Raw genomic sequence first — 124,857 nt, forward strand, 5'->3', positions numbered from 1 at the left:
TCACCTTTGTCTACAGTGGGTAAAATGGAATTTGTGGTGCTTACACTGCGTGATGGACAGGGAGACATCACTGTAAGAGTCTCACAAGACATTTCCCAAAGACTACAAAATGGTGAGTAAACAACTAAATTGCATTCCAACAATCTGGATATGATTTTAAATGATGTAAATTATTTTTCAGATAACAGTTTAGCAGCTGCACGTATGCAGCAAGCAAGGGCTGCAACAAATGCACAAGGTAATCTATCATTTAAATCAAAAATGGTATTGTCTTTTAATGCAAATCAAACAAATGACATATTCATGTTTATTGTAAACAAATATTTAATTTTCTCTCAATCACAGTCCCTTTAGATCATGTCATTCTCCATACAATGCATGTGGGATTTCTATTGCATCCACTTCATCTGCAACGAAAAACGCCAACGCAATTTCCGCCATTACAAACCCAGCCAGTCAAGCCGACTCCGAGTCCGAGCTGTCCGACTTAAGACGAGCATTTTGACACCTCCCCCGGCTGCGATCGGCTACTCTCGTCTACTTTCGAGGCGAGCCGCAATGTGTCTCAAACAAGCCTAGGATCAATGAAGCACAACATCCCCAATGTGTAGTGTCAACCCAGTCTCACGGCATTTCGTGTTCACCAACACGATTTTTAATCTATTGATTCGTGTTCACCATCACGATTTGCCCCTTTTTTTCGTGTTGCACAGCACGATTTTAAAAGCAATGTATTTCTACTGGTAACGTGTTTCGTGCCTGCAGGCTGCAGCCTAAGGCTGCAGCACGTCTTTTTCTCCGGTCGGGTCGCGGAAGACCGGAAGCTGTGTGGTTCATAAAAACATGTTCTTATTCAATATCAAGCCACAGTTATTGCTTTTATTTTAAATCGTATAATTTCGGACTTTTGTTGTCGTCTGTGAGGAAAATAAATGGGGCTCAGAGCCTCAGGATACTGAAATCTGTATTTTTTAAATCTTTTTTCCTTCTAATTTGTTATTCTTTTCAAAATAACACACTGTTATTTACTCACCAATAACACACAATTATCCTTGCTTTTATTTATTGGCTTAGTTCCATAATCTCGGGGTTTTTTGGCGTCCGTCAGGAATTGAATTTCAAAATAAATATAACCGGAAACAGACGTAGCATTTCGAGCGATTACCCAAGATCCTCAGCTATGGTTTTAAGCTCGCTGATTGGATGTGTTAGCCGCAATGCATGCTGGGATTTGGTGTTTATATTATATGAAATCCGGAAAACATTTTAAAAGTATAAAATAATACTTAATTCCGAGTGCTCTTGCTTTTCTCTTTGAAAGTCATCACATAACGGCATTGTAATACACGGTTCGGCTGCATTACATATTACAGATCTGCCGTAGTTCTTTATTTAGAGAGCCCTGATGAGAAGACCTTTGGAAAAACTGGAAGAAATGGCGCCGAAACTGAATACTTGACGTGGATCATAAATATATCAACAATTAAACAACATCTTCAATTTCTCTTCACACAATACGTCTCCTTGCAGTATCAACACTAATTCGCCTGACTTTTACATTTGATCTAATTCATAGATAGGTTATATTTACACCATAACGGTGCACAGCTGATAGAAAAGGACTGTAGTTTTCAAAGATATTACTGATTTTCTTTGAATGTAAGAATGTAAATACTGAGTCTGAAATAGTATAGCAATATGCTGTAAAATGATGTGAAAGCATAAAACTATACATCTTCAGATGTTGTACATACACACTAATAATACAAAGTTATTATGGCTGTGTGCACCTCCTAGTGGTTAAAGCACGTTATTGAATTATTGTTTGTATGTGTTATATTTGATTACAAAAATATTAAGAGTACTACTTTCATAGGGGGAAAGTATAAATATAGAAATATAGAATATCAAAAATCAAGAAGATACTATAAGTGATCTCTACAATAAAACAGTTTAGTGCAGGATGTACACAGATATTAATAGGAGGAGGTGCAAAACAGAAAAACGGATTAACCTTTATTTAAACATTAAATATTAAGCCTGACAAAGCAATTAACGTCTAATATATTGCTTTCCTGCAATGTTAACTATGTTGAAGCACTTATTTTAACTGATATTATACACATTAATTATACTCTTATGTATGTAGATAGAATAAGAAATGTGCAGAATATGACAGTTTAATGGTGGAGGTACACACATATTGATAGATGTCTTGTAATGCACTGTTGAGGAACCTGTGACCCACGTTTTTCATTCATTGCATAACTACACCGTAGTTGTGTATGATATGTCAATAAACCTTTGAAAATCTTGAAAGGGATGTGCAAAATAGCCATAATATACAGTCTTTAATTAACTATTAGTAGAGAATAACGAGTAATGAATATACTTTATTACTTGTTTCCATTCATGTCAATTGCAGATACATGTTTAGTCTTCTCAAGCACCAACTATCAAATATCTCTCCTGATTGTTGGCACTTGACAATCACCTTACCTGAATTTTACTCAGATCACGTGTAACTAAAGTCTGATTTAAGGGTTGTTTATATTTCACATAATTAATCAGAATCTGCAAAGTAACTCAAATAAATGCAGTGGAGTAAAAATACCAGGTTAACATCTGAATTGTAGTGGAGTAGAATTACAAAGTAGCAATGAGCTGTCATGTGGGTATACGGCATTAATATAATGCTGCGCATTATGGACACAAGTGATTTTCACCCATTTATTAATTATATGTTTTACATTTGATAACACCAATGTGTTTAATAATGGCAACTTCTAATTGTGGGAAAAACGAAAACGTTCAGTAGAGATAGAACATTTTGCGAAACACAATAGCCAGCATGTGTAGTTCTGGAGGGGTGTTCGATTCCAGTTTTGGATAGTCTGGCATGGTTTCGTTCCATTTCACACAGCTGTTTGACGCTCTGCGTAACCTTACGGGAACTGTAGTCCTAAACGATAGCTGGGGATTATGGGTAGTGTAGTGTCTTCGGCCATCCTAAACTCAGAAATGTTGACAATCGCAATGATGCTCAAAATGTCCCTTATAGGCCTACGTCTGTTTCCGGTTATTTTTATTTTGAAATTCAGTTCCTGACGGACACCAAAAAAGCCCGAGATTATGGAATTAAACCAATAAATAAAAGCAAGGATAATTGTGTGTTATTGGTGAGTAAATAACAGTGTGTTATTTTGAAAAGAATAACAAATTAGAAGGAAAGAAATATTTAAAAATACAGATTTCAGTATCCTGAGGCTCTGAGCCCCATTTATTTTCCTCACAGACGGCAACAAAAGTCCGAAATTATACGATTTAAAATAAAAGCAATAATTGTGGCTTGATATTGAGTAAGAACATGTTTTTATGAACCACACAGCTTCCGGTCTTCCACGACCCGACCGGAGAAAAAGACGTGCTGCAGCCTGCAGGCACGAAACACGTTACCAGTAGAAATACATTGCTTTTAAAATCGTGCTGTGCAACACGAAAAAAAAGGGGCAAATCGTGATGGTGAACACGAATCAATAGATTAAAAATCGTGTTGGTGAACACGAAATGCCGTGAGACTGGGTTGGAAATCGGGAGTCTCCCGCGAAAATCGGGAGGGTTGACAAGTATGTCATTAGGTGAGATTAACGCTGAAACATAGCGTATTCCCCAAATGTAAATATGCATCGCAACAATGTTCATATGTTTACTACAGTTTATGTCTTTAAAGTTTACACCGCAACAATGTTCTCCTAATTTCCATGGAGATTACTTTGACTTACGAGTTCTGCTGTTATCTTATATTAAATTGCTATATGTAAAATCATATCATGGTTGTCAGGCTGTTCTGTTCTTGTGTGTTGTCGTTATGCGCGTGTTTGGATAGCCTATTAGTGCGTGCGTCCTGTGCACACGTTTTTCTTTTTCTTCCAGTCACCACGTGATAGTGGGGGGTCGCCAGTCTCTGGCACTGTTATTTTGGGGGTCGCGGGCTGAAAAGTTTGGGAACCCTTGCTCTAGAGCAGTGATGTTTTGGGGCTGTCGCTGGGCAACACGGACTTTCAACTCCCTCCAAAGATTTTCTATGGGGTTGAGATCTGGAGACTGGCTAGGCCACTCCAGGACCTTGAAATGCTTCTTACGAAGCCACTCCTTCGTTGCCCGGGCAGTGTGTTTGGGATCATTGTCATGCTGAAAGACCCAGCCACGTTTCATCTTCAATGCCCTTGCTGATGGAAGGAGGTTGTCACTCAAAATCTCACGATACATGGCCCCATTCATTCTTTCCTTTACACGGATCAGTCGTCCTGGTCCCTTTGCAGAAAAACAGCCCCAAAGCATGATGTTTCCACCCCCATGTTTCACAGTAGCTATGGTGTTCTTTGGATGCAACTCAGCATTCTTTCTCCTCCAAACACGTCTAGTTGAGTTTTTACCAAAAAGTTCTATTTTGGTTTCATCTGACCATATGACATTCTCCCAATCCTCTTCTGGATCATCTAAATGCTCTCTAGCAAACTTCAGACGGGCCTGGACATGTACTGGCTTAAGCAGGGGGACACGTCTGGCACTACAGGATTTGAGTCCCTGGCGGCGTAGTGTGTTACTGATGGTAGCCTTTGTTACTTTGGGCCCAGCTCTCTGCAGGTCATTGACTAGGTCCCCCCGTGTGGTTCTGGGATTTTTGCTCACCGTTCTTGTGATCATTTTGACCCCACGGGGTGAGATCTTGCGTGGAGCCCCAGATCGAGGGAGAGTATCAGTGGTCTTGTATGTCTTCCATTTTCTAATAATTGCTCCCACAGTTGATTTCTTCACACCAAGCTGCTTACCTATTGCAGATTCAGTCCTCCCTGCCTGGTGCAGGTCTACAATTTTGTTTCTGGTGTCCTTTGACAGCTCTTTGGTCTTGGCCATAGTGAAGTTTGGAGTGTGACTGTTTGAGGTTGTGGACAGGTGTCTTTTATACTGATAACGAGTTCAAACAGGTGCCATTAATACAGTTAACAAGTGGAGGACAGAGGAGGCTCTTAAAGAAGAAGTTACAGGTCTGTGAGAGCCAGACATCTTGTTTGTTTGTAGGTGACCAAATACTTATTTTACCGAGGAATTTACAAATTAATTCATTAAATATCCTACAATGTGATTTCCTGGATTCTTTCCCCCCATTCTGTCTCTCATAGTTGAAGTGTACCTAGGATGAAAATTACAGGCCTCACTCATCTTTTTAAGTGGGAGAACTTGCACAATTGGTGGCTGACTAAATACTTTTTTGCCCCTCTGTATGTGGTTGGCTTAAAGTTTGCTCGATGTGTAAAACAAGCCATGTTAGCCAACATTAAACAAACTGAAATCAGATTCACACGATAGTGAAGGTAAACACATTTGAAAAGACTTCTGTATTTGTGTGGCACTGCGCCACATATTTCAAATCCTTCTGGTTAGAAGCAACCACACTTTTATGTCAACAAAGCTATTTCCTGTTCTTGACACACAAGTGTCTTCTCTAAATATGCTAAACTTGTTTACCTGGATGGTGAAGTATGGCAATCAGCATTCAGGTTAAGCAATAGTGAGAAACAAAACATACTGGAAGAGTACGTTTCTAAGGCCCTAGCGGCCTAGCCACACCAAGATGAAAGGGGTTGTATCCGCTACAGTTCTCTATCTTATAGACAGTTCGGCCACACGAGACCGACAGGGAAACGCAGATAACGATAACGGGTCCCAAGGTGGGTAGATCTGCAGACGCAACGCTCTGGGGGGCCAAACGGCTCCGTATCTATGCCCTATACAATCATTTCCTGATAACGATGACGCAATAGCCCCACCTCTCCCCAACTCTACTGCTCTCCCCGCGTCATTGCTGGTGATGTGTTTCGCCAACAACAACAACAACAACAACAACAATGGCGGATCACAGGGTTGATTTTAGATATTTTGGTAAAATTACTTCTGCCTAGTGTTAGATTAGAAGGTCAATACTATTTTCATAGGTGAAAGGTAAATACAATACAACAATGCTTAGAGTAGAGATTGGAAAATAGAGGAAACACCTAATATTTCCTGAATATCGTTGGTGGTTTCCACACAATCTCATGTCGCATTTATATAATTTAGACAATTATAAAGTCATACATTCATTGGTTATCTAGAAATATTAACTAATGTTATCTCTAACATGTTTTTTTAAAATTATGGATGGAGTTACTCCATGTTCAGCTGAGCAATCAAGAAAAACAGGTATGAGGAGGGAGTGGCGTATAACATCATCTGTGGGATGGCAATGAGAGACTTAATCATCGGGACTCTCTGCGCTTACTGACAAATGTATCGACAGCACAGGATGGCAGCCTGGACGGTGTGGACGCTCCTGATGTGTGCAGTCCTCACTGGGCAAGGTGAGCTTTTACCAGAAAATTGTCCATTGTCCAAGTGTTAGAGGTTATTTTTAGTTTTTAATAACATCTTAGGATAAAGATTGAATATAAACTCTATAAAGACAGGGGCTTTGTCTCGTTGATTTTATAGAGAAATGAATTAATGTCTTTGAAATGGTAATAATTATCTTTAATTGATTGTAAATCATAGGTAGGTGTATTCAAGTTTTCAAACGGGTTTGAGAGAATGACTTGCAATAACTTGGTTATTGTCAGCCTCGTCACCTGTCAACACACCTGTTAACATAACACTGTCTGACACGTCTGCCGAGATATTTAGGCCTAACAATTAAACACACACACACACACACACACACACACACACACACACACACACTTCTGCACACATTATTAACTCATGTTTCTCTCTTCCTTGTGTCTCTACAGGCTCAAAGGCGCAGGGTGAGTTCAGTAACATTTAACAATGAACACATCTAAAACGGCACTCCATTTCCTCCAGCTTTTTCTGGGACATTCCTACACATTTTCCTCTTTCCCTAAAACACATTTTTACAATCCAGAAGTGAATTTAAAACCATCCGAAAATCTAAATGTTGTTCTGTAAATTATTTCCTTGTATATCGACAGTAAGGTGGGGTAGGTAAGTTTGAGAAACCGGCTCGAGATACACTTTTTGTTATATTCCATGGAATTCTCTTAACATCCTGATAGCAATGAATATCTTAAGTGCTTTGACAAAAAATCCATAAAAAAATGTCATCTGTGGAAGCCGTAATGCTGTAAAAAGCACGACCAATCATTTTAGCCGGCCCGGCTAAAGTAACTGGATGGCCTGCCTGCCTGTCAGCCTTCCATCTGTGCACAAACGTATCTCGTGCCCTCATGAGTCATTGGTCATGTGCGCGTTCCTGTGTGTTGGAGGAGGGGCTCTGTGAGGAAGTGGCAGATAGTTTCCGGCTGTGTATTTTCAAATTCTAGTGCACTCGAGCTGGTTTCTCCAAAATGACCTACCCCACCTTTAATGAAAGCAACAATGTCCCAACTAAGGTATTCATCAATAATAACCACCTATTCAGCCAAGATTGGGTTGAAGGCTTAAAGGGACAAATTACGCTATAGAGCCAAATAATACTGAGGATAACAAGACATTGACAAAAATAGTGCCAAACACTGCAGTTCATCAAGTGGCCACTAGAGGCCGGCTGCAGAAGGGAGTGAATCTCCATAGACCCCTATGTTAATTAAGTCAAATTTTGGTCCGTATTGCCTACTTAGATATTCATGGTAACTCACCAATTCAAAGTCGAATGAGTCTTGAGTGGAACTTTCGTGCCGGGGCCCTTAAAGGAATGGTCCACTCATTAGATAATTAATCAAAACTTCAGTATTTAGTGAAACGTTATGTTTAAACCATACCCTGAAGAAATCAGCGATATTCCCCGGTAAATAATGATTTTATAGCTCTTTTTTATCAAGACCTGTATATTCCGTCTGGCCGCCGCCATGTTTGCCATTTTCAGTAGTCACGTGATGGTCGTGACGTCATCCATGCGTTCACTTTGTCAACACACGGAAACATGGTGGAGTATTTCAGTTCGGACTCGTCAGCAGAGGAACAAGTTTTGACCAATGTGAAGAGATTGGATGGGGGAATTCATCCATACATATCAGTATGACAATACGACACCCTCTGTCCTAAGACCCTCACATCGTACAAGGAAAAACTTCCGAAGAAAACCCACAGTTTAAAGGGAACATGGGAGAAACCTCAGGGAGAGCAACAGAGGAGGGATCCCTCTCCCAGGAGGGACAGACGTGCAATAGATGCCGTGTATAAATTGAAAAGATAATACATTTGCAACATAGGTAGTCCAAATGTTTGGAAATGCATGTGTGTATAATGGGAAGATGATATAAGATACTATATGTATGCATGTAGTACCACCCTTGCTAGCGATTCCCTCTTTATAGTTTAGCATACTCAGCTTCGTTGTCCCTGGCCATAGAATCACGATTTTATGGGGCCGGAAAAACTGGGGGGAAATACACACTAGCCGGTACTACGCTATATGGAAAGGCCACCAAAAACTGTCCTGGCCTGGACGTTAAAACGGGGCTAGCCGCTGCAATGGAAATGTGCTATAACATACCTTATTCTTACTCCGAGCACTACTTCTGCTCCTCCGTCGCTTCACACTTGCAGAGGGCGATTTCTCTACTGGCCGAACTGGTGTCCTGGTCGGTGATGACACCAGAAAGACCGATGGTACTGCATCTCCATTGAGTAATGGTTGTTCTTTAAATCCCATGTTATGTTTGATCATACTCTCAGAGTAGTCGTCCGGAAATGTGAAATGTTCGCTGCATACATGAGCCTGTAAATCTCTCGGTTCGGGCCGGCCACATTTCGCTAGCCACTGCCTCCGAATGTACTTCTTATGCTTACCTTTTGGCAACAGATGGAACCGAGCATTCCGTGGATTGTTCCTATCCGAATTATGGCAATATTTCGCGATACAGTGAGGCATATTTGAAGAGAGAAACTACAGTAAATAACATGGAGATCAACGTGTCTTCGAAAACCAAACGCATGGATTACGTCACGTCCGGAAAATGGCGGCGCCCACAGTGTTGATGTTATTTCGGTATATAATCAGTTTAAAATCACTGATAATGTCATCGGATTAAAAAAAAAAAAGAGAGACTGGCAGAGACTGGTCTGTTTTATCGGATGATAATTTTTTAAAAATGAGTGTCATGAGCATACCATTCCTTTAATATCCGACACACCTGAAGCGGATGTATTAGCCTATTTTGAATGTATATTATTAATTACACACAGTTGTCTCTGTCAGATTGTGGAGTAGCACCCCTGAACACGAGGGTAGTTGGTGGTGGAAATGCCACAGCCGGGTCATGGCCCTGGCAGGTCAGCATGCACAATATAGGGCAACGTCACTTCTGTGGAGGGACCCTCATCAGTGACCAGTGGGTCCTCACAGCAGCCCACTGCATTATGAGGTAATATAATATCCTACTACCTGCATCTGTTGCCTTTTCCAACTCTATACTAAAACGTTATCACTTGTAGCTTCGAACAATTGGTGGCCATTACCTGATTCACATAAGCATTACAGTAGTAGAGTGTTTTATTTTGTGGCTGCAATGCACATTAAGCATACATACATACACATGTAATGAGTCAATGGTATTCACAAAGGCTGTCTTTGTTGTTAAACAGTAAGCAAAGAGTAAAGGTAAACAAAAACAAAAATTCTCTAAAAATGTCACGTCATGCAGAAACACAAAAAACCAAGCCACCATTATGTTGTTTTGTAACCCTTGGTGCAGACTTTTAACCACCTTAAACTCCAGACACCAAATGCCTTCTCACATAAAACAAGTGTAAAGGACCCTGCAACTCTTAAAATTACAAACCCTGACAATGTGCAACCATACATTTCTTTGTGTCAAAATGTGTTCAGGAGAGGTCTTTATTCATTTTCCCGTTCTTTTCCAGTGTCACACCTAGTTCATATACTCTTTACTTTGGAAGAGAGACTCAGTCCGGACCTAATGTTCATGAGGTTCAACGCACTTTGTCCCAGATCATCGTCCATCCGGACTACAATAACACATTGTTTAACAACGACATCGCACTGATGAAGCTCAGCAGCGCAGTCAGTTTCAATGACTACATCAGACCTGTATGCCTGGCGAGTAACTCCAGCCAGTTTCACAACTCCACCTCCTGCTGGGGCACAGGTTGGGGCTAGGAAAGGATGGTGAGTATTTGTATGCTAACATGCTAACCCTAGCATGAACCTTGAAGCACAGCACTTCTGTTTTAGTTTGGTTGGGTAGAACTATTGCAAACTAGTTGTCTTGCTAACAGACAACCTCTCCTGCTCTCTCTGAATTAAACTGAATCATTACATTACATGTTACTTGTTAGACACTTTTATCCAAAGCGACTTACATACTCTATACCAGGGATGGGCAAATGGCGGCCCGCGGCCATTTGCGGCCCTCGGATCAATTTAGAAAACAAGGTAATTAAAAAAAAAAAATTATATATTTTTTTAATTAAAAAAAAAAATTATATATTTTTTTTAACTTATATTACTGATATGTGATTTCGTTCGGCAGCCAAATACCGCGAAATAATCTGTGACGTGTTTGTGTGTATTGTGTTTGTTTCCCGGGGGAAACTCACAAGAAACACCGGCTGTTGTTATGCCTGCTGTGACGTTAAATTACTCCGTTCTCCGCTTGTAATTATGCCGTTACAAGCTTCAAAGTTGTATTTATCATGAATTTGAATTTGGCAAAACGAGTTTAATATTCTAAAAGTCAAGACTGTATTTATTTGAAATCAGATGAAAACAAACTGTAACGAACCCCGAAAAACTAGTTTTTTTACACAAATCCACTTTTATTTTGAAATCAGCCGTTGGTTGCTACTTCCGACTGATTTCGATAGAGCGGGTAACATATGAACACGGCCCTATGTGGATGTCAGCATGAGCAAGAGAAAGATATTTGAGGAAAATCGTGTTTTCCAAGAAAAGTGGGAGAACGAGTATCTTTTCACTGAATTCAGGGGTAAACCACAATGTTTAATATGTTTGCAGACCGTTGCTGTCATGAAAGTAAGCAACTTGAGCCGCCACTACAACACTGTGCACAAGGACAAATATGACAGGTACACCGGGGCTGCCAGAGCAGCGATCCTAGCGGACCTGAAAGGGAAAGTACAAAACAACAGTGCTTTTTCACCCAGGTCACAAGTGTCCAAGAATCAAGTCTGAAAGCATCATATGCTGTCTCACTCCAGCTTGCCAAAGCAAAGAAGCCACTTTCAGAAGGAGAGTTGGTGAAAACATGCGCGATTGAGATGGCTAACGCCTTTGGAAATGAGAAAATGGCTAAACATTTTGAAACTGTGTCCCTCTCCCGACGCACAGTGACTCGCAGGATTTTTAACATTCAAAGTCATGTGGAGGGAAAGCTGAAACAAATCATGTCTGACTGTTCATACTTTTCGTTAGCGTTAGATGAGAGTACAGACGTTACCGATGTTAGCCAGCTACTGGTGTACGCAAGATCAATAAATGCGTCATTTGATGTACACGAGGAACTATTAAAACTTGTACCACTGCATGGCACAACAAAGGGATCGGACATTTTCGAGGCAGTGAAGGGTGTTGTCAGCGAATATGGTGGATTTGACAAGCTATCTGCCGTTGTTACTGATGGGGCTCCATCAATGCAAGGAAGGCGCACTGGCTTCGCTGGACTTCTCCGTCAAAGTGGTGTGGATTGCCCGATACTGCACTGCATCATACACCAGGAGGCCCTCTGTGCAAAGAATCTGAACTTCACACATGTCATGGATGTGGTAACAAAAGTTACCAATCTGATTCGGGGGGGGGACAGGTCTCTAAATCATCGGAAATTCACAGCCTTTCTAGAGGAGGTGGATGCTGCCTACGGTGATTTACAGCTGCACACAGACATCAGGTGGATGAGCCGTGGTAAATGCCTGGAGAGGTTTTACGCACTGCGGCTCGAAATTCCCGTGTTTTTGGAGAACAGCCTTACTGCGGATACAAGTGCGTACTGTGACACATTGAGGGATCCACACTTTCTCTGTGACATGGCATTTCTCACTGATATAAGTGGACATCTCAATTGCTTGAATATCCGGTTGCAAGGCAAAGATCAGACCGTGTCCGACCTTTTTGGTCATGTGAATAGTTTTCAGATGAAACTCGGCCTGTTCAGAGATAACCTTGCGTCAGATCCCCCGAATTTGACACACTTCCCCGCATGTGGAGAGCTGCGCAATGACATCCCCGAATTGGCCGAATGTGAGATGACGATCCACCGCTACAGAGAAGCCCTTAAAATGTTGCAGGATCAATTCAACAATCGCTTTCAGGATTTCCACGACATGCGAGGCACAATCCAGCTTTTCACTGACCCCATCTCAGCGGGTGTGAATGACCAGCCACCTGAACTACAAATGGAACTGTGCGAACTACAAGGTGACTTATTTTTCCAAATGAAACGGAATGAGAGGGGAGTGTCGTTTTGGAGACTGTTGCCCGAGACCCGCTTCCCTCTCTTGAGAGATGTTGCGCTTAAACAGGCCAGCATGTTCGGGAGCACATACATATGTGAGAGCAACTTCTCCATGATGAAGCACATCAAATCAAAAGAGAGAAACAGACTGTCAGACGAAACGCTGTTTCATCTGATGCAGCTTGGATGCACTGGCATCGATGTTGACATTCCCCTTATTGTGCGTCAGCAGAGACAGGCTACAAGTCTCTTAAATTCCAGTTAGACAACTAATGTCTGGGTTAGTGTTCATGTTTATGTCATGTTAGAGCAGGGTTTATTCTCGCCCGCCGCTTCCAGAGGCCCCAGGTGTGCGGCTGGGCTGAGCAGCTGTGAGCGCAGCTTTCTGCTGTGGATGAGAGGGCAGATCTGAGAGGAGGGGGGGGGGGTCTGACTTCATGTTTATGTCATGTTACTGTTTAATCTTAATGCACACTTTCCAATAGTTTAAAAGTTGTATTCCACTGTTAAATAACCTGTTCAATACAAACATGCCACTTGTAAAAATTAAATAACATTTCTGTGAACTGATGTTTGTTTTGTGAGCTTATTAGAGGATGTTCCCTTAAAGATAGAAACATATCAATGAAAATGTCAAACTTAGTATATGTTAATAATTACATACAATACGTGGAATTTGTGTTTTTGTGTGTTCCAATTGAATCTGCGGCCCCCTGGTGGCCAGTACATACATTATTTGGCCCCCACCATCATCAAAGTTGCCCATCCCTGCTCTATACTGTGGGCAATCCCCACAGGAGATGTCTTGCCCAGTGTCTTGCCCAGGGACACAACGACATGCTGACTGCAGTGGGGTTTGAACCTGTGCTACCCTGATCCGAACACCACCACACTAATCCACTGCGCCACACGCCTCCCCTGAATCCATAATAAATGTTGATTGGAGAGATTATAGATCATGTTAAAACAAAGTAGTTGTTTCTGTTCAATATTTAGTTTATATATACAGTAAACATCAATTTAAACTAGACGATGAATAAGGAAAAAATGCTTTATCCAGTTTATATTCTATCCACACCCCTTTTTTTCACATCACATTTTGTGCTAGTCCCACCCCTGCCAATTATTAATGTTTGAGGTACAAAAACAATTGCATTATCAGAAGACTTGTTGAGTCTTGTTCAGCTTGTCCCAGAATACTAAAACAATCCATTAAAAGTGTGCAAAAGAAGGAAAATTAAAAGTGTGTCTGTCTTCTGATTTTTTACTCTCTCTCACAGAGGCCTTACCGAGCGCTTACTCGCTGCAAGAGGTTCAGGTTCCTGTCATTGGAGGAAAGCAGTGCGGTTGCATCTACCGCTCAGACATTAACATCACTAATGGAATGATTTGTGCGGGACAAGAGAACAAAGGCCTATGTCAGGTTGTAAAAACAATCCCTTGTATTAGCTGTGCTAATTTGCTTTGTTGCTATTAAAGCAACACAATGTAAGATGTGTTGTTTTTTTTGTTTGCCCCGACTGTGCATTTCTTTTTAAGGACATTACTTTTGAACAAAAACTTGTTAAAGTTAACAATTTTGCTTAAGAAGCCACATTCTCACAGAGAGTTGAGGCAAAGCAGCCAGAGGACACAGAGAGAAACTAATTAAAGAGAAATATGATCTTGTTGCACCCAAATCAAATGACAATCATCTAACAGTTTTTGTTTTGTCCCTTCTTTTCAGGGGGACTCCGGTGGTCCTTTGCAATGCAAACAAGCCTCAATGTGGATCCAGTCTGGCATCGCCAGTTTTGGAATACCGTGTGCTACAGCTGGTTTCCCTGAAGTCTACGCCCGAGTGTCTGAGTTCGAGACTTGGGTAATAGATCAAGTAGCGGGGGCGAAGGTAAACTTTGTGACTTTCACCTCCAACGGCACTGACCAAGACAACAGTTTCGAGTGTCGCAGTTCACCCACAAAAGCTCCAAATACGACTTCCACAGCAACAACTGTTTTTACTGAGCTTACATTGATTGTCATTGTTGGGACAGTGCTCCTAGAGCACACTGTAGCTCCATAGTGCTGCAATGCGCTAACAACTTCTCAATGTCCTTTTCTGTTGTGTTGGGTTATGTTTGTCTCTTAAATTGTTTGACTAACATTCTACTTATATGTACTACATCAGTTCCATCACTGTAGTTTTGGAGCATGGTTTTGTCTCTGTGGAAAGGTTTTTTGTACTTACAAACTTAATTCAAAAATACCAATGATTGTAATAACTAATGGTAGAGCCATTCTTGTTGTCAGTTGCACTACAACACCCTATATTAAAGCAAATAATAAAAGATGATCTGTTTTTCTCTTTCAAAAAAGATCACAAACCTCTCTATATTTTTTGATTCCAGATATGAACAATATAGCATAATATTTAAGTTGTATGTAACTTCACACCATGGAACTGAATAGTCATTTTGACTAAGGTGGAGCACGACTCGCTTCAAGACATGTAACCTACCACAATAATGACTTCCTTCCCTATAGTGAATGATAATTAAGAATACAGCTATGTTAACTGAGCTTTCTTATTACACTCATGGTTGTGCATAAAGTAGGCTACTGTGCCTTTGTATGCCGGATCAGAACCAAGCTTTTTTTTGGTAGTAGTATTGCTAGGAGCATGAACATGTTTGGTTTGGAAGCATGTTAGTACATTTTAGTGTTAGCATGTTAAAATGTGTACAGTTAACATGAACTTGCAATTATAGCTCTTATTTCAGAAAAGCCACTACAAAGATCTTTTAATTTTCTGTTGATGTTGGTGGCCCCTTTGGAAAAAGTGATAGTGGTTTACCGGAATGAATTTCCCATGACAAACATTGTCATGGGAAATTCATTAAAGATCTTGATCTTTGTGTTAGCTACCTAAGAGATTAATTAAACCACGTTGCATTCCCACTAGGAGAGTCGTTTCTGAAATGTTGTTGCAACATAAACTTTGCATATAGGGTATTCGTTGATGACATATCACATTAATTAGTGTAGCAACCTGCAGTTTTAAATGAAAGCGCTGTTGTCAGCCTGCAACCTGAAATGAAACGTCACATCTATTGCAATACATTTGCTGCCTCTCTTATCATTCGACAGACCGCTTAAAAATGTTCAGCATTTTCAGGCTAACATTACCTGCCCAAGTAGGCTCCAGCTTTGAACTGTTGTTTGCATGATATAATGTTTAGCAAGGACTCAAAAAGGAAGTAAAGCAACAGGTTAGGGCAAATTCTTTATTCCATGGTACCAGTATTAATCATATACTGCACTTGGTGAATTTAAAAGAAATCGTACAAGTTATGTAAAAACAATGTGGGAATCTTCACCTGAAAACAGGTTTAAACGTTTTAAAAATAAAAGGAAAGGGAATGGAAGCAGACATTTTTTTACGAATCTCCTGGCTGCAGCAGTACCCAAATGGAAGGTCTTCTCCTTCGCTTTCTACCAATATCCTGTACGAGTGCTGGTCTTTAAAAGCATTTTCACAATCGGTGACATGGCCTTTTTCATGGTGATGGTGGTACTAATAATGGGAAGAAGGCGAAGAGGGAAACGGTGAGTGTCCATGCTTAATAAGCGTGGTTGGCCACGAACAGGGAGTCTGCGCCGGCAGCACTGGCTCCAGAGGAAGCATATTTGCCCTGGCAGGCGAGGTTGTTAGCCTGTATGAGACAAAAAGCACAATATTACTTAATGCACAATACAGAAAGGGGTTGCTTGCAGTCCATACAGTTCTATGAACACTCTACTGCGGCTTCTGTGTAACACAACACTTTTTTATAGACGTACAAACTTTTAAATAATATTATTCATACATACCAGAGCTCTCTTGATGAACTCCTCCTGGCATGCCTTTCCATTCTCCGTCTTGCCGCACCAAGCTTTGAGGGCAGAGGCCTGCAGGGCACGGCCGTATGAGAAGGTCACGGCCCAGGGCCTGTGCAGAGGGCACTGGTTCATGGCGTTCAGATTGAAAGAGGCCTCCTCCTCACTCTGGCCACCAGACAGGAAGGTAATGCCTAAACAGGAAGAGCATGAGTGTTTAGCTGTGCTAGCAAAGTTGGCAAATGTGTGCAACTCAACAAGGCAGTATTGTGTGCATCCTGCTTACCAGTGACTGCAGGGGGCACAGTGCGACGCAGGGCAGTAACGGTGGCCATGGCGATCTCCTGGTTGGTGTATTTGTGTGAGCAGGAGTGTCCGGCAGTAACCATGTTGGGCTTGAGCAGTGTTCCCTCCAGGTAGACGTGGTGGTCGGACAGGGCCTTGTAGACGGCAGCCAGGACCTTCTCAGTGACGTACTGGCAGCGCTTCAGGTCATGGTCACCGCATGGTCACCGCAAACCTATATAAATCAATATAAATCAATGGAGATCACCTTTGTCTACAGTGGGTAAAATGGAATTTCCGCCATTGCAAACCCAGCCAGTCAAGCCGACTCCGAGTCCGAGCTGTCCGACTTAAGACGAGCTTTTTGACACCTCCCCCAGCTGCGATCGGCTACTCTCGTCTACTTTCGAGGCGAGCCGCGAGTTCTCTAAAGGCCCTGACACACCAAGCAGTCACCAGAGGACTAGCCGACGCTGAAGTCGGCTGTTGCCTGGCCGTGTTCTCCTGCGTTTTGGCCATGTGTCGCACGGGAACACACCGCACCGACTTCAGTGCATGAGTGGCAATAACTCTTCTTACCAGCAGGCGGCGGTAGTGTGTATTCGTCATTCAAAAGAGGCAACAACCGAAGACAGAGAAGAAGAAGAGTATCTTTTCTCCGTAATATCATACAGAGCTGGCCTCTCCTGGATCAAGGTGATGAGCAGGTCTTCGTTTGCATCATTCCAGATCGCCATGATGAGATGAAAATGAATAGCAGTCTGTGTGTGCCTTCTTAAATCGTTTGTTTACGTCCCTCACTTCCGCTTCGCTTCTCATGCACTGATTTGCTAGCTGAACAGCCAATCAGAGTGATTATTTGGTCCGACTGCCAGACCCGACGCATGGCCGATTCAACATGTTGAATCGGCCATGCATCGGGTCTGGCAGTCCAAATAAGGCGTGTCACGGTCGACGGTGCGGGACACACCAACCTGACTACGGCGCCGCGAATGCCCGACAGCCTCTGACGGCCTCTGACTCCCAAAATCGGGTTGGTGTGTCAGGGCCTTAACAAGCCTACTGCCCACTGCCGACTAGCCACGCCCCGACACATGGGGTCTAGCCGGCCAATCACAACGCTTTGATGCGTTCAAGTGCATTATTCTGGCACGGGAAGATTATGTAATAGGACATTAACGCTAAAACAGAATATTGTTGTTCTATTTCTCCTCCAACACACACGAACGCGCACATGACCAATGAGGGCACGAGAGAAGTTTGTGCCCCGATGGAAGGCTGACAGGCAGGAAGCCGTAATACTGTAAAAAGTACAACCAATTGGTTGTACTTTTTACAGTATAGGACTTCAGAGACATGTTTTGTATATATCTGAAACCTATAATATATTGATGAAAAACAGTATAATAGGAGACCTTTAAAGAGACCACTTACTTAAAGGAACAGCCTGTTCTGTGGGTCAAATGTAGCAGCACTATTGCAAAGTTACTATATTTATAAATCAAGAACAACCAACAATTCTGCGAACTTTAAGATGTCTAAACCAAACTTAATCTAATAATCTTAACTTTCTAACAGTAGAAAATATGTTTCCATCCTTAAAAGTGTTTTTTTGTGCAAACTTATTAATGAAGTAGAAAGTATTTTAATGATGCAACACATCAAAATATAATTAATAGTTAACATGATATCTTATCGTTATGGTCGACAAAGAGATTTGCACGGTTTGAAGACAACAAAAAATTTGATATACAGATGGAGAGAAATGTTCCTGGAAGTCACTTTTAGGTTGGTATTTTCAAATGCATTACACACCAGACGTATTTAAAGGTGGATATAAAATCTAATGTTGCATAACAGCTATAACACTCAATAATGCATAGAGTTTTAGAGTGTAATCAACCAGTCAGTCAGTGTGTGTTTTAACCTCTTAAACCCAAAAACTCATGCTATGCAGCCAAACATGTTCAAACCCACAGAACTTTATTTCAATTCGAGAGGAGATCCCAAAGTTTCCAAAGACACCAAGGACACCTTTTTGGGGAAATGTGATTTTTTTTTCAACCTGAAAATAACTTTACTGGAAATAATAAGGTGAATACTGCATGTAACAAATTATTTAAAGGATTTCAATGTGTGTGTATTGTATTGTGTGTAAGTAGCTTAAAACATTCATTTGGTCTTAACCACATGTCAAGATAGGACCCTTAAAAAGGTTTAAGGGCTGAGCAGTAAAGGGTAACGTTCAGGATAAAAAGGAAATATAGAAATGGACACTGCAGATTTTCAGGTTGTAAAAAGTTGGCAGTGTGAGCATGTCAAGAGATAAATGTTCATTATAACACAGAAAGAAAACATAGCACTGCTGAAACAATTAGATAATCTACAGGGTCACAGATAGCAAACATACACAGTCAGTAGAATGATCCTGGTTTACTGTTGCATTCCCGTTAACCTCCACTAGGGGGCACACATGAGCAACAATGACTTTCTTTATCAATAGTCAGTTTTAAGATACAAATAATAAGGATAAATAAGAATTATACGATGAATTAATGGGGTTTCAACAATCTCTAAACACAACTAACAAAGAGTTTTAATCAAATATCCTGAGAGAAATGTTTGAGTGTCATGTTATGTCACCGGACCACAGAAGAGGTTTTTTTTCGATGTTAAATATCAATACTTTTCAGTAAATGCATCCCAGCAAAATGTACTTACTGCTGCTTTTATAATACTTAATCCATTTCATCATGCCCAAAATAAAAATGTATAACTATTTTGCAACAGGTTTCTAAAATCTGCAAATAACTCTTTATGATTTTTTGAATAATATTATGAACGCTCACAACAAGTTATCTGGGTGTATTTGATGTCAATCTCATACGGTGTGACAGCAGCATGGTGAAAAATCTGCCACTTCCTTACAGAGCCCCTCCTCCAGCACACACGAACGCGCTCTTGAATAAAGATAGGGAATAACCGCCATACAATGGCCAGGGCACGAGATAAGTTTGTGCACAGATGGAAGGCTGACAGGCAGGTAGGCCATCCAGTTATTTTAGCCGGGCCGGCTCAGATCAGATCGGATCGTCGTGCTTTTTACAGCGCCACGGCTTCCACAGATGACATTTTGTTATGGATTTATTGTCAAAGCGTTTAATATGTTCATTGCTATCGGGATGTTAAGAGCATTCCATGGAATATAACAAAAAGTGTTTTTGAAGTGAATTGAACCCCACCTTTAAGAGTTGTTTCCACACAATTAAAGGGGATCTAAAATATGTATGTGCATCTGGTTAACAAACTGCTAACCCCTGCAGGTGGGTAACAACTCAAAAGCAGCTAATAAAGCCTTTTTTTCTCTAAATAAATGAGTAGGTAGATTTCCTGTTCTTACCGTTATGCTGACATTGGTTGAATGCAGAATTAGACATCTTTTTTTTTGTTATACCAGCGGCAGGTATTTTAATTGGCTAGTTTGGATGGAGTCATTTCGTTTCAACATGCAACATAAAGAGTCATTTGTGTATTGTGAAAATGGCACAAGAATGGACAAAAGAAGATGGCAATCTGTAACATACCGTTTTTATCAATCCATATTTAGACTTTTCTTTGTGTAAAAGTTACCATTGCCTCCCTCTACACAACATATCTATCAAAGTGCAAAAAAGGCAATGATAATAAGATAAACAATCACGTGAATGTGTGTGGGACGATGCCAGTCTATGAAAATGATTTTTTTACATAGTTATACAAGATATATCTCTATATGGGTTAATGAAAAACACACCTGCTTACACTACACTGATAAACATGAAGTGAGCGCACAATTCATTAACATCGCTAGCTACAAGAAATTTAAAAGCACATTTTTTTGGTTGAATGACAAGGCAATATGAGAAGTCTTTGTCTCCGACGTCAAACATAAAATAAGACAAAAAGGGATCGCTTTATGATGTCAGGATGTGGTGAACACCTGACGGAGGAAAACGTAAAGAAGATGTAGTCCAAAGCATTTAAAGTGCAGAGGTTAAAAACTGATTTACACCAGACTGGCACAGCGCGTTTAAAACACAGCAGAGATGAACAAAAATATACTTGAACAAAACATCTGTGGACAGTTCCTCCGTGTGTGTGTGTGTGTGTGTGTGTGTGTGTGTGTGTGTGTGTGTGTGTGTGTGTGTGTGTGTGTGTGTGTGTGTGTGTGTGTGTGTGTGTGTGTGTGTGTGTGTGTGTGTCCTTGCCCTCATGTCTTCTTTCAGACCGGCAGGTGGTGAGGCCAAGTGAGTTTTAACGTCTGAAATAAACAGCTACAAATTAAGAAGAGGGACTTGATCGTGGTTCTGTCCGAAAAGTTAAAAAGTGATAAAAATCCAGATGTTGGATGGAGGTCAGTCCGATGGGAGTCTTGTCTGTGACATGGGAACGTCTGGTGATAAAGCATTAAGAACAGACATGATGGTGTTGAGACAGGTAGTAGGCTGTGTGTGTGTGTGTGTGTGTGTGTGTGTGTGTGTGTGTGTGTGTGTGTGTGTGTGTGTGTGTGTGTGTGTGTGTGTGTGTGTGTGTGTGTGTGTTGCTCTGCGTTCTTTTTGTCTCCTCCCTTCGTCTAGAACAGCTGGATCATGGACTCCCGAGACTTGCCCACTCCGATCCACTTGACTGAGGAAACAGAGAAGCAGAGCAAGGTGTTGATTTGGGTTTTGTTGTTTTGCCACAGGTCACAAGTGTGTGTGTGCGTGTGCGTGTGCGTGTGTGTGTGTGTGTGTGTGTGTGTGTGTGTGTGTGTGTGTGTGTGGATTTACAGGATCAAGAAACCAGGTTACACAGGTTATCTGCGTATAAAAGGGGAGCCAGGATTCTTAATTCAAAAATCAACTAAAATAGCTTTTAGCTTTCAAAAGCAAGAGCAGGGTTGAAGATGCAACCAGTGTTTTCTCTGCCTACTCAGCTGCACCTTTCGAGACTTTGTGAACACACACAAGCCAGAGATAACATATCTGGAACATTCTACAGCTTCCTTTAAGTAAAAGCAACAATTTATATTCTTACTGCCTTCTGTAAATCGTTACCAGAAGAATTACAGGAGTCCGATTGTGGACACTTATTTCGACGTCTAGAGCCCACTTTGAGTTTATTCAAGTATTTGATGGACTTGTACTTATCACTTAAAACATCACTTTGTAATCATGTCTTCTTTCATCTCCCTCTCTTTGCGGTCACAGCAATGCTTTACCTGTCTGCAATCTTTTGTCATGCACATGCCTACATCAATAAGCACTCATTCAATAAGCAAACCCTTTTAATGTAGTTTGCCTTGTGATCCAGCAGAGGGCGATCCTGAAACTCACCATCAGCTTGACCTGTTGCACACCGTAATTACTGCTCATTTTCAAGTTTACATATTTGTATTTTGTGCATTTAATGTTCAAAAAGCTCTTTATTTTTCTCATACTGCCTGAACTGCAGCACCTCTTTTCACCCTCTGTCTGAAACCAGATGCACAAAACCTATATAACACACTACAGGAAAGGGACATAAAATACACACCGTTTTCACACACACATGTAAATATATCCAATATGTTTATATGACCCAATATGCATGTATGTTCATTTGAATTAATTTCTTAATTTTAAGTTATTTTATCATTTTAAATTGTATCTTTAATTGTATTAACCTGTGTGAATCTGTGCTGTCCTGTTTTTCATTCTTACCCGGTTGCTGTTAAACTATTGGATTTCCCCACGAGGATTAGTAAAGGTCCATCTTATCTCATCTCATCTCTTAAACCCCAAAAAGCATTAATAATTCTAACAAATGTGAAACCGTACCAGGCACTCCGACATGCTCCTCGATGAAGCCGACGTATTTCCGGGCGTTCTCAGGCAGATCCTTGAAGCTCCTCACTTGCGAGATGTCGCTCTTCCAGCCGGGCAGAGTCTCATACTGGACGTCCACATGCTGCAGCACCTCCTGATTGGCTGGCACAGAATCAATGAGAGGAGGAGGAGGAGTAATATCACACCATTAGCTTTACAGGAGACCGCAATCAAGCAGCTATGATAACAGATCAATATGTTGCTGCCTTGAAATGGAGCTCTCTATAAATAACAGTTCTGATGGGAAGAGGCGATGTTCGACAGATTCCACTGAACAAAGAGACACATCAACTTGTTCATGATGACATTAGTCAGATCTGATGTCAAATTTCATACACAGTGTCAGAAGGGATTTGTTATGTTTGGAGTCCAATGTTCAACCTTGTGTTTTTCAGCCTTATCTTAATTCTGTCAACTTTTTTTTCAATGTCTGCATGTGCACACGGCCCTGCAGTCTCATGCTCTTTTACTTAAACTGGTGGAGCGTCTTATCTGCTGATGAAATGGTGCAGCTTCAATTGACTAAGACAATGGGTTTCGTTGTTATAAGAACAAAGACACCAGACTTTTTTTAGGACCTTTCACAAAAACTAATTGAAGAGCAAATGTAAGATGTGAAATGTTAATGAGTAAGGCCCCTTCTTCCTCTCTGGATTTTAACTGGATTTGAACATTTACAGAAGCAGTAATCATTCACAAACCGGCTCACCTGGAAAAGTAGGTAGAGTTTGGTTGTCGACTTTGTACGATACACCCACTTTGATCTCTTCAAACATGTCAAGTATATCCAGTTTGGTGAGGGCTATACTGTCGAAGGGACAGAAGGAAACAGGAAGGTTATAAGACAAAGGAGCCGTTTACTTAACTTATTGGCATCTTGCCTTAAAATAAGTGAACAAGACCAATTTGTTCTCAGTTTTAACAAATCAAACAAAACTAGTGAAACTGTATTTAAAAGAAATATAGAAATATGTATTGCAAAAATACAGTTCTTTGATTATTGTTCACATTTACTCCTATGATTGTCTATTAAATGCTTTGTCAGAAACATTTCCATATTCATGGTAACAATCATAAAAATACAAAAATGAAAACAATGCACGGTGAACTCACGCGGTGAAGCCGTTAATCATGTGTGCATATTTGATGAGCACCAGATCCAGCCAACCACATCGCCTCTTCCTGCCCGTGGTCACGCCCACCTCCTTCCCACGAGTCTGCAGCAGCTCTCCGATCTCCTGAAAACAAAAAAAACAGCTGTTTTTGTTAATGTGACAATACTTAAATCAGATATTCTCACATATTTTACTTTACTTTAATTGCTTACTGCGATTTGTCCATATTGCCAAGCTATGTACTGTGCATGTCTAAGGCATCTGAGTTAAACTTAGTTGTAAACCGACTGCGGATATACTGTCCATCTTTGTAGGAAAAAGCCATTTAAATATCTAGTTTGCATCTGTATGGGTGATATGGTACTATGTTTTCTGTCGGTGATTGTGCCGTTATGTTAAATGTTTGTTGTTTGTTTTTCACGTATTGTGTCTTGATATTTGTGTATGTTGATGTTACACATGGAGCTGCTGTGATGCAAGTCATATTTTCAGACTTGATCTGACCAATAAAGTATTATCGTATCGTATAGTATTTGTGTATCCTCTCACATTGATCTGCTCTGAGGGGAACGCTCCGATGCCCACTCGGGTGGTGTACGCCTTGACTACCCCGTAAACCTCCCCCACGTTCTGGGGCGGCATCCCGAGGCCCGTGCACACGCCCCCCACCGTGCAGTTTGACGACGTCACGAACGGGTACGTCCCTGCAAGACACGAGGAGGGAAGGCTGGTCAAACTGAGATACAGGCTTAACAAACATGCAGCGGAAAGAAGTGGGAAGATTTGTGAAGACGAGAGGATTTCAAAGTCTGACAGTGTGGACAAACAAAAGTGAGACACAGTATATTTATATCACACTAGACATCACTCTGCACTCTGTGTTGCACTTCTGGTTAGAGGCTAACTGCATGTCGTTGTCTTAGTACTTATACTCTGTGCAAAGACAATAAAGTTGAATCTAATCTAAGAATCATTATTTACAGCCTTACTAATATATATATATATATATATTTATTTATTTTTTAAACAGTGCAACAAGAAATACAAAATATGTATTCATAATTATTCTTTGTCTTTCTTCAATTAGGTAGATAATGCTTCTCTCAATGTTTGACTACGTTTCCCATAATGCTTTTGGGTAATGTTCGCAAATTGTCATTGGGTAAATATTTTGTAAAAGCATCAACAGTCGACCCTGCAATATTGTCACAGTATCAATATCGAGTATTTGGTCAAAAATATTGCCCAGCCCTGAGGAAGGCTGGTCTTTAACATACCAGAAAAGTATATTTTGACAAATGCCGGTTCAGCTGGTTTGCATAAATCAAACCGATTAAAGGTGGGGTATGTCATTTATTTCAGAAACACTTTTTGTTATATTCCATGGAATGCTCTTAACATCCCGATAGCAATGAATACATTAAATGCTTTGACAATAAATACATACAAAAAATTCATCTGTGGAAGCCGTGGCGCTGTAAAAAGCACGACCAATCATCTGAGCCGGCCCGGCTAAAATAACTGGACGGCCTACCTGCCTGTCAGCCTTCCATCTGTGCACAAACTTATCTCGTGCCCTCATTGGTCATGTGTGTGTTCGTGTGTGTTGGGGGATCTTTCCCGGTTGTGTACTTTCAAATTGTAGCGCACTCGTGCTGGTTTCTCCATTCTTACCTACCCTACCTTTAAGTAAGCATTCACACCAGAGCTACACATCACACCCCATTGGACAAATACCTGTAGACAGACTTTCTGATTCATGACAAAATATATTACTAAAGTAACTGGATGGCCTACCTGCCTGTCAGCCTTCCATCGGGGCACAAACTTATCTCGTGCCCTCATTGGTCATGTGCGCGTTCGTGTGTGTTGGAGGAGGGGCTCTGTAAGGAAGTGGCAGATTTTCTCCGGTTGTGTATTTTCAAATTCTAGCGATCTCGAGCCAGTTTCTCAAACTTACCTACCCACCTTTAAGTGTTATTATTATTCAAAAGACAAACATTTTTTCATGTTTGTGTTTCTGCTGTGCATGTGATAGTATCTAATCATGAAATACAGTGTGGTCTTAAGTAGTCTTTATCTTCAGTAAAAGGACGTTTGTTTTGTCCTAAATTCTGAGTTTCTATGTTGCATTTTTCTATGGTTTTAATAACTTTTTTTTAATTGTATTATTCTTTAAGAGGTTGACTCTGAAACATACCCAAAAACTCAAAATGAAAAATAGCCTCTTGGGTTACTAGTGTATTTGTAGTAATGTGCACTGTGCTTGTTAAATAAACGATGACTGTGGTTCTGAGTGACCGAAGGACAGAGTGCTGATTCAGACGCCGTGGTGCTCATGCACAGTCAGGTGGCATTAAGTGGCTGAACTGTGAGCGTGCACGTGAAGCACGTCGCTGACAGTTAGTAAACTTACCATCATCCCGAGTGTGAGCTTCCAGCAGGCTTTTGTAAAGAGCACAAAGCTCAAGAGTTTCAGTATCAACGGGTCACTTTAGATGCACTGAACAGCGCTTAGCAGTTAGAAAACAACATTTACCCTTCAGAGAAAAAGGTTAGCACGAAGTATACACAAGTTAAAGGTCACCTATTATGCAAAATCATTTTTTTCATGTCTGTTATACATCAACATGTGTCCCCTCTGTGTAAAGACATTCTGAAAGTTTCAGGAAAAAAGATTCTCTCTCTTTTTGTCCTGATCCATTTCTCTGAAAATGAGCTGATCTGATTTTGGCCACTTTATGATGTCATAACAATGTTTTGGCTTGTGTAACTGTTACGGCTGCTGCCTTCCTGGTCGTCTTGATTGTGTTAAGCCAGGGGTGCCCAACCAGTCGATCGCGATCGACCGGTCGATCGCGGGGAGATTCCCAGTCGATCACGAGATGTGTCTAAAAATAGAACGACAATATTCTGTTTTATCGTTAATGTCCTATAACATAATGTTCCCGTGCCAGAATAATGCACTTGAACGCACCAAAGCTTTGTGATTGGCCAGCGTGACCCCATGTGTGGGGGCGTGGTTGGTGGGCAGTGGGCACTATTTCGCTGACGTTGTCCGTGGCAACAGGAGTGACAGTCCGCACACACACCAGACCGCAATTATGGCAGAAGCAAAAAAGCCCAAAATATATAATTTTCACTCCGAGTGGGAGGATGATTATTTTTGTATCTATTCCAATTCAAAGTCCATCTGTCTCGTCTGCAATGCGAGCGTGGCTTTATCGAAGAAGGGTAATTTAGGAGCGGCATTTCAAAACAGTGCACAAACGCTACGAGACGGAATTCCCTCCTAATTCTGCCCTACGCTCCCAAAAGGGGAGGGGCCTGAAAGGACGGCTCAATGCACAGCAGTCCATTTTCACCAGGCCCAACAACAAGAGCAAGGCTGCTCCAGAGCATCTTATCGTGTCAGTCACGTTCTTGCGAAACACATGAAGTCTTTCAAAGACGGCGAAGTTGTGAAAGAAGATTCCTGGAGGCTGCGACGCGCTTTTGGGGACAGTAAAAATAACAGAAGCATTTCAACAGGTTTTTGATATAATAAAAACTCAAGTTAGATACCGTTATTAATCAGCTGTAAGTTTTAGTTTGTTTGAACTTATTCATTATAATTATTGTACAAAATGGTATAAGAATGCAAACTTAAATTGATTATAGTCTATCATCAATTCAGGTTAAGAAACTAGTGTTGCTTGCATCCTATTTTAAAAAAGGCATTTCTTTTTATACTCGACTAAAATGCAACAAAAAAAGGGTTTGATTCTATTAATTTTGTCTTTTTTATTGTACTTTGGCAGCAGATTCCTGAGTAGCTTCAGATCTGAGTTGTCTTATTAGTAAGCCTCATTTGAATGGCAAAGAAAGGGTTCAGAGTCTTTTCTTTTTTCCCTGTGTCATGTGGCAGCACTGTTCAATGCTTCTTGAAAACATTACCCACTGTAGTTTGTGACGTGTGAATAAACTCCAACTCTGTATCAACAACACTGTTGTGTAACTTCAGTTAAATACTTGTATATGTGTAGATTAGAAAGAGGTAAGATAAAGGATATGCAGTATTTTATGGAGTATTAATCGTACAAAGGTCAGTTTTATACAAGTAGTGGGTATTTACCTAGTAGGCTGTCTGTAATGGCTACGCCTCTCTATTTGGACTGGTAGATCTCGGCAGACTGGTAACTTTAAAAGTAGCTCTCGGTTCAAAAAAGGTTGGGCACCCGTGTGTGAAGCTGTGGTATATGCAAATGAGCTGTGCGGTTGCCCTGACGTCATTGGCTGCCATCTCCTGGTCCGCCCCCTGAAGATTGTGATTGGAGCACGCAGGGCCCGCCGCACTCCAATCGCAGCGCACAGCCGGCTGGAGATGACTACAAAGCCTGGGGACAATCATCACTCTGGAGGCTCTGACATGTGGACAGACGCCTCTCGCTAGTGGCTAGTTTGTGTGTGAATGTGTTAAACAGTAGGTTAACTTGTGTGGTCCGTGTTGATCAGTATTATTGTGATTAGATGTGTCTTGATTAGTTTAGTGTTGTGTGATTGTTGTCCTTTGCCTCAGCTGTGTTTTCTTACAGCTTCCCTTCTTTAGACTGTACCACTTTGACAGTGAGGGTTTTAGTTACTATTTAGTTTATTATCTATTTCTTTGTATGTACACAGGCTCCTTTTTGTTAGAGTCCTTCCTTTGTTTGATTCTTAGTTAAGTCGGCGCCCTTTTGTTTGTTCAGGCTGTGTGCCTTCCATTTTGTTTCACCCTGTTATAATAAAGCCATTTATAATTATTACCAATGCCATTCTGTATTCGTATGTTGCTTTCCTCTACCCTAGAGGGGGACGTAACAGTAACCATTAGCCAATCAGCAACCAAGGTAACCCCCCCCCACCTTATCACCTGAATCTCCTCCTAGAGCACCATTGAGTTCTTTGTAACCAAATGTCTCTCAGAGGGGCGTGGGGAGGGGCTCCATATTTTCATCTAACGTAACAGACAGAGAATCAGCACTTTGGAAACAGGGCTGAAACAGAGGGGATTATGGGTAATGCTGCAATGATCTGTTTGGTGTTTCGAGTCAAACACTTCAGAGACATGTTTTGCATAATATCTGAGATATATATATATATATTATATATATTATATTGATGAAAAACAGTATAATAAGGGACCTTTAACACTAAGTTGTTAATCGTTGCACGTGCATACACACACACAGTGCTGTACTGACCGAAGTCGATGTCCAGCAGCGCTGCGTTGGCTCCTTCCACCAGGATGGTCTTGGGAGGGCCGTGCAGAGCCTCGTACATGTAGTGCACCCCGTCCCTCACCATGGGCTTCACCCGCGACACATACTCCTAAAAATCACACGTCATGTTAATGCAAGACGGACAAATGAAGGTATTGTGAAATAAATGTTAATTATTTATCTTTATTACCTTTAACCTGAGAAGCTCTCCCTCTATGTCAATCACTAGTGTGGGGTACATAGCCTTGTACTGGTGCGCCAACAGTTTATACCTGTAACAAGCAAAGTGTGTGATTCATTTGAACTGTTATAACGGTTACATAATGTTGCCATAGGATGGGAAACACAGGAAGGTCACCAACACCACATCCTGCCATTTTGTGTGCAGAACATTCCTCTCAACCCCAAGCCCCAGAAACTAAACGCTTATTATTTTGTGTGTCTGAAGAACCGATAAGGCACATTAACCAGTAATGTAAAATGTTATCTCTTTTATTGCTATACGATAAGGTGTTTATTTGAACTAGTCAGTGAAGTTCTGACCCAAAAGTTAGTCGGCCATCAAAGAGAATGACATTTTGGTGGAGGAAAGGAGGGGTAACAACAGACCACATTTTGGCCATGTTCAATCCTGCCTAAAATAAAAAAAGCAGAAGGCTCCAGAAAGAAATGGGCTTAACTTTTGATTTCAAAATTACAACATCAGGCCAGAAAACATGAACGAATTAGACAACTTTGTAATTTGAGAGCTTTATTTCCACTAAAGAAAATAAGGTAGGTTGCATGACAATTTTGCAACGTTTTAAAATCTGGTCTTGAAGAATTATCCTAAGTTGTGCAGTGTTTGAGTGTGTGTTAAGTCTTCAAACTTTTGATTTAGAACAATGAAACAGTCGTTTGTTTCGGTCTGAACACCCGCTTTGACTCGGGTTCTTTGAAAGAAATGATCAGAGTTTGAGTTTCTAAAAAAACATTCCTAGAAATAGTCCTTGAATTCAAACAAGCTTTGAAATGCAGGTAAGGTTTCTGCAGTTCCTCGGTTCATAAGAAACTCAGCTAAGGAAATGGACTGCAGAACTCACACCCTCATTTGACCTAAGATAGATCATAACTACACTGTAGCTCCCGGTATGCACACATGACAATAAAAGCATTGAAACTTGAATCATTGCCCAAGGTTTTTGTCGTTGACACAGTGCAGTTAAACTATGATACAGATGTCATCAAAACCCTGTCCGATTGGCTCAGACCTTTCAGAGAACGTGGTGAAGTCGGCCAGCAGGTCACAGATCCTCAGGCCGCTGCGAGCCGCCTTGGCCGAGTACACCGGACCAATCCCCTTCTTCGTTGTCCCGAGGCTTGACGGGGACGAAAGAGAGGAGGGAGGAGGGGGGGAAATAGTAGAAGCATTACCATGTGAGCTTAAAGGTCACCGATTATGCAAAATACACTTCTTCATGTCTCTCTACATCAACATGTGTCCCCTCTTCTTCATGTCTCTTCGACATCAACATGTGTCCCCTCTGTGTAAAGAGATTCTGAAAGTTTCAGGAAAAAAGATTCTCTCTCTTTTTGTCCCGATCCATTTATATAAAAACCTGGGCTGAAACAGAGGGGATTATGGGTAATGCTGCAATGATCTGTTTGGTGTTTGGAGCCAAACACTTCAGAGACATGTTCTGTATATCTGAAAGCTATAATATATTGATGAGAAAGAGTATAATCGGGGACCTTTAACACAACATTTAATCATGTTAGTCAGCACAACTGTTGTGAAACTCTTAATACTTTCAGTCATTATTGTGAAATCCACCGAGTGTATTTCGGAGCTTGTGAAGAGATAATTTAAGACGATACAGAATCTATGGTGGACCAGCCATGTGAGTGAAAATCTTTTTACTTGCAGTAAATCATAGATAACAAAATAATAGTCCAATGATGACACGACAAAAAGCAGAGTTTCCACCGTCATTAGGCTTTTTTCTGCATCTCTACATACTTGAGCAGACATCCGAGAGACACAACTCCAATACGATGTTAAAATAGAAACATTTAAATAAGACAAACTCTACAAGCAGCTCTTGTAACTCGGCCTAATATCTCGGCCTCCATTTGCTTATCCTACAAGCAAACTACAGCACTGAAATAGATCCTCTGTGGTTATCGCGTGTCATCATTAGCCGATGTTTAACATGCAGTATCCAATAACCAAAGCGACATTTACTTCTAAGTATAAATATAGTAAAAGTACTCCGCAGCTGTGGCTCATCAGTGTTAATATTCATGCTCAATGCATACAAAGCATTTCACTGGGAGCTGCTCCAGGTGCAGCTGTATCACTTTATATTAATTAGTTATGTAGTTACACAGATTTCAATTGATTGTTCATTTCATTTTCTTATCATAATGTACACAGACTTTAATTCTGGATATATAGTGACAGGTTTACATCTGCTTTTGTTTGAGTTAATGTTTCAAAATGTTCACTATGACTAGATGTATTCTTATTATGACTTTGTTTGTTTGTAGCATCAATACAGAACATTTCCCCTTTGTGTTCCCAGTGTTGATTTAAACTCAACAACGTGTGATCCGACTGTGACTTCTCGTGACTTGACGCGTGGAGATGTTTGAAATCCACCAGCCGGTCAGAGCAATCTGCTGAAAGCCTATAATGACCCTGCTATAAGGCACCCTGAGGAACATGCATCTACTCCCTCACACACACACAAACACACACAGAGAAACACACACACTTTCTGGTTGGTTGTTTGGGGCTTTGGTTCCTGAGCTGGTTAAGACAGTCCAGCTTTGAACAGGAATACACGGTATCTATTGAGCGTAATACTGTGAAGACTCACAACATACCATTCAGTAAGGTTCACTGCGCAGGCTAATTTATTATTATATAATCGTTTTACAAATAGTGTTTGTTGAATACCTGTTTTTGTCTTTAAATCAAAACTATATGAAATCCTCGTGGTATGCTTGCTAACAGGAAAAAATGTTAGAGTCTGGATGACACGCTGCTGTTTAGAAACACCACCTGCTGCAGGGCTGCTACGCTCTACCTGACCTCTGACCTTTCCTGGGAGTCCTGCAGGCAGAGCTGAGATAATGTGCACGTGTGCCACTGTGGAAAGACATTTCTGTACACATGGACGTGAAAATGACTGAAGGAGGACATGTCGTTTCTCTTAAATCTCACTTAAGAATTTCATGTATTATAGAGCAGGGGTTCCCAACCTTTTTTCCCAAGAGCCCCCCCAAATGACTCCTGTTGGAAGTTGCGCGCCCCCCCCCCCCCACACACACACACACACACAAAGGGGGGGGGGGGGGGGGGCGCAACAGCAGTAATTAAAGTTTAAAAGTCTCAAAAATGCTACGACTACTGTCACAAACTGGATGAATGTGAAGTATTGTGTTAAAGGAGGATGAAAGCGTAATTAAGGAGCACTATTGGAGTGACTTTAATGGTTATTGGACTCAGGATTAATTCATTTAGATTCCCGCTGTATGAAGAAATTAAAGGACGGCGCGGAAGTGGAAACAATTCACAAAGGGATTAAACTGTTTGAAACACATGCTCAAAGTAAACCGGATTTTGCCGATGTGTTTATGTGGATTCAAAAGTCGTAAATCTACAAAATGGAGGATACCGATCTGATCGGAGCAACTGTGACAAATAATCCAACTGAAACCGGCATGGACAATGACTATGTTTTAAAAATGCGCTTATCCAGAATAGCCTGATTTGGACACTTTACGGGCAGAAGAAACATTTCTTGCATTTCCCTCCTATACGGCATCAGCTCCACCTCCCTCAGTAGACTCCAGCGTGTTCAGAACGCAGCCGCCAGACTTCTCACCCACACTAAATCATGGCACCATATCACCCCGGTCCTCAAAGAACTACACTGGCTTCCCGTTACTCACCGCATCAATTACAAACTCCTGGTCCTTACCTATAAAGCCCTCCACCATCTAGCCCCCCCGTACCTCACTGACCTTCTCATCCCCTACCATCCTCCCCGGACCCTCAGATCCACCTCGGCCGGCCTGCTTTCCACCCCCACTGCCAATCTCCGGAGCTTTGGAGACAGAGCCTTCTCTGTGGCCGCCCCAAAACTCTGGAACTCCCTCCCTCAAGACCTCCGTGAGTCCGAGTCCCTCACTCTGTTCCAGTCCCGCCTCAAAACCCATCTTTTCACCTCTCTCTATCCGTAAAAACACCCCCCCACTAATTTTCGACCTCCTCCTGACTGCCACTGTGTTTTGTTTTGTCGTTTTTGTTGTTTTTTCTTAGTCTGTTGTCTACCTGCCCCAGTCTATCTACCCCCCCCCCCCCCCTCATATTGTAAAGCGTCTTTGGGTATTATAAAAGCGCTATATAAATCCAATTTATTATTATTATTATTCTATTAAAGAAAGAATTATACATTTCTGTCTTTTTATGTCTTTAGATACTAACTTGAATTGTTATTCAAATGAATTCCTCAATTATTTTTTATAATTTATTGTAATGTAGAGACAAGGCTTTTAGTGACAATCATGTATTGCTTTACAATTACATGTAAATGATACACGCCCCCCAGGTTAGGAACCACTGTTATAGAGGATAATTATATGTTAACATGGACAGGTATCTATATTGAGTGTTTCAACTTTGGCTGTTACGTTTTTTGTACTAAAATGACTGTAGCAGAATAGAGATATTTTCATAAATGGAGCTTAATTATCATTCGCTCACACTCTGTAAGGTTGGTATCCAAGAACCAACCTGTTGTTTTAATTGAGAATGCAAACAAAACGCAAACTACGGCTGATGCTATTAACTTAGAACATAGCATACATCACATTTAACAAATACATTTGGACAATTCTATGTTAATTGTGAAGCCTTAGTGTATAATGTGTGGATCACTGTTGCTCTGTCAACAATAAAAAGGTACAAATCTAAAATCATCCAGACAAAAGAAATGGATCTTACTTAAATTCACATCAGAGGAAAGATGAAATAAATGCTTTAACGATTCAAACGACAACAAAAAGCATGGTGTATGTGTGTGTGTGTGTGTGTGTGTGTGTGTGTGTGTGTGTGTGTGTGTGTGTGTGTGTGTGTGTGTGTAACTATTTTTAAAGCGACAGGTTTCTTACTTCTTGCCTGCTTGCTCTTGTCTTTGCTGTTCCTGAACACTGTCAACAGCTTGATGGAAGTCAAACACTGCAGAGGAGGAAGAAAGGGCACACACACTTCACACACTCCTCAGAGTTGACAGGGCTCACACTTCCACACACACCTTTTTGCATGCAAACGTCATTCACACAGAGGACTCACCAATGTGTGCTCTGTCAGAGATGATCAGCCTCTTCTCCCAGTCTTTTAGACCTGCAGACACACACACACACACACACACACACACACACACACACACACACACACACACACACACACACACACACACACACACACACACACACACACACACACACACACACACACACACACACACACACACACACACACACACACACACACACACACACACACACACACACACACACACACACACACACACACACACACACACACACACACACACACACACACACACACACACACACACACACACACGTTGAGTCTCCAAACGCTAAAAGGCACACTTTTGTTTTGTAACTTTTTCATTTAAAAACAACTCACCTTTTCCTTTGCGCTCGTTTTTTTCTGCCTCTTCAAACAGGCCTGGCAGGTGGATCACGACACCGTTGCCTGAGGTTAAAATAAATAAACTGTTAAGTTCAGTCTCTGTTTGAAGAGAGCTAGATGAAACTGACTCTCCTTGGGACAGTGCAACACTTAGAAATATCTGGTTGATATTCTGGGCTCTCTCAATGAAAACATCCTCCCCTCTGTCATGAACCTTGGAGTGACTTTCGATAGCGCTTTTAAATTTGATAAGCAGGTCAGCAGCGTAGTAAAATCCTGCTTTTTTTTTTTTTTTTTTTTTTTTAAATAAGACAATTGGCAAAGACCAAGTCGTTTTTATCTTTAAAAGACCTAGAAAGGGTCATTAATGCCTTTGTTACCTCGAGACTGGACTATTGCAACGCTCTGTATGCGGGTATGGACCAGGCCTCAATTAGACGCCTGCAGCTAGTCCAGAACGCAGCTGCACGTCTTCTGACTGGCCACAAAAAGCGTGTCCACATCACCCCAATTCTGGCCTCATACACTGGCTTCCAATTTTAAAATCCTTTTATTTGTTTTCAAAGCCCTAAATGGGCTACACCCCAGCCAGAGCTTTAAGGTCTGCTGACCAGCTGCTGCTGATAGTGCCCAAGACCAGGCTCAAAACCTGAGGGCACCGAGCCTTCGCAGCAGCGGGCCCCAGGCTCTGGAACACTCTGCCCCTCCATGTGAGGTCGGCCCAGACACTAGGGTTTTAAATCCTCACCCAAGACACACTTCTTCTCTCTGGCCTTCTAGTCAGAGCGGAGTATGACACCTGACTATTCCCTGTGTTTTTGTTTTTTATATTTCTGTTGTATATTATTGTCTTTTATTGTGATTGTAGTAAATTGTATTACAGCACTTTGGCTCGACCAAAAATCGCTTTTAAATGTGCTATATGTATACAACTTGATTTGATTTGAGAAATGATCAATGCTCCTTTGTTCTTCTGTGTAACCGAGAAATAAATAAGTTTGTCTGTAAGCACTATCAAGTAACACCAATAATACTAAATAATGTGTTGTTGCTGCAGTACTCTGTTTTAAAAGAAAACCAAGTGGAGTTATCAATTGCTTTATAAAAACTAAATCCTTTCGCAACTTTAAATGGACAGCAGTGAGAATATCACTTGCATTTTTAACATGAACAGCTGGCAAAAAGTGGAGACTTCTATAGAAACAAAAAATAAATATGGCTTTCATTGAATTAGTTTTTTGTACTATTGGTCCCATATCTGTTTGTGGGGCAAGTGCTCAAGAACACACCAGACACAGTGAGCTGAAAGACTTTCTGAGTGAGTGTGCCAGCATAACGCATTAATGTAGAGAGAAGAAAGAGCATTAATGTGATTGGATATTGACGGATCATACAGCTCCACAGAGTAAGAGTGCAGATCAGATGCAGTTTTTCTTTGGGGGGGGGGGCTGGAGGCCAAGAAGTAAGAGCAAGACACCATTAGCTAATGAAGTTACTGCAGATGAGTGGCTGTGGTGCAGTCTGGCTCTGATCCAACACCACTCTCACTGAAGCAGCATCAACATGGAGCTCCTGCTGCGCGGCTAAAAGCAGTCGATCAATTCATTGAGAAAACAGCCAGGAAAAATGCCCTTGGAACGAGAGTCCGTGGGTTATATGTGTACGAGCAAAGCTTTTACTCGGTCACTTGCATCCTTCTCTTATTGTATTTATTTGACATGTATATATAGTTCACTTCTCCTTTCCATTACTTGCACATTTGTCACTTGCAACACCCTCTGCCATCCGGGACTTAAGATTTGTATTGCCATAACTAAACTGTAGCTACTGTGCATTTGACAATAACGCCTTTGAATCTTTGAAACCGCAAGTCCTTCCTTCCTGTAGCGGTCAGACTATATAACCACCACAGCCCCTAGTAGACCCCCACACACACACACACAACATCACAGAACATAACACCCCTTGTTGTTAAATACCAACTATGTGCCATATGTGCAATGTATATATATATATATATATATATATATAAATGCCGTTAATTACTGTGCAACATATACCTGGCTGCTAAATCTTCAGAACTGTTACAGATGCTTCTTTAATATTTTCTTTATGAATTCTTCTTAGTTAACATTAAGCTGGCTTTGGCTCTTTTCTGCTGTAACAAATGTACATTCCCCCTCTGTGGGACGAATAAAGGTATTAGGATTCTGATTGAAGGGTGTGTGCACGTCAGTAAGTGTGTGTAGATCTAACCAATGCTGAGAGTGAATTGAAGTCTGCATTTGTGTGCGTTACACACCAATGAAGGCGGTGACCTTGGGGTTGATGATGCCGCTGGGCAGGAGGTGGAAGTCGTACTCCACCGAGTCCACCACCACTGTGTGTCCTGCGTTGTTGCCGCCCTGCAGACGAGACAGAGAGCGGTGAGACAAACAGAAACTCAGAGACACCTAATGGACGCTCTGAAACGTTGTTTAGCTGGGCTGAAAGGCAGGCCGAATAGTTTGGCGAGTAGCAACAAGCATCACATACACACACTCGCCTCCGTTTGTTAGTGTGTGGGATGCTCTGTGCGGTTGCTTGGAGACTTCTGCTCACGATGCATTCAGATCTCGAGTGACATTCTCACTAAATGTCAGTAAAATGGACTGTTGTTATTGTGGATGAAGTGTTATGTAATAATGTTTTGGGACTAGGGCTGCAACAAACGACTAATTTGATAATCGATTAATCTATCGATTAATGAAACGATTAATCGATTATTCGGATCGTTAAGGTTTTAACTGTACTACTACTTATATCGATACTGCTTATCGATCCGGTCCTTTTAACGATAGTATTAACGGTTATTTTGACAAGAAATAAGGTAAACTAACTAAACAAATTGTGAACAAAACTAACATCGCTTTTTATTTTAATTAAATGCATAATATTTCACATCAAAAGAAACAACAATGTTTTAACAAATCGTATTAAATAATGTGATGACAGAACTGTAAACAGAATAGCTGAAACTTTAACAAAATAAATAACTCAGTTACCTCTAATCATTAACCCATGTTTTTATAACTGAGTTAACTCTGTGTGTTGCTGCTAGCATACATAACACCTGACGTGGAAACGTTCCTCGTGGACGGGGCTACAGAGCTGCTAGAAAGACAGTGGAACCCGGTGCATTTCTCCGTCTGGATGTGGAGCACTTTTGCTAAATGTTTAGACAAATTGCTCGTGTTACCGCCCTTACATGCTAAACTCTTATTGCACTTTTGGTAACGAGCATTGTCCACATCGAGACGGCTAAAGTTTAACCATACCTCGGAGCGCGTTCTCTCCGCCATCTCCTCCGTGTGTGTGTGTTGCATGCATGTAGCCACTGCGTGTGTGTGTGTAAACTGCCCCGCCCCCTCGCAAGCAGGCGGGGGAGAGATCTCTCGTCTGAATTGGGAAGATCGAAAATACATTATAGACGCATTTTGTAGTCATATTGCATATTAGAAACGGAGTTGGTGACACTAAGACTGCGATATAACGTTTATGTAGCAATAATACATATGACATATGTTTTAAATGTTTCCTGTACCGATAAAAAAGAGCGATAACGTTGGAGCTTAACGGGGTGTAGAACACATGTGATGACGTCACCAACGAATCGACGACTGAATTAGTTGCCAACTAATTTGGTAATCGATTTTAATCGATTAAGTCGATTAGTTGTTGCACCCCTATTTGGGACCAACATCAAGATCCTTAAAGACTTGCTGCTCTTACATCAGAAACAAACGGCAGTTCTTAAACTGCACCCTTTAAAGCCACCAGTCGCCATCAAAGTCGAACGAACATGAGAACATGTGCTGTTTGGCAACCCTCTGACACACTATACAGCCTTTTTTTGGCACAGATCAAGTCCAATCATAAAACCAGGGCCACAGCCTTGACAGTCAATAGGCCACAAGATAATTTCTCTATTCTTAACCTAATCCTTTTTCTAGTAGTACTGCATGTTAAATTCTACGCTTTTAACGATGTTAACATATTGTAATTAGCCTTTTTCCACCAAATAGCTGGTCATGAGATCCACATTTCTCCAAGTAATTTTCTTGGCTATTTTCCTCTTAAAGTTATTAAGAGAACATATTATGTTCTTTTTCAGGTTCATAATTGTATTTTGTGACATTATTTTTTTCATAATGCCTGTGATGCCGCACCTCTTTTCACCTTCTGTCTGTTCTGATTGGGCAGCTGGCCGGCCCTTAGCCTATCACGTAAAATGTGTTGGAGAGCTAGCCAATAGAACCATAGTAATTAATAATAATTCCTTACATTTATTATAGCACTTTTCCAGATGCTCAAAGCGCTTTACAAATACACATTACACATATCATACATGCAATGGTCATGTACTGTGGACAATACCCACAGGAGCAAATCCGGGTGAAGTGTCTTGCCCAAGGACACAACGGCCTGACGCGGTGGCGGCAGGAGCGGGTTTCGAACTGGAGTTCCCCAGCACCCCCCTTGATCTGATGATCAGATGCACAGACCACTGCGCCACCCGTCCCAAGAAGAACGAATAGTGATGTCACTAGCCGCTTTCTCACCAAGTACTTTGCCGTACTTAGTTCCCAGCACTTAGTTCCCAGCACTTAGTTCCCCCATGGATCAGAGCCGATCGCGTTCACACCGGAATAAGTTCCCTGAGGGAAGATTACGCAAATGAAGCCGCTGACGTCACTTCTTCTTCTTCTGCTTTGGGTTTACTGGCAGGCCGCAAACAACTTCACGGCATATACTGCCACCCGGAGTCCCCGGCCGGAAGTCCCCGGAGTTGGGGAAGGCTTCAGTAGAAGCTGCTGGGAGTCCCAGCAGCTTCTACTGAAGCCCTCCGATTAAAACGCCAGAACGCCGACACCTCCTCATCTCCACCGCTCCCATGTTTTTTTTTTTGTGTTGCCATAAGTTAGTCTCTCTTCGTTGGTGCGCGGGGCTAATGCTAATGCTAATAATGCTAATGCCAGCAAATACAATGGCGGCTTCAAAAAACTGTTTAGAGTTTTACGGGGCGTGGTTTGCAATTCGCCCAGCCAATCAGAAATTGGAACTTTTTTCTCCCCAGGAAAGTACCACCTCTCTAGCTGGCACTAAAAAGGGGGTAAAGGTTCTCATGAACTAAGTTCTCTTTTTGGTGTGAACGCAAAATCCCGGGAACTATCGGAAACTAAACGGGAAAAGTACGGCAAAAATACTCCGGTGTGAAAGCGCCTATTGTGTTAAGGACGTATACAAAGGAGTCCAATTGAGGCGTTTCCAGCAGGAGGGGGGGGAGTGTGTGGGAGAGAAACTCCCTTTGGAGGAAACTTTGGGATGTATGCCTTTGCAGACATTTACATGCACAAACACACACACTACAGAAAAGAGAAGCGTAATAGGGCCTCTTTAATATCATGCACTTAATACCTAAAGCAATGTTGTTTATTTAACATTTTTACCAAAATCTAAAATGATAAAAACGACATGGTGGGTCAGGATGTCTGACGGAGGGAATTGAACTGGTATTTAACAGAGACGATATGGGCTCGGTGGGTGTTAATCTGTTTGCTACATATTTGCCAGTAGATGATTTAGCACAGCCGACAATGTAGATAAAGAGCAATGTGGAGCTAAGAAGGAGAACAGCGAGTCCTCGGACGGGAACAGTCCTCTCTGCTCCGCTCTGCTTTGTGTTTCACAGATACTCCGCAGCTCATGGACTTACAGATGGAAAAGAAAGAGAAGATGATATTAGCGGTGTCAAGAACACAAGCCAAGCTGAAGCAAAGAGGACTTATGCATGAAGGAAAGTATTGTAATATCTTTATTTTCCGCCGTGCAGATGCATTCATGCGCTCGCTCCCCTGGGTGCCAATTCATCTCAGTGCGTCCTGTGACCTGTGGATGTAAATCAAGCCCAACATGTGCTCCGAGCACACGGAGTTATTCCTGGCCACCGCAGCACCCTGAAGGTGGAGAGGGGGAACAGATGCATCTCCTTTTTAGATACTTTTATGATCCATCCCATCCCCCCACAGAACCTAACCCTGGTTCTCCTAGTGTCCCGTGATCGGTCTCTTATTTCCATCATGAGAAACTCTACTTTTATGACACTCCTGCTACTGTGCTGAGGTCTGTGTGCTGCTGTATAATTATCACTGAGTACACACTCTGAGAGTACTACAAGAGGTCATAAAGACTTGAGTGGAGTCAGGTGAGATTCCTCCTCACCTCAGTCATTTCCAAGCACAATATACTTTAAGGAGACATAATAACATGCTCATTGTCCATATTATAACTTTACTATTATGGTTTCTTTGATTCCTCCTCTGTTATTCTTCCTACATTCGTGTTACAGATAACTGGCAGAGACCTTCAGACTAAAACCATGTAACCTGTTTAAATGTAAATAAAAGAAGTTTGAGCATAAAACCAAAGATTTTACTTTCAATCGTGCTTGGATGTGGGGAATTGTGACCCCCATAATACGGTAAGTAGAATGGCTATGAGTTGACCAAAACGTATGGACGGATAAAGGAGGGGTTTCGCATGACATCTGAATGACGGGCTGAGTTTCCGGGTTGGTGTTAAAGGTCCATGTTATCTGATCTGGACCTGTGACCCTTTTTATATTGATGAGTATCTTTAAGATTCAGCCAGAAACTCTGCTCATTATTTTAGTAAATATAGTTTTATTATAAAGGTTTAAGCTCTCACATTCAGGAACAGTTTAAATAAACAGACCTTAAATGTTAACCAAACTGTGTGACTTCTGCACATTTGCCCTGGTTTTATCGATGAAATGTAAGAACATATTGAAACATGTCCATTTCCCACAGACCAGAGCGCCTTATCCAAATGTGTTGTTTAGTCCAACAGCACAACACTTTATTTAAAACTTTAATTAAATATTTTAATTTACAATAAAGTAATTTACACCGCGAGAACCAAAAATGCGTTTACAATTTTGTATAAAAAAATAAAGAATCGTTTGATAAATAATATAATTGCTGATTAAATGTCTGTCTATTGAGGCAGGGATGCACGATATTGGTTTTTTGAAACCGATACCGATAACTTCCTGCTTCTCAAGACCGATACCGATAACCGATAATAATATAATATATATATATTAAATGTACCTGTAGTTTTTGCACACCTGGTGGTAACAAAAAAGACTAGTAGTGAGCAAATGACATGAGCATTACTACTATGAACAAAACAAAGCCAAGAACAGTTTTGACTCTTCAAAGTGACCATATTTATTTTCCCAAATAAAGTTCTTGCCTTTTTCAAAAGCCTCGTCGATAGGTAAAAGCCCCGGTGCCTTTGCAGCTGGCTTTGGATTCGCCGCTAGTTTAGCAGCGCAGGCGTCTTCGTACGCTGTTAACACACCATCGTAGCCATGGCGACTAATCAGGTTGGAAGTATTATAGCTTGTTGCCTTTTCCCTCCTCGTGGAACTTCTGCATTGCATCTGTTAATACAAATAGCAAGCGAACTATCTAACTCTGAAACTTTGAAATAGTCCCATACTACCGACGACATGTTTGTTTACTGTCCTGGCTTCACGGCCGCACACCATTTACGTCACAGCCAGGCATGAGTTAGGGAGCGCTGGATTGGTGAAGAACTCCCCTCTTCCTAAACCACTAATACCACAGTACTGGCAAAGCGGGAGGAGCCGAGTGAAAAACAAGCGCCCCTCATCCCAATCCACCCACACCGCAGGATCTTTTTCTTTTTTTACCCAAAAAATATATTGTATATTATCGGGGCTATTAATACTTTTACCGGGATGACGTCATAATTCCTAATATCAGGCCGATAATTATCGTGCACCACTAAGTAATAGTAAGAGTAAGATGCAGTCCAATGAAGTCTGATGCAGCTTAAGTTCTCTACAGACCTTACTTGTGTCAAAGATCACAATCAGACATTGGTTGAATGTTTGTTTATTAGTAAACACATGTTGTGTATAAAGTTGTCTCTGAGCAGCAGGGAGCCATGGAGAGAACAGAAAACACCTCCTGGATACATTTATGGTCTCAATGTCAAACTCTGATTGTTTGCAACCACCTGCACTTTTTAATTGTTGGTTTTAACATGACGAGAAAGTACTTGCGTCACTCAACTCCTGGAGGTATGCAGGATTGCTGTTAGACAGGTTTTGACTTCTGTTCGTGTGACCCCTTCCATTAACCATTGTAACTGTTGGAAGATCTCGTGCACACAACATCTATTTAACAACATGTCAAGTGAAAGGGTGAACAGACAGTCATCTCAGTTTGACAGCCACACCTTGGTTTCAGTACACAGCTCTGTAGCAACCGCAGGGAGTGCATCGCATTTGTGCTAAATCATTTTTGATACAAGTCAGTGTGTCCGGTCCTGGCAAAACAAAAGGGTGTTCCTCAACGTCTTGGCGTCTAAATGTTGTATAGGGATTTTTCACCATTTATATAAATTCTTAAGTGGTAAAAAGTGGTCTTCAATCAGACCTAATAGATCATGGGAATGGCCATAATATTGTACTATCATAATTTTCTTCGCCATGAAACACTTCTGCTTTTATGTTAATGTATTCATTCATTATTATTTATGACAAATGTATGACTAGAGTAGCTTGGTAGCAGAGTTTAATATTACAATGAACCTTCGGGGTCAGGTTTAGCTGATAATGTCTATGTGGCAAATACTGTTGACCTTTTATCTACCGCCATCTTCTGTCCGCCACCCCTACCCTTCTAAAAATGAATTGGGTTGATTTTACAGACCAGGGGCCTCATTTATAAAGGGATATACGCTCAAAAAATGCGATTTATAAAATACTAACTTGACGGGAAAATGTGCGGTCCTCCACGCAAACTCTAACCCATGCGTACGCACTAAGCACAAAAACGGGAGACGAGAAACTGCGACACCGTTGGCAGAAGGAAGAATGGAGAGAAATATGTGGAAATAATACCATAAACAAAATGTTACCTCTCATTTATCATATGAAGAATTCATTTTCAAACATTGATTAAAGCCAATCTTAAAATGATTTAACAAATGCCTGTTTGAGACACCTCAGTGCACACAAAAACATAACTTGGAGAAATAAATAAACACGGATATGTTATTTAAAACCACCTCGAATATGTTGTGTTAATGTTATGAAATGTTTTCTCATATATGATGCGGTTTTGCATTTCTATAGGTTGTACGAGCATGGTTTTATATACTACCATGTTTAATCATGTTTTATGCCGTTTGCCAAGACTTGATAAGTCGCTCATAAAACCAGGAGGTGTGGAAGCTAAGAACACCATATGTGGTAAATTGTACAGCTAATATAACACAACACTTTAGTTGTATTTCCTTTAACTGGTGGATATAGAGTTGCTGCAGTGGAGACGCTGCGCACAGCTGATCGACAGCTGGGACACAAACCACCAAATATGAAAACATAATTCAGATCCAGTCGTCATGACTCCACACCGGGGGGATTCCCCGATCATTTCTTACAGTCTCTCATCAAGGCGGTGTCTCCTGTCCCGGTACAAACACACTGCCTGAGGAAGGCATGTGTATTTTTTTTGTCATGAACCTTTTTCGGACCACTTATTTATTTATTTTGGTGACGATCCGACCTCCATGCTGCTACTCTGGTTCAAACGGCATCCACCAAACAAAATGATTTATCTCGACCTCCCCAAAATAACCAAAATCTGACACGGTGTGAGATGTCTTTTTTAGCTGTTCTGTCGTCATTTCCTGCGATCTTCTTCATAAAGTCAGTCAAAATGAATGAATGAATGGGCGTTTCTTTGACTATTTATAGGCAAATATGGGCGTTACGTGAAGCTGCACCGCATTTCGAGTCGATTGTGATTTATAAAAGGGAAATCGTCGTAGGAAGTGCTGTACGCACTTTCCTCGCCGGTACGCAATGTTTGGTGAATCGGAAAATGTCGGAAAATTTCTGTACCTATTTTTTGGATTTCTACTACGTAAGCAACCTTCCCACGTGAATCCTACGCACGGCGTTATAAATGAGGCCCCAGGCCTGACAAATGTACCAACTTGGCTTCAGTCTCAAGATGCCGATTATTTTCTCTACCAATCAATTCAATGTTTTTGACTCCAAAGTCAGGTTGATGGTGAAAAGTGGTCATAAATCTAGAGCCCAAGGCGACATTTTCAATGTCCTTGTTTTTCCCAGCTACAAACAAAATCAATGTACAAACATAAGAGACAAAGAAAAGCAGAAATAATGTTCACATTTGACAAACTACCGCCAGAAAATGTAACGTTGCTGGTTAATGGAATCGACTCGATCTAAAATATTTGTATTAATATCGTATTGATTTAACTGTACAGACCTCAGTGCTGTGTGGACAGTAAACTAACTGAGGTAATAAATGAGACAAGGTGAATTATTGTGGTCCTTTATTTGGCTCCTTTTTCAATGCAATGAATAGGTCGTTACGCATGATAGATATTGAAAGGATGAAAGGGTCACTAGTTTCCACACATTTATAATTCTCATTTGCCAATATAAATCTGTAGCTAGAAAACAGAACACTTTTCTAATGGGTTTTCTGTTTTGAATGTTTTATTTCAAATGATTAGCTGTGAATGAAGCCACAGCTTGCATTAATGTTTGGGATTGTCAGACCATTTTAGCCACATTTGACTTTGAATTGAGTATGTTGGGGCTTAGAGGCTAATTATCAAGATTTAGCACCATGTACTTGTTGAAACATGATATGTATGTTCAATATTCCTGCCGTGAGTCTCCGGGGGTTTGTTTTTCTGGTAGCACACCCCCTAAGTTTAACCCGCTCTTTCCTTTCGTAACCCCAACTGTAACTACCCTGCTGGCAAAGCTTATTCTAAAAAAAAAGATCAACTGCTCCAGCAGCCCAACAACCATAAACACGCATGCACCATAAGTTAACATATGGGGTGTGCCAGAAAGCGGTTTATTTTTACACATCTCCTGCTTGACAGGACTGCTGGAACAAGAAGCTGTGAGATTTCGGAGAATCTTTGTTATGGCAACTCGTTATCAACAGGCACAACTAATAGAACACAGATTTATGAGCAATCACAAGATAAGAAAGATATGGAGATGTGGATAAGTTATGGTAAGATATGAGCTTTTCTCGTAGATAATTCGGTATCAGTGTATTTCAAGTATAGCTAAAATAAATTGTAGTAAATAATGCCAAAGATAACTTCAAAGATGGTCTCTTTTACATAGTTTCTCCGTCAAAGAGCACTGACGACATGAAAAATTGCCTCTTCACTAGCCAATAAAAAGGCAAAAGTGAGTGAGCTTTCATATTCAGATTTTATTCTCAGTTTGCCAAGTCTCTCAGTTCAGTATAAACACAGACTTTAGAGCAGGCAAAGTGTCAACAAAAACAACTGAGAGGGTTTGAAGTGTATTCAACAAAAAGTACTCTGCATTGTTGTGCTAAAACACAGCAGTCATGTTTCACACGTTTTGTTCCCAAGACGCTTGTTACTACCAACACAAAAAAAGAGTTATTCATTAAAGTTGAGCCAGGTTGACTGAATGCAGTGACACACATCAGCACATCGTAGACCAGTAGACGACCTCCACACTCCTCTACAGGCTGGCTGGACTTCAGCTTTCTTAAAAGAGAGAAGGTTTAAAAACTGTCACCTAAGTCACAGCACAGACAAATAAAACGCTCGAGGCAACAGTAGACCAGCAACTCTGGTTCTGCAAGGTAGAATTCATGTTTCTGTCAACGGAGTCTGGTAGTTTTATAGAGAGCATAGAGAAACTCCCTCTGAAGGGAACTTTGGGATTTTAACCTCTGCAGACCATTTCAAAATGCACAAAAACTTGTATTACACACTACAGGAAAGTGAAAACCCCCCAAAACATAATAGGTCCTCTTTAAGGTTCCCATTGGAGCGGGCTGTCTGACCGCAAGGTAAAGCGGTGACAATATTCTAAATATAGTGTACATTTAAACTGATATGGATTTTTCCAGGTGGCTAAAATACATTTGCGGCAGCCACTATCTGCAGCAGTTTATTGCCTTGCTTCTGTGCTGATACCGTCTCTACACTGAGGTCATGCTGTCAGCTATAATACACTGACTATGGATAAGTACAACACCTCTTAAATTACATTACATTTACATTACATTGCATTTAGCTGACGCTTTTATCCAAAGCGACTTACAATAAGTGCGTTCGACCAAGAAGATACAAACTTGAAGAAAACAGAATCATATAAGTACATCAGGTTTCATAGAGCCAAACATTTCAAGTGCTACTCAACTGGCTTTAGATAAACCAGTTTTTTGTTAGTGTAGAAGTGCTTTGTTAGTCATTTTATCGCTCGTAGTGGAGTCGAGAGAGATGAGTTTTCAGTCTCAATGGGGAGCTCATTCCACCATTTTGGAGCCAGGATAGCAAACCCACATGTTTTTGCTGATGGGAACTTGGGTCCCCCTCGCAGTGCGGGTGCAGCGAGTCGTTTGGCTGATGCAGAGCGGAGTGCATGTGCTGGGCTGTATGGTTTAACCATGTACTGAATGATCCTTTTAGTATGTTGTTCAAGAACAACACAAAACAAGGGACTAGTCCTTCATCAACCGCTTTTCCTGACTTAATCTTCCCAGTCAACAGTGGGCAAAGGGTTGAGTTAGCCCGGCCCATGACATCATTTCAGCGTCTCTAAACCACCAGTTTTGCATGAGAAAACTAGACTGCATTCAAATTCAACATCCAGTGCCAGGAGTCAAACCACACTGAGCCAACGTGCCAGAGATAAAGCCAAGTGGAGGGATCACATGGATGTCTTTAAAACACATAGCTTGATAAGATAAAACAACAACAACAACAACAACAACAACAACGTCATTGTGCTGAAATAGCCAGAATCAGAATTCCTTTACTTGTCTCACAACTGGGAAATGTACGGTATTACAACAGCAAGAGTAAAGTGCAGATTAAATAAGAAGAAGAAGTGAAGGTGAATAACAACTTGCTGCACAATCACATCTCTTTATACTTACATCATAACTTATATCTTATTATATAAGATAATAATTGGTTCGTTCATCTTGACAAAGTTGAGAATATGTTGTCAACAGATTATGTATGTTGTCTGGTTTTGCACCATGTCCCCTCCTAGCATGTCCACAATGATAAGGTGGTGCATGTATGGGCAGGTCTAAAAGCCACAGTGTGTAGTGTTTACCGAGGAAGTGACGCCTGCAGGGAGGACATTTCAGAGGAATTCACAGGGCAATTTAGGGCTATTTTGACCCCCGATGTTTGAGATTTAAAGGCATTGTTATAACAATGACAACATGTCCACCCCTAAATTGTGATTAATGGTGCAAATAGCCTGAATTACGGGGCAATTTTGCCCTTTACCCTCTAAAATGATTCTGACACTGAACCAAGACTACACAAAACAAAGCAGAGAGAGCAATAATCCGAAGAATTGACACTGAACATTTTGACAAAGCATTTTGTGATTTAGCTTTTTCCCTGACCAGTCAAAAAACGAATTTGTCATCTGACTAACACCATAATATCTGATTAATTCTCACAACTTTGATGTAGATAAAGCAGCATTCAGCTCAAGGTAAAAACCAGGATAATGCTTTGACTAACACTACAGATGACACAGTATAAAATGAAACATCAGCTCCCATGCAGAGTGAATAAAAGCCTGCAGCCAACAGTATTGGAGTCCCTTTGCTAGCTCTCTGACGCACCAATGGAGAGCACCACAGCCCGGTCAGAAGGGATGCACCTGGTCACTTTAGTTGGCCAAAGGTGCCTGCAGGATTTAGTCATGTGCACGCGACAGGAGTCATCACAGACATTAAAATGTGTCAGAGGAGCTAAAAGCAGCTAGCAGGGATTCAAGGTGACATTAGCAAAACATTGAGCAGAAGCAGTGAATGAGATGCTCGCTATCTACTATGAGCATGATCTCAAACTTAAGAGAGGGGTAACCAGATTAATGCACAAGTAAATGCATCATGAAGGTAGTATGAGTGGGGACCAACCTGACATCTGCACACCATATCTGCGTTTTGTGCCAGAAGATCCACAACTTTCCCTTTACCCTCGTCGCCCCACTGAGCTCCGAGCACCACGCTGACCCTGTTGCCCACGGCCGGCCTCAGTGCCCGGTCAGTCGGGCTGTCGCCACCGTTTTTGGCCCCGGAGGTTTCCTGACTCTCCCACATGCTGCTGCTCGCTGCCTGACTACACTTGTGCGCCTTTTCGCACGGTGCTGCTGCAGCAAAGATACGTCTCCTCCTTCTTCTACAGGTCTATTGGAAGATTGTGTATACTACTTCCAAGGTGCATACTGACACCTACTGTATCGGAGGAGGAAAAATAAATAAAGATTAATAGATAAGATCAGAATCAGAAACAGGTTTATTACCAGGTAGGTTTAGGAATTTCACTTGGTGTCGTGGTGCATACATAAAACAAGAATTAAAAACACAGGTAGAGAACTAGAAAAATACTTAAAATAATACAAAAATATAGTAAAATATAACAGTATTTACATTGCAATGGAATGGAATAAAATATGGAATAGAAATCGGCAGTAATACAAAATATTGTTGTACATTGTGTGCAATGTTAACCCTTACATGCATAAGTGGGTCTTTTTTTACCCGGTGAGTATCTTTGTAATTTCATTTTTTTATCATTTTAATTTTCCAGCTATTCCTCAAAAAACATGTTTTGGATATCATGTCATTCACATTTTAAATTTAAATTGTATACATTTTAAGAAATTGTAGTTTTTGTATTACTACCCCAAGCTTCCATAAGTCGGTCAAAAATGACCCACATGCATTTTCTGTGGAATTTCGTTGTTTTTTTTAAATGTAAAAAAAAAATGTAAAACTCTAAATAGGCTACTGAAAAATTAAATATATAAAATATTTCTAGTGTGAACCAAAATATAATACTAGATATTATACAAGTGACTTTTCTTCACCAAAATGACAAAAATGACATAAAAACACATACTATTCTAATACGGGTCCTTTTTGACCCACTTATGCAGTGGTTCTCAAACTTTTTCTGTCAGGCCCCCCCCCCCAACACAAATAGTCAGGCTCAGTGGCGGCGCCAGAGATTTATTTTGGGGGTTCTGTGGGGTAGCTTGACGTTTCATAGAGGGTGCTCAAACATTTAGGGTTTCCCATTAATGTACCGGGCGCTACAGTGGAATGTTCTACTGCAACAATCCCCACGTAAATACACAGTGTACCCGCGACTGTTCCAATGAAGGCTCGATAATCAGCTCACGGCATATAGGTGTAAGCAGGGGTAAAGTGCTATTTTTATAGGTGGTGTGTGGACCTCACATAGGGGGGTCCGGGGGCAAGCTCCCCTGGGAAGATTTTTAAATATTGAAGTTAAAAGCATCAATCTGGTGCACTTTGAGAGCAAAATGATAATCATAACACCCATATGAAACAGAACTGTAAACAGATTTACTTTTTCTTTATGGATATTTTACAAATCACTCCCCTTTTAAACTTTATTCATTTTTTAATGTCATATAGTATTTCATACTTGTTTTTAATTTATTCTCTTATTTTTTTATAACTATAATGATCATATAAATGTGCCTCGGAAATAATTGTTTACATTAATGGTGACCAAAACATTTGAGACCCACTGAGATAACGCTGAGAGAGTCCTTTAGCTCACTGAGTCTCTCAGTCTGACAGGAGAGGACTCTCCTCCACTTTGTTGTTGAAAAGACTCCTTATATACGTTAGCGTAGCTCGCTAGCACCAGAAGCTAACAACAATGATCTCCGGTATCGGTGCGCTCGCTCTCTCGCGCACGCACACAAAATGGCTCGTTCCACACACACACAGATCCGAGCTTTAATGAAACACAGAGACCCAGACGTACTGTACTGTTTCATAATATTTTCGCCCCCCACTTTGGGAACCACTGCACTTATGGAAGAGTGTGGGACTCCAGTCACTCGTGCATCTAAGGGTTAAGAAAAATGATAAGATAGTACTTTATTGATCCCAATTTTGGAAATGTTTGTGTTGCAACAGCATAAAAGACATGGCATTGTACAATACAAATTAAAAAGACTGGAAATATATATATATATATATATATATATATATATTAGTGCTGTCAAAATTATCGCGTTAACGGCGGTAATTAATTTTTTTAATTAATTGCGTTAAAATATTTAACGCATTTAACGCATGTGCAGAATGGCCCGCCCCATACGTGCCACCAGTGGCAGCGCCAGGGTATGGCTGGGGTAGGCTACACCCATACAAAGAAATGGCTTAGCCCCACCATGAAAAATGATGTTAAAGTAAGCAAAATAAAGTCTGCCAACTCGCGCGGAGTAAATTGCACAGACAGTAGTTAGTAAAATTGATTTCAGTAGCCACGGTTTTGAAAACTTTTGTCACGTAGTGATCGTCTTCTCAATAGAACATCTTTGATAACGGCGTGGTGTTGTTGCAGGAAGTCCCGACGGAGAATACTCTTGCTGTAGTACAGGGCAGAGCCATATAATAGTAATAATATGGCTCTGGTACAGGGGTGCACATAACTGGTACGCAGGTTATGTGCGTAATCTGAAATGCGTACCGTCACTTGTGTCACAAAGCGCATTTGCGTACCGACGTACTTGTGAAGCTTTTCCAGAAGGCGGTTAGATCACCGGACGACAGAGTCGGTCTCCGTGTGCACAGACAGGGCTGCTGTTAACGTCGGTCTGTACAACGGAACTGTGCCAACCGGCTGCGGAGGGAGACTCCCCCCATCACTGGAGAACTGCGCTAAAACAGCTGATCACAACGTTCACACTCCGTGGTCACAAAGTACTCCACTAGCCCCCCCCTCTGTCGACTTTCCTGAAGTAATCCCCCGTTGATAGAACTCAACACGTAATGAATTAAGACCCCACGGTTTGATGATTGATAGGTGTGTGGGTTGTCTTCATTTTGACACGCAGAAAAATGTTATAATAAACATACATACTGTATGTTAAATGGATATATCCGCCTGCTTTCATTTATCTTTCCATTCCCACAACAATATACATAAATAATTGGCATATTTTGGACATAGTTCGAATGGTGATTAATCATGATTAATTAATTTTTAAACTGTGATTAATCTGATTAAAAATTGTAATCGTTTGACAGCCCTAATATATATATATATATATCCCTGCCAGTGGCGTTTCTATATGTACAAAAGTGGTGGGGCACAAAAAACTCAGATGTCTATATATAAGCTATATAAGAGAGGTTCATGGCTGGTAAGGCACTGGCACCGACTCTTCAGGTTTACAAATATATTAAATCAACATATAATATTATTTTCAAAAGCTTTTTTTGTCTGATGCTTCAATTACTTTTAAACAGACAGTTCAACAGAAGGATACCCAAAAAAAAATAATTTTATCATTTAAATATTGAATTGTTCTCTCTTAGTAAGATTCCATTTTCAATAAAATTGCAGTCTTACCTTGACTTGAAGATTAAGTCCATTTGCCTATCCTTCTGGACAAAAATCTCTATTACTTTTTTGTAAAAGTCCTCCTTATCTTCTTGTAGTTTCAAAAGTCTATCATAAATCTAATCTAATCAATAGATTTTTTATTTGAAAATGATAAAAGTAGGGTAGACATCAGGGTTTCCGTTAGCCGGTAATTACCGGTTTTTAGCTGGTAAAATTTATAAAAAACCGGTAAATTCAAAACCTGACGGTCAAAATGTCTGGTAATAATTAGGGAGGCTCCGATCGATCGGCCGCCGGTCATTATCGGCCGATATTCACTCTTAATAGTTTGATCGGTGCTCTCTATAAGGCCGATCAGGAGAGCTGGATCTGATCGATATGGACATAAACGCGAGTGAAGTGTAACCGGAGCGAGAGAGAGAGATCAGATCAGCTGCTGAGTCTGACCGAGACACGCAGCTCTGCAGGATCACCTGAAGCCCCGCCCTCTGTTTAGCGGGCTGCAGGAGCTGCATGAGAAACTGACGTGCTGTCAGGAAAGAGAGAGGGGAAAAGAGAGGCTCCGTTTCTCCCGTGTTATTATTCAAAGTTGATGTAAACTTCTGAATAATGTACGTTATCTACTACAAGTAGTTTGTTTGAATGTAATAATTATGTTGTTTGTTGTTTGTGGAATCATTTATTGAAAAATGAATCTGAATTTTTCGATCTGTTACTGGGTACTCTAAGGAAAAGTATTGTGTGCAGTCTTAAAAGTCATGCACTTGACTTGGAAAAAGGGCTTGGGGTCTTACTGAAGCAATATAAAAATGAGCCAGTGAACTGAGTTTTAAACTTAAGCATATCTGCTCATAGTCCGGTAATTACCTGCTAACGGAAACTCTGCTACACAACTATTATTATTATTGAAATATGACCGGTAAGTTTCAAATTAGTCCGGTAAAATGAATTCTGCCCGGACATTTGACCGGCGAGAAAAAATCCTAGCGGAAACCCTGGTAGACATGTGGATATTATCCGGCTGAACAAAATGTACATTTATCTAACAGCTACGTTTCCCACAGATCTTATTTTGAGCTATTTTCTAAAATCCTATGGAGAAATCTCGTTGCTTTTTTGTGGAGGGAAGCCATGCGCAGCTTACTTCCTGGTTTTAGGACGCCTCACTGCAGCTCTCTCTCCTCCTCTTCACACACCACACTTTTCGCGGCACACGTAATTACAGCCAATCAGCTCTGAATTATGTGAGATGACGTATGGTGGGGATGGCAGCACTTTGCCCCTATGGTCAGTATTTTCTGACCATTAAATAGGAAAATACTCTGAGCATGCGCAGTGTAGTTTTTGCAGTCACCGTTCACTTAGACAGTCAGAGGGAGGGGCAGGATCAGGTTTTGTCCCACATGGCTCTAAACAGCTCAATAGGCACACACTGTCGACACTAATTAGAAGAACACATACTAAAACAGCAATGTACAGACGAATCAGATGATTAAACATGATCTTAAAATATATTTTATATATTTTTTAATTTATTTTTTGCATTTTGTTGTAATCATTATTTTAATACTTTCTGATGACACTAGGTGGGGCTGTGCCCCACCTGCCCCTAATGACCAGTCGCCATTCCCTGCAATGGAAATGCGCCACGACATGCAACAACATGAACCAAAGTTTACAGTAAAGTCTTAAAAATAACAGGTTATACTGGTTAGTAACAATATTTACTAACACTAACATAAACTCTCAATTATTCTCAATGAGCAGCAATAACGTGGTTAAAACACACTTTCCAAATCCGACTAAATTGTAATTTCAAAATGTACATTTTATTCATCACAGCCGAATCATTTGGCTCCCTCTGGTGGTGATCAGAAATAAACGCAAATGTCCATTTATCACATTTTGTCAAATTGCACATGAAACAAAAAGGCAACAAATAATAAAATGTGTTTTGTAAGACATGTGAAAACAAACTGTGAAAATACAATATGTTTGTTTGTCAAAATGATTACAAGTAAAAGCTAAAAATGCATTAATTTCAGTCAAACTTCTTCCTTGTTTTTGTTGGTGCCTGTTTACTGCAGATTGATTGATTGAGCTGTAAGGTGTCGGGTTGAGCTCATATCACCAACTTCCTTTCATCTCCTTTGAGCTTAGCGTGGGACAGATGGCGAAGAGGGGGAACAACAGAGAGCAGTGGGAGCAGGTCACGACTCAGGATCCTCTTTAAAAAGCCTTCTTTATCAACAAATGGATGTCATTGTAAGTCTACCCGTCTAGCAGGTCATTCTGTATTTCCTAGCAGATGCATCACATTACAACAGAAAGCAAAACGCGCCCTCAAGATTATAATGTTGCAGATTTGATGGTGACGTCAATATCCACAATTTATAAAACATGTTTAAATTGTCATGCTTGTGCTTTCTTTGGGGTTAGTCACCCAGCTAATCCATTTACATCAGGAGTTAGTTATAAAACCATTGTCTGTACCTTCGTTGTGTTATCATTACAGGGATAAGGCATTATAAAATAAAAACAACATAGCCCCTTAATCATAGCTCTATTTAAAGGTCCCCTATAATACTGTTTTCATCAATAGGTCTCAGTAAAACATGTCTCTGAAGTGTGTGGCTCCAAACACCAAACAGATCTTTGCAGCATTACCCATAATCCCCTCTGTTTCAGCCCTGTTTCAAAAGTGCTGATTCTCTGTCTGTTACTTTAGATGAAAATAAGGAGCCCCTCCCCATGCCCCTCTGAGAGAGATGTGGTTAAAAAGAACACAATGGTGCTCTAGAGGAGATTCAGGTGATACGGTGGGGGGGGGGGGGGGGGGGGGTTTACCTTGGTTGGTGATTGGCTAATGGTTACACAAGCCATGCAAAAAACGTTATGACATCATAAAGTGGCCAAAATCCCCCCCCCCTATCACCTGAATCTCCTCTAGAGCACCATTGAGTTCTTTGTAACCAAATGTCTCTCAGAGGGGCGTGGGGAGGGGCTCCTTATTCTCATCTAAAGTAACAGACAGAGAATCAGCACTTTGGGAACAGGGCTGAAACAGAGGGGATTATGGGTAATGCTGCAATGATCTGTTTGGTGTTTGGATCCAAACACTTCAGAGACATGTTTTGTATATATCTGAGATCTATAATATATTGATGAAAACCAGTATAATAGGGGAGCTTTAAAAGTTATTGTAGTCATGAGTCAGATTCAGATTTGATTCTTGAGGTCATGATTCAGTTCAATATTCTTGATTTAGTGTATCGGTGTACCTATTTCAGAGTGTAATAATGAAGCCAGTGTGGAAAATAACGGCATGAGAGCAGAGTGACGTGCTGTAAGATTATAGATTTTGAAAAATGTGAAAGTTATATCAACTGATTTGAATAATGTTAGCACACAAAGACAAAGGGTTTGATTGATTCCCTTTCAGCACTCGTTTAGATATATACTGTAGTTTTGAGTATTTCTTCATGCTCAGTGACTAATAGTTGACCTGTGCCACACTGATGAGTCATTGATTGTAATACATTTTACAGCAGTGCGTGACAACATCAACAGCTTTATCTCCCCAGGGTTAGGAGCATGTAACCATAAAAGGATTGAAAGCTGCTATAATCAGTATGTACTATTAACAAGGGGTCACATGACTGTGTGTGAAAGGTAAGAGACAATCCCAAAGATGCACACTTTTGGTTGTATGCCCTGTTGAAGACAAATACATATAATGCTCATGTCAGCTGGATGATTAAAAAAGCAGTTATTTCCACAGAAGTTCACCATATCAAGTTGTTACTAATGAATATGTTCATAAGTGATGCATCTCAACAGAGAAATGTTGTCAGAAGTTTAAAGAATAATAATAAAAAACATTTTCATTTAACTTAAACACAAACCTATAAATAGTAAAACCAGAGAAACTGATAATGCCGCAGTGGTCTCTTAATTTTTTCCAGAGCTGTATCTTTAGGGTGGAAAAAAACACTTTAAATAAGTATTTTGGATTAGGTCAATTTAATTGTTCACATTTTTTTTTTAAACTAAAGCGCCCCGCACAAATAAAAAAAAAAAACACTTATACTAACTAAGGCTAAGCACTTATCATACACACATACAAATGCTTACAATACCTTTTGACAAGTGCACTAACTATGCCACGCTGCTGCAAAGCTGGAGCAACAATTGCTTTACCAATCTCTATTCAATTATTAGTAATATTAAACGTGTTGCACAACTTAGTGTTACCAGAAATACACCCAAAAAGTGTGAACAGTCCTCGAGATTGTGCATGTTCTCTAATGGCGCGTTTCCACTGCAGCGGGTAGCTCGCTTTAAGCGTGCCGAGCCGTGCGGGGCCCGTTTTTGGTTGCGTTTCCACTTGGCCTAGTTTTGGCCCGGGGCTACTTTTTCACCTTTTTTCTGGCCTGACTAAATCGTGGTTCTAGGGCCAGGAACAACCAGGCTGAGTCGGGCTGAGTATGCTAAACTAGAGAGAGAATCGCTGGCAAGGCGGCTACAACTACAACAAGATGAACATATTTGACCGTGATTTAATTGTAATACACGTTTCAAAATGATGCCGAAGTAACAACATACTGATACCGGTTAGTAAAAACCACGAATTAATGCTTTGACAAGTCTGCAGACAGACGGCAGGCGAAAACCCTTTAAAAATGCTTGTTTTCTAAATGTAGCTTGGCTAAGCTAACGTTATATATACTCCGACCGTCCACACTCACAACAACGGCCTATACAGACATAAATAAAGCAGCGACTGTATTCGCCATGACACAGGCAGTCTGTGGTTTGTACTTGTTTAACTTTTGTCTAGTTTCTGAACAGATATGAGGAGCTGTGAGCTCTGAGTGCTAAGAGCTAACGGCTGTGTTGTTTTTCTGGGGCTCTCATCGAAGATGACGTCACGGCTCCGCCTACACTGCGTTACTATAGTAACTACCCCAGTTCCATTAAAGTGAGCCGGGCCTAATAAGGCCTAACCAAACCAAGCGCGGCCGAGCGAGGCCTGCAGTGGAAACGCGCCAAAAGTGTACAATTCTTTGTGCACGCTATTTTAAGAACAGTTTTTAACAAAATAACCAAATGCAAAGTGGTGGGAGGGACACAATTGTCCATTTCCAAAAGTGGTGGGGCCACAATCAGGAGGGACATAACCAGCGTGTAACCAACCATGTGTGTAACCAACCAGTCTGGTTTCAAGGCAGGCCACTCCACAGAAACTGCTCTCCTTGCTGTCACTGATGAACTGCACACTGCCAAAGCAGCATCCCTCTCCTCTGTCATCATCCTTTTGGACCTGTCTGCTGCATTCGACACGGTGAACCATCAGATCCTCCTTCGCACTCTCCAAGAACTTGGAGTTTCAGGCTCTGCACTTTCCCTCCTCACCTCATACCTCAAAGACCGTACCTACAGGGTTACTTGGAGAGGGTCCGAGTCCGACCCTTGTCAATTAACTACAGGGGTCCCTCAGGGCTCTGTTCTTGGTCACCTCCTCTTCTGTCTGTACACAAACTCGCTCGGATCTGTCATTAGCCCGCATGGTTTTTCATACCACTGCTACGCTGACGACACCCAATTAATTCTGTCCTTTCCCCGCTCAGAGACCCAGGTCGTTGCACGCATCTCTGCTTGTTTAGCTGACATCTCTCAGTGGATGTCCGCTCATCACCTCAAGCTCAACCTTGACAAGACTGAACTGCTTTTCCTTCCGGGAAAAGATTGTCCCACTCTTGACCTGACTATCAACATCGGCACCTCTGTTGTTTCCCCGACTCAGACTGCAAGGAATCTGGGTGTGATCCTAGATAACAACCTGTCCTTCACTGCAAACATCGCTGCTACAACCCGTTGCTGCAGATACACGCTTTACAACATCAGGAGGATACGTCCCCATCTGACCCAGAAAGTGACGCAGCTTCTGGTCCAGGCTCTCGTCATCTCACGCCTAGACTACTGCAACTCCCTCCTGGCTGGTCTACCTGCATGTGCCATCCGACCTCTGCAGCTCATCCAGAATGCAGCGGCTCGTCTGGTCTTCAACCTTCCTAAATTTTCCCACACCACGCCGCTCCTCCGCTCCCTTCATTGGCTTCCGGTAACTACTAGAATTCACTTCAAGACACTGGTACTTGCGTACCATGCTGCGAATGGATCTGGCCCTTCCTACATCCAGGACATGGTTAAACCGTACACCCCAGCGCGTGCTCTACGCTCTGCATCAGCCAAACGACTCGCTGCACCCTCACTGCGAGGGGGACCCAAGTTCCCATCAGCAAAAACACGTGGGTTTGCTATCCTGGCTCCAAGATGGTGGAATGAGCTCCCCATTGACATCAGGACAGCAGAAAGCTTACACACCTTCCGGCGCAGACTGAAAACTCATCTCTTTCGACTCCACCTCGAGCGATAGAAGTACTAACAAATAACTGCTAACAGAGCACTTATGTACTAATAAAGGACTGGCTTATCTATAGCCAGTTGAGTAGCACTTGAAACGCTTGGCTCTATGAAACCTGATGTACTTATATGATTCTGTTCTCTTCAAGGTTGTGTCTTCCTGGTCGAATGTAGTTATTGTAAGTCGCTTTGGATAAAAGCGTCAGCTAAATGCAATGTAATGTAATAATGTAATGTATTACATAAACACCTTGAATGTCTTTCTGGTTCTCCAGCGGTGTGGCTCCGCCCCCAAAGGATCAACAGTTACTTTTGAATGCGCATTTCCTCATTATTCATCCAGTGTGTGTCAGGCTCTCCGTCTCACACAGTCAAGATGTTTCCCTTTTCCTTGTTGTCACCAACTACTTGGACTCTGCTGGCTGTCTTCCTCACCCTGGTTTATCTGTGAGTAGTTTTTAAACTGTCATAGCAATGTGTTGTCAGGTTTATGAGGCTCGTGTAACCCTGCTGTAACGATCCGTTAACCTGTGGCAATATTGATCCATGGTCAGAGGTGGAAGAAGTACTCAAATCTTGTAGCTACTTTAGTAAAAGTAGAAATACCACAGAGCAGGAATACTCTGTAACAATTAAAAGTACTGTATTAAAAAATGTTAGTCAAGAAAAATTACAACAGTATTAGCATCACATATACTCACTTTTATAATGTATGCAGATCGTACTGTTACTTTTGCGACTTTAAGTATATACTTAAAGTCGCAAAAGTAACACTTAAAGTCGCAAAAGTAACAGTACGATCTGCATAATGAGTAGGCCACTCATTATGCAGATCGTCCCATTTCAGAACCTTATATGGTTTGAGAAAATGTTGATGTATTCATATATTTATCAAGCTGGTAAATGTTGAACCCATTTTAATTAATTACACTGCTGGTGAATTTAATCCAGATGTAGCTAAAGTCTTGATCCCATTTATTATCATTAATCTATATCTGCAAAGTAACTAAAGGTACTAAATAATTGTAGTGGAGTAAAAGTACAAAGTAGCTGAAAAGGAAATTACAAGTACCTCACAATTATAGAGTGAGAGTATAGAGCTTTGTGAACATATAATGCATTTTTCATTGTGGATTATACTAAATTATATTTGATTATATTAACTTTCATTTTAATTATATAACCCAATATGGAAACCTCCACAGTATATCTTTTCTTTTCTTTTTTATATAATACAGGTATGGCACTTGGCCGTATGGGCATTTCAAAAAACTTGGAATACCCGGACCGAAGAATTTGCCCTTTTTAGGAACGATTTTAAACTTTAAGAAGGTAATACAAATACGCACAATCCTTACAGACTGGTATGTAAAATGAGTAAACTGAGATACACATTGAAGAGGTATTTTGTATTTATTATAACTTAACTCAGCAGGCAGTGACCATGGCTAACCTTGATTTATTACTGTAGGCTATTTTTATTATATGTACAGCACTTTGGCTCGACCAAAAATCGTTTATAAATGTGCTATATAAATAAAACTTGATTTGATTTGATTTGATAATTTAACCTTTGCTCCTTTAACACGTTGTTCTCCGTTTCCTTGCAGGGGATTCTTGCTTTTGACAGTGAGTGCCATGCCAAGTATGGGGACGTCTGGGGGTGAGTTGTTGCTTTAGCTGTCCTCTGATTGGGATTGGCTATTTTGAGCCAAAATAGATATGTTATTGTTGTTGTATAAATGTAATGTGTGGCAGAATATTTTGTCGACAAAAAAATTGTAATTTTTTTTAATCAATGTTGACTTTTTGGACGTTGGATTAATATCATTTCTGGATGACACAAGTCTGAAACAGCTCTACACAGCCACCGCTGGAATCTTATTATATACATTTAATAATTCAAAAATAATATTAGTGTAGTCTAATCTTTATTTAATTTTGCAACCGGGCAGATCATTACGAATTTAAACAGGATGGAAAAGGAGAGAAAAAAGCTGCTTAGCATTCGAATGTAAATTAGGAATTTAATTATCAATGCTATAACAAAAAGCTTCAAACTTTAAAGCTATTTTGTACATACATTTGTTGCCATACATTAAGTTTTGGGGGGGAAAATAAATCATAAATACACATCAACATAAAATGATGTGACCTGGTTTATTATCTTAACCAGTTTATATTTATTTTGGTATTTTAAACAGTTTTAATTTCCTTTCCTCACTGTCTACTGAGTGACATTGGTATTGGGAGTTGAACTAGTACTCAGCTCTTTACTGAGTGGTGGAAGAAGGGCTACGGTTAGGGTTAGGGTTACAGTACAGTGTAAAAATACTGTGTAAAAGTCCTGCATTTAAAGTCTTACATGGGTAAAAAGTATTGGCATTATATATGTGAATTACCAAAAGTAAGAGTACTTATTTTGCGCAAAAGCACATTTCAGAATCATGTATATTAAATTACTGGATTATTATTATTGATGAATGAATGTTTTCATCACAACTGCTCATTATATATCAATGTTTATTTATTTTGTATTAGCTAATACTCTGAATATGTAAAGTAATTTGTGTTCTCAAATAAATGTAGAGGATTAAAAAGTACAATAATGTCGCCCAAACGATGTAGTGGAGGAGAAGTATAGTAGCGTACAAATGGAAATACTCAAGTAAAGTACATGTACCCCAAAATTACACCACTGTCTTTACTGTACAAGTACCTACAAACTAGGAATCAACCTCCTTTCCTAGGGTCACAACATCAATCATAATCCATGGAGAAGGACAGAAAAAAAAGTCATGCAAAGAAAATGTGTATTCACTTATGAACCTTTTTCTAAATGAAATAGGAACATGTTACCTCTAAGGGGCCTTTAATAGTTATTTAAATGAAACCTACGGGAAGGGGAAATCTGTCTGTTCGTGGTAACATGACAACTAAAACTTTTTATTTTATTTATATGTTACTTGTTAGACGCTTTTATCCAAAGTGACTTACATACCCAATACCGTGGACAATCCCCACAGGAGCAATTTGGGGTGAAGGGTCTCAGGGACACAACGACATGCTGACTGCAGTGGGGTTTGAACCTGTGCTCCCCTGATCCAAACACCATCGCACTAGTCCACTGCGCCACACGCCTCCGATATGTCATGTCGTATAATATTAGTAGGATATAAAGATGACGAAATTACTGTTTGATATTGTGACATTTTACGGCATGCACATTTGATAACAGCACTAACGTTTGTGTAAGCTATGAACCAGTTAAGACCAGCTAAGACCAGTGTTGAAAGAAAAATATATTTCTTTGCTAACATTTTGATTCATTTAATGAGGTCATTTTTAATCAATATCTCAAACTTAATACTGTGATGATGTTGTGTTTCCGTGCAGGTTGTTTGATTTCCGACAACCCGTTTTGATGGTGGCTGACCCTGAGATTATTAAAACTGTGCTGGTGAAAGAGTGCTACTCTGTGTTTACCAACCGGAGGGTAAGAGACTCATCTTGTTGCTATTATCGTACACAAGAATACATTCAATTTCAGCAGGTCGTGGTAAATAATACCGATGTTAATAAACATGTTGAGTCAAGATTAACACAGGCTCACATATGTTATCCCTGTGGTTTGTTGAAATCATTAAAATAGTTACAGTAGGATAATCCAGCTATAAAATAAGATAAAATAAGATAGTACTTTATTGATCCCAATTTGGGAAATGTTTGCGTTGCAGCAGCATAAAAAGACATGGCATTGTACAATACAAATTCAAGACAAGAAAGTAGAAAATATACATGTTGAATTCAAGGTATTATATATACATATGACAGATGGAATATTAAATATTGAACAGATTATTTTAATAATTATTAGATTATTTTATATTTTCTTATTTATTTTACCAAGACAAGGATAACATGTTGGAGGAACTCTTCTGTGCAAGAATATGAACATTCAGTGTGTTTGTATTTACGTTCACAGGAAACTATAGGGGAGCCATCTTTGAAGGATGCAATTATAAACGTTAAAGATGAAAGGTGGAAAAGAATCCGGAGCACTTTGTCCCCGTGCTTCACAAGTGGACGACTCAAACAGGTTTCATTTCTAAACTCACAACTGCTTCTGCAATCGGCTCTCCCTTGTGCAGCTATACACATTCATCTTTATTCTGTAATAATTCTGCACTTTAATGTGCAATATTACTCTCATTTCCATTACTCAGATGTTATAATATGATTGCCAACAGTACTCTCAGAATTACTTGTTACGTTTTTTTTACAAAATCTATCGTATTGTATTGTTGGTCTAAAGATGTAATGGAAGTATTACTTCCTATTTTTTATTTTATTTGTTTTATATATTTATTTGAGTTTACTTATACATGTATATGTCAGGGAATAATTTCCATAGATGTTTACCTTTTGCCCTCTGATGCAGATGCCCAGCCTTGGGCAGCATGCTATCTCCCTTAAGGAGGGGCTGCCCTAGCATTTTGTTGATGTTGCCAGTTTGTGACCGGGCAACTCTCGGTCAGAGATAGTTATTGTTGCGGGACACCTGGAACACATCCTTCTCGGGGTGTAGATGACCCCGAGCCATAAGCGACAACAAATGTGATTCAGTGTGCTCAGCTGTTTAGTCTATCTATTGAAGAATGTTGATCATTACACTCTGAACTAGTTAAACTTGATTGTGGCATCTCTACCCTGTGGTCAACTCGTGGCCCGTGACTTGTCTTGTGAATTCTCCGGCCGAAGCTCCAAATAAACTGCCAGTGTTTGCCGTCAAAGTTCCAGCTCTCCTCGTGTCTCTGAGTCCTGACTCCAATTGCTTCAGAAGTTTCCCCCACAGTGTAGATTTATCTTATTAGTATTTACTTTTTATTAGCAACCTCTGGCACAGAAATAGTTTCTGGATTAATAACGTTTTATTTGATCCTTTTTATTTTGTCTACATACATGTATCTACAGTCTGCCACATATACCCACTGAGATAGATTGTTACCAATGACAGAAATAAATATGCAAAGTAGATTATCAACATAAAGCACCTCTTCTTGCTTTTTTAAAGGTTTTCCCCATCGTTTCTCGCTATGCAGACAAACTCACTGAAAAACTTGGAAAAATGAATTTGGATGAACCCATCGATATCAAAGAGTAAGTTGCAAGCATATCCTGCATTGTTGCTCATGAAATATATCAAAACTGCACCTAATACATGTTAGTTCAGTGAAGAAAACATATTTTCTTTCTGCTATAGATTTGTGGGACCTTACAGTTTGGACGCTGTGACCAGTGCATCTTTTAGTGTTGAGGCAAACTCCATAAACGATCCAGATGACCCAATTAATGTCCACATCAAGAAGATTCTTAACTTTAAAATGTGGCTTATGCTATTATTGAGTATGTCCTTTTACCCCTGTTAAAGAGGAGAATATGTAATGGTATTAGTACCTTGGGATCACCAGTATGACATTATAATTAACAACCTTTTCCCCTCTTTTCAGTGATGTTTCCCTCTGCTCATAATCTGTTGAAGGCCCTGAAAATTGAAATCATGCCAAGCCTCAGCGTGAAATATTTCTATGACATTATCAAGAGATTTAAAGATGAGCATCAAGCAGAGGAATCTGTAAGCATTTCATCTGTACTAAGTGAAACAAGTGTTAAAAAGATTGCAATGACATTTTTGAAAAATAAGCTTTCTTGTATAGAGTTAGACAAGAAGATTAATAGCAATGTTATATATTGATGTGGATATTGTGCTGATCTAGAGTCGAGGGGACTTCCTGCATGTGATGCTTCAGAATGAGATACCAGAAACGGACATAAAGGGCGAAGAAGATCAGCCAAGTAAAGGTATGATTGCAAACACAGTGATAATTCACAAAAGTCGAGTTAACAATCAAGAATGAAGTCATTCCTTTCAGGACAGACGCATGACAATCCATTTATATTACAGTTATGTATACAAACAACAGACACAAAAAAACACACATGAAAGCTAATAGGCACAGACATTTCCAGTCCACTTAAAGAGGACATATTATCCTCCTTTTCAGGTTCATATTTTTATTTTGTGCCTCTACTATGTGTTGGAGCTTACGGACGGATGTCACGGACGTAAACAAAGGAGCACTCACCAATTTACACACATTCATACTGAGGCAGAGGAGGCACCTGCTTAGTATTCTTACTAACAAATGTGTTTACTAACATTCACACACATTCAACCTGTTGACTGCAAGGACTTTTACCCCCCTGAGCCACGGCAACACAATGTCAAAACCTCTCCACTTGTGAAAGTATTTTTCAACCTGGATGTTTTGCTTCGTTTTGTTGTAGGTTTGACTGAGCACGAGATGCTTTCCCAGGCCTTCATTTTCATCTTTGCAGGCTCTGATACCACCAGTTTCACCATCACTTACCTCCTTTACAATCTGGCCACCAACCCGGATGCATTGCAGACCCTGCAGGAAGAAATCGATGCCAGCATACCAAGAGATGTAAGAAAAGGTGATTCTCTTCCATATTTGATCAACTTTTCAAAATTGTATATTGTTCTAATCCTCATCTGTATTTTCATGTCCGATGCTTCCTTTACCTCCCACCCATAGGCTCCCATTTCATACATGGATGTGATCGGTCTTCAGTACCTGGATCAGGTCATTTGTGAGTCGATGCGTTTCATAACCACTGCACCTCGAATTGAGAGGAGTTGCAAGAAAACGTCCCAGTTCCACGGCATCACCATCCCTGAAGGAACTATCGTGGGCATCCCTGTGTCCGTGTTACACATGGACCCGCGCTTCTGGAGATCACCTGAGCTTTTCAGACCGGAAAGGTAAAAGAAGACAGCATAACAGCTGTCATGAAATTGTAGAGGTTAAAATGTTCCATTTTACTTGCTTATTCTGATCCACTTAATAAACAGACAAGTCATAAAACAATACAATAAAAAAGGCACCAATAGGAATAGAAACACATTTTATGTAACGTAGATAAAAGGTACAGTGTAAAAGAGATGTGTACTGACTTAAGAAATGGTGTGTACGTGTGTGTACGTGTACGTGTACGTACAGGTTCAATAAAGACAGCGGGGAGGAGGTGAACCCGTACGCTTACATGCCGTTTGGGCTCGGTCCTCGCAACTGCCTTGGGATGCGTTACGCCGTCCTCACCATGAAGATGGTTCTTGTCCGTCTCCTGCAGGATTACTCTGTGGAGACATGCAAAGACACCGTGGTAAGAGTAACACACACATGCATGTGCATTCAGACTGTCATGTCCTTGATTTAAAATTGTTTTCTTCCTTTAGATTCCTTTGGAGTTCAACACGATGTTCCAGCCAAAACAGCCAATAAAACTACAATTTGTTCCCAGGAAACAATAGCCCAAACGGGAAAATCTCTGAATATAACGCGCTTTATATCAATATGTAATGTAATTAAAGGGGGAAGAGGAGAAAGTATTGCCTTTTTAAGCTCAGGGGATGTACAATAAATTGGTCTATATTGTTTCATCTTATTTTGCATTAGATTTGCTTTTCTGCCATTATACATTTTGAAAAGTCTGTAGTCCTAACTTTGCAGACAAATGCTAAAGTGATTGATGATTTAAGAGTTACTGGATTATTTACTCAATATCATCATGTGTATATTAACAACAAGATCAGTATTGCAATTCTCTGGGATGTTAAAAGCAAATAGCCTACGTGTGGTGACCACCTATTTATACACTGGGTTCATAATTAATACATGGAACTACAGTTGGGGGTATTGTTCCCACACGGACATGTGTTTTACTATATATGTTGTGTGCCCTCCTCTCTAGTTCACTCTCTTCTTCCCGGACTGTAACCGGATAACCTTAATTACTCTCTAATAAAGTACCCTTTTGAACCTTCCTTGCATCGCCTCTGACTACCTATCTCTCGGCACTACATACGTTTGTTTATGTTCTCTTTCATACTGACATTTTTAATGGGTGGGCAATTTAGAGGCTAACATGACATCTAGCTAAACGTGTTGCAGTCGTAAAACAGAGTACTTGTAAAATAAAGTAGCCTACTCACACTGGGAGAAAATACAAATTCTAACGGTCAATCCAGCCACTGTGTCGACCTATGGCCTTTATTTTCTCTACATTAAGACATTGACCACCTTTTGACCAGCACATAACCTTTTAATGACCATTTTTACACTTACACGTTGTACTGATTGAACATACATATAGTTTGTATATTCGTAAACTTTAGGAAGTGATAGCTAGGCTAGCTATGCCTCCCAGTTTTAATGCTAATGTATGCTAGCAGTCGTTTGACCCTAGAACTTCGTATTAAATATAATTTACTCATATGACTCAGAAAGATGGCTAATAAGCCTAGGCTAAAAATATTATTCTGGATCAAAAGCACTTAAACTACATTCAAAATAGTATCTAGCCATAAAGATTTAATTTTCGTTGTGAGAAACATAGTTAATTACCTGCAACCACTAAAACATATTTCCTGTGCAGCTGCAACTAAACTGCATGTAGAACATAACCAACCAATAAACTAATTTACCAAAATAGCCTTGCCACAGAGTAGCAGTCACATATAGTATAGTTTTCTTTAATAACTTTACAACAGGGTACAAATTGGGTCCACTGATCTGAAGGCTTTGTGAAAGTTTACTGTGAAACAGCAAAAGTCAAGTTTTTCTGGGGTATGAATAACTGAGGTTTCCCAACCTACATTCATGGCTCACAAATGTATAATGAATAGCAAAAGCCACACAAATAACCATTTGATAACACGATTGCTATAATAATTAAATAACCAAAGTAGCTCTGGAGGTTTAATGATGACAATTCAATGGCTGTTATCAAAGAAGAGCTGTGAATTTATATCTATCTTTGGCCTCAGTTATGGTGATTTGTGTAACTTTAAATGTTGAAATGTGAACATAAAGTCACCATTTTCAACCTCAGCAATTTGGCAGCTGGTGGATAGTTGGTGTATGGAGACATGTCTTTTTATTTGTCAACATACAGAAATAATCTGAAACTGAATGTTCAGGGAAACCTCAGTGTGTGGAGAACCGCAGACAGGTAACAGTACAGTTAACAGTCAGCAGAGGGCGCCGATAGTGTGTGTGTGTGATTAAAATTTACTAAAACGTAAACAATTAAAATCGAGTTCATAATTCACAAAAGTTAAATCCTCCAAATCATAAATATGCTGGTGTTATAACAAATGTCACTGACTTTGCTTTCTATAAAGTGTAGGAAATTATCTTTGAACCAGTAGTTAAAATGTGCTGAATAATCTGACCATATACTCAATCCAGATTAAAGACAAACACGTTCACTTGATTAAAAATATATCAAATGTTTTGAGGATGTGGCAATATCTTTGAAACAAAACATCTGAAATACTGCTACGTTTGTAAAGAATCGTGTGTGTGTGTGTGTGTGTGTGTGTGTGTGTGTGTGTGTGTGTGTGTGTGTGTGTGTGTGTGTGTGTGTGTGTGTTTGATGAAGGGAAATTGGCCCAGTTGGCAGTTTGTGAGTGTGCCCACACACTCACACATTCATGCACATACAGGAACACAGCGAGCAGCACAGGCTCACATCCAGACATCCAGGTTGTAAACAAAAGCTCTTTTTTTATCAAAGAGAGGAGTATAAAAATGCACTGCCACAGTGCGATCTTGAAAAGCTCTATGGAGTGACTACTGCATTAGAAAAAGCAATCAACAATGCAAACAAAATGTGGGATAAAAAAATGTAAGTTTTATATTACAAAGCCTTTTGGAGTCCTGAGTTTATCAAACATAAACAAAACAGACAAAAAGGCCAGAGTCCATAGGTCATAGAAATACATCAAAGGATTTTTAAACAAACAAAAAAAAATATATATGACAGTTTTCCAGCTTGTAGTTCAGTCCTCACTTAAAAAGAAGGTGAAAACAGTGTCCATTGCTCTTGTTTGGGACGACACCCAAAATGCAGGATGTTTTGTTGTTACATGTAAAATAGTTTTCAAGTGATTGAGAGGTACAATGAATTGTCTGAGTAAATGATAGAATATGTTGATTTCCGTAGTTTTTTTTCACATATAAAATGAAAGTAAAAGTGCTTGAAATAAAACCTTTAATGTTTTTGTAATGTGCATCGGCCCTAACCAAACACCGATGTGAGAAAAATGTCAGGAGTGCAGGTTGATGGAGGGTCAGGTTTCGTTTCCCATTTAAGACACACACTTCCTTAAATTCCTCCGCTTCATATCGTCATGTCGTCTTCACACATTTACGTACATTATGACATTGAGTCTCTAATGTACACTTGAAGCTTGAATCATTCCGGTAAAGACCAAACATTTTTCAACTTGAACAGATGAACACACTTGCACACTGGGAGCAGTCCAGTACAACCACAGTCATCTACTGTTGGTCACTGAAACCCTTTTGGGTTGAGTACCATGCTCAAAGGCACCTTGGCAGTTGCTACTCAGAAAACATATTTTTTTCTTCAGTATTTAAACCCAGAACTTTCTGTTCACAAGCGTTTTCTCTAAGTTCCTGCTTGCCCTGCAACTTAGTCTTAGAATGTATTTTATTTTTAACAATGTTTTATTGGTAAAGAAAGATGGTTAATTTGACATAACTATTACAATTTCTATTGAAAATATCTGCTTTAATGGAGTTTTCAAATCACGTCCGGTTATCCCTTGATAGGCAGGAAGGATTTTATGAGCTGCTACAGATTCCTGACAACTGCTGATACAGATTTTACACAAAAAAAACAACAAGAACAGGGATGTGGGAAGCCAAAAATACCAGGAAATGAACCCATGAATTAAGACACAGGTTGTGGATCAGTTTCTTTGTGTCTATGTTGTGTTTGTTGAAAGTGACACTGATTGTAGGCAAGTCTATCCAGCCTGCTGTGAGAGGAACATAAGAAAAGGTCGAGGTCCTGATTCACACACAGCATGTTGAGGCAAGTTGTATAAACTCCACCTGCTGCTTTAAACATTTGAAGGACATCTTAACAAAAGCTGTCTGAAGTGTCAACATTTACCAGCCACAAAGTATACCAGCATTTAGCTAGAGGTATTTTAAAACAAATGTCTCTTTGTCTTCAGATAGCATCACGATTTCGGTGTGACAAAATTAAAGAACCAGCACCAAGTGTTGAGACCAAAACCCCAGTGCTTTAATTTAAAAAAAAGAGATGGATTTGATATACAAAGATCCTAAATAGCACCATATAAGTGTGTTTTTGAAAGGAACCTCATAGCCTGAATAGGTAAGTCCATACAATACTTGATAAGTTAAAAAAGAGGAAATAAACCGTGAAAAATCTATGATAATCATTATTTCTTTAACATGTCATTGTATTACATCCCAGGTTCTTTTTGGATTGTGAAATTGGAAATATCAGCTAAGATTACTCAAAACAAATCAGGTTGTTAAAATTCAGTCCTGACCCAAACCTACACTCCTTTTTCAGCATCCTCTGTCACTGGTTTCCACTTAAACAAGACGGGGATTAGCACCATCCACCAACTAACTGCTGGTAGAATCTGAGTGTGGTTGGTAAACATTCAAACACTTTAATGGCTAAACAACCTGCCTTCTGCACTTCAAGTTGTCTGGTAAAAAAAATGAAAGAGACCAGAGGGATATCCCACAGCCACGTCCTTCGGAGGGATGATCCTTCTTTTATCCGCAGCACCAGTTCCTCCTGCTGCTGCTCTGTATCAACGTCGAGATTCAGCTGATTTTCTCACCAAGGCCTTATTTCACTGCCTTGCTCGAGGGCTCATCAGGTATTCTGTCACCTGGAAGTCTCTGTTCAAGTCCAGTCTCCCAGCAGACCTTGCAGCTTTTTATCGGCGCGGCTGGTGGCGGGAGTGGCGAGGCAGCGAGGAGGGACTGGAGGAGGAGGAAGGGGAGCAGGGAGACATGGAGGCCAGGGAGGCGGAGGCAGCGGCGTCCTCGGCCTCCTCCAGCTCGCCCCCCCCTCCTCCGTGCAGCTCCTGGCTGACGCTGGACTGCAGCGCGGCCGGGGTCAGCCACTCTTTGGGCAGGCAGCTCTGCAGGAAGGGCACGCAGGAGCTGAAGTAGGCCAGCCGGTTCACCCAGCGAGGGACCTCCCTGCCACACAGGATCTGAAGGGAGGGAGGACAGAGACAAAGGTTGTTATTGTTTAGCGATCACAAGGTTGTATAAAAAAAGTCACCTATTATGCAAAATCCACTTTTTCCATGTCCTTTCTACGTCAACATGTGTCCCCTCTGTGGAAAGAGATTCTGAAAGTTTTAGGAAAAAAGATTCTCTTTCTTTTTGTCCTGATCCATTTATATAAAAACCTGTCTGAAAATGAGCTGATCAGATTTTGGCCACTTTATGATGTCATAACAATGTTTTGGCTTGTGTAACCATTAGCCAATCACCAACCAAGGTAACCCCCCCCCCCCCACCTGAATCTCCTCCTAGAGCACCATTAGCCGCGTTCACACTGCGGTACTTTTCCCACAAAGGTTCATGCGAACTTAGTTCATGATGATCGCGTTCACACCAAAAAGAGCCGGTACTAAAAGTAGTTCACGCGAACCTTTTTACCCCCTCGAAAGTCCCTGCTAAAGAGCAGGGACTTTCGAGCGGCTCTTTTTTGAGAAAATAGCTATATTCCTGATTGGCTGGGCGAATTGCAAACCACGCCCCGTAAAACTCCCAAAAAGTTTTGTGAAGCCGCCATTTTATTAGCATTATTAGCATTAGCGCAGAAACGCAGAGAGACTAACTTATGGCAACACAAAATAAAACATGGGAGCGGTGGAGATGTTCTGGTGTCGGCGTTCTGGCGATTTACTCGGAAGGCTTCAGTAGAAGCTGCTGGGACTCCCAGCAGCTTCTACTGAAGCCAGTCCCCAACTCCGGGGACTTCCGGCCGGGGACCTTGGGGCGGCAGTATACGCCGTGAAGTGGTTTGCGGCCTGCCAGTAAACCCAAAGCAGAAGAAGAAGAAGTGACGTCAGCGGCTTCATTTGCCTAATCCACCCCCAGGGACTTTTTCTGGTGTGAACGCGATCTGTACTTAGTTCATGCGAACTAAAGAGTTCGCATGAACTAAGTTCGCATGAACCTTTGTGGGAAAAGTACCGCAGTGTGAACGCGGCTATTGTGTTCTTTGTAACCAAATCTCTCTCAGAGGGGAGTGGCTCCTTCTAAAGTAACAGACACTTTTGAAACAGGGCTGAAACAGAGGGGATTATGGGATGCTGCAATGATCTGTTTGGTGTTTCGAGCCAAACACTTCAGAGACATGCTTTGTATCCGAGACCTGTAATATATTGATGAAAAAAAGAGTATAATAGGGGACCTTTAAGGCTGCTTTGATACAGGGTGTATACAATTGGCAGGGTCACACTGCTCTTAACATTACATTGCATTTAGCTGACGCTTTTATCCAAAGCGACTTACAATAAGTGCGTTCGACCAACAAAATACAAACTTGAAGAAAACAGAATCATATAAGTACATCAGGCTTCATAGAGCAAAAACATTTCAAGTGCTACTCAACTGGCTTTCGATAAGCCAGCCCTTTATTAGTATATAAGTGCTTTGTTAGTAATTCTATCGCTCGAAGTGAAGTCGAAAGAGATGAGTTTTCAGTCTGCGCCGGAAGGTGTGTAAGCTATCTGCTGTCCTGATGTCAATGGGGAGCTCATTCCACCATCTTGGAGCCAGGATAGCAAACCCACGTGTTTTTGCTGATGGGAACTTGGGTCCCCTTCGCAGCGAGGGTGCAGCGAGCTGTTTGGCTGATACAGAGCGGAGTGCACGTGCTGGGGTGTACGGTTTAACCATGTCCTGGATGTAGGAAGGGCCAGATCCATTTGCAGCATGGTACGCAAGTACCATTGTCTTGAAGTGGATTCTAGCAGTTACCGGAAGCCAATGAAGGGAGCGGAGGAGCGGCGTGGTGTGGGAGAATTTAGGAAGGTTGAAGACCAGACGAGCCGCTGCATTCTGGATGAGCTGCAGAGGTCGGATGGCACATGCAGGTAGCCCATCCAGGAGGGAGTTGCAGTAGTCTAGGCGTGAGATGACGAAAGCCTGGACCAGAACCTTCGTCGCTTTCTGTGTCCGCTGGGGACGTATCCTCCTGATGTTGTGAAGCGTGTATCTGCAGCAGCGGGTTGTAGCAGCGATGTTTGCAGTGAAGGACAGTTTCTTATCTAGGGTCACACCCAGATTCCTTGCAGTCTGAGTCGGGGAAACAACAGAGGTGCCGATGTTGATTGTTAGGTCAAGAGTGGGACAATCTTTTCCCAGAAGGAAAAGCAGTTCAGTCTTGTCAAGGTTGAGCTTGAGGTGGTGAGCGAACATCCACTGAGAGATGTCAGCTAGACAAGCAGAGATGCATGTGACGACCTGGGTCTCTGAGCGGGGAAAGGACAGGATTAATTGGGTGTCATTAGCGTAGGAGTGGTATGAAAAACCATGCGGGCTATTGACTGATCCGAGTTTGTGTACAGGGAGAAGAGGAGGGGACCAAGAACAGAGCCCTGAGGGACCCCTGTAGTTAATTGACAAGGGTCGGACTCCGACCCTCTCCAAGTAACCCTGTAGGTGCGGTCTTTGAGGTATGAGGTGATGAGGGAAAGTGCAGAGCCTGAAACTCCAAGTTCTTGGAGAGTGCGAAGGAGGATCTGATGATTCACCGTGTCGAATGCAGCAGACAGGTCCAAAAGGATGCGGGTGAGAAACGGTAGAATATCAGGAGCGATAGTCTGAAGGAGGTTTGAAGGGATAGGGTCCAGAGGACAGGTGGTAGGGCCGGCAGAGGTAATGAGGGTAAGAACCTCACTTGGAGAGAGAGGGGAGAAGGAGGTTAGTTTGTGGGTGAAAGGAGGGTCTGGTGACCCAGCGGTGAGTAAAGGTGAGTCAGAAAAAGAAGAGCGAATATCATCAACCTTTTTTTCAAAGTGGTTAAGAGACACATTCAATAACAATTAATGGATATTGTCACTTTGTTTGTTTTACCAGCTGCTCATATTCACTTTGATTTTAGGTTTTTTCTTGATGATTTTGAATGCTGACCTAGCTCTGGTCACTTCTGGTGTGAGATTCAAGTAAATATGACCAGTGGATTGTTTCCTTTTCAAACATTTAAAGTGTTTTTGGTTAACATGATTTAATTAGTTACATTTTTTCGTGTTAACAAGATAAAGGATTCAGTTTCCAGTTGGAAAGGGCCATCTAAGGGCGAAGAAAATAAGTAAAAATATTCTAAATATACCTTGCACTTTAACTTATTTTGTTATTTTTAGGGATGACCTTTCTTTAAAGTCTAAAACACATTTAGCTGACATCCCCATACACAGCAGGACATTGCGTTGCTTCCATGCTGGTCCTCTCTCTTCTTCATTCACTGTTGGTAATACACTGACTGTGGATAAGTACCTCATATAACCCCACCCCAAAACATCCTAAAACGCTCCCTTTCATGTGTTCTAGGTCAGAAGACATCTGAGGGGCTAATCAGATGCAGCTGAGCTTGCTTTGGAATACATTTGAAACAATGAAACAGGAAAATACATTCTTCCATGCCCTTGGGAGGTGACTCGTGGGTAAGAATAAACAACATTTCCTGGTATTTTAGGAATACATTTAAAAAATGTAAATTTTTTTTTTTTTCATTTAGAAAAAAAAAAAAGCCAAGACATTCCAGAAAGCTCCATGACCTGTGGCAACCCAGACACAGTAAATAGTGCCTCTATGGGAGGGATTAATTCATGTACTGTAACTACCCTACTGGTTCCATATGAGGAGGTTTGCTTAGAGGAAGACTTCAGAGTCTCTGGTGTATTTCTCTTTAACCTCATTCCCTTTACAGACCAGCATGCTGGACGGGCAACAACACTGTCGCTGTTTTGTCGCTGCTTTTAATTGAACTATTCATATCTTAAACTGCACTGTAACTTTTATCCATGTATTTTTTCTTTTAATGTTTATTTTATTAGCTTTTCTTTTTAATGACTGATTTTAAATGCAATTTTCTTAATGTCTTTCATTTTTTGTAAAGCACTTTGAATTGCCTTGCGTTGAAAAGTGCTATATAAATAAACTTGCCTTGCCTTGTCAGCGTAAGGGCTAATTATCCTCACTGTATCAGAGCTCTTACAGCCTTATGGGGCGAGTGGCTTCTAAGAAAGGCTTTGTTTCCAGTCAAAGGGCTTACTTTTGCTCTTACATTTTTTGCTCGGTTTTTTTTATTACTGCCACATATTATTCCATTCTATTTCTATGTAAATATACTGCTATATTTTTTATTATTTTAAATATTTTTTAATGTTATTATAGTTTTCTTAAAATAGTTCTCCGTGTTTTAAATTTTTATGTATGCACCACGACATCTAGTCAAATTCCTCGTACGTGTCAACCTATCTGATAATACACCTGTTTCTGACATTGCAGAAGCTGCAGAGAGGCTGTTTTTTTTTTTTTTAAATGCATGCTTTTAAAAAAACTAAAGTATCATACAAAGAAGTTTATCTTGTAGTTTCCACCGTGCCATATGCAGCCAGCAGATGATACTAGAATATACACTTTGTTTAGGCTGCAGCAACTTCCTCGTCTCCTTGTGTTTTGACAGGGTAAACGTAGGCGCTCTAAAATGCAAATCACTCTGGCTTGCTACACAGATGATCTCAGAGGAGGGACTGCAGGCACGGCTGCAGTGCAGGGAGTGGACACACACGCAGGGACGTGCAATTGCTCTTAACTGGAAAAAGGGCCTCCCCCCGAAAAAAAACATAAGACCTTTTGAAAATTGTAAATAGTTTTTAATGTAAAAGAAACCAAACAATTATTACATCTAAATTGAACAGTAATTCACATCTCATAACAAAATAAGCTAAGGCGACTACTTGCATTCGGTGACTTGATTTAAAAAATGAAAACCAGGGAAATTCTTTGTTTTGCGGCCCATATCTCATTAAAATATCTAATGTTTGTAACTATTAAAGACAAAATGGGGACAATTCTGTTCTAATGTAATGTATGTAACCAGACCATTGTAACTGCTGTGCAGCCCAGACATAGGCTACTGATCAAATAGGGCCTCTAACTTAAATAAACTCAATAATTAATGAAACCAGTTCAATACGCATTATTCTTATTCTTATCATTCTTTATGAGCGCAGTAACGGTAAGGTATCTAATTACTTATTTAGTATTCCATAACTTAATAACAGAGATGGTCAAAACTAAAGTGGTAGAGACATGGCAGAAATCCTACAATGAAGCGGGACATTGAACTGTTCACCCGTGAGAGGGCGATCAAGAAAAGAGAGAGAGCGGCCCCATTGAGCGAGTTTACAGATGAAAAGACACAGAAAGACAGAAGCACAAAAACAACAAGTAGGCGCTATATTTAGGTGTTTTTTTGTAAATAACCGACGGTATCAAGAGGAAGTAAAGTCCCCTTGTTTGTCCCTTATGCCCTAACTGCCATGAGACAACTCAAAATCAAGTTTCCAAAATCCGACACTGAGCTGACAAAGTGTGTTTCCCGCAGCGAGACGCTACAATACTAATTGTGGGTTTATCATGTTGATTCGGCCACAACAGAAAAAAGAAAAACAAACTCTCGCTCTCTCCAGAGGGGCAGGTCTGCCAAAAAGGCCAAACGGGCCGTTGCCCGGGCAACATTAGCCCGTTCCTGTGCACGTCCCTGCACACACGGCTCTTATTAAAATCGACACTTTCTCACCGGAGTACTTTTCCCCGTCATTCTTAAAGTACCGATACTAATGAAACGGAGGAATCGTAACGTTTTTAATTGCAGGGTATCGCGGTACCTTTCAAGTATCGGTACACCGTGCAACACTACATGGCAGATCAGCTTTTTATAGCACAGTGTGATTCTTGATGTGACAAACAACAACTGCTTCGCATCTTTTTTAACCATTCAACTATACAGATGTCTTTAAACCTGCATTCATCATTTATTTTCTGGCCACTGCAAAGTAACAAGCTGAACCCACAACATTTGCATTTAGCCACAAAGTTGATTTGGCCAACAGTGGTTCGTTCACACAACCGGCAGACACAGAAATATTCAAAGCATTTGGAGATGACGTTCTTTTCTTTGACACCAACAATGTTTGCTCTCATTCTTAGTTTAGTTTTGCTCTTTATCTAATCCTGATAAAGCCCTTCATGGTAAATGCTACACTTCGTTCACAAGCTAACTATACACTCAAAGTTATTTCATTAAACACATGTCTGTGTTATTTCTCTGTTATGATGCTTCAGTGAACTATTTACATTCTAGGTGAGATCCCAGGAAGTCGGAAAGATTAGTGACATGGTCTTATTAGGAACAAAGTCACTTATCTAAAACTTACTTGTAGTTACTGGATATAAGCCTTATTTGAAGACATAGCTCTTGTTGATTTCACCTCATAGTTGACACTGAATAGTCGGGCTACGGTTCTTTAATGAAATACAAATGTGACACCTTGAGAATTGTTAAGAAAAAAACAAATCAAGCCATTTTCAAATGTTTCATCCACAGAGCAAGTTGCAGTTCAATGCCTTGAAATCAAGATCTGAGTCAAGCACTTCAAAGGTTCTCTCTGGAGAATCCATTGTTATGCTTGATGTTTTAATGCTGCAACAACCATGTTCTGCTCCGTCTTCTTTAAGTCAACCTCCCATATTAATGAGGTGACAGTAAACATGACAGTGGAGTCCTTAGAGCAACGATGCTCCCCTAGGGAATCAGCTGTGTCAATATGATTGTGTACATGTGTTTGTTTGATTATGGGGTCTTATATACGGTATATACGGTAGAATAGATGCATTTGTGTGTCCACATATGTGTTAATGTCTGAATGTGTCACTCTCAGTCTTGATACGTGGTGTGTAAATCTGTGTGTAGCATTTGTTTTGTTAGTGTGTTTGCCAGCTGGCTCTGCATGCCCGGGCGTGTGTCAGTGTGTGTTAATCCCCGTCTCAGTGCTAGATGCTAACTGTAAGACTCGCTGCTCATTAGTCACACCAGGGTAAGCTGATTGAACGTGCACACAGTCACACAGCTTGTTCAGTGGCTCACACTGAGAGCAGGACAGAGAAATCAAGTGATTATTCAACTGAGTGTGTCGTTTATTTCTGAAGCACATGTCAGTTTCGGTCAGCCAAAATGGTGCGGTGCTGCAGAGTGTGTGTTTTTCTAAACTTGTTTACAAGATCGTGTGGCTGTGTGTGTGTGTGTGTGTGTGTGTGTGTGTGTGTGTGTGTGTGTGTGTGTGCACTTACCTCCGACAGTGCCGAGGAGAAGTGATTGCAGTTCTTGTGCATGAGGTGGTAGGCGTTTCCTTTGTACTCTTTCCCCATCTCCTCCACGATGCGCTCCACATCCTCCTCTGTGAAGTCAGTGCTGCCCAACACTATGGCTTCTCTGCAGAGGAGAGAGGAGAGAGGAGAGAGGAGGGAGGATAGAGGAGAGCGTGCGAAGGCAGGTGTTACTAACGCTTACTCAGACGAAACATCAATGAACTCAAGACTTTTAGTTAACCTTCCTTTGTGCAATCAAGGTGCCTCATCATCACAGACTTGTACGAACAGATTCATTTGGCTAAGGATGGTGCCATTAGTTTTGAAAGCTATTTAGTCATAAACCAAAAGGGTTGGGCAAAAACTGTCAAAATGATATATATTACAAATTACTAGTTACTATGTATAGTTATGTGTGGTTCTACTATATAACCACAGTTCAACTAGTGGTGGGTAATATGTATAGCCACAGGGCAAGTGTCCGTATGACGTCGACAGTTTTCAATTAAAACTACATTTTCACAACATATCACCTTATTGTGAAACGGACTAAGATTTACTTTTGAAAAAAACACAGTATATTTTAGAGTATCAGACAAACAGAAACAGTCTGGCTATCAATGAACGTAATTAGGGTGCATGCCTAAAAACAATGCCACGGTTAAAATATTAAATAAAATATATTTTAGAGTAAAATGTATAAGATGGCTGGCAAAAAGGTCAATTAAGCTGGAATGGGATTTTCAAGATGTGTTGACCTTTTATACCTGAAATAATATTTGTATATAATATTTTGCATTGGGAGACATGCGCTTTGTATTTGACATAGAGTCACAACAGCGGGAGATATGTAGGCATTTGACCCAGATTACCCATAGCTATGGTCTACTGGTCTGCATAGAAACAGCAAGTGTGTGTGTGTGTGTGTGTGTGTGTGTGTGTGTGTGTGTGTGTGTGTGTGTGTGTGTGTGTGTGTGTGTGTGTGTGTGTGTGTGTGTGTGTGTGTGTGTGTGTGTGTGTGTGTGTGTGTGTGTGTGTGTGTGTGTGTGTGTGTGTGTGTGTGTGTGTGTGTGTGTGTGTTCAAGGCCGAGTCAGTCTAAAGCCACAGGGCAGATGATCTAGAGCAGAAGTAATGCACAGTAACCAGTACCACACACACACACACACACGCAAAATGAATTTGTTTGCAGCGCAGAGACTTTGATTTTCTGAAATGTCAGAGGGTTATATGTCATTGGCCTAAAGATCAAGCAACTTGTTGTTTTCAACCTTATTTAAATGACATCAAAACATATAATAAATACCTAACAAACTGCAGTTCTGTTCAAGGCCACAAACCAGTATGAAAAATCCCCCTGCAATCAATGTAAAACCTAAACACAGAACATTATACGCTTTGAAAACATATGGTTAGTTGCAGGAAAGTTACAACTAAATACATTTTCTTCTCCCTCTCCGTTTTCTATAACTATTTCTCGGTCCCAAAAAAAAGTGTGAAATCAAAACATTGTTCACATGCCGAGCTCTCGATGCCCGAGTTGTATTGAGTAGCTGTGATTCTGCAGCAGTGACCCGTAGCCCTCATTACAGGAAGACACCGGCTCGCTGACTGACTGTGAGACAAGGATTATTCGACTGCTCCTGTTGGGCGCAATGAATAACTCATGAACCAAACATAGAAAGAAGTCTACGGTGCTTGGCATCAAAGTGAGACTGCTCAGTCAGAGTACTAAGTAGCTCATGAAAAGCACGCTGACGAGATGACATGTATTATAAATGCTCCATGTTGCTCTGAACAGACCAGGCTACTCAGGTAATCAGAAAACACTCTTACCTGCCGTGTTGTTTCCCTGTAAACCTGTGATTCATACCGCAGGTCGGTTTCAGACCTCTTCACTCCTCCAGGCATTATTTTTGGAATTGTACTCGTACTAGAAGATGCTCACAATGACAGCACTGGTTGCTACTTCACTATATAAGACTGTAGCGTCTCCAAAAGTCTATGTCAGAGAGACTCTCTTAGAGTTTTTAAACACAAAACAGCAGCGGATTCAAATTCTCAGTTTTGGGGATGTTGTCTTACAAAGACTCTCCCGTCAAACTGGCCCAATATCTAGTCACCTGACCTGTTGCCCACAGGCTGGAAGGCTGGAGGCACACGTGGGAAACAAAAAAGACATGCGTGGAATTGCGCGCAAGTTCAACCAAAATCTCAAACTTACTTGAATTTAAAGGTCTCGCCGAGTTCTGTTGCGTCACCTGGTGTAATCTCAAAGATCCCTGAGAACGGGTACGGGTGTCCGCCATAGGCAAACTCTAAACACACAACATAACAACATTAGTGCAAATCATTCCCATGCAGAAAGTCGTAGGTTATTATTTCGCACAAGTAGCCAAATAACAACCGTAAAACGTTGAATTCTGATTGGAAAGCGTCCTTTATGAAACGCCATCCACGGGGAGTGAACTGATATGTGTGGTGTTATATTTCGGCGTTATTTTTACCTCTTCCATAGATCTCAATCCCCGAGTGAAAGACTCCGATGCCCAGAGTGGTGGTAAACTCATTGATCCAGTACTGAAAATAGAAAGAAAGGTCAATGTAACATGTTATTTGTATATATGTATCACTACGTGGATGGACACAGTTTTAACATGTTTAGTTCCAGTAACCATACAATACAACGTATGATAAAGTGTGAACTGTATATGTGAAAATGTCTCTGAAATGTGTCAGCATCTATGGAAACTCCTTTTTATTGATATGACGTAAAGTTATTTAGATTTGTCCAAAAATGTGTACCGTATTTTTGCGTTTTATCTTTAATTATTATACCATTAGTAAGGAAGATTACCAACAACCATCATTACCCGACAAGCTTCTTTTAATTGTTTGATTAAAGGTGGGGTAGGTAAGTTTCAGAAACCGGCTCGAGATACACTTGTTATATTCCATGGAATGCTCTTAACATCCCGATAGCAATGAATATCTGAAGTGCTTTGACAAAAAATCCATAAAAAAAATGTCATCTGTAGAAGCCGTAATACTGTAAAAAGTACAACCAAGGCTGGCCTACCTGCCTGTCAGCCTTCCATCAGGGCACAAACTTATCTCGTGCCCTCATTGGTCATGTGCGCGTTCGTGTGTGTTGGAGGAGGGGCTCTGTAAGGAAGTGGCAGATTTTCTCCGGTTGTGTATTTTCAAATTCTAGCGATCTCGAGCCGGTTTCTCAAACTTACCTACCCAACCTTTAAGTATATAGTTAGTGATCATATTTATTAATTTGATATATTTATAAAAATGGTGACATCCATTACAACTTCCCCAAACTTATAGTGAAGATTTCGAGTTTTTCATTTGATCAAAACAGTCCAAAATGCAAACAAGTATTGATGTAAAAGAGAGAAGAGAAGCAAATCCTCACATGTGAGAATGTTTAAGAATTGAACAGATTTTCTAAATTGTTAGAGTTTACTTTAAACAAAGTCTGTCGGTGGACTAAACGATTGTTTCAGCAGACCACAGCCCATCTCATTAACACATCAACTTTGCTTGCAAACAACTATCTGTGGCGGTTACACCACAGACAGCAGCTGGAGAGGCAGTGAGATCCGTGAGTCTCTTATGTTCACAAAATATCCTTTACACACACAAAAGAAAAAGCACACACAACAAAATCAATAATTGCATTAGCAGTGATGGCTTCATGTTTTCAGCGCTGTGCCTGGTAATGAGGACACTGCACCGCCCTCTGGCTGTTTGCACTACAGCAGCTGTGAGGAGGTTGTTCTACCTTCACTGCAAACTTCAAGTATCCTTTCTACTTGTTGCAGACCATTTCAGGTAATAACAAACTACGTTTTCGAGTTGTTGCACTGTGACTGTTCGTAAAGACTGCTGGAGAGAAGTGTCACCTTTCTGAAACTTGAGATGTGAGTAGTAAAGTGTAACATAACCAGGGTGAGCAGTGATGGGAGTTCACTCAGCTGACTTTGACCAATCGCAGGAATTTGTAAATTGATTATTAAAAAGGACACTCATACATCTAAAATAAATATGCAATATGGTCATATTCACATGCAGTTTACTTACAATAAATAATAGTAAACCAACGGGAAATTCAAGACATCCAGCAACAATCTTCATTAGCAAAGAAACCCTTGTTCTTCCTGGAAAGGTGTTTCTATGCATCCTATCTTATCAACTCTTTTATGAACTCAAAATGCATTTCTCTAACAGCTACTACATGTACTCTTAAAATCAACCCCTCAATGAACAGAAAACACATTAAGAAACTACAAATATGTCACTATTACAAGGAAAGGAAGCGTGCGAGGAAGTTACCTTTTGCTCTGTTTCAAAACCACTTTGCGTGACAAGGTAACCCAAACAAGTACCGGTACTTACAACTAAGCACCAGTCAGTCACTGCTAACTTTAACATTTGAATACTCATTGTTTGCATTATAAAGCCACGTAGTTTCTTCTTCTAGAATTGAAGTTAACCATGCCCTCTTTTTTTATAAATAATTCAGCTCTACATTGTGACAAACCTACTATAGCGCAACAGTTCAACATTTACCATTGGCAGAGCTTTTCAAGTAAAGATGATAAAGATATTGTCTAACATCAGGCGCTTGGATCTCCTCTTTAGATTTGTGAAAGAACTGAGCAGAAATAGCACTATTGATATCTGGCTTGTCTCCTCCTTCAGTTGTTTCTGTGAGTTCAGACACTGAAGTGTGTCAGCTTTCATCGCTGCTACTTTTCATCGCCTCTGGGTGTTTCTCAATGTCGAGGAAGGCTGCTCCAGAGCCACTACTTCAAGGATGCTACGTCATCGAGTCCCGCCGAAGGACTGTTCCAATGTCCAGCATACTTGGAATTCTACCGAGGACGGCGTACTTTGTTACGGGAACATTTCGAGGCTGCATATGTGTAGACTCCGCGGTCTTAAAATCCCCACAATGCTTTGCGCACGGACCATTTAAGGCGGGGCCTCCCATATGACGCACACCTGTTAGACTGTTCCACAATTCTTCATTTTCCGAGGCTAGGAAGGATTCTTGCCTCGCTTCTGAAGCACCTGACTCGGAGGTACATGTGCTACCAAGCAAGCCTCATCGACATTGAGAAACACCCTGGGTGCGTCTCACTTCGGTTATTTTTCATTTCGTCGCTCCTCGGTCTGTCTCACCGGAAGTTGATTTGTCTGCGCCATCTTGAGTACCGTCCCAGTGGCCTTATTTTTGCCGGAGGATCGAGGAGTGATAACGGAGGAGCGATAATCGAGGAACCACCAGACCATCCTCCGGTGAAATCCTCAGACACTCGCCCCGCCCCCTTACTGTGTATCGCTCACTGATTGGACGATGCAGCGCATGCACTGATCTGGCTGCTGTCAGACATCAGCTGTGCGGCGTCAGCACAAACGGACGTCGCTTCACGTGACGCTCCGGAGGAAAGGACGTCCCATTGCTCTTAAAGCTCATTTCCCTGCTTCTCGTGGTTTCCTTGCGTCTCTCCATGCTTCCCTGGTGGGAGGGACTAGACACAGGGAAACGACGCAAGTGAGGGAAGCAAGGAATCCATTTAATCGACCTGAGATGCAGCTTAGGAAGGATTCTTGCATCACTTCTGAAGGACCTGACTCGGAGGTACATGTGCTACCAAGCAAGCCTCCTCGACATTGACATCAGGCTTTTCCTAGGAGGCGAGAGCTTTAAGTGGTTCCAGACAACTGAATACTAAGAATCCACTTTAGCATTTAAGTTGCAAAAGAAGCCCACAGCTCCCAGAGGACTGTAAAAGCTACACGACTTAATAGAAAGGAACACCGTAAACACAGATACAAGTTTACTCTGCATTTAGCAATAACTCGTAATCCCTCTGAGCGGCATGTCAGTTAGACGCCCAAACACGAAATATCAAGAGCAGCCACAGGATGAGCCTCTGTGTATGTTGGCAATATTTTGAAAAAGCTAATCTGCTAGTTGAATATGCTACTCTCCCCCTCGGTGGTGCAATAAGAGTATTATCTGAGCGCTTATTACTTCAAAGCTTGTTAAAGCTCGCCTCCACCACCGCACAGAGATCATGCCTGGTACAATATTTAGAAAGAATAAAAGACAGAGAAGGGGAGAAATGGGTGCTGCAGATAATGCCTCCATACTTGATCATCATTTTCTCTGTTAAGGATTTGAATCTCAAACCATGGTGGTGAGCAAAGAGACGTGAAATGTCTTCAGTGGTTACTTGTACATCACTGCTTTAAATTCTCTAAAGGGGACACAGGAAAGCAAACAGAAATCACAAATTGATGAAAGTAAACGACAGCTTCCAGCCACACACAAAACAAAGGTATATTTGAGCAGTTTTGCGAATGAAAAGTCTGCTATGCTTTAGTATGTCAATCAAAAGGTACATTTTGGCCAAGGTACTTGATTGATTGGTTGATTTACTCCAGTCATTGATCCCAAAGCTAGACTTAAAACAGTGTTACTGAGGTTGCTCAACTAATAAAAGATCAATTTGCTAACGGAAAAGTTTCCATAAAGCAGTCATTCATTGATTAGCAAGCCTGCCCACAATGCTCTACAAACTGTTTTAGTCAACTTTCTGAAATGCAGTAGCTTTAACCTTTCTGCTACATGATGCTGGTGCTTTGTAGTGTCCTACATACAAGATACACGCATTTCTCTTGGCATGGTCCTAATTGATCCAAGGCATTATCCACAGCCAAAACACAACACAACATGCTCTCCGAGTACTTGACGCTGTTAAACCTACCCTAACACACACACTCTCAAACACACTCACAGATACAGTAGTAGAGCAGGCGGACAGGTGGTGTGCAGATAAGGCCGACTCATTAGAGCAGAGCACTAAAGCACTCAATGCTAGCCTGGAAATCCACTTAGCAGAGATGGGACCTGACGGAGGGGGACTGCAGAAGAAGAAATGGAGCGTGGTCTGCACTCCAGGCTGCACAGATATTCCTGAAAGTCACGTGACGGCATTGATCCTCAAATGCAAGTGTCTTTCTGTCTTAGCGTGAATGTGCAGAGTCACATGTTTTGCAGTGGCAGATGCTCTCTCCGTGCCACCATGCGGCCCCCCCAGCCCCCGACCAGGCTGCATTACAGTCAGCGCTCTCTGCGGCCACTGGTCATTGCTTGGTGTGAACATCTGAGACGGTGTGGGGGATCCTGCCGTGTGTGTCGCCACTCTCATGACCTCTGCCGTTGCCTCATCTCTGCAGTTTCTTGACTTCCTCTTCGATAGAAAGCCAGCAGACTAACACGGTCTAAGATTAGCTTGAGGGCAATCTGGCATCATGGTGCAACACACTAATGTTGCAATTATGGAAATTGCAGTTAGCACGATATTTGTTAAAGGCGAAATAATATTCTGAAGTAATAATGTTTCAAAAAAGGTAATTCTGTCTAATATCGTGAATCAAACCGCAATTGCAATAAAAAATTATCGCAATGAGTGATTTTTGTTATATTAAACACTTAAAGGAACATGTGCACTGTGCAGCTGTGTTATCAAGGACACTAGAAGTATCCAATAGGGGTATTGATTGATTGAATGGGGAGCAAAATAAATCTTGATCGAGACACCCTTAGCTATTGACAAAGGGCCTAAACATAGTCGCTAAGCACTCACGGATCTATATGCCAGAATTGACCAAAATGTGGACGGCATCAGTCAACCAGCAGACAGAAAGTCCTGCAGTCACTCAGAGAGCTTGCAGCCGGTTGCAATCCCAAACAGTCAGTCGGTCACTTTCCCGAGTCATGAGAGAACAGCCTGCTCAATAGACAGAGGAAGTGTTTAAAAGGAGAGCTGCAAACCAACGTCTTGTTGCCACAGCATCACTGCAAGAGTCAGGACGACGTGCACATCGGTTCTGTCACTTCAAACCCACTTCTGAAACTCAATATGGATAACAACTGAAAGATCAACGAACAGAAAGCACAAGAAAGCCCGCAGCTGGAAATTAAAGTGACACATGTGTTTGTGTTAGATATGTGTAAGAAGCTTTCGTAAGCCTTTGCTTGTGAGTGCGTGCCATCGTGGCCCCTGCAGCCATTCACATGGATGGAAGTGAGACAGAGAAAAAAAGCTCCTCAGCTTTTACTGAGAAGCAATGTTGACCGCACGCCAAGTGGAAAGCATGAGGAAGTGAAAGAAAGAGGGGGAGGGAGTGCATAAGATAGTATCAGGGATGAAATGAGACAGAATGAAAGATATGAAGATAAGTGACTGAATTAACAGCTGAGAAAGGAAGGGAGGAATAAACAGTGTAGTTATTTGGAGATAATACGAGTAGGACTTAGAAAAGACTCCCTAATGTCAGGGTGTTATGCTACTAATGTACTCTACACTGCATGCTTCCACACGGAAACATCTTTGTCCAGATTCTCAAAAGGGATTGTTCATCGAGTTGAATTCTCAACGTCGCTCCACATAAGACCGACTCTCACCTCCTGATCTCTGGCCTGTGAGGATATAGTGACCATGAGCTAAAAAGGGAACACAACAGCAATAGATCAGATTAGAAATAGAAGAAAAGGGGCAGCAGCCGGGCAGGACAAATCATGTCTTGAAAGAGAGGACGTTTGAGTTTAGTCAGCAACAAAAATATTTCTTGATACTTGATATCGTCTGATGTTTACGGTGTATACTGGTGGAAAAGGAGACAACACCATCATCACAAACATGGTGAACATTTATGACAAGTTGTGGCTTTCCAGCAAGATGTCCATCCACATTGTCCCCGAAGAAAACACTTCGACTGCCTGTGTAATGCCCCTTAACAAAACAAATGCCATTGTAATCTGTCTGCCACAGGAAATCCATATCAATCAATGATTCATCAACACATCAGTCAATCTGCACCCCTCCCTCCTGCACGGTGACAACACGGTGACTCAAATTCAACCTCTGGCTCGTTCTGTAACAAAGAGACATTTTCCTCCCGTAGGAAAAATGCCGTTTGTGTGAAATCGTCTTTTACTTTACGCTTGGTTTAGAGTCCCGTGTTTTTTGTCCTGGGTAACGTTATGTCCTTAAGAACCACTAAGGTTTCTCTACAGACTTACATGGATGAATGGATATCAAAAGGAAACACTTCAAGAAAGCGTGGTTTTACTGACCGCTGTAAATCCTTCACTTGAGTTACTTTTCTGTTTTATCAAAAGCAGCTTAAGAGGTCCAACATCCAAAAAAGCCCTGGTGTAGGTGCTTAAGTTTAAAATATTCCAAAAGCATTTAATGTCAAGAATGTGTTTGCATTTGACGCTGCCTCTCGCTGCCTTGCTCCATCGTGTGTTTGGTATAGATGAAGACATTCCTAAAAGGTGAAACTGAACTAAAAATAGCAACGTTTGTGTAATGAGAATACGCTGAATTGAAGAAAGTCCATGTGATATTATCAGAGGTGGAAAAAAGTACTCAGATCTTGTACTTAAGTAAAAGTTGAGGTACCAGAGAGTAGGAGTAAGTACAAAGATAATCAAAATGTTACTCAAGTAAAAGTAGTGGCATCAAAATGTACCATGAATAGAAGTACTCATTATGCAGATTGGCCCATTTTAGAATCATATATATATTATATGTTTTGATTATAATTATGAATGTTGTCAAAGCTGGTAAAGGTGCAGCTAGTTTTAATGACTTTGTATACTGCTGCTTGTGACTTTACTCCAGGTGGAAGTAAAGTCTGATTTAAGTGTTGATTATGTTTCACATCCTTTATCCAAATCTGCAAAGTAACTAAAAGTATTAATACATGTAGTGGAGTAAATGTACACCTTGTACCTCTGAATTGTAGTGGAGTAAAAGTACAAAGTAGCAAAACATTGAAATACTCAAGTAAAGTACAAGTCTGTGAGTGACAAAATAATGTACAAAAATGGGATAAATAAAGTATCCATCTATATATATATAAATCACCTTTTTATGATGGAGTTTGGGCTTTGCTGTTGACATGTACACGACACAACCATAATACATGGATAAAGTAGCAAAGAAGTCATCACAAATACATTTCTCTGACCCTTTTGAACCACTTACCATATCATAGACGTTGAGGATGATCGGCTCGTTGGCCATCACTGGCATCAGGCTGTTTTCTCCCCTGACGTCCCTTCCTCTCTGCGGGTCTTCCTCCTCCGCACACCCCCTACTCCTTCCTCCCGAGATACAAACTCTCGCCCTTCCCAAAATAGACCTCACTCCCTTACCCTGATCCCTGGCACTTTCACGACAGATGATCAGCTCGATATTTCAATTTCACAACCCAGTGTAGAAAAGCTTGAGGAGGGTATTTTTTTGTACCGTCCAACATCTGACTGGCTTTGTCCAGATGACAGCTGCTCGTCTTGTCACCGACTTGCTAAAAAGCTACCGAGGTCGAGGTGAAAAAGCGGACTTTAAAGGGGGAATAATGTCTTCCAGGAGGCGCGTTAACACGGAAAAATCGCAAATTCATTTTTCCTAAACGAAATACTCAGCAAAATGACATGATGCTGAGGTATTAAAGTGTATTTCCTCTCGCTACTCCCTTATTAGCTAGCTAACGGTAGCGCTGGAGCTGGTCGGCAGGATGCTATGCGACTGCTGCTGGGAGAGAAAACTGAACAGAGAGTGGGAGAGGAGCAGAGCGGTAAAATTAATTCACACTCGATTATTAAGCCTTGGGGCATTGAGCATTGTGGGTAATGTAGTTCGATGTAGACAAGTTTCTGCACACACTTGTGACTGTTTTAAATTGTACTGACTTGGGCTTTAGTCAGTGATGGAAAGATAAGATAAGATTTACTTATGTAGAAATGTACTTACCTTTTCAGTTCAAAGTACTTATGAAAAAGAGCCTTTAAAAATGTTTCTTATTAAATACATTGATAACACAAATACATTAAATACAACAGAAACGATTGATTTGGAAATTAATTGGTAAGAGGTAAAACATTTCTGCTTTCTTTCAGCTCTTTTACACTGATTACACTTAATTAGTAAAAATGTATGTTACGAATAGGGACAGGGGCGGACTGGGGGAAAAAAGTGGCCCGGGGATTAATTGACAGACAGGCCCACTTAATGCGCGGCATGTATTGGCCGGCCGGCGACGAAAGTATGTTACTTAACAAAAAACCCTATGCATTTAATGTTATTTTGGACAATTATTCATATAGTAATCACATTGAGCCCTTGAGTTGCCTAGAGCAAAAATAGTATATTTAGTGATTTTAATGTTAACAGATCATTGATGCAATAACATGTGGACCCAATTTGCCTGACTTGACACATGGAATAAAACATGGGCGACGTACGAAGCATCCTCAATGTGGGTGAGACAATTTAACAGGGGGTGTAGGCAGGTGATGGACCTCACCTCCTCTAGGGGGGTCCGGGGGCAAGCTCCCCCGGGAAGATTTTTTTTTTAAATGTCAAAGTTAAATGCATCAATCTGGTCCATTTTGAGAGCAAAATTAGGGACTAAATCTATGGCAGTCAGTAGGGGCTTGGACTGTGAGCCGTAGGGTCGCCGGTTCAAGTCCCCGACCAGACCTATTTGGAGTGTGGACTTCTACTTGGAGAGGTCCCAGTTCACCTCCTGCCCTGCCGTGGTGCCCTTGAGCAAGAAACCAAACAAGGCTGTACCTTTAGTAATGAATATTACATGTTGTGAGGAAATCTTTCCACCAATAATTCCAATAAGTAATCCAAAATGTATTCACTTCAGGTTTACGAAAGTAACTGTAATCAGATTACTCGTTTTTCAAATGTAACACGAGCTGAATACAGTTACTTGATATTTGTATTCTGATTACGTAACGCCGTTACATGTATTCCGTTACAACCCAACCCTGGCCACACCCCACTGGGCTGGGCTGGGCCGGAACACTTACAAATGTGGGCCGGTAGGATTTAGGCAAACATCGGTATTCCCGATGGCCAGTCCGCCCCTTAAGAAGACTAAGAAACAATTAGTATTATGGAAGATGGTCCAAATAGTTAAAATATATGGTAAAATGAATATTATTGGGAAACTACCCTGCTAAACCGCTATTGAGAACCTTCATTTTGTAGACCTCGATTATTTGTGAACTTGATATGCTTTGTGTTTTGTTTAAATGAAAGAGTCACAGCTACCACAGCACATGTTAAAATACAAGACGGTATGATAGCTCCATATTCAAGTTTTATTTCAATAGCCACTTTGTGTGCTGACACTGCACGTCATTCTTGGACATCTGTATGGACATTAAATGGGTATTTGCCATAAAGCATTAAGACTTGGTCCTCCTTATAATCCATCATGGTCCTTTTCCTCACTTTGTCTTGCAGGATTTGAAGAATGAACATCCAACTTTACAGCATAATGCTTTGCTAAAACCTGTAGCAAGAGGTTTCCATTGCATCAGAATCCATGTTTCTCAGATCTAAACTCATGAGCCCTGCTGGTTGTTTTCTCCCAGCAGTTCCTCCAGCGTCTCCTGGTTGGAGAACTCCTGCAGCGAGGAGTTCATCTCGTCCAGCAGGTCCTCCCCCAGCAGGAAGCTCTTCATGTCGTGCACCGTCAGCCCGATACGGTGGTCCGTTATACGGTCCTGGGGGAAGTGGTACGTTCGAATCTTCTCTGATCTGCCTTTCGTGCCAATCTGGAGAGAAAGAAAATTGATCATATAAGCCAGCGGTTCCCAACCTGTGGGCCTCCAAATAATGTGCAAAACATTATGATTTGTGTGGAAACAATTAATTATTAAGATTTGTTTTAATTTGAACCTCTTTTCCTTTCTCTTTCTCGATCATCCTTAGCAGCGGTCATTACTTGACAGCGTCCTGTACTACCGAATTAACAACGTGTCACATGTTCTGAATTGACCAATCAGAACTTTATTTAGCCTCCGTATTGTTTATGGTTGAATATGGGCCGAACATCTTTTAGATTCTTAAAGGTGGGATAGGTACGTTTCAGAAACCGGCTCGAGATACACTTTTTGTTATATTCCATGGAATGCTCTTAACATCCCGATAGCAATGAATATCTTAAGTGCTTTGACAAAAAATCCATAAAAAAATGTCATCTGTAGAAGCCGTAATACTGTAAAAAGTACAACCAATCCAAGTTTGTGCCCCAATCTGTCAGCCTTCCATCGGGGCACAAACTTATCTCGTGCCCTCATTGGTCATGTGCGCGTTCGTGTGTGTTGGAGGAGGGGCTCTGTAAGGAAGTGGCAGATTTTCTCCGGTTGTGTATTTTCAAATTCTAGCGATCTCGAGCCGGTTTCTCAAACTTACCTACCCCACCTTTAAGTGGGTCCTGAGTTGAAAAAGGTTGGGAACCGCTGCTCTAAGGGTTGGTTTCAAATATATAAAACATTAACAGGCTCCCTTGCTGCTTTTTTAAATGTATTTTACCTCTTTTTAGCAAACCATAATACATTAACTTAATCAGTTTTTACAAAGTAAAACATCACTTAAAACCTATATTTTATATTCTACTTAAATGATCACTTGCACACCATACTGTATTGTTCTGTATTGTCGCTGTGTCCCACCTGTACTTTCCGCTGGTTGTAGCGTTTGCTCGTCTCCTCCTCTAACTTCATGCTGTACAGTTTTGCTCTCAGAGCCTTCATGGCTTTCTCCTTGTTCTTTATCTGGGAGCGCTCCTGCTGGCACTCTGCAACGACGCCTGATGAACACACACAAGCATTAAAGCACTATTCTTAGGTTGGAATCTCAGTAAGGGGTCCTCATTTCATTCAGTGAGAGACAGACCCACACAGACCCACACAGCAATAAAACTCTACTTAAACTAACTTTAATTGTCAAGTTATGTGACATAGAGCCTCATGTGAGTCTTATTAGAACCGTTCTTATAAAGTTTGTCTGGGTTTTTTATGTAAATGTAGGAAACTTTCTGTATGCGTTTCCTTTGTCCATACATACTAAACATTACATTACATGTCACTTGTTAGACGCTTTCATTCAAAGCGACTTACATACTCAATACTGTGGGCAATCCCCACAGGAACAATGTGGGGTGAAGTGTCTCAGGGACACAACGACATGCTGATCCGAACACCAACGCACAACCCACTGCACCGCACACACCAACTGTTGTTTAAAACAATAAAATTAAAATAAAGTCAACAAAGGCTAAAACCTTGTTTGGGGGTCCCACTGTTAATGTCCCACTAATTCTAACTATTACAACATAAGGTGTTTACAGTGTTTACCTGTGGGCAGATGGACGATTCTTACTGCACTGTCTGTGGTGTTGACATGTTGACCTCCAGCTCCACTCGCTCTCTTAGTTTCAATCTTCAGGTCCTTGGAGTTTATCGTGAAGGAGATCTGACAGGAACACATCATCATTTACTAAAGTAACACCAGATGTGCAGAAGAACAAGCTTTCTCCTAAATATCCTACCTGTACTATTACAATTATGAACGGAGAAACAGCTTCTAAACTTTTACCAAGTCACATCCTTTTTGTTTTCCTCATATTTATAATACACACAGATTAAGCAATAAATGCCAACCATATTTACCATGTCTCCGCCAACCAAGTTGCAGTTTACACTCATGTCCAAACAAACTGTAATCATTGTACCTTATAAGACATTTGTGTGAAATTGTCCTAATTCATGTCTGGATTTTTTTAGACTTTTTTGTAAGGGAAAACAAATGTGGAGATCAGTGCCAGTTTTCGAAAATGTAGATGGACAGATGGACAACCCGAAAAAAGTAACCCCAACAACAGTCTTGACCAGAGGCCATTTGATTCTAAAATATAAAACAATAAAGATTTGAGTGCTTTTGCTTTAGTTACAACAAAGTAATCTTCTCTGACTATTCCAAAATTCTGCAATTCAGAATCATTTTCCATCCACCTGTAATGATGCCTGTCGAAAAACGCTGTTATTCCATCTTGTGAAGCTGTACCTCAGTTGGCTGGGGCAGTATAGCCACCGTCATGGTGCTGGTGTGCATCCTGCCGTGTTTTTCGGTCCTGGGAACCCTCTGAACCCGATGGACTCCGCCCTCAAACTTCATCCTCTTGTAGCTCTGAGAGCCGCTGATGCTAGCCAAGGCGCTGCGCACTCCACCTGAGCAACAAGTACCAAGAGTCAAATGTAAGATAAGATAAGATGGACCTTTATTAATCCCCGTGGGGAAATTCAGTAGTTCAAACAGCAACAGGGTAAGATTGAAAAGCAGGACAGCACAGATTCACACAGGTTAATACAATTAAAGATAAAAATAAAAATGATGAAAAACTATGAAATAAGAAATGAATTAAAATGAGCATATATACATATTGGGTCATATAAACCATGAAGTATTGGTACAACAACATGTAGAATGGTCAAATGTTTGTTTTCATGAAAGTGACTCTAATCGGTTTATTTAATATCTGTTTCAGTATTTACTTTTCCATAACAACATATTTTTGTATGTGTCTTCAATTGTCTTATTTAAACGTCATACTGTATATGGGCATTACTTAGTGACCACTCAAAAGCTCTGTGACACAGAAAGGGCTCCCCCTTGAGTTTAGGGTTAGGTATTGCAATATTGATACGAAAGTCGAAATCGGAAGGTTTTTTGCATTTTTGTGCTGACATCCTGTATCTTATTACCACCCAATCCGTACCTTCAGTCGCAAGTTATAACACAGAATGGTGTATTTTTCCACTGTCAACTTTATATAGAAGAAACAGACAAAGTGTAATTCCCACTGTGATGTTCCTGGCATATTCAGACAGTCAAAATAACAGAATCCAGACGAAGGTGTATACATGACCAGGTACTGTTATTTCGAAAACTGACAAGCAATCCAGCTCTCCTAACATTATGTTATCCTGAGTCCAATTGTATCCTAAATTATACTCTAACCTAGTAACGGTTTTTGCACGACTGTTACATAAATAGTATTACCAAAGTTAAGCTACACATTCAGTCAGTTGCTGTTCTATTAGCAAAGGTTTTAAGATATCGACCACTATGATGTTGCCCCCCAAATACAATTTGGTGAAAATGTTAAGTGCTGGAAAATGGTTTATAATGATTTTTCGTTACCTGACTCTATAATGCGGCTAAAATCACAACAAACTGTGCCCACTAACCTAAGTCATTGGTCATGTACTCCAAGACGTCGAAGGACCAGCCATGGTGATGAGCATATCCCTGGTACATGTCAAACACCTTCAGAGGAGAAAAGACGAGTCGGCATGTTAACATACAGGTTTGTTGCAAATGACTAATTCACATAGATACGACATTTTGAAATGCAATATTTTTCTCTATATAAAAAAATATGTAAAGATTTTCTTATTCAGTTATTTTTTCAAAAGGCCCACTATCTAATAAAAACAAATACTTCCAGACCTCATTGGTAAACAGCATTGCCTCCTGACCCCCGACACCGGCTGTGACCTCCAGCACGAGGTCGCTCAGATCTGCCTCCTCCTCAGGGATCAACAGATTCAGGATCTGATTGGTGAAGCAGGTTAATATGAAAGAAAGTTAAAACAACATCAATGAAACATCTAAAGTGGAACAAGTACAGGACGATGAATCAGCAATGGATAGCAATTGACTTTTTACTGCAACATTACTTTATGCTGCAAACTAAATACCTCTTGTCTAATATCTTGTATTTCTTGCAAACATCCTTCACTCTCCAGCTCTGCCAGTTCTCGCAGGGCTGGGTCTTCATCTATGAGGAGAAACCAAATGAATTCAATGATGCAGTGATATATAGTATTTGTGCCATGTGATGATTTATTGATATCAACAGTTAAAAAGATCAAAAAGTAAGAACTGAATTAAGATTGATAGTTCATATTTGTATTTTGAGAATTGCATTGTAGATATCATCAATTAGATTAGATTCCCTTATTGTCACTACACAGAGTACAGCAAAATCCCAAGCATTCCCGATGGTGCAATCACACATAACAGAATCAGACAGTATAAGTATCATTTTGACCATACAAGCTAAAACGTTTAATATAATATATAAAGTGACTATAAATTGGACCTATGATACATTGAACAGTACGCTTACAAGACAATACAAGAACAATACGGCCAAGGCAGTAGAAAATGTCAATAATAATAATAAGTCAATAAGTAAGTTATTGTATATGTATCTATCAGTGCAGTTAGAAATAAATATGTGTTCTATAAAAACGGTATGAGGTAGAATATAAGGTGATGATAATTGCAACTATTCACAATGACATTATAAGTAAGTTGTAATATCGAGTGGTATTTAAAGGGCTTGCTACAACGCCTCACCTTTCAGCAGTGCTTCGGTCTCAGCCATCTCTCTCTGCTTGGCGTCCAGCTCTCTGATGCTCTGGATGAGAGGAGCCAGCAGGGACACTTTGGTCCTCTTGGACATCAGCGTGTCCTCACTGGACTGCTCCTCTGGCACACCGCTGTTGGCTGCTCTCAAACATTCATTGTACTCCGCCTCCATCTTCTTCAGGTATTCCTGCAGGGATGTCTTAGAAAAAAGCTCATCCACTGAAAGTATCTTGGCCACCATCAAAGGTGTGCCAGTGTGAAGAGTTCTTGTAGTTCTGCCACAGCGATGATCGGTGTGTCGAGGAAATCTGACAGTTTGGCTGATGGCATTTGGGGATTTTTGTAAACAAGGTATCCACAAGCTGTAGACACAATCATTTCCTCTTGGAAGAAGGTGTATGGCTCTTCTGAAAGCCATTGCGTGAAAAGATAATCTGATTTGTTGTGAAGATTCACTGAGGGGTCAGATCAAGATATGATTTGGCTTTTGCAAAGGATCCTCTCGTCCGGGAGCAAACATTAGCCAAATTCCACTAGAAAAATGTGGTATTTTTTCTTTTCATTTGTAAAAAAAAGTAATACATGTTCTTACAATTGCTATGTTAAGATAGATTCTGTTTCCAATCAAGTCATTCTAGAATTCGGCATCATTTTTGTAATGATAAGCAGTGTTTTAAATTGATACAATTGTATATTCATTAATAAGTTTATGTCGCCAACAATGTCTGGCCATTTGTCATGGTTTCCAGCGAATTAAGACCAATACAGCTAAAACAGGAAATATCTTTTTGAATTTATAAAAAGCTGCTATGGCTATTAACCTACAAAACAAAATGATAGCATTGAGAAGGTAATCAACTCAATGAGGGTTTCTTTTGAGCTAATAAATCATCTTAAAATCCAATTACAAACCTTAAAATGTCTCCATTAGATATATCCTGTTACCGGAACAGCAGTGTGACTATAAATAACAAAAATGTGGTCATAAATTGTCTCAAGGCAGTCTAGCAACTGATTGTTAATAGTTGTTATGAAAATATGTTTCCTTTTACCACCTTGCTGAAGGGCGCAGACATATTGAATGTAGTACGCATGCGCAAAGGGGGTAAGCTCTTCTTCTACGGAAAATGACTGCAGACTTCAAATCCCTACAGACCCCCCTGCAGGGGTTCGGTTTGCAAGTTCGTTTTCACAACATGTGAGTGTGCTTTTGTCTTGAGAACAAGCGTTTTCAAGACTTAAAATAATTTCCCCCTGGCCTGACATATAATGGTTCCTACGAGAAAGTCTGTAGCCTGACACTGTAAATCCTGTCTATACCTTCTTATTATACGTCCATGGTCTATACAGGTGTTGCTAGCAAATAGTAGGAATTCTTATTTTCATTACGTATTTTTGTTGGTTTTAGTAAAACAGTTTTTTTCATTTTAAATATCTTTATACCTTCTTTGCCTAGTTAATTTTTATGATTTTATTATGTAATATTTTACTTATTTCATTACCATTGTATTATATTTTATTATTTGTATTATTATTTCATTACTATAATTATAATGTTATGTTGTGTTGTACACGTCATTATAGATTTTTTAAGAATTATTTTTATTGTTTTTGTATTCAGTTCATTTTTTATTGTATTTTTTATCATATTCTTTTTAATATATTTATATTATCTTATGTTGTGTTATTATTATTTTTGCATGTATTTATCAAAACATTTTCTTTCTTTTTTCATTATAAGTTTTTGTATTATTATTGTTATTATAATTATTTATTTAAATATGATTCATATTAATTATTATTTAATTATTCATTGTTTATGTATCAATATCACTTTTTTATTTAATTGATTTATTCATTGTATTTTTACTTGTCTTTATTGCCATTTAAATTTGTTAGGAATTTATTTAAAAAATGTGTTATTATTATTTTGTTATAATTAATAAATATATAAATGTAAGTTAAAATACATGTAGAAATACATTAAAGATATAATAATGAAAGTTCTGTTTTATTCTCAACTTATATTTTTTATTTATACATTTATTTATTTATTTACATATTTATACATTTTTTCTTATGTTCATTTAATCCTGTATTTATGCATTTATAATAATAATACGTTTTATTTATAAAGGAGCCTTTCTAAGCTTTCAGGTCGCCGTACAAGGTACACAAAACAAAAACAACACAATATCATCAATAAAAACAGAGGATATTATACATTTGTGTATCATGTCATGCTCTGTTCTCCATACCCGTGTGCTCGTTCTGTGCATAAAGGTACAAATTCACTCCAAATCGCCTCACAGCGACACCTATAGTTGGGTCTTCGATGTTCCAGAAACATATCGGTGGTCCAGAGGTCTATTCATTGGTTTCCCCCTCAGGTGCTCAAGGTACAACACCCATGGGAGGGACTTCTTTTGTCGTTTGCTATGCTGATGTTAAATCTGGAGAAATTGTCCCCACCACTTTTTCTAACAAAGTGACGCTCATGTTTTGTAACCTTATGCACAACGCATGGGGTCAGTTGCCAACTGTGATTGTGCTGTCTCCTACAATTGTAATGACTGTGAGGACTTGCAAATTGTATTGATGCTAGGATCATCATTTCATTAGCATTATACACATCAGTATGCAAAGATTATCAGTGTCAGGTCAGAAGGGGAAGCTTACGTATCTCTCTCTCTGTCTGTGTGTGGTACTGGCACTTCAGAAGGTATTTTCTTTTCAGTTGTACTTGTTTGTCCAACTTCCAACTTCACTTTGTTGTTGTCTAAATATGTTGGTTATGACTGGGAGAGGATTTGGCACCCTTGTTGTATTTGCCTCTGCATTTGCATTTGTATTTGCATCTGAAATATTTAAAGTAACCAACTACATCCTGCAACCCCCCTCCCCTGCCTGGTTTCAATGAAAGAGCCACTTCACACATTCCAGGTGGGGGTGTGAACTGGACTGTCCTGTGAATGCAGTCTGTCTGTTCTTCTTCTCAAACAGTGGGATTCCTGACAACAATTAGAAGTAGGCAGCTAAACAAATATCTGAAATATCATTTTCATCACTTCCAGCAGACCCTTTGAAAATATATCATTAATTTCACATAATAATTGTAATCAGAATCATACGCAAGATACCTTCCCCCTTTATATACATGCTCTATATACATTTGTAAAAAGTCAACTGTCCATCAGATCGTTTTTAAGGAACATCAAACTTGTTGAACATAACTTTAAAATGCTTCATTTTAGTGAAACTGTTTCAGGAATACTATTTAAAGATGTTTCAATTGTATTTACGTGAAAACCAACAGGTCGATGTATCATGCACTCCCTTGGCATTAGTTAGAAGTAGATAATTAATTCGTTTTTTTAAGGTTTACCATCAACAACCTCTCCAATATTAATGCACATATTCTGTAACACCTTGTAACACTCAATTCGGCTTACTACTTTTTGTATACTTCAGTACTGTATATGACACTTTTTGTACAGTGCATTTTCAGTGTTTCACATCGGATGGGAAATAGGAAATACCATTGAAACCACGTCGACTGACTGCGCGCTGACATCACTTCCTCAAAATGTTAGAACCTCAAATCCCATTGGTTGATATGGTTTAAAGGGACACACTCCCGCTCGATGTGATTGGTTGCCGCATTTTGCGCACGGATTTCAAATAGAATCAGAAACTGGCGGATGTTCAGTTGAGGAACATTTCATTTGGAATTGGCAAACACAGGAGTCAGACGAAAGATAGCTCAGCGGTAAAAAGGAGGGAAGCGAGGGTCAGCTTTGGATAACGATATTTACAAGCCTAAGGTAAGAGCCTTTGCTTAATATCCTATGAACTATGAATTGCTAATGTTATTATCAAGTATTAGGATGTTCTGTCAGCTTTGTTAATAGCATTGGAACTTTAATTTAGCTGGATTAAGATTAATAAGTGTTGGTTAAACGTTGAGAAATGCATATTATATGAACAATCTCAGCCGAAAATATACTGCATTTCAGAGTATAATAAGAACCTTAGTTTGAGTTCTGAATGCAATAGTACAAGTAATAAAAGCTAGCTACTTGGTTAGAAGCTACTTCCCATGCGTCCCACTGTACGCGCGTAAATGCATGATTATAGTGATAACTTCGCGATGTATTTGATATGAAGCACTTATCTCGTAATGTTCAACATATCATAGTACAATATACACGTAATGTAACTACCCACTTATTTAGCGTATGCATTTAAAGACTGATATAGGGACCTGGGTACGTTCACGTCACCGATACGTTTCCGCCAAATCTAGGTACATCGCGCCAAAATCAATTATTTGAAAAATGATATAAACTAAACTATCCCAACCATGTTAAACGTTAATAATACAAGTTTAACTGCAATATAGTCACTTCTTATGACTTTCTCTTATGTCAAGAAACGCATTAGTTACCTTCGATTAGCGGGGAGCTAGGTTGGCTTGCACAAGAGCAGGCAGTCAGATTGAATATTTGTTTAACTCCAGATTTGTCTTTTTTATCCAGATATCTTCATGGTGCGCAGTGTGTTTTACTGTCGGAAAGTCATCATGAAATGCCCTCACTACGAGTATACAATGGCCAACAATATGGATAAAAGCGCTGCAGCAGACTCCAGGGTGCTTCACCTAAAAGCTTCCCCAGTGAAAGAGCCCCTCCCCCTCAAGTCCCAGCGCCCACCTGCTGGAGTGACCACAGAGTTGTTCTCTCATAACAACAACACCACCAAAGCAGTCCACAACAAGGAAAACAGCACCAACAAAGAGCATGACTGGACTCTGGTTGAAGCGTTTGAGGACAGTGGCTATCTGTCTCTGCAAAATAGTCATGATAATGACTATTATGATGATGATAATGATAATCATGGGGAGGAAGAGGATGAACACATCCATAATATACCAGCAGCACCCCTGCCACCTTCAAATGCAGCGAAGCATAAAAAAAAGACAACTCCAAATAATTCTCCCACTAAATGTAAAGGAAGGACTGACTGTAACCGGCAAGTTTCTCTGGAGGTAGCTTCTACTCCTGTGGATTGCCATAAAAGGAGAACAGTGGCATACTCGCTGTCATCCACCCCGTCCGAGCATCACAATAACCCCAACCTGCCCATACTGAAGTTCCAGAAGACAGTGTGTGAAGAGCTTGCCAAGAACTATCGTAAGAATAAGAGGTGAGATAATTACGCATATCTGATAACAAAGACTTTCCCTGCTCCGATTTGCACACAATAGATAACACACAGACCTACCCATTCTTAATTAGTGTGCATTTAGATGTGGGATAGTATAAAAGGTTCTGCTTTTGGGATATCTTCCCAATGATAATAGGGATTTTGTATCCGTCATTGTTGCATATCTAGTGAGACATTTGAAAGGTTAGGACCATAAACAACTACCATTCCCTACCAGAATCAAAGCTGGCAGACATGCCTGAGATCAATTTTGGAGTCTCATTTTACGGGGCCACTCTGCTAAACCTAAACTAATGTCAAATTTGATTCCTTTTTTCAGTTAGACTTTAATGACAATGTACAATCGTCCTCCTGTGTCTCAGGTATGACTGGAGCATCGTCAACAAGGTTGCAGAGCGTCATCTTTTGGATCGGGTGATCGGAGGCCATATGGGCCAGGAGTACATCGACGTGTTTTCGTGTCTTCTGTCCAGGAACATGAGAAGCATCCTGACCAACATCCTGGCCCTGCTGGGAGACATGGACCTCATCAGGTAAATTACAAGTGCTTTACTATGTGGCAAGTTGTGTCGACACAAAACCCATCTAGATGCTGAAGTAAAGAAAGTTTACTTTTGTTTATGTTATCAGTTAAAGTCACAGCTTATAGTTTAAGACGAAAGCGTTGGAACTATTGTTGAAATGATTACTACGTTTTTTTAAGTTTAGGAAACTGCACACAAGTGACAACACGTGAACGTTGAGATGTTAAAACATACTGGTCAGAAATAGTTAGAAATTGTACTTTTTAACATTTTTATTATTATAGTTACCATTTTTCTCTTGTGTAAAGTCCTCATACATTTACCTTTTCCCCCTCAGCTGTAAGAAAGTGAGCAGGACATGGAGGAGGTTCATCTGTGAGGATGCAGCAGTTCTGAGCAGGTGTCAAAGAGCTGAGGAGGCACTCAGGGTGAGGACATCACACAAGTGTACACCCTTTGTAGGACCAAGCACTGAGTTGTGCAAGAATTTTGCGTTGTTGTGCCTCTGGCCATCAGTGAGATTGTTGCTGAACAACTTACTCCATATGTTTTTCATGTTCTAATGTGTTTCCTTTTTCTCGTTTCTCAGGAGTCAAGGAACTCCACGAGGCAACAGGGCTGTGGTCTAACGAGAGATTCAGTTGTGTCCAGGATGGTGTTCTCCTGCATGCAGACCCTGGCCTTACCAAGTACCCCATCTTCTTCCTCCTCATCGAGCTGCAAGGTCAACAGACGTCCTGCTCACTCTCAGAAAGACATCATGCCCCATCAGGCCTACACACGCTTCAATGAATACATGCAGGTAAGAATTTGTTTATAAATCAGAATAACTAGTGCAAGAACCCATCAAACCCAGCATTTCTGAATATAAATGTGTACTGCTAGTATAAAAGCATATTAGGAGGGACACGCAACAGCCCCTTCTTAAACAGAGATTTCAATACATGCCAAGAAGAAAATAAAGCCTGTGCAATGGATTTTCCTTTATTACTCTGAACCAAACAATGGCAGTGTATTGTAATGTTGCCCCAGAGTAGGATTTGAGATGGCAAAAGAAGGCGTAACATTCAACACAACTGTGTTGGTGTGTAGTGTGTACAGTCTATCCCAGCTGCTGTGGTGTGACTTTCAATCGGGTTCACTCTGTGGAAAATACATTACATTATTTGGATTCTAGTTGTGGCGGCTATATTCCCATTGAATACGGCTAAACTTCGCTCATTGTTGTGACGCGTATAAATAATAAAGTCTGTACTAAACTCGATGTTTTAAGGATATTTAATATTGTAAATCAAAACAATAAACAGAATCATACGGTCAACAAAATATATCAGAGCTAATCTCACCCCCATTGTCATGCTACCAAACCTGGTGCCCTAAATACCATTAACCACACCCATGTGACAATCACCGGAAACAACCAACAGGGTTCCCGCGGAGTCTTAAAAAGTCTTACATTTGATCATTAGAATTGAAGGCCTTAAAAAGGTCTTAAATAAGAAAGGTCTTAAATATGATTTAGATGGTCTTAAAAATGATGGGATTTGAAAGGTACTTCTGTGTTGTGGGGGAAATGTCCGTGCTGCAAAGTAACCAGTACGTAAGACCCTTTCAGTTCCCCCCAACAATTTGTATTGAAATAAATCAACATGGAACCAGTAATGACTAACTTTATTTCCCCCGGCCCCTTATCAGAGAACACCCAGCTAGTAACCTAGCAACCAAGCTTCAGCTAGCGGCAGTCAGAAATTAGGTATCTTCGAATCTACTTAATATGGGGACGTGTAAGTTCAACCGTATTTGGTTGGAAAACATCGAATTTAGTGCTTGGTTGAAACCAGTGGAGGGGAACGTGTTTGAAGCCCGCTGCCCCTTTTGCAAACAAAATTAGCGGTTGTTTTGCTAATTTAGCGTTCGCTAGTGCAGCTACTCCCGCAACAACACCGGGGGACCTCCGGGCGACATTTGAGTCTACGTCAACCCTAAAAGCGGAGGGGCTGTGGACGCTAAATACCGTAGCTAAACGCCAATCATACAACAGCATGAAGACGGCAGAACTCTGACTATAGCTCTTGTCACTCACTCACACACACACTTTTTGTCTAACATAGTTTTGTGTACTGTTATGTTCAGTCATCGTTCTTATGTTGAACATGAATACGTTTACTTTGTAAGTAATTATGGGACGTATTTCTTCTTTCCTATCAATTTTTATACTTTCTTGCCGTGAAATAGGGCTTAAATTCTATTCAAAGTGGTCTTAAAAAGTCTTACATTTGAGTTGGTGAAACCTGCAGGAACCCTGAACCAATTACAAGAGTGTGTGGTGTTAACAAATAATGAAGATAATGTAACTATAAACACAGGCTACGACAGCCTTTTGGCTCCTACTCGTTAACTAGTGTTAACATGAATTTGTCTTGTGTTCTGTCCAGGCGGCCAGCAGTCTGAAGACGCACGAGTCTCTGCGCCCCTGCAAGCTCTGTGGCGCTCCAGCGACGCACCTGTCCGAGGTTCGGAGGGCCACGTGCACCAGCCTCAACTGCCAGTTCGATTTCTGCACCTACTGCCAGGAGAAGTTCCACGGCTCGAACCCCTGCAGAGTGGTGAAGTCCCGATCCCTCTTTTCCACCCCGAAGACGACCCCGATCCTTCTAGGCAGCGCTCGCAGCAAGAGGGGCATCCGGCGCCTGTGATGGAGCGCTACGGGGGTTTTATTCTCTGAATGTTTTAATGTCCTCGGTCAACGCTGGCTCCCTCCAAAGCTCGGACAGCGAGGAATGTTTTAATGTCCTCGGTCTACGCTGGCTCCCTCCAAAGCTCGGACAGCGTGGAACGTTTTAACACAAGCTGGACTTCTAATTGTGTCACTATGGCATTAAAACTTTGACACGCAGAACTCCGGCTCTACGCAACTGAATCGACGTACTGAAGCACTTGATAGCGCACTGCTGGGACAATCAACCAGAGAGCATCACCTTACGAAAGCTGTGGTCGTCTGTGAGCGACATACACAACTGATGCCAAAAAGAAGAAAGAAATGCAGATTGGTATGCTTTAAGTTGTGCAATTTTTATATTTGTTTTTAAAATGAAATGTATATACATATATTGTCTATTTTAAATAGTTTTGTATATGTTTTTAAATAAATGTTGTTCCTCAGGAGGTGTTTAAATGTTCATATTTACTATATGTAAATAAATGTTACATAAAACTGATCTTGTTTTTTTTGTTATTCCTCAATGACACTTATCCTAGAGCTGAAGTTTGTCCAGTCAGTGTAGTTGTGGAAAAAATAATCAGCCACTTGAGTTAGTACATGAAGATATGCTTTAAAAGTAACCTTAGATAACCAGTGGCATTTGTGACTTCTTAATGCTACAGTTATAAATACTTTACATTTTAGAAGTTTTACAGAATTGTTGGCAATTTCAAACAGTTGAGGGGAAAACAGAACTGTTGCTCTATTTCTAACATGAGTGTATTATCTTTTTATCAGCTTAAGAACTTTAAAAAATGACTAAAAGTTAAATGTGACTGGTCATTTTTGACATGGGTTATTTTTGTTTAAGTGAATGCATGTTGGGGTTTTTACGGATTCTCAACTTGGATTTAAGTTTCAGATTTTACTGAAGAAAATGTAAGTAGTCATGTTTAGATGTCTACAGCAGAGGGCAGCATAGTTTACACTTCTCAGGGTAAAGGATTCTTCACTGCACTCTGACGATGGCACACAGTTTGACAAACGGATGCATAAACAAATGCATATCAACACGAGTTGGAATTATTAGCTGCCTTGAAAAGCACTACAAAATATCACTAGTGTATAACCAGGGTGTCCGTGGGGTCTTAAAAAGTATTACAAGTTGATAAATCAATTAAGCGAAATGAAGGCTATTAAAAAGTATTAAACGGCATTTTCCAAGGTATTAGATTGTGTAGCTTGTTTTCAATAAGTATACAATTGTCCAAAGAGGTTGTATTCTACAGTGTGCCTGAATGTAATCATTGCGTAGATGTGTAGTGTGATTCTATGTAGTTTATTTATGGCATCCCGTTGGATTTGACGTCATCTGAACAGGACATTGCGCGCTCACTGCTCGATAGCGCGCGAAGGTCCGTTAACGCCGGTTGTTAAACAACATCGTTATGGGGAAATGCAAGTTTGCGTCCAAATGGTTGGAAGACAAGGAAGAAGGACAATCAATACTGTGTATAGTAAATGTGAGGTAAAGTGTGTCGCCAAGGTAACCGGTTAAAACTCAAAGTGGCGATCTTAAAATGTATGGAAAGGGTTACATTTGACTTCACGATTCCTGCATACCCTGGTCTAAGACCCTGTGCTCTATTTCCAACATGAGTGTATTATCTTTTTTTATCAGTTTAAGAATTTAAAAAAAATGACAAAGTTAAATGTGTATTAAGATTGGAGGACTGGTCATATTTGACATGGGTTGTTTTCTTTTAGTGAATGCACGTTGTTTTTTTTTACGGATTCTTAACTTGGATTTTAGTGAAGAAGAAATGTAAGTAGTCATGTTTAGACGTCTTCAGCAGAGGGCAGCATCGTGTACACTTCTCAGGGTAAAGGACTCTTCACTGCACTCTGATGGTGGCACACAATTTGACAAACAGATGCATAGACAAATACATATCAACATCACGAGTGAGAATTGTTAACTGCCTTGAACAAAAATGAAAATATGACTAGTGCATAACATACTGCCCATGCTGGTTGCCCATTACATTTCCATCCTAATGATTTAGTGTCAAAAAGCGTTACATGTGGAATAAAAAAGTTAGTTTTGATTTGGTCCGTCTTGGTCAGTCTTTGCAAATCCTCCAACTTTACAAGCAGATTATTTGAATAAATAGAACTTTTCTGTCAAGTACATAATGGCACAAAGTGTACTGTGTATTTAGGATTATTTTGGCTCCTGATAAGTAATTCAACGGTAGAAATGATTAACATGTTTTATAGGTCACGCAAGCCCTCCTATTATAATAATCATGCACTCACAGTATGCCAGTATACTCAGGGGCGGACCTAGCACATTTGGTGCCCTAGGCGAGCTTCACCACTGCGCCCCCCCCCCAAAAAAAATCAAAACATCTTAACAGTTATACAGTAAAGTAAGGCAAGGCAAGGCAAGGCAAGTTCATTTATATAGCACCTTTCAACACAAGGCAATTCAAAGTGCTTTACAAAAAACGAAAGACATTAAGAAAATGGCATTTAAAATCAATCATTAAAAAGAAAAGATAATAAAAGAAACATTAAAAGATAAAGGTTACAGTGCAGTTTAAGATGTGAATCAATTAAAAGCAGCGACAAAAAGAAAAGTCTTCAGCCTGGATTTAAAGTAGTCAGAGTTGCAGCGGACCTGCAGGTTTCTGGGAGTTTGTTACAGATAATTGGAGCATAATAACTAAACGCTGCTTTACCATGTTTAGTTCTGTCTCTGGGGACAGAAAGCTGACCAGTCCCTGAAGACCTGAGAGGTCTGGATGGTTCATAATTTAGCAGGAGGTCAGAAATGTATTTTGGGCCTAAACCATTCAATGCTTTATAAACCAGCAGCAGTATTTTGAAATCGATTCTTTGACACACAGGAAGGCAAGGCAAGTTTATTTATATAGCACCTTTCAGCACCAGGCAATTCAAGGTGCTTTACAAAAATGAAAGACATTCAGATAAAGGCATTTAAAAACAGTAAAAGATAAAAGAAACATTAAAAGAAAAACAAAAAATGAAAGACATTAAGAAAAAATACATGGATAAAAGTTACAGTGCAGTCTAAGATATGAATAGTTCAATTAAAAGCAGCGACAAAAAGAAAAGTCTTCTTGCTGGATTTAAAAGTAGTCAGAGTTGCAGCGGACCTGCAGGTTTCTGGGAGTTTGTTCCAGATACTTGGAGCATAATAACTCAACGCTGCTTCTCCAGGTTTAGTTCTGACTCTGGGGACAGGAAGCTGACCAGTCCCTGACGACTTGAGAGTTCTGGATGGTTCATAATTTAGCAGGAGGTCAGAAATGTAATTTGCATAGCTATGGTAACTTATTTTGTTGGAAGCCTGTGTAAAGACTTCAGAACAGGAGTGATGTGATCCACTTTCTTAGTGTTAGTGAGGACTCGAGCAACGGCGTTCTGAATTAGCTGCAGCTTCCTAATAGATTTTTTAGTGAGACCTGTGAAGACACCATTACAGTAGTCCAGTCTACTGAAGATAAAAGCATGGACAAGTTTTTCCAAATCCTGCTGTGACAGTACTGCACCTTTATTTATTAAAAGCAAGAACAAGAGCTAATAATAAATGTAAAGTGCACACTAAAGAATTAAAACAAACAACTTAGCTAACAAACAATAATAATAACAATAACAAACAATAAAAGAATGTGCAAATTTGCTTTCAAAGAAAATTAAGAAGAAATGTAAAATATGTTACACATATCAAATAATCAAAATATAATATGCTAAATAAACAAACAAATAAATACAAAACCTTTCACCTTGGCACGTTTCTCTTCTTCTTTTCTTCTGTTTTTATACTGCGCCCCGGATGGCTTTTGCCTCTTCATAGTTCTCTAACGTTAGTCTTTCTTTCCTCAACGCTTAATTTTATAAACACTTGACCGATACCCATCAATGCACAGCGCTCAAGCATGTTCTGACTGTGAACACCTAAAGCCGAGGCTCTTAGACCGACCGACCGTTTTAGATTTTTGGCTCATTTCCCCTTATGTTAGAATATTGTTTTTGTATGTAAGAATAATGGTTGCAGATATAGAGGGGTAAAAAAAGTAAAAGTAAAAAAAAAAATGTTTTTTTTTTTTTTGGGTCTAATTTTTGGCGCCCCCCTCTGGGAGGCGCTCTAGGCAACCACCTATATCGCCTGTAGGAAGCTCCGCCCCTGAGTATACTACAGTATAGTCATTGTACATTGTGTTGTATTATAATGCCATATGCAGCACCAACTTGTGCTTTTGCAAACTAAAGTGTCTGCATATTATACGAGTTATTCTCAACGGAGACTTTTCACATTATAAATATGTTGTATTCCTAAACATCTGAGCTGAAACCTGAGGAAAATACCTATAAAACAAACACAACATCTATTGAAAAAAGATTCCCAGGATAACAAATCTGGTTTGCTTGCATCTGTCATCACCTGTTTAGGAGAGCTACGGAGCTGCAAAGAGCATCAGGGACATCAGGTAGTTACCTCTGACATTTGCAGGATGCCCCATTTGACCATTCAGTAAACTTTCACTCATAGGTCAGCCGGATGTCCTGTGACGTGGGAGAAAAACAAACTGCAGGAGGTATACCGGTATGTATAACTCTTATACATGTCACAGTTAGTACGGTCACATGTTTCCAGTTGAGATTAATCGGTTTCTGCTGTTACTGCAGGTGAATAAGGGCAAATAAGCAATAGCTGCGTTCGAGCACTGACACACATGCACAAACACACACAACCTTACACGTATTCTCTTCTGAACTCAATGATGCCTCCAAGACGAGTGAATGAAAAACAGATCATGATTTTGTGATATTAAAGGTGGGGTAGGTAAGTTTCAGAAACCGGCTCGAGATACACTTTTTGTTATATTCCATGGAATGCTCTTAACATCCCGATAGCAATGAATATCTTAAGTGCTTTGACAAAAAATCCATAAAAAAATCTACCTGCCTGTCAGCCTTCCATCGGGGCACAAACTTATCTCGTGCCCTCATTGGTCATGTGCGTGTTCGTGTGTGTTGGAGGAGGGGCTCTATAAGGAAGTGGCAGATTTTCTCCGGTTGTGTATTTTCAAATTCTAGCGATCTCGAGCCGGTTTCTCAAACTTACCTACCCCACCTTTAAGTGAATTTGTATATTATGTTCTTTTTCAATATGCTCCACTCTTTTACTGATACACTTCCTTTTAGTCAACTAGTGTTAACAGCAACAACAAAAAACAAAGCCGCAGCAGTTATTAGATTGAGGTACATTTTTAAAACAAAGGCCTGACAGCATGTCTGATATAATTAGTAAGGATGTAACTGATTTGTACAGCATTTTAGTAGGATAGTAGTATTTTAAAGTCAGACCCTGCAATAGAATAAATCAAGTTTTTCAAGTAACTCAACTCTAACTCACTCGCTCAGCATCATCAAGGTTATCTTTTAGGAATATGAGCATGTCCACATTTCCAGGTAGAAGCTGGGATGTTTGGGCGTTTACAATATCCCCTGCTGTGGAAAAAACTCTCTTGCTTGGTACTGATGTTGCTGGGACGGAGAGATATGCTTTGGCCATGGGTGACAGCAGTGGGTAAAACTGTGCATTGTCTCTCCACCACTTCAAAAACAATACCGTTTTTGCCAAGAAGGTGAGGCTTATTGACAGGGCGAGATATAAATATGCTGTTGGTACTTGTCAATGTCTCTAGGTATGTACATGTAGCCCTGTAAATATGATGTCCTTTTGTGTTATCTGTTTTATGTTCATGTTGTAACCTACTTGCTGCCATGTTGGACAGTTCTCCCTTGAAAAAGAGATTGATGATCTCAATGGGATCTGGTTAAATAAAGGTTTAAAAAATAAAAAATTCGCGGTAGATTTTGTCAGTGTCACGACAGTATTGAGACATTTATTTACCGCGATATTCAATATATCGTTACATCCCTAATAATTAGCCAATGTGGGATATGTAAGTGTCAGTGTACAAGAGCCATAAATACCAATACATAAATACAGAGATACTGAATAAACTGAATGTTGAGATTGTCCACCAGAGCCTCAATGTCATGCTCAGTAAATTTTGTTGACGTTCTTTACAATATAAAATACCTTTATGAAATATGTCTATGTTGAAAGAAACATCTTAACTAACCCATATCATTATTTGCATCAGCTGCAACAAATCCCCTAATGTGTTTATCTTTCAACTCCAGGTGTGCCAAACGACTGTAAAGCCATTTGTAGAGCTTTTTGGCTTAAAGTAAAATAAACTCCTTGATTCCTTAAGAATAGACATTGTGTGGATTTAAATGAGAGAGCAGCTGCACATCTCACATGTAAGGAAATGTCCTGACGATTGAGCTAAATGGACGTTTTTGTGAAGCGTCAGAGCTGCTGCTGCTGTCAGGGTGGTAAACAGCTGCTGATGAATCTGACCCGTGGCCTTTCCCTCCCTCAGAGACTCAGGATCATTTATCTGGCAGATTTATTGATTGGCCGCTGCAGCGAGACACATCCCCAACACAATCAGGACTGCTGCTAATTATAAAAGTATTGAGAGCCGTCTGCCACATACGTGTTAGTGTGTCACTGTAATAAACAAGTGTTTAAGGATGAAGGACAGCCATTCAACGTATATATGCAGGCTATTCTCTCACCTACAATTAAATAATGCAAATTAGGTTTTTATATATTTTTGCATTTTCTTAACCAGATGGAGTATCCGTGTCTTTCTTTTTTCCATCAGGGGTCCCTTTATCTTCGTCTCCATCACTTTTCTTAGCGTCTTTCCCCTCCTTTTAATTACATTTTTTTATAAAGTACCATCATTAGACTTCATGAAGATACTGTATGTGAAATGGGACACCTTGATAAGCTATCAGAAGCTCATCCTTAGAAATTCCCCTTCTTTCCTGTTTTTATTTATTTGCATAAACAGCTCATTTCAGCCCAAGGATAGAGGATGGGGGCGGATGTATGACAGAGCAACATCCGGAGTGTGTGTGTGTGTGTGTGTGTGTGTTTTCAGGTCGATGATCTTGATGCACACTGACTTCCACATGTCAATCAGCCGTATGTCACCAAAGTTAAACTGTAAAAGCTCTGAAAAGGAGCTGTCACCGGAGCGCCTGCAGGGAAAACGAAGCAGGAAGTGAATCTAATCCTCAGACTGATGCTGAGGAGAGACACATGAAGGCAGGCTGGTGACTAAATGTTTTTCAATATTAAAAAAAGGAAGAATAAATATGCCATGTAAACTGATGGGGTGTGAGCAGGCTTGAAGTTTATTGGCTGTTTGGGAATAAGATGGTGGAAAGTCTACATTCTCCTTTTGAGAAGCTCATAATTTAAAATATTAGTTTTTTCCTAACAATCCACAATCAGAAAAAACCTCATGTATTCCTTTTTCAATGTTCAGATTATTACAAACTCATATACACAGAAGGTCCCCTGGTTTCTAGCACATCCTTGCCTTATGCACTCCAAGACTGCTAACTTTAAGAAATTATAAAAACCCCTTCTTGAATATAAATGAATGGTAATGAATGAGCAATTTATCCAGAGCTTTTATATGAAGTATACGAGATGTGATAATTGACTCATAATCTGCAATGTTTGACACATGTGCCTTTAGAGAACTAGGTTGAAAACACCTTCATCAATAACGCTTTGATTCATCTCAAAGACATCGTTTCATTTATCTTTGAGCAGCTCTGCAGCCTCTCCAAGGAAAATCTGTTGTATTCTGTATGAGGCATTACTGATGTGTAAGAATATAAGAATAAGGTATTATAACTTGCAGACGCTTAATTCATTTCAGTGAAAGCCATATATGTCGGGTATAATTGAGTACTCAAGAAAAGTACACACACACACGGGCGCGCACTGTGCTTGGTGTTAAAAGGCTGCAGACCTTTTTCTCTGTCTGTTTTACTCTGATTGGTCCATTAATATCAGCACTGCAGTGATGAGAGTTAGCGAGTGAAGCCTCTCCACAAAGCAGGCAGTAATCAAACATGTCCAGGAGAGTGGAAGGACACACAGCATACAGTATATATTTATTTACACACACACACACACACACACACACACACACACACACACACACACACACACACACACACACACACACACACACACACACACACACACACACACACACACACACACACACACACACACACACACACACACACACACACACACACACACACACACAGCAACAGCATACACAACAAACCTTAACCAAAGTTTTTCGTGAAAAACAAACCTGCCTCACCCTGGGAACATCTATTAAATGAGCGCAGATGGAGACACACACAAACAAGCACACATCCATATGGGTTTTAAACAGGCAACTATATTAAACATAACCATACTAAAACAATGTCCTAATAGTTCCCAATAACTCTCTTGAACAAAAACCCCAAACAACACTTTAGAACACATTTTAGGAAAAGTTCAACTTTAACCCCATGTAAATATTCATTCATTATTAATTGATCATTCGAAATCTTTGGTTTAGACCTTCATAGGCTATTCTAGAAATGACTTGACTACAGGTGTGTGGAGAAACTAAACACTTGATTACAGAAGTATGCATTCAGATAATCCATGTTAAATGTTGGACTTTAATATTTTTAAATGTCCATTCATCTATTATTTAAGCCAGCATACAGCAATTACGTCTACGGATAATCAGTGACACCAAGTGTTTGTCATTTGGTGTTTGTGAAATGTCTCTACAATTGGTTTTATAATAATAATATAATATTGAGAGGGATGAAACCCTCTTTAATGGTCACACATGCAGAGCACACAGTGACATCTGCTTTAGTTTTAACCCATCCTAGTACCAGGAGTCTAGTACTAGGAGCAGGGGGCAGCTATTATACAGCGCCCGGGTAGCAATGGGAGTGAGGGGGGAAGGGGGGTGTCCGGTGCTTGTTGCCTTTCTCAAGGGCACCACGGCAGGGCAGGAGGTAAACTGGGACCTCTCCCAGTAGCAGTCCACACTCCATATTTTAGGTCTGGTCGGGGACTTGAACCGGCGACCCTACAGCTCCCAGTCCAAGCCCCCACTGACTGAGTGGATGTAGTTTATGGCTAACTAATCCCATTTGTTTGTTTTATGGCAAACTAATCACATTCCCATCAGAATGCAGCTCTCTTTTTTATGCTCATTAGCTAGCGTTAGCATGCTAATACGCATCACTGATTTGGAGAACACAGTCAACAACAATAAACAAAATAATGTAAGCATTGTCACATGGTGTGCTTGTTGGCATGTTCATGTTAGCATTTAGCCCAAAGCTCAATCGTGGTTAGGCTATTCCCAGCAGAAGTGTTAGCATTGCCGTAGACGCTTAGTTCTGTTAACTCCACGTGAAACCAAACGATCCAATTTCAAACTGTGAATTCGATGCGAGCTAACTCTGCAAAATCCGTCATGAACCCAGAATGACACTTCCACTTTTTCTAATTATAACTAGAAGTTAGAGTGTCATTGCGTGATCCTTTCATCTGGTCCAGCAGCACATTGCTTATGACATTTATGAGTCAAATATCCGCTGCTATTTTAACACTTGTAAACAAAGTGAGTCACAGGGGACAGAAGCAGTTACATTTAACTTAACACTAGATTTAAGGTATTTGGAGACTGATATCCTGGTTACATAAAATCTGTTGAATATTATATAATTCCTTGAACTCTTTGTGATTGTTTTGCAAAAAATCCTTGGGATATTTAGGGGTAAAATCACAACTAGAGATACTTTTACTGTGCAGTTAAATCTGCAGTTTTCCATTAACTGTTTTATTTTCAGGATATACTTATTGTTTACTAGTTTTGTAACACCTTTTATTTGATTGGAACCAAACCTGGATTTATTGCTGACAAAACCTTTTTCAGGATAACACAGGTTTGACTATCTATGTGTCATCATTCGTTTGAGCTGAAACATATTTCTCACTGGTCTGGTCTCTAGTTGTTCCAGAAAGTCTTCAACTTGAAATCAAGCTACTCAAAGCTTAAACTCGTATTTTTGGATATTAACCTTATAACTACCATACCAAATGATTTTTTAAATGATGAAATGTTTAGGGGGACAAAAAGGTAAAAAACTGAAAAGCACAGACAATTTCCAACTGCTGACAGAGTGCCGCTGACCGCGGTGCTGAAGCTCTGTCCATTTGCTCAAATAATCCCTTTGTGTTTCCTCTGCTTTGTCTGCTTTGTGACTTTCTGTGAGGTAGAGTAAGTGAAAGGATGACAGAGTATTGAATAGAAACTCATTTGTGTGGTTGAAGCTGACCTGGGACAGCAATGTCTTTGTTGTTGTTGCAAAGGGTACTTAAAATAAATCTGAATAATACGATTAGTTTGTCTTCAGTGTTACTGAGTGGAGAGCTTTTTTACACACAAATAATCACATTTTATGTAAAAGACTAAATTCTGTAAAATATGAGACTTTCAAATAGTAAAACTGCCAAAAGCACAAAATATAAACCTTCAAAGTATACTATTAACTTTCAAAAATCCAAACTCTAAAACCCCCATTGTCAAACAATCAGCCAGACAAAAAGACTCAGCTTTGAAAAATAAACCAATATCTTTTATTTGGTGAGTGGTGTGCATCACTATATGCCCTAAAGGCAGGTCTATGCTCAGTTACAATGTGTTTGCTCTACATATTGAATAGTATAAAGTGATTATATGCATCTGTGTCCATTCAAAACTCCACCTCCTCTTGGTCCTGTGTCTCCTTTTAATCATGAAAACACTCTTTAAAACAACTCGGTCAACACTTGTGATTTAGATTGCAGCATTGAACATTATTGGGACAACTGTTTTCAATACAAGCAGTGTGTGTTCAGAAATCAGTGGTAACTTAGCATCCTAATGCATCCCAACAAAATCTGTTTTCAGTGTTATTGAATTTAAATGCAATTATGTTCTATTAAAGGTGAAAGGGCCTACCGATGTTGTAGAAAGCAGTGGTTCCACTGCAAGCCAATGGTGCGTCACTATTGATTGTTAATGGAAGTATTGGTTAGTGACATTTAATCAGGTCTAATCGGACGGATAGTAATGTTTATGTATATATATATATAAACTATATACAGTGTAAACATGTACGGTGTGGATGAGTAGATAGATAACCACATTGGAGAACACATCATCATTGGCTGCTTGACCTTCGAATGTCCTTTGGATTAATAGTGTGTTTCTGGAATGGCCGGTTTCATGAGGATGAGTTGAGGTATTCACTCGAGCTCTAGACCCATCCTCAAAGTGGCTGCAACAGGTGAAAGGAAGACAATGGACAGAAAAGACAATTATTGATCTAGTACAAATGCAACAAACAAAAAAAAGACATTTACTAATTAATTTGTTGTAAAAGTCAAGCATAACATACTGCATGTGTGAGGGTGTGACATCAGAATTAGTGCTCCATGCTGGCCTTCCAAATGTCCAAATAAGAGGACATAATGTGGGTGATCTCGTTCTTCTACCTCTCGAAAGACAGGTTGTGTTCTTTGAGGGATAAGATATCTGGATGTTTAAAAAGCTGAATCCTAAGGAACTGAGTTTGATCCTGTCTTAGTCAGTGTATTCAGATTCTGCTATGGTTTGGAGATGAGGTACTTGAGAAGGTTAAAGGGACAGTTCACCTCAAAAACGTTCCTCCTACCCAGCGCTAATCTAGATAGTTACCGTATGATTTGCCAAGTTTTGGAGATACCCGACATAGAGACGTCTGCCTTCTCCTGAATTTGAGGATTTAGATTGCATTGGCTTGTTGCGCTTAAAACGCCAAAGTCATACATCGAAAGACTCAATAGCAATGTCTCTTTCAAGAAATAACTAACTAGTGGTTCAAGATAATCAAAGGACCTTGTTGTGAGCAGTTTAATTCACTATCAAAAGGTAGGGACACATTGACAGATACCTTGGATCTCCTACGCTAACAACTGTTACAGATCTTGTCCATTTATGTAATTATGTAGGTAAGTGTGTGTGTGTGTGTGTGTGTGTGTGTGTGTGTGTGTGTGTGTGTGTGTGTGTGTGTGTGTGTGTGTGTGTGTGTGTGTGTGTGTGTGTGTGTGTGTGTGTGTGTGTGTGTGTGTGTGTGTGTGTGTGTGTGTGTGTGTGTGTGTGTGTGTGTGTGTGTATTCCTACCAGATGAAAGTTGTTTAGAAGGTGATCTACGTTGATATCATCGTAGCTCTCCTGGAAGGTGTTGGGTTCGTCTCTGGACTCCTCTGCCTCGCTGGTGCCAGGATCTTCTAGGCTGTGTGTAGACAGTCAGTACATATTACAATACTGTACAAACTGGTTACAAAAAACCCATCTACTGTATGGTATTCCATTACAATTGTACTAGAAGATTTGTTTGTTAAGGGAGTGTCAACATGGCAGCAAGTGTAAAGTTCAAACCAAAACTTGCTGGGATGTCTACCTTCTCTTTCCTGTTAAGACTGAGTTCAGGTACTTCTTGACGGCCATCTGTTTGCGAAAGCGGCTGTAGTTGTCTGTAAAGATGGCGTCTGAGTGGCGCTTCACTGGCTCCTCCATCAGCTCATCACTGCAGAGGATAACAGAGATAATGAAATACAGAGAGATGAATGGAAGCGTTAGATCCTCTCCGCAGTTCAGAGGGCAGCAGGGTTAAATTCAAAGTCAGTGATTCGTGGTGTCTTTGTTCTCTTTGTGTATGATGCATGAACCCCTCCTGGTTGTACACCAAACATGTGATTAAGCAGTAATGGCATAAATTAACCTTTTAGTCAATTACAAAATGCATCATCAAGCAGGGCGGATCTCTTCATTGCAAATGTCAGTAGGTCCTCGCTCTGGTGTTAAACTGTCAGCATTACAAAAAAGTCACAGCTCATGAAATAATAAAATCTAGTTTTTGATCAAGAGCATAATTAATTTGACTAATGTTCAAGCAGATTTCTCAACAATGTGTAAAAATGAGATGCACTGTCAAGTGTTTGCCTTCATTACTGTCAGACCTTCCCTGAATAACAGCATTCAAATGGACAGTGTTTTATACTCTAAGGCAGGGGTGGGGAACCTTTTTCCTCTCAAGGGCCATTTCAATTTTTTCAACATCCTCCGAGGGCCGTTCAAATTATTGACCTCTGCTTAAAAATACTAAAATTCATTCATTTGGTCTTTCTTTCATGCAGTGCATAGACACACAAGATGTGTGCAAATGAATTTAGTTTCCTATCCATGTGCACATGATTTCAGTTGGGGGGGGACCTAACCTCCTCTAGGGGGGTCCGGGGGCATGCTTCCCCGGGAGGATTTTTTTATTTTTTTTATATGTTGAAGTTAAAAGCATCAATCTGGTGCACTTTGAGAGCAACATTAGGAGCTCTATGGATACATCTCTCAACACCCATATGAAACAGAACTGTAAGCAGATTTCTTTTTCTTTATGGATATTTTACAAATCACTCCCCTTTCAAACTGTATTCTTGTTTATTAATAACAACTTTTTGTTACTGTCATATAGTATTTTATACCTGTTTACTTTATTCTCTTATTTTTTTATAACTATAATGATCATAAAGATGTGCCTTTACCACACTGGTAGTAGAAAAAGCTTCTTATATTCGTTAGCATAGCTAGCTAACCAGATGCTAATAACAACAAAGTTATTGACTGTATGATCAGTATGACAGATGAACAGATCGCCACTGGGCTTACAACTGAATACACAGCCACGCAGAAACTGCAGCATGTGTACGGCTCCTTATGGGTACTGCAATTTGTGAAGTCTGGTGCTCTCCGTCAGATTTGCACCCCTGTCAGACGAGACATATACCACGTGATGACACGTTAGGGTCGTGTTGTGTTCAAGGACCCTGACCTTGGCCAGGAAAAACAGGCACTCACTTGTTTAATTTTTTGCGGTCTAGATTTCTTACACATTTTTCTTTTTTGTGTGTTTTTATAAATTACCTCGAGGGACGTACCAAATGGTCTCGCGGGCCGTGGGCCGGAGGTTCCCCACCCCTGCACTAAGGGGACATTACCCCTAGAATTGTAAGACGTACTGAAACTTCAGACTTCCTTACCCTACACTTATTTACCGGTCAACTTCAGTATTAACAAGTCCAAGTGTTTTTTTATTTCTAGAACTGGCAAAAACAAGGCATATTGGTCTGATGGTTCCATTTAATGGTACATCAGGAAGAGGCTAACGATGGCTTCTTTATCGTTTGCAAAACTAGCTTTAACATAATACTTTAGCAAGCAAGTTTAAAATAGTTTTCAATGCAGTCTAGGTTTGACCGGTTACAAAGTATACAGACTTGATATTTGCTACACTCTTCAAACTGTCAAGTGGAAATGTCTCTTTTGCCTCATAAAAAAAACCAAATGTTAAAGTTTGAATGTGAAAAATAAGCCACTAAGTAAAAGCGAAATTCAGCATTTTTACCATCTATCCGGACGGGAGTGACCTACCTGACCCGCTTCCCGATCAGAGACTCCAGGTACCTCCGCGCTGAGAGCTGTCCGAGCAGTTTGCTGTATCCGCTGGTGAACAGACCGTCCGCGTGTCTCGTCGGTCTGCACATCACCACAGGGCAGTAACATTAAACTCTGCTTGGATTTGACATATTAAAACACATATAAGGACGACAGCAACTGTCAAATAGACGCGCATCAGCTCGAATTCCGAGAGTAATTATCACCCTCTCACAAACCTGCTCACATAACATCTACATGTCAATCATAAACAGCGCTGGATTAACCCTTTCAGCAGTTTCTTTTGGAAAAAACTTGGTCCTCTTACCTCATGGATGTGTATGGCAGACTCAGAGTCCGGGAGTACAACACACTGCACAGGGCTATTAGGAAAAGCAGCTGGGGGCCGGTTCGTTGTAACATCGCTTTACACCTGAGGATGGAAACGATAATGTTTTTGTTTCTTTCATCTCAAAACCGATCCCAATGAAGAAACCACATCATTAACGCCCATTTGTCTACGGAAATCATCATGTACTATGCTCTTCTCATTAACCGTAACATCTTAAATTACGTGAATCAGGGAAGTATTGAACAAGAGGTTAATCTCTCGATGCAAAACAAAAAAAGAACCAGAAGAATACTTTAGCAAAAAAAGCCTTTTTGACGTCGATTTTTAATAAACCACTTGTTTCACGATTCCTTTTGCCACAAGCAGCGAAATGCAGTGCGTAATTACGCACGGCTGGCAAGGACAAACCCGAGGACACTGCAACTCTATTTTGTCCAAACTGACTATGAGCCACATTTTTACGTGACGAGTTTCTTCTCATAAAAACGTCCCGTTCCTTCAATGAGTAACTGCCACAATGCTTTACATTTCGTCAATAACAAAGTCTGATTCAACTGTGGAATGTTAATGAATGGGTAATGTTATTCCCACATTATGTTAGCGATAATATATGCTCAAATTACAAATAAGTGAGAGTGAACCATACAGATCGCTTAATGGTGAATTTTGGCGGATGAATCTAACATAAATAAAATACTACATCCAACGCGTAATTACGCACACACTAAACATCATAGACCACAGCTAAAACATTGCTGTGCTGCATGAACTGCAAAGATAAATCCTTTTGATGTAAAAATCCATTTGATCTCTCAATGTCATTCGGAAAGTCTTATCAAATCCTCACTGAAGCACGCACACATATAAGACAATCACAAACACGTTGTTCTGAAAGAAACTCTGTAAATATAAAAAATCTTACATTTGTTGCAAAAGTAGGTCTTCTGCGTTTTGCTCTGCCTGCTGAGCTGTCCAAAGTCCTGATCGGGAGCTGCTGTTGTATCTCCACTGTTGACCCGATGTTTGCTGACTCTCTTTCTCTTTGCCTTCAGCTCTGCTCCCGTTTTATACACCTGATGTTTCTTGTGGAGCACGAGCAGACATCAGATTTGATGTGGGCCTGAGACGTCAGCAGGTCATTGCTTTCGTCATTGGTGTTGCTCATGGTCGGAACCAAACAGGCCTATGGTGGAATTAGTGGGATGTTTTTTCTTCTTCTTAATTAATCGTAGGAATAACCAATTTATGAATCATCTGATCATTTCCCCTAGGCATTTCTCCCTTCAGTGTGCGGGTCAGCTGCTGTAGGAAGCCAAGAAGGGAGAGAAATCTGAGAGGAAAAGTCAAACGTAGGCTATTTGTCAATATGAAAGGACACTCAGAGGCAATGCTTTGTGCATAAATGTCCGTAAAACAGGCTAAACTTAACAGGTAAAGCCACAATATGTATGTGAATTTTAACAGAAATGGGCCTACAGTCGCTTATGTTGATTTCAACACATACGGAGTTATAAAGATGACTGAGCATGGAGAAAGGACTCATGAACTATAAAAGTACTCTGTCCCTCAGGAGTTACCAACAACAGTGATCTATTTATGTATTTAAATATCTCTACAATTAAAAAGTGATGAATAAGATAACTGTCAAATTATATTATTACAATTTGAAAACAGTATGTAAATCATGTTAATAGTGACTATTGTTTAGGGCAGACGATAACAAAAGGTGAGCTTTAATTTAAAGCTGGTTAGGTAAATGCAATGTATGGAGCAGGCTGTGGTAATACAACACAAATCAAAGCAACCAAACAAAACAACAACCTAGAAACAAAGGCTATGGCTCAACATTTCAGCACATCCGCGAGGAAACAGGAAGAATATTGCAGGGACAAACCATATCTTTACAAGGCCTCGGCACACCAAGTAACACAGACGATACATTTACAGATCAAAACCGGGACACACAGTTATTTATACACCCCAACTAGACACAGGCGGATTTAATCAGGGCGGGGCAAACGATCAAACAAAATGCGGGAAAAGCGAAGACAGGAAGTGATGACAGAAGGAGAGTGTTTTTACAAAATATAATAGGAAAAGTGAAAAATTAACTGAGATAATGATACATTTTGGACTCTTAATTGTTCTCTGTAAAATCTTAATAGTCACAAAAAAAAGCTTGTGCTCTGCCTGATGTGCTTTTGGCTTTCCTGGGTATTTCTTGTTCTCCGGTGAATTCAATCTGTAATGTAATGAAATATAACGTGATAAGATAAGATGCTACTTTATCTGATCAAGAGTTCAATCTCAACGAGACGGCCTAATTAAATAATCATACAATAAAAAAAGTATGCTATTTCTTTTCCTCCAGCTTCACTGTGAAGAAGACACGTTTTTGTTGCAATGAGATGTGTTTCCAAGCATATTTTTCATCCCTTGCATTGTCCTGTCATTACACAAATACTTAATTCCACAACAATGTAAACAAAATCCTTCTGCAGCCATTTATATCCATTTGTTTGTTTGTTTTTTCACAGAAGTGAGCGACGAGCACCACAGAAGGTGCTGAATAAAGACACAAGGATGTTGTAGATTACCACTTTAGGTAAATACAATAACGTTTTAAAGGGTGTTACTGTCACAGGCTTTCTATTTCTGGTGGTGCTGGGCTTTGACAAAAGAACAGCACACAGGACTGAAGTGTCTCTGAATCCACCCACAGTGTCCCTGATCAGTCTCATTTGCTGGAATGGCACAGTGAATTAACCGTGATGTCAACCGGCGCCTCATCCATGCATCCATCCATCCATGCATCCATCCATCCATCCATCCATGCATCCACCCACCCATCCATCCATGCATCCATCCATCCATCCATCCATCCATGCATCCATGCATCCATCCATCATCCATCCATCCACCCATCCACCATCCATGCATCCATCCATCCATCCATCCATCCATCCATCCATCCATCCATCCATCCATCCATCCATCCATCCATGCATCCATCCATCATCCATCCATCCACCCATCCACCATCCATGCATCCATCCACCCATCCATCCATCCATCCATCCATCCATCCATCCATCCATCCATCCATCCATCCATCCATCCATGCATCCATCCATCCATCCATGCAGCCGTCCATCCATCCATCCATCCATCCATGCAGCCGTCCATCCATCCATCCATCCATCCATCCATCCATCTTCCATCCATCCATCCATCCATCCATCCATCCATGCAGCCGTCCATCCATCCATCCATCATCCATGCATCCATCCATCCATTCATCCATCCATCCATCCATCCATCCATGCATCCATTCATCCATCCATCCATCCATCCATCCATCCGTCCATCCATCCGTCTGTATAGGTGAGAGAGCAGAGAGATAACACTGGTGTTAAATTAACCAGATAAAGAGATAAGCAGTAATCAACTTTAAAATAATTAGATTGCAGCCATGAAGCGTGTGAATATGCAGGCAATCGTTGTTATATTTCCACACAAAATGATATTCTCGTTATGTTAAATATAATGGATTTCAACTCATATGATATGACTTTACTTGATATACTTAACACTGATGGTTCATAATTTGTCTTTGATTGATATCTGTATCTGTATTGTAATGCAAAATAAGATTTAGGTATTCACAGTTTGTTTGTGTTTCATATTTCTTTAAATAATATCATTTGGTTTTAGGGTGACTTTGTAAAATCTGTCCAGGGACAACAGACGACAAACATTGTATTGGCTTACTATAGCGCATTTACAGCAATGTTTATTTATGTGGACTATCTCTGATAAATAAAAAAACTTCTATTAGTAATGTGAATGGTATTTTGAGTCAGCATGACCTCCCCTCTCCTCCTCTTCCTCCTGCTCCTCCTGTCTCTCCTTAACCATGATGGCACCATCTGAACTGTAATGTGATCAGTGCAGAGAGAAGTAGATTACACAGGAGTCCTTAGGAGAAGGAGCTGGTCTAATTGACAGCAGTGATCGGACACAGATCCCTGCAGGAAGAGGAAGCTGATGGAGGAAACATCAGCGCCATTATGTTGATGGAATGTACGGAAGGAAACGTTCCTATGAACGAGTAACAGGCCGTCCCACCTCGGTATGCAGGGCGACACAGAGGACTAAGGACCACTATGTAATGTTTATTTGTTTCTCATTGGTACTTTAATAACCCCACTGATATCTTTATAGGAAGTGTTTAGTATGCTTGTGCCACTATTACTGCAACAACTACTGTTGTGCCACTTGAACTCCTGTCAATACAGTCACTCAAGTCCACATTGAGACATGTGGATTTGAGTGACTTGTCTGTATTGTCTGGTTTCAGTATACATATGTAAATGAACAAATGTTCAATATTGCCAATGTTGACATTATAACTGCCTGTGTAATGTTGCCATGTTATACATGTACACACTGAGAAGGGCATGGACATGATTTTCACACTAAAAGTGATTGGGAGGAATTTATTTGAGCTTTTATTAAGCTTTTTTGCATGAATTTATTTCACTGAATATACATAATAATAATAATAATAATTCAAAAACAACTCCTTGTCATACTTTTGAACAAGTTAGATTAATTTGCTGAAAATATCATGATTAGACAGGTACTAATAATCTCCGTGGTATCTTAGAAAAAGTGACTTGACTTGGGACTACTGTAATTACTCTTGAGATAACATTTAAGTTGTTGTAACAATAAACAACCCTATGTGGAGGATCACCGGTGGAATCTGTTCGGTCCAAACGGAGAATATACATTCAAAATCTTTGCATCACGACTCTCTGCGGCCGGTGTGATGAGGGGAATCCCCCGGCTTGCTGAGTGCCTCCTCTGAAACACATTATCCAATTAACAAACCCACTTTGACGGCACATTACTGCTGGCAGCCTGACGGGACTCACTGGGGTCTCTCGATCTTATATGTGTGTGTGTCTATATATCTGTGTGTGTGTGTGTGTTACGTGGATCTATAGAATAAAGACGCTGAGATAAGATAGAGATAGATGTTGACAAAAAGTGTGTCAAGAGAGTCGGTATCATTAAATCCGGCAGCCACAATACCAGCTCTGCCAGATTTAGAAGCACTCCTTTAATTTTTCACTTGATAGACTCAGAGTAAGTTGGTCAAACAAGAAGGTAATAAATAATATAACGCCTTCAAAATAGCGATTTATTTTGCCAATAATAATAATAATAATTCCAAGGATTGTAATATGTCCTCCACTCTGACTCAGTCGGTGCTCGGGCCCTAAATATGCATCGCTGTGCCTGTGTGTTACATATAACAGTAACTTATGAAGGAAGTGACCTTTATACTAACCGTGTTTGTGCAGAGATGACTGCATTAGGACATCCCTCCGCAGAAAGAATGACAGGCCTTTACACATATCTGAAATGCCGTCATAGGTGCCACTGTCAAACAGGTTTCCGTCTCCCACGAGGGAAGACGTTTCTGCTCCTGGCTCAGCGTGGACCCAGTTGGGTTTGGTGATGGATTGCTATCCGCAACTAGAGGAAATTACTCTGATAAATTACGGCTGAACTCCCCTGATGACTAAACCTGGTTTACTGCAGCTGGAGACAGGCTGCATTCAGAGCTGAAAATGGAGACATGGGTCAACACTGCCGGATGAAATCTGGGAAATGAGCAACAATTATGCCTTAATGTAAATGACGGTCGTGTTTACAACGTACATAACTTCCTCCCATGGTGAACTGGATAATAATGACTTGAATCCATTTGAGCTAACAGACTCGTTTGGTAGATAAAAACTGTAGTTTGGTTGATTTTTCTAAATGATATCTAAAAGCAAACACTAAAACAATTTCTATGAAAGTCAAAAGATGAATTCCCCATTTTGAAAAATATGCATATTTGTTTTCTTTCCAAAAAGGCTGAGGAATCTCATGTCATGTTAAGTACAGGGCTGGGGTTAGGCATTGGTTAGTGTTATGTGCCGGTTGTATCATTTATTGAACAAGGACCATGCATCAAATACATTCATTTCCAAAAGAGAAGAGATGCAAAGATTGTCTGCACATACCAATCAACAAACACTGAAAGCTGTCTCACAAGTATAAAACAGGTCAAAGTACAGATCTATAAAATGTAAATGCCAACAGTATATGTGCTGTTTCAACGGTGAACATTTAAAACCATCAGGTGGGAATTAGCCTCTGTGCTGGAACTTCTGGACAAACAACAGGCAGGCATTAACACTTGGATCTGGAAGTTCTATCATCATGT

At 40.4% G+C, this 124,857-nt stretch overlaps 7 protein-coding genes and 1 pseudogene across 9 annotated transcripts; 3 read left to right on the plus strand and 5 right to left on the minus strand.

The window, feature by feature from the left end:
- The first annotated feature begins 6,315 nt into the window (after positions 1-6,315).
- LOC117459334 (chymotrypsin-like protease CTRL-1) lies at positions 6,316-14,797 on the plus strand (annotated as a pseudogene).
- A 940-nt stretch (positions 14,798-15,737) lies between these two features.
- On the minus strand, positions 15,738-16,852 carry LOC117459427 (fructose-bisphosphate aldolase A-like; the record flags this gene model as incomplete). Its single annotated transcript, XM_034100207.2, has 3 exons — positions 15,738-16,180; positions 16,338-16,537; positions 16,630-16,852. Coding segments are annotated over 3 exons (516 nt in total), but the record flags the coding sequence as incomplete, so codon positions are not given.
- A 3,345-nt stretch (positions 16,853-20,197) lies between these two features.
- Positions 20,198-48,929, minus strand: adss2 (adenylosuccinate synthase 2). Its single transcript, XM_034101111.2, has 13 exons — positions 48,666-48,929; positions 36,881-36,983; positions 34,573-34,641; positions 34,210-34,260; positions 34,029-34,095; positions 30,119-30,226; positions 29,059-29,140; positions 28,851-28,977; positions 24,178-24,332; positions 23,627-23,751; positions 23,223-23,320; positions 22,466-22,615; positions 20,198-21,293 (listed from the first exon to the last, which is right to left on the minus strand). Exons 1-13 carry the CDS (start codon positions 48,846-48,848, stop codon positions 21,241-21,243), a joined length of 1,371 nt encoding a protein of 456 aa, XP_033957002.1. The 5' UTR covers positions 48,849-48,929; the 3' UTR covers positions 20,198-21,240.
- A 9,993-nt stretch (positions 48,930-58,922) lies between these two features.
- Positions 58,923-66,452, plus strand: LOC117459686 (cytochrome P450 3A30-like). 2 transcript variants are annotated; one of them, XM_034100757.1, is made up of 13 exons: positions 58,923-59,013; positions 59,805-59,898; positions 60,177-60,229; positions 61,963-62,062; positions 62,552-62,665; positions 63,641-63,726; positions 63,830-63,972; positions 64,077-64,201; positions 64,344-64,428; positions 64,915-65,075; positions 65,187-65,413; positions 65,652-65,814; positions 65,888-66,452. In XM_034100757.1, exons 1-13 carry the CDS (start codon positions 58,943-58,945, stop codon positions 65,960-65,962), a joined length of 1,497 nt encoding a protein of 498 aa, XP_033956648.1. In that variant the 5' UTR covers positions 58,923-58,942; the 3' UTR covers positions 65,963-66,452. The 2 variants fall into 2 exon arrangements, with proteins under 2 accessions (XP_033956648.1, XP_033956649.1); XM_034100758.2 differs by lacking the exon at positions 59,805-59,898 and having other exon boundaries at positions 58,929-59,013.
- Positions 66,453-68,324: 1,872 nt separating this feature from the next.
- On the minus strand, positions 68,325-88,558 carry desi2 (desumoylating isopeptidase 2). Its single transcript, XM_034100759.2, has 5 exons — positions 87,993-88,558; positions 80,415-80,487; positions 80,132-80,225; positions 77,892-78,033; positions 68,325-70,729 (listed from the first exon to the last, which is right to left on the minus strand). Exons 1-5 carry the CDS (start codon positions 88,038-88,040, stop codon positions 70,448-70,450), a joined length of 639 nt encoding a protein of 212 aa, XP_033956650.1. The 5' UTR covers positions 88,041-88,558; the 3' UTR covers positions 68,325-70,447.
- A 1,545-nt stretch (positions 88,559-90,103) lies between these two features.
- Positions 90,104-96,360, minus strand: mtrf1l (mitochondrial translational release factor 1-like). 2 transcript variants are annotated; one of them, XM_034100851.2, is made up of 9 exons: positions 96,162-96,358; positions 95,238-95,569; positions 94,574-94,653; positions 94,323-94,427; positions 94,061-94,139; positions 92,877-93,040; positions 92,168-92,285; positions 91,484-91,620; positions 90,104-90,583 (listed from the first exon to the last, which is right to left on the minus strand). In XM_034100851.2, exons 2-9 carry the CDS (start codon positions 95,488-95,490, stop codon positions 90,371-90,373), a joined length of 1,149 nt encoding a protein of 382 aa, XP_033956742.1. In that variant the 5' UTR covers positions 95,491-95,569; positions 96,162-96,358; the 3' UTR covers positions 90,104-90,370. The 2 variants fall into 2 exon arrangements, with proteins under 2 accessions (XP_033956742.1, XP_033956741.1); XM_034100850.1 differs by having other exon boundaries at positions 95,238-96,360.
- A 2,586-nt stretch (positions 96,361-98,946) lies between these two features.
- On the plus strand, positions 98,947-104,164 carry fbxo5 (F-box protein 5). The gene is made up of 6 exons (XM_034100923.2): positions 98,947-99,073; positions 99,788-100,454; positions 100,838-101,008; positions 101,337-101,427; positions 101,589-101,801; positions 103,435-104,164. The coding sequence occupies exons 2-6, from the start codon at positions 99,796-99,798 to the stop codon at positions 103,693-103,695; spliced, it is 1,395 nt and encodes a 464-aa protein (XP_033956814.1). The 5' UTR covers positions 98,947-99,073; positions 99,788-99,795; the 3' UTR covers positions 103,696-104,164.
- A 10,202-nt stretch (positions 104,165-114,366) lies between these two features.
- Positions 114,367-119,830, minus strand: vip (vasoactive intestinal peptide). Its single transcript, XM_034101357.1, has 6 exons — positions 119,494-119,830; positions 118,548-118,652; positions 118,217-118,321; positions 116,193-116,318; positions 115,913-116,024; positions 114,367-115,028 (listed from the first exon to the last, which is right to left on the minus strand). Coding segments are annotated over exons 1-6 (459 nt in total). The 5' UTR covers positions 119,496-119,830; the 3' UTR covers positions 114,367-115,019.
- Positions 119,831-124,857: the final 5,027 nt, after the last annotated feature.

The sequence above is a fragment of the Pseudochaenichthys georgianus genome, chromosome 15, assembly GCF_902827115.2.
Source record: "Pseudochaenichthys georgianus chromosome 15, fPseGeo1.2, whole genome shotgun sequence".
Lineage (NCBI taxonomy): Eukaryota > Metazoa > Chordata > Actinopteri > Perciformes > Channichthyidae > Pseudochaenichthys > Pseudochaenichthys georgianus.

Excerpts from the sequence above, each read along its gene's own strand:
- mtrf1l (XM_034100850.1), bottom strand. The coding sequence starts at position 95,667 with ATGGCTTTCAGAAGAGCCATACACCTTCTTCCAAGAGGAAATGATTGT. Across the intron at positions 94,140-94,322 it reads CAATGCTGTTTACCAATGAG|GTGTTTGACATGTACCAGGG; the intron begins GTCTGGAAGTAT and ends TCTCCTCTGAAG. Across the intron at positions 90,584-91,483 it reads ACAACCAGCGGAAAGTACAG|ATTGGCACGAAAGGCAGATC; the intron begins GTGGGACACAGC and ends CTTTCTCTCCAG.
- adss2 (XM_034101111.2), bottom strand. The coding sequence starts at position 48,848 with ATGTGGGAGAGTCAGGAAACCTCCGGGGCCAAAAACGGTGGCGACAGC. Across the intron at positions 34,642-36,880 it reads CAAGGTCACCGCCTTCATTG|GCAACGGTGTCGTGATCCAC; the intron begins GTGTGTAACGCA and ends TTTTAACCTCAG. Across the intron at positions 24,333-28,850 it reads GCTGCTGGACATCGACTTCG|GGACGTACCCGTTCGTGACG; the intron begins GTCAGTACAGCA and ends CGTGTCTTGCAG.
- desi2 (XM_034100759.2), bottom strand. The coding sequence starts at position 88,040 with ATGCCAGTGATGGCCAACGAGCCGATCATCCTCAACGTCTATGATATG. Across the intron at positions 80,488-87,992 it reads TCCTCAACGTCTATGATATG|TACTGGATCAATGAGTTTAC; the intron begins GTAAGTGGTTCA and ends TTCTATTTTCAG. Across the intron at positions 80,226-80,414 it reads GATTGAGATCTATGGAAGAG|AGTTTGCCTATGGCGGACAC; the intron begins GTAAAAATAACG and ends TTGTGTGTTTAG.
- LOC117459686 (XM_034100757.1), top strand. The coding sequence starts at position 58,943 with ATGTTTCCCTTTTCCTTGTTGTCACCAACTACTTGGACTCTGCTGGCT. Across the intron at positions 59,899-60,176 it reads CGATTTTAAACTTTAAGAAG|GGGATTCTTGCTTTTGACAG; the intron begins GTAATACAAATA and ends GTTTCCTTGCAG. Across the intron at positions 60,230-61,962 it reads AAGTATGGGGACGTCTGGGG|GTTGTTTGATTTCCGACAAC; the intron begins GTGAGTTGTTGC and ends GTTTCCGTGCAG.
- fbxo5 (XM_034100923.2), top strand. The coding sequence starts at position 99,796 with ATGGTGCGCAGTGTGTTTTACTGTCGGAAAGTCATCATGAAATGCCCT. Across the intron at positions 101,009-101,336 it reads GGAGACATGGACCTCATCAG|CTGTAAGAAAGTGAGCAGGA; the intron begins GTAAATTACAAG and ends TTTCCCCCTCAG. Across the intron at positions 101,428-101,588 it reads GAGCTGAGGAGGCACTCAGG|GAGTCAAGGAACTCCACGAG; the intron begins GTGAGGACATCA and ends CTCGTTTCTCAG.
- vip (XM_034101357.1), bottom strand. Across the intron at positions 116,319-118,216 it reads CTGATCGGGAAGCGGGTCAG|TGATGAGCTGATGGAGGAGC; the intron begins GTAGGTCACTCC and ends TATCCTCTGCAG. Across the intron at positions 116,025-116,192 it reads GTCTTAACAGGAAAGAGAAG|CCTAGAAGATCCTGGCACCA; the intron begins GTAGACATCCCA and ends GTCTACACACAG.